This window comes from Eleutherodactylus coqui, chromosome 4 (genome assembly GCF_035609145.1).
Source record: "Eleutherodactylus coqui strain aEleCoq1 chromosome 4, aEleCoq1.hap1, whole genome shotgun sequence".
Classification (NCBI taxonomy): Eukaryota; Metazoa; Chordata; class Amphibia; order Anura; family Eleutherodactylidae; genus Eleutherodactylus; species Eleutherodactylus coqui.
This window is the reverse complement of record NC_089840.1, coordinates 175,956,669-176,100,847: the sequence shown is the minus strand read 5'-3', so window position 1 is coordinate 176,100,847 and position 144,179 is coordinate 175,956,669.

Below are 144,179 nucleotides of genomic sequence, written 5' to 3'. Positions count from 1 at the left end.
CCCACCAGGCCTGACGAGCTGTGAGTCTCTTAGCATTGTTGAGATATACCAAGTTTTTATGATCAGTATACACGGTAATGGGATGCCTTATCCCCTCAAGATGGTGACGCCACTCTTCTAGAGACCCCTTAATCGCCAATAACTCATGATTACCCATGTCGTAGTTAAGTTCCACTGAACTGAACTTCCGCGAAAAGAATGGACATGGACTACACCCAGGTCTCCCGCTGACTTCCTTCCCATTACCAAGAATGACAGATTCTCAGAATGGAGAATACCCACAGTGAACTGTAACTTGCGAGTCCTCTATTGTACAACTCCTGCAGACAGAGGGGTAGAATCCATACTAGTGAAGCATATGGGAATCTTTAACACCGAGAATTCAGTCATCAGAGGGCTGACAAAACTTAAACTAATCAAATTGGCGGCAGCTCCCGAATCAATAAAAGCTTGACCGGACCAAGTGAAATTCCAGAAGCCAATCTGACAAGGCACCAACAACTTAGGGAGTACCTGTGATCTTAGCCTTACGGGCCTGACGTTCCTCTTTTCTACATCTCAGCCTCCTGTCAGCTTTGACCGCCAATTCCATCGCATCATTGAGTGTCACGGGACCTGGATGAGAAATGAGTAGATCCCTGACAGCGTCAGAAAGACCCAACAAAAACACATCTTTAAGGGCGCTATTGTTCCAAGAGGTTTCACCTGCATACAGTCTAAATTTAGAGCAATAGTCCTCTATCCACTGCTGCCCCTGACGTAGAGACATGCGATGGGATACCGCCAACCCTGCACGGTCCGGCTCATCAAAAATACCTCCAAGTTCTCAAAAAAACAAATCAACTGACTGCAGGCAAGCCGAACTCTCGGGTAAGTAGTAGGCCCATGTCTGGGGGTGGGGGGGGGACCCCGAAGTAAGGACAAAATCAATCCAACTTTCTGGGATTCTGAGCCAAAGGAGCGGGGCTGCATCCGAAAATACAATCTACATGCCTGCTGAAAAACAAAAAACTTGCTCCTCTCCCCTGAAAATACCTGAGGAAGTGGACACTTGGGCTAAGGAATAGAAGGGGTGGTAGATACTGTTACCATGCACGGCGGCACAGGGTCCTGCGGTCAGCACACGCCGCTCTGGCGTCGGCTCCGGCATCCTGGAGCTCCGGGGTCTGGGCTCTCCTGGCAACGTGGGGCGGCCGGTGTGCGGCGGCGTGGTCGTGTCCGCCCGTAGGGTGCTGCCCGCACTCTTCCACCTTTCTTATGCAGCAGTGGGGGAGTTGGCTCATCCCACTCTCCGCCCCCAGGCGGAGTCTTGTAGTTATAAGGCTGGCAGTGACCTGAGCTCACGGACAGTTATTGGTTCTGTCAGCGTCTAGTCAGTTCTGTCTGCAGCTAGTCTCAGTCAGTTCCTAGTTTGCTCGTCAGCTTCTATTCCAGCTTGCCTGTTGCTCAGTATTTTCTGTTGGTCACTCCATCTGCCTTTTCTGTCGGCACTCTGTCCCCCGGTTAATTAGATTCTTCGTGCAGTCGCCAGGTCCCTAGCCAGAGTAGGGACCGCCGTCCAGTTGTCCACCTGGGGTTAGCCAGGGTCGAGGCAAGTAGGCAGGGACAGTGGGGTGCGGGAAGTTCAGGGCACCCCACCTGGCGCTCGGGGGGTCAGAGTGCCGTAACAGATACATGCACTAACTCCCGCTGCTCCTGGGCCACCATACGACCGGACAGGTCTTGGATCACGACGAGTAAATCCTGCAACTGACTTGCAAGGGTACTCATGGCCTCCATTGGAGAGCAATTTTAAGGGACAGGGACAGTTATTATGTTACATGCACTACCCTTGATACACCAGCCTGGGTGCCGTGGATCTCACCCACAACCCCTGTCCCTGCCTTCTTGCCTCCACTCCTGGCTTACCCCAGGCAGGCAACTGGACAGCGATCCCTACTCTCACTAGAGACCGAAAAAGGGATGCTGCCGTACCTTGATGGAAAGGGTAGAATACTGATAGAAAAGGCAGATGTAAATAACCAACACGAACAATACTAAGCAGAACTGAGGCAGATGGAAAAACCTGGAGGATAATAGCAAAGTATAGCAGACAAGATGACAGAAGCAGGAGACCAACCGAGGCAGACTAGCTAGCACACTGAGAGAAAACCAATAGCTGCCAGTGATTGCCAGTCTCTGCCTGACCTTTAAACAAAAGCCTCCGCCCAGGGGCGGAGAGAGGGGGACAGCCAACTCCCAATAGAACATAATAAAAGAGAGCTCGTGCATGGCAGCCGCACTCATAGGTGCACGCACGGCGCTGCGTGCCACCAGCACCGCGCCAGCCAGGCACATACCGCTGCCCCGGGAGGAACAGCAACCCCCACATGGTAACATGAGCAGAACGGTTTTCCCTAATTGTCCCACCTACTTGAAAGCTTAAATTTTTCAAGTTAACTAATAAATCATAGCTGGTGAAAAAGTTATTAAAAAATATTTTGTGACTGTTGTAATCTTGGACTGGCAATAGCATTTTTTTGACCACTCGAGACCCTAAACTATCTTTAGGAGTTGTATCAGTTTCGCTGGGTACTTCTTTACCACTACAAAGGTCAAAATTGTAGCAAAATCCATCTGCGCCATATAATGCCCAAAATTTGTAATGCCCAAAAATTGTACCACATAGTAGCAGCGTCCTATTTATAGGAGAGAAACTTTAGTTGTATGTAATGTTGAGAATTTTTATTAGTAGTATATATTACATAGTTCCTCTCAGAAAATAGTAATGTGCAAAGTAATAATGAAAATGTTACTTACTGTTAAATATTGATGACTTAGAACAACAAAAACTGAAGACTTGATGATGGGCACAAAATCACACAAGTTTACTGAATAGAAACTCTCAACAAATTAACTTGTTATGTTCAACTGCAGCAAACCTCAGATTAACATGTCCCGACATACCTCTCTCAGTTTCAGATATAGGAAAATATGATGAAAACATGCACAAACATAAATAGTGATCGTCCTATAAGTAGGACGCTGCCACCTAATGGGTTTAATTTATGAACATGAATTTCCCTACATAATAGATATATTATCCAGTTATGCGCTATAAACAATTTTTATAAATCATTTTCATGCACTGTATTTCATTCAGTGATTTTATATACAATACATTAAGATGTATTTGTGCTTATTGTTTATGTGTTTTTATAATTCTTATGAAGATCTTAAATTCATTAATTTTTTTACATGGTGTGATTTCATTTTAGGCTGTTTAAAAAATATGTAATTAAAATATTTCATGACATTCTATATAATTAATATTAATTATCTAGTTAATTAATTGTTTATTCAGTTATTCAACTTGAAATTAATTTTCATGGCCAATTGTCTGATTAATTGTCTACATATTTTTTGGAATATAAGCGGTATTATGCACATTGTTGAATTCAAGTATTCGCTCTATACATTTATTTCTTTTTTGTATTCTTCTTTTTCCTATTTCTGTCTCTATTTTTTTAACTCTTATTTTACCTATCAGTGTTATGTACGTAGAACATCCATTATTGTCATTTCTGAGGAAGGGGCTGCATGTAAAACATTGGCTTTTTTTCTTCTAATTTTTAATAAAGAAGAACCAGGTACAACTACCTACTTGAATACCATTTCATGAGAGTTGCACCTCCATGTTCACAAATTTTCATGATTCCTTTCAATCTAATTGAAACGCTCTGTTACTAGCGGTTTGGCGCTAATGGCATGGCAGAAATTTGGTTTCATTTTTTTCTATAAGAAAAGATATCTTTCCTGCACAGCAGCAGAAGGAGCTGCACCCCTCTTTTTATTTATTCCCTTTTGCCTATCTGTCCAGCCTCTCTTAGAAGACTTCAATTGAAGGAGAATTCGCCACCTTCTGTGGAAACCTGTTCCACTCATTGATTCCCCTCACTGTCTAATATCTAATCTGTGTCTTCTCCCTTTCAGTTTCATCCCACTACTTCTAGTCTTTCCTTGTACAAATGAGAATAGGGCTGATACCTCAGCACTGTGACAGCCCTTCAGATATTTGTAGACTGTTATTAAGTCTCCTCCCAGCCTTCTTTTTTGCAAGCTAAACATTTCCGGATCCTTTAACCAAAAGAAAGCAAATGGATAGGAGAGAGCTCAGGCAATGGCCAAGGTATAAAAACTATATCAAATATCAGATGAAGCCACAAAGATATCCCCTAATAAGTGGAGAGCTGCAGACTCCAAAGAAGCACCAGACATTCCATAAGGGTGCTCAGGAAGCAAAAACAATACGATGTACCCCAACTGCAAATATGAGGACAAACAAAAATGGAGTCTGCTTACTTGAGGAGGGATCTCCTGGTATGGAGACCCCTCAAAAGTGTGATGTGCCTGTAGATAATATACCACCAGGTGGATTTTCTGCCGGGTTGGGCCTCTCACGGATTCCTTACAGATAAGACTGCTTTGCAATTCTTCTTTTTGGAGATTTATTAGTGTAGGTATATATATATATATATATATATATATATATATATATATATATATATATGTACAGTGGTGCCTTGACATACGAGACAGAGCTCGTAAGTCAGAAAACTCATATGTCAAAGTACTTTTGCCCATTGCAATGCATTGAAACGCCATTAATACACTCCAATACATTTCATTGGAGAAACTAACTGAAAGTAAAAAAAAAAATCAATTCCTACCTACCGGAGGCATTCCCAATGATCTGCAGTGCTGCTGCAGGCTGTCACTCCCTCCTCCATGCCGACACAGAGCATTGCTTTCTGGATGCAGGGCTTGAATGCCCCGCCTCCAGCAAGCTAAGCTCTAAATAGTTAACTCAGCGCCACGTGAGTCAATGAAAGCTGGCGCTGGGTTAACCAATCACAGCCATTAAATGACATCCCATTTTAGCCTGACGAAGAACCCGAGAGCGTTGCAAGCTCGCTATTAGATCATGTATTTTTGTTAGCCATAAAAGGTTATCATATCTGCAAGATTACATGGTTTCTCTTGCTGGGAACAATCACATTTTGCTCTACTGGCTAACAAGGTACCAAAACTTTATTTTCATTATATCTCATAGATGGAGCGCACCGTGCGTTCCACTATGTGCGCACGCGCCCACCCCTGGGGCCATGTAATGATGTTGTCCTTAGAGCAGGATGAGCACAGTGTGCATTCTACTATCAGCGCATGCGCACATTTACAATGATCACTTCATAGCCCTGCCTAGGCACAGAAGACCCAATGTGACAGGGATCATCTTACAATCAATAATGCAATCAATATACAAGTTCTTAATGTACAAAACATTTGCAAACAAAAACCCAACATATTAGAATAAAACTCATAATAATATATATATACTAGCTATAGAATTAATATACCGAATATCATAAATATATATAAAATATATATCTCTATAAAATATAGCTATAAAAAAAATAGCCATTAAATTCCTATATAATTACATTAATATAAAATATGTATCTAAAAATTCTCTAAAACCTAATTGAGACCCTTGGGTACGAAACAATTCAATCTAAAAATCCAATACATCTCACACTGTTTCAATTTATTAAAATTTCCATATTCGTTTTTTTTTTACACAGGAGTTACTCGTAAAAAATTGGGATTTTTTCATGTACCATATTAAAGTGCTTGGAGGCGCTATGCTTAAGTTAGCCCTTCCTAATATTAAACTTATGTTGGTTTATTCTTTTACTTAGACATCTCGTAGTCCAGCCGATATAACGTAGATTGCACGGACATTCGATAAGGTAAGCAATATATCTAGACTCACAGTTTAAGTGTTCTTTAAATCTAATATAGGGAGTATCTGGGAAAATATGTATGCCCCTCTGCCATGTTGTATGACCTCACAGCACATACATTTTTGGGAACCACATCGGTGGGGTCCCACCTGCCTACTGGCCTCTAAGGTCTTTGGAGGTTCTCATGGACAAAATGGTGCAAGAATGTTTTTCAAGGAATGATTTTTCCTGAAGATTAAGACTAGAGATGAGCGAGCATGCTCGTCCGAACTTGCTGCTCGTTTCGAGCATTAGCATACTTGAAAGTACTCATTACTCGAGTGAGCACCACGTGGTGCTCGAGAAAATTTCACCCTCTCCTCCCCACATGTTTATTTTTTGCTAAAGTGTATGCAAAATAGTATTTTGCTCTTGTGCATCTGTGTATCAATTTATCAGTAAGAGCTCCCACCCACTAGCGTTTTTTTCTCCACTGCGCTGCGAGAGTAAGTGAAGACTCTCGCAGAGCAGTGCGAGAAAAATCGCTGCGATATCGCTGCGACAGTCTTTTCAATTGGGCCAGCGGCAGCAGCGCTAGCCCCATTGAAAAGATATGGAGAATGCCGCCGACTTCTGCCACAGCTGTGACAGGAGTTTCCTTCATCCCCGCGGGGACCGCGGGGATGAAGGAACCCTCTGTCATACCTGTGACAGCTGTCACAGCTGTGGCAGAAGTCAGTGGCATGCTATCCCATTGCTTTCAATGGAATCGGCACTGCTGCCGATCCCATTGAAAGCAGTGGTTTCTGACAAGCCCTGCAGAATGATTATCGGAGAAGGGCTTGAAATATAAGCCCTTCCCCGATAATCATAAAAAAGTGGTTAAAAAAATAATAAAAAAGTTACACACCTCTTCTGCTGTCAGCCGCGTCCTCCGGCTGGCTCCCCGGCACTACTACTGAGCTCTTTCAGCAGACGGAGATTTAAAAATCCCCGCCTACTGAAAGGGCTGTGCAGATTGGCTGAGGGCTCAGCCAATAGCAGCTACTGCTTAGCTATTGGCTAAGTGCTCAGCCAATGGCAGATAGCTCTTAGCTATTCATTCATGAATAGCAATATCTTAGCTTTCCACAAAAAAACACCATTAGGGTGCATTCAGTCGAGCGTAGTTTACACGTTGCTACAGCAACGTGTAAACCACGCTTCTGTAGCAATCAATAGGTTGCTATGGAAACACTCACACAGAGCTTTTTTACCAACGCAGAATCTGGATGATAGGACAACCAGTGCCAACAAGCTTGTCAGCTCTGTGTTGAGGTGCTGTCCATGATGCTGACCACAGACTCCTATGGAAGCCGTGGCAGCACTCTGCTTGCAGCACAGACCTGTGAATGGGCTGCTCCATGGAGCACGGAGCAGCTCACTCACCGTAGGATTCCTGCATGTCAGCAGCATGGTTTACATGTTGCTGTAGCAATGTGTAAACGATGCTCGTCTGAATGCACCCTTAGGCGGCGGTCAGATTAGCTTTTTTTGTGCATTAAAAGGTGTGCGAAAAAATTGTCTCTGAGAACCAATGCTTTCCAATGAAAATGTTGATATGTCCGATTTTTTTTTTTTTAATTGCACCTTTAAGAGATAAGACATGCTAATACAAACGCACCCGTTTACACAATTTTTCTACATGCGATGTGCGGGTTTTTTTCCACGGCTATTCATGCGTGAAAAAACATTTGTCTGACCGCGGCCTTAGGGTTTGGTCAGACAAGCTTTATTTTTTTTGCGCGCCTATGTTTGCAGGGAAAATGGGATCCACAGATGTGCAAAATGTGTGTGACCGAAGCTCCGTGCTTTGTTTTACATGTGTCCAAAATAGTTTGTTTAGGTTTTCAACAGGCAAAGTTTCAGATTAGAGATGAGCGAGCACCAAAATGCTCGGGTGCTCGTTGCTCAAGTCGAGCTTTCCGCGATGCTCGAGGGTTCGTTTCGAGTAACGAACCCCATTGAAGTCAATGGGCGTCTCGAGCATTTTTGTATATGACCGATGCTCGCTAAGGTTTTCATTTGTGCAAATCTGCAAAACCTACGAAAGTGATGGAAACGACACAGAAACAGATAGGGCAGGCGGGGGGTAACATGCAAGGCTGCATCTCAGGTTCCCAGGTCTCATTATTAAACCACAATAGCGGCAAGAGTCCCCCCCCCCCCCCTAACAATTTTTACTTCGGACAAACCCTCATTAGCAAGGCACACCTTAGCTAAGCACCACAATACCTCCAACCAAGCACAATCACTGCCTGCGGGACACACCGCTGCCTCTTCTCCTGGGTTACATGCTGCCCAACCCCCCGCCCGCACGACCCTGCGTCCACAGCGCACACAAAAGTGCCCCTGCGCAGCCCTCAGCTGCCCTCATGCCACACGCTGGCTGCATAGCCAGTCCACCATCATGTCTATTTATAAGTGCGTCTGCCATGAGGAGGAACCGGAAGCACACACTGCAGAAGGTTGGCAGGGCCAGGCAGGGACCCTCTTTGAAAGTGTGGGCGATAGCCCATAATGCTGTTGAGAATTGATAATAGATTGACGTTCCATCTTCATTCCAATCCTTTGCCACCTCCGTCAGGAGCTGCAAACATGAGCATAAAGGGGAGTCCGCTGCCAGTCCAGCACTTCTACACATCTCTACAATGCAGCAATACTCGGTGTGGGAAGGATGCGAGCGGGCCCTGGGTCAGTCTCTGTCCCAGCAAACACCCTGAGTTGCCCAAGGTGCTGCAAATGACATAGCAATGGAGACTCCATGTGTCCACAAACTGCTCATTCTGTTTGGGTGTCAGATACCTCATCGACAACGCAAAGGGTAAACCATCTGCACTCTGCACCCTACCCAAGTCTGTCAGTGTTTTGGGGACAGACAGGTAAAACACATCAATGGGAAGTCTGTGTGCACCCACAGCATGGGTGGCCCCCAGGAACCCACAGACGGTACATAAAGAAATCCCATTGCAGTGCCCCAGATAGCTGAGGTTACGTGATAGAAAATACATGTTGGCTTTGGCCCACACGCCAAGCCCTAGACATTCTTGGTTTCTTTAAAAGTGCCAGGCAGGTACAACTCCGCTATGGCAAGTCTGTGTGCACCCGCAGCATGGGTGGCTAACAGGAACACACAGATGGTACAGAAAGAAATTCCATTGCAGTGCCCCGGATAGCTGCGGTTGCGTGAGGGGAAATACATGTTGGCTGCGGCCCACACGCCATGCCCTAGACATTCTGTTTTATTTTATTTTTTTTAAGTGCCAGGCAGGTACAACTCCGTTATGGCAAGTCTGTGTGCACCCGTAGCATGGGTGGCTAGCAGGAACACACAGAGGTACAGAAAGAAATCCCATTGCAGTGCCCCAGATAGCTGCGGTTGCGTGAGAGGAAATACATGTTGGCTGCGGCCCACACGCCATGCCCTAGACATTCTGTTCTTGTTTTGCTTTTTAAAGTGCCAGGCAGGTACAACTCCGTTATGGCAAGTCTGTGTGCACCCGTAGCATGGGTGGCTAGCAGGAACACACAGACGTACAGAAAGAAATCCCATTGCAGTGCCCCAGATAGCTGCGGTTACGTCAGAGGAAATACATGTTGGCTGCAGCCCACACGGCATGCCCTAGACATTCTGGTTTTTTTTAAAAGTGCCAGGCAGGTACAACTCCGCTATGGCAAGTCTGTGTGCACCCGAAGCTAGTAGGAACACACAAACGGTACAGAAAGAAATCCCATTGCAGTGCCCCGGATAGCTGCGGTTACGTGAGAGGAAATACATGTTGGCTGCGGCCCACACGCCATGCCCTAGTCAGTCTGGGTTGTTTTTTGGGCCAGATAGGTACAACACCGCGATGGGAAGACTCAGTACACCCATAGTATACACAGACCCCTGTAATATTCCTTTAGCAAAGGTATAAGCTGAACCCTGTAACAGTTATGTGGCAGAAGTCTAAGGAGACCCCAGTAACATTTCTGTAGTAACAGTATAGACAGACCCCAGTAACATTTCATTAGCAGAAGTATAGGCAGACCCCTGTAACATTTATGTTGCAGCAGTATTGGCAGAGCCCTGTAACATTTGTGTAGCAGCAGTATATGCAGACCCCTGTAACATTTTTGTAGCAGCAGTATAGGCAGACCCCAGTACTATTTCTGTAGAAGTAAAGGTAGACCCCAGTAACATGTCTGTCGCCACTGTATAAGCAGACCCCTGTAACATTTATGTAGCAGAAGCATAGGCAGACCCCAGTACCATTTTTGTAGCAGAAGTATACGCAGACCCCAGTAACATTAATGTGGCAGAAGTATAGACAGACCCCACTAACATTTCTGTGGTAACGGTATAGGCAGATCCCAGTAACATTTCTGTAGCAGAAGTATAGGCAGACCCCTGTAACATTAATGTGGCAGCAGTATTGGCAGACCCCAGTAACATCCTTGTGGCAGCAGTATAGGCAAACCCCTGTAAAATTAACGTGGCAGCAGTATGGGCAGACCCCAGTAACATCCTTGTGGCAGCAGTATAGGAAGACCACTGTAACTTTCTTGTAGCAGAAGTATAGACAGGCAGAGCCCAGTAAAATTTCTGTAGTAATAGTATAGGCCAACCTCTGAAACATTAGGATACCATGAGCGTAGGCGAAGGCCGGAAAAATTAGTTGGATAAGAGTGTAGGCGTGGGCCCCAAAAATTAGTGTACCAAGAGTACAAGTGTACGTATGAAAAATTTATCAACCGAGAGGGCAGGTGAAACCCATAAACATTTTTTTTAAAGATACAGCTTACTGTTGCTTAATTTGTAACAGAGCCTGTAGGCAGCCCTGTTGAAAAAATTGGTTCATGTTACAGTCTCAATACTTTTGTAACTTAGAAAAATTGTAAAAACATTGGTAGATGTAGATGAGCCTTTTGGGCTGCAGAAAAATTGGACGTTCAGCGCGATGACACGTTGTTTCTGGAGGAGGAGTAGCAGGAGGAGGACTAATGTCAGAGACAGATTGACAAAGCTAAATGCCCCATTTTACCGGTGACAGAAAAGAGTGCTTTTATCTGCGGTTGCAGCGAAAAGAATCTTTAAGTTCTGCTGCTCTCTGCCGGTGGAGACGAGAAGTCTGGGGAAATCCAGGCTTTGTTCATCTTTATGAATGTAAGCATGTCGGCACTGTCAGTTGACAGGCGGGTACGCTTGTCCGTGATGATTCCCCCAGCTGCATTAAGCACCCTCTCTGACAAGACGCTAGCGGCAAGGCAAGCCAGCACCTCCAGGACATACAGCGCAAGTTCGTGCCACATGTCCAGCTTTGACACCCAATAGTTGTATGGAGCAGAGGCATCACGGAGGACAGTGGTACGATCAACTGCGTACTCCCTCACCATCTTTTTACAGTGCTCCCTCCGACTCAGTCTTGACTGGGGAGTGGTGACGGAGTCTTGATGGGGAGACATAAAGCTGGCAAAGGCCTTGGACAGTGTTCCCCTGCCTGCGATGAACATGCTGCCTGATCTTCGCGCCTCCCCTCCTACTTGGCCCTCGAAACTGCGCCTTCTGCCGCTAGCGCTGTCAGATGGGAAGTTTACCATCAGTTTGTCCACCAAGGCCCTGTGGTATTGCATCACTCTCGAACCCCTTTCCTCTTCAGGAATGAGAGTGGAAAGGTTCTCCTTATACCAGGGGTCGGCTGAATGCTTAAGCTTGGAATAATGGAATAGGACCCCGATTCTATTTTGCTGGTTTTCGGAACTGGGGCCATGATTAAGAGGGATGGCCGGGGGCATTCGTATTGTGCCGCTAGAGGTGAAATTCTTGGACCGGCGCAAGACGGACTAAAGCGAAAGCATTTGCCAAGAATGTTTTCATTGTTGGAGGAGGAGGAGGGGGAGGGTTTAGAGGAGGTGGCATAGACCGCCGCAAATACCAGAATCGAGGAAGGACCCGCAATTCTGGGTGTGGGTAGGATGTGTGCGGTCCCAGCCTCTACCAAATTCCCTCAATGTGCCATCAGGGAGATATAGTGGCCCTGCCCGCCAGTACTTGTCCACGTGTCCGTGGTTAAGTGGACCTTCCCTGTAACCGCGTTGGTGAGGGCACGATTGATGTTGCGGGAGACGTGCTGGTGTAGGGCTGGTACGGCACACCGGGAAAAATAGTGGCGACTGGGGACCGAGTAGCGTGGGACAGCCGCTGCCATCATGTTTTTGAAAGCCTCCGTTTCCACAAGCCTATACGGCAGCATCTCCAGGCTGATCTATTTGGCAATGTGAACGTTTAATGCTTGAGCGTGTGGGTGCGTGGCGGCGTATTTGCGCTTGCGCTAGTGACAGCTGGACGCTGCGCTGAGAGACATTGCTGGATGGGGCCGAGGACAGCGGAGGTGAGGGTGTGGGTGCAGGCCAGGAGGCGCTCGTGCCTGTGTCCTGAGAGGGGGTTGGATCTGAGTTGTAGGTTGGGGCACAGGGGGAGAGGCAGTGGTGTGACCCAGAGGCGGTGAACGGCCTTCGTCCCACCTCATGGGGTGCTTGGCCATCATATGCCAGCGCATGCTGGTGGTGGTGAGGCTGGTACTGGTGGCTCCCCGGCTGATCTTGGCGCAACAAAGGTTGCACACCACTGTTCATCGGTCGTCCGCGCTCTCACTGAAAAACATCCACACCTTTGAAGACCTAGGCCTCTGCAGGGTGGCTTGGCGCGAGGAGGTGTCTTGGGAAACAGTTGGGGGAGTCTTCGCTCTGGCCCTGCCTCTACCCCTGGCCACCCCACTGCCTCTTCCAACCTGTCCTGCTGCTGCACTTGCCTCCCCCTCTAAAGACCTGTCCTCAGTTGGGTTATCAAACCAGGTGGGGTCAGTCACCTCATCATCCAGCGGCTCTTCCTCCGAATCCTCGGTGCGCTCCTCCCTCGGACTTAATGCCCTTACTACTACCTCACAGATAGACAACTGTGTCTCATCATCATCGACCTCCTCACTCACTGAAAGCTCTTGAGATAGTTGCCGGAAGTCCCCAGCCTCATCCCCCGGACCCTGGGAGCTTTCCAAAGGTTGGGCATCGGTCATGACAAACTCCTCAGGTGGGAGAGGAACCATTTTTTCCCAATCAAGGCAGGGGCCCAAGAAAAGTTCCTGGGAGTCTGCCTGCTCATCAGAATGTGTCATTTTCATGGAGTGAGGAGGCTGGGAGGAAGGAGGAGCGGCAGTGAGAGGATTCAGAGTTGCAGCAGTGGACAGCGTTGAAGACTGGGTGGTCGATACATTGCTGGATGCATTTTCTGCTATTCACGACAGGACCTGCTCACACTGCTCATTTTGTAATAAAGGTCTACCACGTGGACCCATAAATTGTGATATGAAGTTGATATCCCCAGAAACTTGCCTCTCCCCTAATCCCGCAGCAGCCGGCTGCGATTCTCCTGGACCAGGATCTCGGCCTGTGCCCACACCCTCACTTGGACCTCTGCGTCCTCGCCCGCGTCCACAGCCACGTCCTCTAGGCCTACCCCTACCCCTCAGCCTGGTGTATTTCGAATACACAGAGTGTTGTAAAAAATTAGGCAATTATTGGCCTGCACTTAGAGGCTGACAGCGGTTATGTTACGCACACTGTAGGCCAAAAAAATTATACGTTAGGCTGCAGAAAGGACTAGCTGGCTAATAGTGAGCCACTACAACTCCTAGCAGCCACGCAGTAAACTGTACACGCGCACAGGTAGCCCTAAGGAGGATTTTTTTTTCAGATGTTTTTGAAAAAAACAGGAGCCTAGATAGTGTGTATATGTCTTTCCCTCTATCCGCGGCTGTGGCCGTACGCTGTTTGTGAAGTTGACGGGACGCACAGAGCGGTGTAAAAAATTAGGCAATTATTGGCCTGCACTTGGAGGGTCACAGCGGTTATGTAACGCACACTGCAGGCCGAAAAAATTATACTCTGGGCTGCAGAAAAGCCTAGCTGGCTAATAGTGAGCCACTATAACAGTAATGCACACGCTCACAGGTAGCCCTAAGGAGGAGCTTTTTTGGGGTACTTGTTGACAGGATTCTACACTACCACTGTCCCTGCCTGACCAGTACTGCCCCTATACTCTGTATAATTGGCTGCAGACTGACAACGCAATAGTCTGCAGAGCCCAAGATGAAAAAAAAAAAGTGCAAAACTGCTCCCAGCTTCCACAACAGTAATGCACACGGTCAGAGGTAGCCCTAAGAAGGACCGTTGGGGTTCTTGTAGACAGGATCCTACACTACCACTTTCTGTATCTCAGCAGCACTTTCCCTATACTCTGTATAATAGACTGCAGACTGAGAATGCTATAGCTGTAATGGCCTGCACAGCCCGAGATGAAAAAAAAAAATTGTGCAAAACTGCTCTCAGCTAACCACAACAGTAATGCACACAGTCAGATGTGGCCCTAAGAAGGACCGTTGGGGTTCTTGAAGACGCTAACACTCTCCCTATAGCACCAGTAGCACTCTCCCTAATCTCTGCCAGCGTGTGTCTGAGGCGAGCAGCGGGCGGGACTGCTTTATATACTCGGCGGTCACTTGATCTCGCCAGCCACTCACTGCAGGGGGGTGGGATAGGGCTGGAACGTCACAGGAGGAAGTTGTAATGCCTTCCCTGCATGTCTATGGGCCAGAAAATGGCGCAAAACATGCATGGAAGGAAATGGAATTGACTCGAGTACCGTGTGGTGCTCGTCTCAAGTAACGAGCCTCTCGAATACCCTAATACTCGAGCGAGCATCAAGCTCGGATGAGTACGTTCAGTCATCTCTATTTCAGATGCCTGTGCACTGAAGCAGCTAATCCACGAAGGTGCCCTCATCACTGAACTCTGTGACAGCACTGTCACAGTGTTCAGTGATGATGGGGCTCCACAAAGACACAAAAGATTCCCCTGCCACAGCTGTGGCAGAGGACCACGATGCTATCCCATTGCTTTCAATGGGCCGGCACTGCTGCCACTCCAATGAAAGGAATGGGATGAAGGCAACCCTTGCAGCAATGATTTTCGGGGAGTAGCTCGAAATAGAAGCCCTATCCCGAAAATCATCCATAGCTGTTAGAAAAAAAAAAATTAACTCACCTAGTAGTGCTGTCCCGCTCTTCTCCCTGTCTCCGTCATTCTTCATCTGTATTCTGGTTGCCGGGGATTGAAAAATTCCCGCCTCAAGAAAGTGCTGCCTCTGATTGGCTGAGCGTTGTGACCAATCAGAGGCAACGCTGGCCCTATTGAAAGCAATGAGATAGCATTGCATTCCTCTGTTACAGCTGTGAGAGGGGATTCTTTCATCTCTGCTGCAGACCCCTCATCACTGAACACTGTGACAGCACTGGGATCTCCCCACAGAGATTCACGGAACCCTCTGGGAGTCCCCTCATCCCATGTCACCTCTGCACAATGTCTTTACATGCAGCACGGACCTTATCAGCACACATTATAGGCATGCATGTCTTATCTTTTGCAGGTGCGAGTATTTTGCACCTCTAAAAAACGGACATGTGAACATTTATAGAAAACCAATAATTCTAATAGACACGATTTTTTTTGTGCGCATAGGCAGGCAAAAAAATATGTTGTCTGACCGCAGCCTTACATGGATTTAATTAGCTAGAAATATAAATATTAATTTCTTATATAAGCTGCTCATACACACTAGACGAAAGCCGGTGGCGTCCGCTGATTTTGGCCATACTGACCAACTATCTAATCTAGACAGAGGTGTTTGGAGTTGCCCTGTGGGAAGATATCAAGGGATTAAAGGATCATCATGTTTTACAGGAGACAACAGCATGTAGAATACAGCATGTACAGTAGAATAGGAGACAGGAAATAGGCCACTGCCAGAACAGTCTGCAATAAGTTATTGTCCTTTTTTCCTTCAAAAGACAAGCATGCTACTTTGAGCCAAGTGTGCATGTATATGGGAAGTCAGGAGAAAAAGCTGTCAATCTAATTAGCATTTGGCACTTAACAGCTATCTAAAGTGTACGAAAAGTTGAGATTCATACCTTAAGTTATGATCATATTAAATTGGGCTCCACTCTGACCTAAAGATATATCACTTCTATTCTGTTGTTTAAGCTGTGGAAATGAAAAAGGAAAAAAAATTCCATAAGCTACGGTTTGCATAAGGAAAGTTAGATTTATGTGTTTGAAATCAACAAAAGAAAACAATATGCTCTTTAACCCCTTATTGACCACCCCATAGTGATTTTATGTACGGCTTTGCTGGGCTATAATCCCCAGAGCCGTAAAAACACACTTCCTCTAGGGATTAAAGTTTAGCAGGCTGTCGATGTGACAGCTCCATGCTCTTAGGTACCAGAGGTAGCCGACAACCTCGGGTTGTCATGGGGGGCTGCAGGAACCAGCAATTGCATCAAAAGGAATACAAAGTTAAAAAAAGTTAAAGTGGGGGCGGAGCCTGACCTCCGAGCGTGATGGCTGCCTGAGTCCAGCGCTCCGACTGCGAGGTGTTCCTGCGGGGTCCTATCATTAGCTTTCTACAGCGGACATGCCGAAAACGGGGAAGGAGAGGAGCGCAGAGCAGCTGAGCACACCTCGGGCGCTGAAGAACCAGGTTGGGATGCAGCGTTTCCTGAAAGAACGGGACTCGCGGTCTCCGCGCCAGCCGGCCAAGATGGCGCCGTCCCACGAGGCTGCTGCACCGGCACATAGTAAGGAGAGGGGAGGGGAGTCCTCATCTGAAGAAGAGGAGGATAACGAAGCCATTTCAAAAGGCTTTATGAAGCAGCTTCTTGCTGATGCCCTGAAGCCCCTAATGTCAGACCTGTCTGAAATAAAAGAAGATGTAAAACACCTGGGGCGCCGGGTTGAAGACCTAGAGGTTTCTTCCTCCGCCATCACATCTCACGCCCGGGGTCTGGCGCAGGTGTTGAAGGAACAACACGAGCACCTGAACCGCGCCATAATTGCCCAGGAGGATTTGGAGAACCGAAACAGGCGATGCAATGTACGCATAAAGGGGCTCCCCGAATCATACGACGCGGACTCCCTCCTTAAGGTAGGAGCTGATATTTTCGAACTTCTACTAGGACCTGAGAAAGCTCTACATATGGGTATTGAGCGTATTCACAGAGCTCTCAGACCCCCTCCTCCCACAAATGAACCTCCCAGGGACATTATCTGTAAAATGTTCTCACACCAAGACACCCTGGCTATTCTAAATTCTGCGAGAGGACACAAAGGGTTAAAGTTTGGAGGGCACGCACTGCAGTTCTATCAGGACCTAGCTCCTTCAACTTTGTACAAAAGGAGACTCCTGCGACCGCTACTTGAGGCCCTCAGAGCCAAAGATTTACGTTACGCCTGGTTGTTCCCTTTTGGACTTGGGATTACCGTAGGGGGGCGCAGGCTCACTATAAGAACCCCAGAGGACCTGCACAAAGCTTGGCCCCTGTTGGATATACCCCCTCTCGACCTGCCATGCTGGCTCCCGCTTCCAGGTCTCCTGAGTCTGCCGAAACTCCCTCCGCCTGATGCTTGGCAACCAGCCTCTAATGCAAAGTTACCTAGAGGGAAACAAAAGAAGGCAAAGGAAACCCTCAACAACGAGGACACTTGAAGCTCCTGAATGCTATTGTTATGGCTTGTCTTCCTACAGGCTGTACACGAACGGCCTGGTTATGCGCCGCTCAGAAAGTGTTCATGTTAACTCAAGCTGGCGTTCAAGCTTTTCGGCTCCCGACCGACCACGCCCTCACCGGAACGGTTTAGTATAGTCACTATATAGTGTCGCGTCTTGCTTTGATATGTCTATTTTGTTAAAGTTGACTCTTCCGCTATTCTTGCATCCCTCTGTTGTCTAACTCGAGACGGGATCCAAGACCTTATACTCCACTTCACGGATGTCCTCTCTAAAGGACCCTGTCGGACCCCTGCAGTTCAGGCTGTCCATAGTTGTTCGGTCCTTATCCGGGTAAAGGCCGACCAACTCGCCCCACACCCATTTTACCCCCCCTCCCTCCACCCTCTCACGAATAGACGACCCAGTCGACGTGAGACCTTGCAGTTTTTTCCATTTGGAGAGAGTAGCTTGGCTCTCTCGTTCATACGTTTTTATAGTCTACCCCCCCTCCTTTTGTCTCTGTTAAGTTGGTCCTCCCCCCCTAGCTTTCCCCAGGTGTTCTCCTTCTTCCTCCCCCCATCCCTCCACCCATCAGTCTCGGGTACCCAGTTAGGCGAGTCCGAATACAGGAGGTGTAGGAGACTCCTATCTGCATACGACTGACGCTTGTTTCTTTCCCACGCTCTCCAGAGTTAGGGGTGCCAGAGTCTACATCAGCATGAATGACCCACTGAAATGGACCACGTGGAATGTGAAAGGGCTGAATTCCCCATCCAAAAGGCATCACGTAGCGCTGCTGCTGAGAAGGTACGGTACTAAAATTGCATTCCTACAGGAAACCCACTTCAGGGGAAATAGATGTTTGTCACTCCCTGGAAAACATTTCACGCAGGCATACCACAGCACGCATCCGACATCCGCCGCTAGGGGAGTCTCTGTACTGTTCCATCATTCGGTAGCTTTTACATGTGAAGCCCAACATTCAGATGAAGAAGGAAGGGTCCTCTTTTTAAGAGGTAAACTTTTAAATCATAAAGTGACGATTGCTAATTTGTACGCTCCAAACGCGGGGCAGGTGCCCTGGTTGTTGGGACACCTCGAGACTTTAAAGCAATTCGCAGAGGGCCCAATTCTCCTGGGAGGTGATCTAAATTTGACCCTAAGTCCCATTCTTGACTCATCGACCGGAAGGTCCCACATCTCTCAGACTAGAAGACTGCACCGTAGTCTCTCGGAGTTGGGTTTGGTAGATGTTTGGAGGCATTTCAACCCGTCCATGAAGGATTTTACCTTTTACTCTCATGTACACCTCTCCTTCCAACGACTCGACTATATTTTTATTTCCTCGTCTCTACTAAACACTGTCAACGGAGCTAAAATAGACCCCATCTTAATTTCAGACCATGCTCCACTCCACATCAGCATAGACCTCCTTCCACCTCCTCCTCGTGAATGGAGATGGGAATTAAACCCCTCGCTCCTGGACGCAGAAGAAGACAAACAATATCTTAAGTCCCGCTTAGAAGAATTCTTCCACCTAAATAAATCTCCAGAGGTTTCAATTCCAATGACATGGGAAGCTCACAAGGCCTTCGCAAGGGGCTTATTAATTGCGCTGAGCTCTAGAATTAAAAAAAGGCAACAAAAAGAGACAGATGAAAAGCTCCAGCAAATAACTAAACTAGAACAAGCCGTAAAAAGCTCTCAATGCAAGGCCTCATTAGATAAATTAACTAGCCTTAGGAAGGATTTGAAAAGAGACTTCGACTCAAAGTATAATAAGAAACATTTACATTTGCAAAAAACAGTTTATGTACAGGGCAATAGAGGGAGTAAATGGACCTCTGCTCTTATCAAAAAAGCTCGGAAAAGAAACTTCATTAGTTTATTAAAGACCAACACGGGCTGCACCGTCACATCTTCTGCGGACATAGCAGCGGAATTCCAAGCCTACTATTCCCAATTATATAATATTCGTCATCCTCACACCCCGGACGAGAGACAGATAGCGCACACACAGATACAGGCCTTTCTGAGCGAGTTGGACCTCCCTTGTTTGGATGAAGATGCAGCTGTAGCCCTGACGAGACCAGTTTCCTCTCAGGAGGTGGATGACCTCCTGACTTCATCCCCTTCGGGAAAAAGCCCCGGTCCTGATGGACTACCTGCCACGTATTACAAAGCCTTTAAATCCTGTCTGATTGCCCATTTAACGGAACTATTTAACGCCCTACTCCGGGGGGACTCACTGCCCAAACAAGCGCAAGAGGCGCATATCACGTTGATACATAAGGATAATAAAGATCCTGAGGCTTGCGGAAGTTACAGGCCTATATCTCTAATTAACTTCGACGTGAAGCTATGGGCTAAACTTCTCGCAAAAAGACTGGAAAGTTATATCCCATCCCTTGTAAACGAGGAGCAGACTGGTTTCGTCAGGGGCAGGGAAGGTAAAGATAATTGTATCAGACTTCTACATGCAATAAGACACGCACAAACATTAAACATCCCACTGGCTTTGGTCGGCTCTGACGCTGAAAAAGCCTTTGACCGGGTTAATTGGCTATACATGCAAACAGTTCTCTCCCATTTCAAAATACCTCCCACATTCATTACCGCTATTTTCTCTCTCTACGCCGCTCCATATGCCAGACTTAAAATAAACGAAATCCTTTCGCCCCCCCTTTAATATTAGTAACGGTACGCAACAGGGTTGCCCCCTATCTCCCTCGCTATTTATCCTTGCCCTAGAACCGTTCTTACAGAAGATCCGACTAGACCCTGGTATCCGGGGACTAAAAGTGGGCCAGAGGACCCTCTCACTGGCAGCCTACGCTAATGACATTCTCTTCCTAGTCACGAACCCAGAGGAGGGTCTGCCGCGTCTCACCACCCTCTTAGAGGAATTCGGGACTCTATCTAATTTCAAAATAAATTATTCAAAGTCAAAGGTCCTGAACATTTCGATCTCATCTAATCGCAGTCGTGCACTGAAGACAAATTCCCCTTTCTCATGGGCCACAGCAGACATTGAATTTTTGGGTATACAGCTGACTAAAAAAGTGGAGGATTTGTTCTCGGCCAATTTTTCTCCTCTCCTGCCTAGGATAAGAAACTTGCTGCGCTCATATGACTTCCCTTTCTTATCATGGTTAGGGAGAAAAAACATTCTTCAATCTTACGTCATGCCAATTTTTTTATATAAAATGCGACTTCTCCCGATCCATATTCCTAATTCTTTTTTCAAGTCTTTGCGCTCAATTGTCTTGAACTATGTTTGGAGGGGTAGAAGACCGAGATTAGCCCACAGCTTGCTAGAAAGGAGAAGGACAGAAGGAGGAATAGACTTGCCTAACCCAAGAGACATATACTTGTCGACCCAGCTAAGTCATTGGATGGAGCTAGTACATCCCGTCAAAGACCATCTAGTGCATGACCTCGCACTGGCCTCTTACGGTCCCACTCTCCTCCAGGATTTATGGTTTCCTAAGCAGATCTTACGGAAGCGGGGAACGGTCAGTCCCCTCTTGAAGGGAGCTGTGGAGACTTGGCATAAGCTGGGGGAGGGGGGGGCTGGCCCCTACTTCCTCTCCTCTCACCCCTTTAAACGCTCTACACCTGACAGTGGGTCTTCAGCTTGACCCCTGCTCTGCTGGCAGCTGGCAGATTCTGTCCGATAAAAAAATTTCAGACCTACAGACGAGGTCTCACATGCCCCCCTCGGATATTCTGAGGGAATTATTACCCGGACATAAGCTACCTTTCTTAGTGACAGCACATATAACACATATTATTAAAAAGTTTTTGTCCCTGCATAGGTCGACCAGACCTCTAACTAATTTTGAGAAATCCCTTAACGACAACAACGTATCCAAGAGGAAACTGGCTGTCATCCGTAAACAGTTTGTCTCCCCACCGCACAACTTTAAACCAGCGTTCATCACCTCCTGGGAGAAGGAGCTCAAGATCTCCCTATCGGAGAGCGACACGAAAGTCATACTCAGGAACTCATTTGGCACCTCCCCCTGCGTTACTTCGCAGGAATCACACTATAAGTTGCTATCTAGATGGTATAGGACTCCCCAGTGGCTCTCGGACCACAAACTTACATCTCAGAACTCCTGCTGGAGGTGTGACTCCGCAACGGGTTCATATCTACACCTGTGGTGGGAGTGCCCGGTGTTGATTCCTTTCTGAAAAGATGTGGGATGCGTGCTGAGCAGACTTGCTCCAGGGTTGGTCCTTTCCCCTGAGGTGGTATTACTGTGGAAGCCGTCAGCTACCTTCCATCCGCAGAAACACAAATTGATAGCACACTTAATTGATGTCGCTAAGTCTCTCATCCCCCTTCTCTGGCATAGAAAGGACCCCCCTTCCCTAGTTAAGTGGAAAGTGAAGGTTGATCTCCTCTCGAGCCTGGAGGAGCTGTCTAGCTATGCCAGAGGCTCCCATGAGAAATATCTGGAAACCTGGAGCCCATGGCGTTCTATCAGGGTAGCTCTGTGAGAGAATAATAGAGCCCACCGAGCGTTTTTAGGAGGGACACCTGACCTTCCTTCACCCTGTATAGCTTTGATTCATGTTCTCCCCCCCTGCTACATAGAGACTCCCCGGCCCAGCCCTCACGATTCGGAGGCTTCACCCCTAGCCGTTCTAGTCTTCTCCGTTCGGATTCTCATCATACGCAAAGACAGAAGAAGCACGAGACTATCCCCCCCCTCCCCATTCCCCCCTAACCTTCCCCTTTGTTTTGTTACCTATTGTACCTGTCATCCCTTATTTGAGGTTAATTTTGATGATCTGAGGAGGCATCCCGGACGGAGCGGCCGCCCTGAACGGAGATATGTCTCCCCTAGTGGCTCTTGCCACTTTGTTGTTGTGATCGTCTCTAAATTAACAACGGGTTATGTGCACCGCCATTTGATTTCTTTTGCGCTCATGTAATTGTCCTTTTCATGCCATCTGAGACGTTGTTTTTATTGTTTGTCTGTTGATTGTTGAAAAATTCAAAATGTCAATAAAAAATTTGATTGAAAAAAAAAAAAAGTTAAAGTTTTAGCTCCCCTCGTGAATTGGATCCTTGAGGGGACCTGAGTGTATTCACCCCTATCCTCCACGATGTCCAGCGGCGTTCTGGTCTTGCAGGACCTGACGCTGGTCTTCTGCGCATTACGTCATGTGCACGTGAGAAGGACAGAAGACACAGGTAATTTAAAAACTCCCTGCTCCCAGCTAGTAAGAGTAGCAGAGAGCAAGTAGCTGTCACTGGAAGTGTAAAAAAACGAAACAAGTTTGTTACGGATCATATCTATGACAGGAGATGAAATTATGTACCTAAGGCCCTTGTATTTATCCACGGACCTGAACCCAGCTTCTACGTAGGTACCCGTCACCAAAATGGTGGATGCATGCGCAAAAGCCGCTGATTGCTGGGTAATTTAAGATCTCCCCGCTCCTGGCTACCAAACATAGCAGAGAGCCTGGTTCACGGAGGGAAGGGGGGGGGAGGGGCACAGTAGACAGTCCTTGGTCACATGATCACTGTTATCCAAAGGATATTGGTGATCATGAAAAGGTTTTAAAAAGTTAGTTTCATCTCCCGTCACAGATCCGATCCATGAGCCGAGGTGAAATTACTTACCTAAGGCCTCCGGTGATGTCCCTAAATGGGGTGCTTATCCACAGACCTTTCCCCAGCATCGGCACGTGCGCCCATCACCATAATGGCTGACGCAACCGCAGAAGCTGGGGAGGGCCCTGGAAATTTAAAATCTCCTTGCTCCTGGCTACTAAAGGTAGTCAAGAGCCTGGAGCAGTGATCAGTGGCCACAGTGAGTGGTTCCCAGTTACGTGATCGCCGTTTCCAATTAATATTGACAATCACGTAAAAGTTAAAAGACAGTTGAAGTTTGATGCTCCTTTCGGTTTGGGCCCCATTGTGCATACAGATAGAAAATTAGGGCCACAATGTGTATGTTTCTGAACACAGGACAAACAGGGATATTCATTTCGGGATTAAAGTCTTCATTCATATATAAGCTATCCAAAATTGTTTTTAAAATGACACAATTGCCAAAAAAACAAAAATCGTAACTTTTCCTTCTGCTTTGCTTAGATTCACTCAAAAACTGTGTGGTCAAAATAAGCAGTACAACCCTAGATGAATTTGTTAAAAGGTCTAGTTTTCAAAATGGGGTTAATTGTGTGGGATTTCCATCCTTTTGGCGGCTCACGGGCTCTACAAGTGGGCTATGGGGCTTAAAACACCTTCAAGTAAAATGCCTGTTCTGAAAGCCACTGGCTGCTCCTATCTGTTTGGGCCTCGTTGTGCATACGGACATAAGATTATGGCCACAATGTATATGTTTCTGAACACAGGACAAACAGGGGTATCCATTTTGGGGTGCAAATCCTCACTTTCATATGCACTATAGAAAAATGACATATTTGCAAAAATATGAAATTTTATTTTTTCTCTTCTAAATTGCAGTAACTCCTGAAAAAGAAACTGTTGGGTCAAAATACTCATGACACCCTTCAGTAAATAAATTAAGGGGTCTAGTTTTTAGTTCTATCGGTCTATTTGTACCACCTAAATGAAGTACAATATGTGGTAAAAAAACAATGTCAGAATTACTTGGTTGTGCAAAGCCTTTACAGAGTTATTTGTATGTTAAAGTGACACATGTCAGATTTCACAAAATTTGGAAACTGCTCATTAAGGCGCAAGCAGGCTTGGTCACTAAGGGGTTAAATCTTAAAAAAAGAGCATGTACGGTAGTGGTTTTGTGGCCTGAGAGGGCACATTATTTGATGGAAAAGATTCTTTGTACAGATCTAGTAAAGTTTAATGTGACTTAATGTGCTTAGATAACTTTCTGTGTCAGTTTATCTACCATTTTAATAATTTTTTAATGGATTGTGCTGTGTTAAATGCAATATGTCATCCGAAAATGACCTACAGTAAAAGAGCTGCAGAATAAGTTGGCACTAGATAAGTAAACATTAGAGATGAGCGAGCACCAAAATGCTCGGGTGCTCGTTACTCGGGACGAACTTTTCGCGATGCTCGAGGGTTCGTTTCGAGTAACGAACCCCATTAAAGTCAATGGGCGACTCGAGCATTTTTGTATTTCGCCGATGCTCGCTAAGGTTTCCTTGTGTGAAAATCTGGGCAATTCAAGAAAGTGATGGGAACGACACAGCAACGGATAGGGCAGGCGAGGGGCTACATGTTGGGCTGCATCTCAAGTTCACAGGTCCCACTATTAAGCCACAATAGCGGCAAGAGTGGGGCCCCTCCCCTCCCAAAAACTTTTACTTCTGAAAAGCCCTCATTAGCATGGCATACCTTTGCTAAGCACCACATTACCTCCAACAAAGCACAATCACTGCCTGCATGACACTCCACTGCCACTTCTCCTGGGTTACATGCTGCCCAACCGCCCCCCCTCCCCCCCACAGCGCACACCAAAGTGTCCCTGTGCAGCCTTCAGCTGCCCTCATGCCACACCACCCTCATGTCTATTTAGAAGTGCATCTGCCATGAGGAGGAACCGCAGGCACACACTGCAGAGGGTTGGCACGGCTAGGCAGCGACCCTCTTTAAAAGGGGCGGGGCGATAGCCCACAATGCTGTACAGAAGCAATGAGAAATAGAATCCTGTGCCACCGCCATCAGGAGCTGCACACGTGGGCATAGCAATGGGGAACCTATGTGCCACACACTATTCATTCTGTCAAGGTGTCTCTGCATGCCCCAGTCAGACCGGGCTTTTTAATTCATAGACACAGGCAGGTACAACTCCCTATTGTGAAGTCCCTGTCGACCGACAGCATGGGTGGCTCCCTGGAATCCACCGGCGATACACAAAAATATCCCATTGCATTGCCCAACACAGCTGAGGTAGTAATGTCGTGCTTAATGCAGGTGGGCTTCGGCCCACACTGCATGCCCCAGTCTGACTGGGGTTCTTTACAAGTGGAAACAGATGCATTTATAATTCCCTGTGGACTCACAGCATGGGTGTGTGCCAGGAAGCCACCGGCGGTACATAGAAATATCCCATTGCATTGCCCAACACAGCTGAGGTAGTAATGTCGTGCTTAATGCAGGTGGGCTTCGGCCCACACTGCATGCCCCAGTCAGACTGGGGTTCTTTACAAGTGGACACATGTAGGTTAAACTCCGTGTGCACCTACAGCATGGGTGGCTCCCTGGAACCCACCGACGATACACAAAAATATCCCATTGCATTGCCCAACACAGCTGAGGTAGTAATGTCGTGCTTAATGCAGGTGGGCTTCGGCCCACACTGCATGCCCCAGTCAGACTGGTAATATGTACCTTAACAGTAACCGCGTTGGTGGTAATGTGGTGGTGACTGCGGACCTAGTAGCACGGTTTTATTTTGTTGGTTTTCGGAATGTGGCCAGGATTAACTGGGCCGTGGCGGGGGATGTTTTGGAGGCACTACGTGTCCTCTCCACGTGTCCGTGGTTATATGCACCTTAACAGTAACAGCGTTGGTGGGAAATGGCCTCGCCGCCATCATGTCTTTGGGAAGCCTCTGTTTCCACACCCCAGAGACATACCATTAGCAGCGGTATAGGCAGAGCCCAGAATTAGTAACATTTCAGCCGTAGCATTAGCGACAAGCCCCACTAACATATCACTAGCAGCATTATAGGGGGAGCACAGTCTTAGTTCCATTTCAGTAATAGTAGCAGCCTACACAGGCCCCAGTAACAATTCCGAAGCAGCAGTATAGTGGGAGCGCAGTCTTCGTTCCATTTCAGTAATAGTAGCAGCCTACACAGGCCCCAGTAACAATTCCGAAGCAGCAGTATAGGAGGAGCATAGTCTTAGTTCCATTTAAGTCATTGTAGCAGCCTACACAGGCCCCAGGAACAATTCAGAAGCAGCATAAAAGTGGGAGCGCAGTCTTAGTTCCATTTCAGTAGCTGCAGTATAGCCAAGGCCCAAGTTACATTTATGTAGCTAAAGTGTAGGCCAACCCCACACACACTTCTGTACCATGAGTGCAGGCGAAGAACATACAAATTGCTATGATTACACTGTAGGTGAGGGCCCCAAAACATTGGTGTACCAACAGTACTAATGTACCTCAGTAAAAATTGGCCATGCCCAACCAAGATGGCAGGTGAAACCCATTAATCGCTTTGGTTAATGTGGCTTAAGTGGTAACTAGGCCTGGAGGCAGCCCAGTTTAACTAAAAATTGGTTCAAGTTAAAGTTTCAACGCTTTTAAGAGCATTGAAACATATAAAAATTGTTTAGAAAAATTAGATGAGTGAGCCTTGTGGCCCTAAGAAAAATTGCCCGTTCAGCGTGATTACGTGAGGTTTCAGGAGGAGGAGCAGGAGGAGGAGGAGGAGGAATATTAGACACAGATTGATGAAGCAGAAATGTCCCCGTTTTGGATAGTGAGAGAGAACGTAGCTTCCATCCGCGGGTGCATAATACGTATTGCTTAGGTATCGCTGCTGTCCGCTGGTGCAGAAGAGAAGTCTGGGGAAATCCAGGCTTTGTTCATCTTGATGAGTGTAAGCCTGTCGGCACTGTCGGTTGACAGGTGGGTACGCTTATCCGTGATGATTCCCCCAGCCACACTAAACACACTCTCTGACAAGACGCTAGCCGCAGGACAAGCAAGCACCTCCAGGGCATACAGCGCGAGTTCAGGCCACGTGTCCAGCTTCGACACCCAGTAGTTGTAGGTGGCAGAGGCGTCACGGAGGACGGTTGTGCGATTGGCTACGTACTCCCTCACCATCCTTTTACAGTGCTCCCGCAGACTCAGCCTTGACTGGGGAGCGGTGACACAGTCTTGCTGGGGAGCCATAAAGCTGGCAAAGGCCTTGGAGAATGTTCCCCTGCCTGTGCTGTACATGCTGCATGATCTCTGCGCCTCCCCTGCTACCTGGTCCTCGGAACTGCGCCTACTGCCACTAGCGCTGTCGGATGGGAAGTTTACCATCAGTTTGTCCACCAGCGCCCTGTGGTATAGCATCATTCTCGAACCCCTTTCCTCTTCGGGAATGAGAGTGCAAAGGCTCTCCTTATACCGTGGGTCGAGCAGTGTGTACACCCAGTAATCCGTAGTGGCCAGAATGCGTGTAACGCGAGGGTCACGAGAAAGGCATCCTAACATGAAGTCAGCCATGTGTGCCAGGGTACCTGTACGCAACACATGGCTGTCTTCACTAGGAAGATCACTTTCAGGATCCTCCTCCTCCTCCTCTTCCTCCTCCTCAGGCCATACACGCTGAAAGGATGACAGGCAAGCAGTATGGGTACCGTCAGCAGTGGGCCAAGCTGTCTCTTCCCCCTCCTCCTCATCCTCCTCATGCTCCTCCTCCTCCTCCTGAACGCGCTGAGATATAGACAGGAGGGTGCTCTGACTATCCAGCGACATACTGTCTTCCCCCGGCTCTGTTTCCGAGCGCAAAGCGTCTGCCTTTATGCTTTGCAGGGAACTTCTCAAGATGCATAGCAGAGGAATGGTGACGCTAATGATTGCAGCATCGCCGCTCACCACCTGGGTAGACTCCTCAAATTTTCCAAGGACCTGGCAGATGGCTGCCAACCAGGGCCACTCTTCTGTAAATAATTGAGGAGGCTGACTCACACTGCGCCGCGCAAGTTGGAGTTGGTATTCCACTATAGCTCTACGCTGCTCATAGAGTCTGGCCAACATGTGGAGCGTAGAGTTCCACTGTGTAGGCACGTCGCACAGCAGTCGGTGCACTGGCAGATTAAACCGATGTTGCACTGTCCGCAGGGTGGCAGCGTGCGTGTGGGATTTGCGGAAATGTGCGCAGAGCTGGCGCACCTTTCCGAGCAGGTATGACAAGTGGGGGTAGCTTTTCAGAAAGCGCTGAACCACCAAATTAAAGACATGGGCCAGGCATGGCACGTGCATGAGGCTGCCGAGCTGCAGAGCCGCCACCAGCTTACGGCCGTTGTCACACACGACCATGCCCGGTTGGAGGCTCAGCGGCACAAGCCAGCGGTCGGTCTGCTCTGTCAGACCCTGCAGCAGTTCGTGGGCCGTGTGCCTCTTCTCTCCTAAGCTGAGTAGTTTCAGCACGGCCTGCTGACGCTTGCCCACCGCTGTGCAGCCACGCCGCGTGACACCGACTGCTGGCGACGTGCTGCTGACACATCTTGATTGCGAGACAGAGGTTGCGTTGGAGGAGGAGGAGGAGGAAGGTGCTTTAGTGGAGGAAGCATACACTGCCGCAGATACCACCACCGAGCTGTGGCCCGCAATTCTGGGGGTGGGTAGGACGTGAGCGGTCCCAGGCTCTGACTCTGTCCCAGCCTGCACTAAATTCACCCAATGTGCCGTCAGGGAGATATAGTGGCCCTGCCCGCCTGTGCTTGTCCACGTGTCTGTTGTTAAGTGGACCTTGGCAGTAACCGCGTTGGTGAGGGCGCGTACAATGTTGCGGGAGACGTGGTCGTGCAGGCCTGGGACGGCACATCGGGAAAAGTAGTGGCGACTGGGAACTGAGTAGCGCGGGGCAGCCGCCGCCATCATGCTTTTGAAAGCCTCCATTTCCACAAGCCTATACGGCAGCATCTCTAGGCTGATCAATTTTGCAATGTGCACGTTTAACCCTTGAGCGTGCGGGTGCGTGGCGTCGTACTTGCGCTTGCGCTCAAACTGTGGGGCTAGCGACGTCTGGACGCTACGCTGAGAGACATTGCTGGATGGGGCCGAGGACAGCGGAGGTGAGGGTGTGGGTGCAGGCCAGGAGACGGTAGTGCCTGTGTCCTCAGAGGGGGGTTGGATCTCAGTGGCAGGTTGGGGCACAGGGGGAGAGGCAGTGGTGCAAACCGGAGGCGGTGAACGGGCATCGTCCCACCTTGTGGGGTGCTTGGCCATCATATGCCTGTGCATGCTGTTGTTGGTGCCTCCCCAGCTGATCTTGGCGCGACAAAGGTTGCACACCACTGTTCGTCGGTCGTCAGGCGTCTCTGTGAAAAACTGCCACACTGTAGAGCACCTTGACCTGTGCAGGGTGGCATGGCGCGAGGGGGCGCTTTGGGAAACAGTTGGTGGATTATTCGATCTGGCCCTGCCTCTACCCCTGGCCACCGCACTGGCTCGGCCTGTGCCCACACCCTGACTTGGGCCTCCGCGTCCTCGCTCGCGTCCACGTCCTATAGGCCTACCCCTACCCCTCAGCATGGTGTATTACCAGTGATTTAATTTCCCAGTGATTTTGATTTCCCAGTGATTTGATTTCCTGCAGCCAAAATAGAATTTTTTCCCTTGTTTTTTAAAGGACAAGCCACACTGCGTGTATTCAATGAATACTACTAAGTTTAATAACTGTGTTGTGGCCCTGCAAATGTGTCAGAGAACTGCAGTGATGCAAAGTTATTCGCTCCCGCAGATCAGGGATTTCCCATGCAGGAAAGAAATTGGCGCAAGCCTGTAGCCAAAATAGAATTTTTTCCCTTGTTTTTCAAAGGACAAGCCACAGTGCGTGTATTCAATGAATACTACTAAGTTTAATAACTGTGTTGTGGCCCTGCAAATGTGTCGGAGAACTGCAGTGATGCAAAGTTATTCGCTCCAGCAGATCACGGATTTCCCATGCAGGAAAGAAATTAGTGCAAGCCTGCAGCCAAAATAGAATTTTTTCCCTTGTTTTTCAAAGGACAAGCCACACTGCGTGTATTCAATGAATACTACTAAGTTTAATAACTGTGTTGTGGGCCTGCAAATGTGTCAGAGAACTGCAGTGATGCAAAGTTATTCGCTACAGCAGATCAGGGATTTCCCATGCAGGAAAAAAATTGGCGCAAGCCTGCAGTAAAACGTAGCTGGCTGCGTCTGATTTTTTTTAACGTTCTGCATGCAGCACACACGTACCCAGAGCCCTGAGGACTGTCAGAGGCAGGCGAAATAGAATTTTTACCCTTGTTTTTCAAAGGACAAGCCACACTGCGTCTATTCAATGAATAATGTATGTCTTCTGGCCCTGCCTACACAATTCTATCCCTGTAGTATTAATGCCGGGTGCAATGGTCTGCACAGCCGGTTTTGAGAAAAAAAAAAAATATGCAACACTGCTAACAGCAGCCTGGACAGTACTGCACACGGATAGATGTGGCCCTAGAAAGGACCGTTGGGGTTCTTGAAGCCTACACTCACTGCTAACACTCTCCCTGCCTAACCACCACTTCTGTCCCTATTGCAGGGCGCAATGCTCTGCAGATCCAATTTTGAAAAAAAAAAAAAAAATACAGTGCTAACACAGTACTGCACACTATTAGATGTGGCCCTGAGAAGGACCGTTGGGGTTCTTGAAGCCTACACTAACTCCTAACGCTCTCCCTACAGCAGCTCCAGCACGATACCACTGTCCCTCAGCTAACTCACAAGGCATCTGAGGCGAGCCGCGGGAGGGGCCGATTTTTATACTCGGGTGACATCAGATCTCCCCAGCCACTCACAGCGGGGGGGGGGGGGGTATAGGGCTTGAACGTCACAGGGGGAAGTTGTAATGCCTTCCCTGTCTTTCAATTGGCCAGAAAAGCGCGCTAACGTCTCAGAGAGGAAACTGAAAGTAACCGGAACACCGCGTGGTACTCGTTACGAGTAACGAGCATCCCGAACACCCTAATATTCGCACGAATATCAAGCTCGGACGAGTACGTTCGCTCATCTCTAGTAAACATTATTATTATTATTATAGTATCAAGTTTTTATGTTAAATATATTAAGAACTGTTAGGCCTCCTTCACACGGGCGACACCGCATCGCTGCGAGAAAATCGCAGTGTTATCACATCACTGCACCGTATGATATCGCTGCGATTTTCTCGCAGCAATACCGCGATTTTGTAGCCCTACAAAGTCGCATGTGACGCTACAAAATCACCTAACTTTGTAGAATCTGCTACTGTCAAAGTTGCATCGCATCGCATGCAAACCGCGTTTTCGTGCGATGCAATGCAACAGAGAGGAAGGCTCCATAGAGAAACATGGGCTACAAATCTTCGCGTGTCGCGGGCATATTGCCGGACCTGCGAGGTTTGGGTGTCGTTTTTGTAGCATGCTACAAAAGATCTCATGTGTGAAGGAACCCATAGGAAACCACGGGCTTCTCATACTTGCGATTTGTAGCATCATAGCAATGCTACGAAATCATGCGACTTTTTCGCCCGTGTGAAGGAGGCCTTAGTGTTTTTTTTATTTTTGGCCACCATCTATGTTTAAAAAAAATAATTCTTAAAATCCAGCATTTTTCACACTGACCACAGAGCCTAATATTAGACTGATACTTTCTATTCTGTGGAGAAAAGTTTTTAGCGGTCATCTCATTATCATCTCATTTAGAATTGCAATGAAAGGTAGATGTTGCAATCAGAAAGAGGAGCCAGAGTGACGTCACAATGTCAGCACCAAACCCACGTCACAATAAGCTGTTCATGGACTGCATTTTCCTGTGTGGAAGACTCACATGAACTTACAAGTGACAGGCATTTGTGTAGCCTTCTTCTTGTCACTGCAGAGGGTCCCTGAGGTGTCATCTGTCAGAAATCCCTCAGTGGGCACTGTGTATAATGTGCCCTGCTGCATATCCCTTCAACAGCATCTCCTCTATTGGCTGATGGGGAGTTGTTCCCCCGCTTACCAATCAGCCATAGTGTAAATATATTTTTTTTAGGCCTGCCTCTACATGGGCACCAGTTATTGTCTGGTTTGAGTTCTTTGGTGAGGCAGCGGACTACTGCCAGCAAAATACCTGTGGCTATTCTGTGTGGGGCTAATTCACTTCTACCAAATAATTTGTTGTATACATGGCTCTTTCCATTTGCATTTAACATCTTCCCTGTCCTGCATCTAGGGACAGACTTTAGCCCCTACATTTTCAAAGCAACAAGATCATACAAAAAAAGATTAAGAAACCATTTTTTTAAATTTTGAACATAAAAATCAGGAGTATAGTGCTTTATGCAGAAAAACACTAGTATCAGAAAAATGCAAAAAAAAGGGAAGACTCACCTGGCGTGGATGACTAACCAAATGGAAGGGTAGCCACCGCACCTTGAGTCCTGGTCATTGGTCAACTTTTAGCCAATACACTTCTTATGCATTCAATGCATCCAAATGTAGGAGAGCATCAGTGTAAAGTCCAAAATAGCAAATTTTGAAAAGTAAAGAAAATTTGATAGTAATTAAAAAAAAACTCAGGCTCATAAGCAAAATGTAAAATTAGAGACAGTATTTTCTGAAGAGGAGGGGGATCTGTTGCCAACAGAAACCCCCCTCATAAGTCGCACCACGACAGCTTGAACAGTGAGGTATTGATGATAGAAAAGCTTATTCTTTAAACGCAGATAAAAAATCCAAAAGGTTTGTTGCAACACGTTTCAGTGATATACAGTCACCTTTCTCAAGCATAGTTATGTTAAGCAAAAGATACAACATATATAGCCATCACACAATGAATTGCAGAAATATGGGAGGAGTGAGAGGGGTGGGGAGTATTTTGCTTATGAGCCCTGGTATTTTTTACTTACTATCACTTTTATTTTTACTTTGGAAGTCATTAGGCAACACATGCAATTGCATGTAAGGCTCATATGTTTGGATATGTATAGAGTACACAGTACATAAGGAGAGATACCCAGTGTATATGGGTGTATAAAGTCTAAACTTTTACTATAGGATGGTATAGTTTTGCAGGTTTAGCAGAGCCATTTGTAACTTTCAGTAAATAGAAGTAATTGATATAAATTTGTTTTAAGAACATCTTCTCTCCAAATTCACTCCAGGTAAGAAATTCTGTAAATATTCATTTTGATTTCAGGAGAACTCATCCCTTAGGATTCTGCTCTTTTCAAACCTTGCTTTAACAATAAAAAATAAGATTGATTTCCTGGCTTTGGACAAGAAACTAAGTGAAATTGATGATTCTTCAATGACTGTTTAATGCCATCCATTTTTGTCACTCAGGCACATACTATTTGCTGTAAATAAGCCAAATATCACTAACAAGTTATTTTTAGAAAAACATTTTAATCAAATCAATGAACTAAAATGAGGCGCACTTTTTATTTTTGGATAGAGAACCATTTCACTGTCCACATTAATCTTTTTCAGCAAATATTTAGCAGCGGACATTTGCAAGCAACTTTAAACATCTATGTTTTTTAGAAGATATTTTTTAAAATGACTGGATTTTAAAATGTTCTATTTGGGAAATAAAAAATGGGCAAATTTTGCGTATGAATGAATTATTACACTTTACAAAAGCATTGAATAATGTGTTTTTTAGCTGGTTGAAAGGAATGTCTGAAAATAATGTTGGATGTTAAAGATCTATTGAAAGGGAAGGAAATGTGCAGGAGTGCGAGATGGTGTTATTTAATAAAATAGCACCCTCACATAGTGTAATTGATTAATCAAGGCACAAGGAAACAGTCTGTTTGTCGGTTGATTGGATTCAGATTCATATACCATATTTTGTTTCAGACTTCAAAAATTATTAATTGATGACTGCAGTTTTTAATTTGTTTTGCTTTTCTATCCAATAAAGATTTCACATCTTCTAAAAAGAAGGAAATAGATGTAACATTTTGGTTAGGGCGCACCCGATATTCTTGGGGGCAATTCGCACAGCACACAGTGCTGTGCATGTTCTATTCTTAGGCAAAACTCGCATAAAAATCAAGCATATTGCAATTTTTCCATCAAGCAGCATCACTCTGAGAAAAAAAATCACCCATGTAAATACACTCATCATTGCATATAACACTGCATCACAGAAAAAAAAGATTTGTCTGCTACTTGGGGTATTTCATCTGTTCTATACTAAACCGAGTGCGTAGAGTCCAAATCTGTAGTCGGATTTTACCTAGGACATCGGCTTCTGAAGTTATACATGGTATCATTGGCTATTCATACAGACTGGATGGTTAACATAGCTCTGCCTACTCATCTTTAGGCTAATACAGACATACTAGCTATATAAGAAAACAGTCTCGTCAACTATAAGCTTACACTTGGCCCAACTTGCATTATAGTCAGCACACTTGATTTCATGTAAGTAACCTGTGTTACTCCCAGTAGCAAAATCTTTGTTAGTGTAATGGGTTGTATTTTCATGCGAGTTTTCTGCGTCTCGCAATGCTCAGAACTTACACAATTTCCATATCCTTGTCATAAACACCTACAAGGGCCTATAATCGCCCTGTCCTCACAATATGTTTTTATTCTGTAATGTTCCAGATGTCATCAAGGGATAAAGCTGACTCAAACTAATCAATATATAAACAGATATGGTACATATTTCTCAGGTAAGGGTGCTTTCAGATGAGCGTGTACGTGTGCGTACATAGGTGTGCACAAAACCACGCATCTATTAGAACCTTTGGTTCCCTATGGTGTGTTCACATGCCCGTGTTTTACAGGCATTTAAACACACATACCTGCAAAACGTATGACATGCGTGCACCATAGGTCTGTGGTGCGTGTAAATATCCCCCAGCGGGGAGTCCCCTTGTCACTGAACAGAGCAGAGCAGGGAGAAGACACAGCTGGATGCACCTGAGCCCCGGCAGCTGCAGAGAGGTGAGTATATAGTTTTATTTTTAACACATTCTAGAGATGATTTTTAGGGAAGGGCTTCTATTTAAAGCCTTTCCCCGAAAATCTCTGCGGGGCTTGCCGGGAGCCCATTGCTTTCAATGGCGCTGCAGAAATGCCAATCCCATTGAAAGCAATGAGAGAACAATGCGATCCTCTGCCACAGCTCTGACAGCTGTGGCAGGGGATTCTTTACTGTGACAGTGCTGTCACAGTGTTCAGTGACAAGGGGACTCCCCGCTGGGAATATTTACATGGCAGCAGTGGAAAGGTGAATATGTATATTTTTTATTATTATTTTTTTTACACAAACCAGGAATGATTTTCAGGGAAGGGCTTATATTTCAAGCCCTTCCCTGAAAATCACTGCAGGGGTTTCCGTTATCCTATTGCTTTTAATGAGGTTGCCGGCAGCACTATCATTTTCTTATAGGAGCATGATGGAACTCTGATTTGATGCCAATGTGCCACCTGCTTTTTCCACAGATGCCAGAACTGGCATAGACATGGAAATAAGTAAATATAGTATTGTTTGTATTATTTTAATTACATAGTTTTTACGCATAGTAACGCATAGGTTTTACATGAGGGGCATGAGTGTGGCACTCTGATGTTTTGTGGGACATTATGTGGCACCGGTATACGTAAATTATTATGACATCCAGTTTTCTAAATTATCACATTTATTCTGCAGAAAGTTCCACCTTACACTCTAGAATAGTGACACAGTGCAGGAGAAGAGCAGTTAATTCTTCAATTGCCTTGTCAATTTATTCCTCAGTACCTGCATGTCATGGTGAAGAAGGTCCAAATCAACCTTTACCCCATCATTTTTACTAGTTAATGAGGTCTTGCATGTTTTGATTTCCACCAAAACTTGACTGGAAACTTACTTCAAGGCAAGGCAAATTTAGTGCCTGATGTTGCAGCTTGGCCATGTGTACACATTGCTCAGTAAGCTGCAGATGCTGTGATGTTATAATGAAATTCCTGCTGGACAAGTTCCCTGAAGTTTTTATCTGTGACTTGAGCTTTACTTGGACACATTATTGCCTACTCTTTGTGCCTTTTATGTAAATTATTTTGACAGCAGGATAGTTGTCAAGATAGATGCATCCCGCCATGCTGGAAGTTGGCCATACCCAACTCTAGCACTATTTTAATTATTATTCCATATTCTAGTCCTTTTCCTAGTAGAGTATGCAATCATTAAGAAATTATGAGTTGTTTTTTAAGTATTTTTCATTTTCTATAAATGGTATTGGTTAAGATGAATTTGGCAAATTAGTTATAGGACTGTTATGGCATGCCTGTGGATTGCAGGTAGTGCACTACACATATTGTTTGGCCTAACACCTTTTGTATGACATGTCAAACTATATGTGTAACACGCCATATTTATGTGCAAATAGAATACAAGCAGCCATTCCCCTCAATATATGGTTGGTATTTGAGCGATTGTTTATCAATAACTTGCATCTGTGCAATGGTCCTCCATATGACAATTGGATGTTGGGGGATGTGGTGCTTATACCCACCCCTTGTATTTTGTATGAGTATATTACTATGGCCACATTCTGTGATTTTCTTTTAATTGATATATCCCTATTCAATGATTTATATGTGATATTAGTGTAAGGACAAGAAATGAGGACTGTTAACGTGGGGGTGCAAGCGTGTATATTTTGGCCAAAATATTAATCAATACCTCATATTTATCAGTATTTATCATTATTTTTGCAGCAAGCAGTCTGGCCTTAAATACTGGGGGAGCTCACAGTGTCAGTGCCAGTGTTGTTCACTGTTGAGGTTCAGGGCAACTCGCTGGGCTGAATCGTCTGTGGTGTATGTTGTAAGCCTGCATGGTACACTAAAAGTATTGTTTGACCTGCCACTTTACTGTCCTGTAGTTGGGCTGTCTGAATGCTGAGGGATGTGGTGCTTATACCTACCCTTATATTTTGCATCAATATATCAGTAAGTATGATCATATTCTGTAATTTTTTTTAAATTGATATATCTCTGTTATGTGATTTGTATGTGCTATTAGTGTAGAAAATCAGGACCCTTGATGTGAGCTTGCGAGACCATGTATTTTGGCCCAAATGCTAACCAATACCTTGTATTTATCGTTATTTATCATTATTTTTGCAGCCACCAGTCTGGGTTTAAATGCTGGGCTAGTCCAGGGTGTCAATTCTCGTGTGGTTCACATTTGAGGTACAGGGCAAACTGTCATACTGAATGGCATGTGGAGCATTAATAGGCTGCAAACCTGCATGGTGCATTTTGTGTTTTTTATTTTGCATGTAACATAGTCCTTAAGTGTTGATGTGAAGTGAATAGCACATGTGACATATGCTGTCTACCTTGGCACAGTTCTTGATCTAGGAGACCCCATGTGGGCCTTCTTTCATTTTCAGTGACATCCCTGTGCTGTGATTGACAGCCACACTACTGTACATTATTTTGACCAATTTGTGGGAAGAGCACAGCGTTCCCCAGATGTGTGGCTGTATTCCCATGCAATGAGGTGATTTTGGCTGCATTGGGGACATTTTGGAGGTCATTTTTTTTCTCCTCTCATTGACTGTTATTAGATTCAGAATTAGCCTTCAAGATTTATGATGATTTTAGTACAAACGGTCCAATCCTGATAAGAACCAATCCTTCAACTAATCAGTCATCAATGAGATGCAAAATATTAAAAAAAATCATCAAGAATGTAAAAAATGATTTTTTTAAATAATAGGTCATTTTCTGATGACACATTCTTTTTATCACTTTGTATTTAGGCATAAAGTTTGTATTTTGTATTTGTTGCATAATAAAGTTGTAAAACAACCATTTGCAACAGTCCTGAAATATATAGTTTGTTATTGGATTTAAATGTTTCCAAATGTTTTGGCCACATTTCCTCAAAAGGCCACCTGCAGACGACCTGGTCAGATCCGACTGCGAGGATTCTCTCAGCAGGACCCGACCCGAGCACCTGCAGAGAGCACCGCGGACTCACCCGCTCCCGCAGCTCCGGCTCTTTCATGTGCCGGCTGCCAGGAAGCCAGCGCATGTGCAGACAGGTGCCAGCGGCCGGTGAGTGACGTTTCTGTGTGGGGCTCTGCGAGCCCTGCACTGAATTAAAACATGCTGCGATTTGTTTGCTGCATGTGATTTCGCGCGGACAAACCGCGGCCGTCTGCATAGGATTGCGTGTTGTAATGCATTCCTATGCAGGCGTCCAGGGGTGGAAATTCTGCGGGGAATCCCGCCGTGGAATTTCCGCCCGTTTGCCGGCGGCCAAAATGGAGCGCTCTACTATTTATATCAACAAAAATACAGAGGAGTTTTAATACTATAAATAGAGGGGCAAGACAGATGTTGTGCAGTGTTAATGGGTCTTAGAAAATTCATCTAGCTCATTCTTTCGTTTGGGGCTTAATTAAGTTGTTCTGTAAGATTAGCTTCAAATAATATGCTTATTTTATACAACTGCATTTCATGTTTTCTTGATCATTCATATGTAAACAGATTTATTTTTTTACATTGACTTTATTAGTGTAAATCTGCTTATCTGCTCAGAAAGAAAAACATTTTAATGATCAAAATCTTCCATGTTTTCTGTAATGGTTGAATTGTAACGAAGACTGGCTATTTCTTTGTGTTCTACTAATGATTGTGTATTTTTCAATTTAATGGCATAGTCATGCATACACTGTAAGTATTTTAATTCCTTATCATTCAACTTTTGAGGAGAAATATTATTTCCTGAAAAAATGGTTCTATTATAGTAAGTAATAATTTCAAGCAACTACAGCTTCATTATCCATTTATACTGTATAAGTTACGTAAGAATGTATTGTAATTAGAGATGAGCGAACGCGTTCGTCCGAGCTTGATATTCGTGCGAATATTAGGGTGTTCGGGATGTTCGTTATTCGTAACGAACACCATGCGGTGTTCTGGTTACTTTCACTTCCTTCCCTGAGACGTTAGCGCGCTTTTCTGGCCAATTGAAAGACAGGGAAGGCATTACAACTTCCCCCTGCAACGTTTAAGCCCTATACCACCCCCCTGCTGTGAGTGGCTGGCGAGATCAGGTGTTCGCCTAATATAAAAGTCGGCCCCTCCCGCGGCTCGCCTCAGATGCCTGGTGAGTTAGATGAGGGACAGTGCTGTTTATACCGGAGCTGCTGTAGGGAAAGAATTGGTAGTTAGTGTAGGCTTCAAGACCCCCCAAAGGTCCTTATTAGGGCCACTGATAGCTGTGTGTTGGCTGCTGTTAGCAGTGGCATTTTTTTTTTCTCAAAATCGGCTCTGCAGAGCGTTGCACCTGGCATTAGGGACAGAAGTGCTGCATAGGCAGGGAGAGTGTTAGGAGTGAGTGTAGCCTTCAAGAACCTCAACGGTCCTTTCTAGGGCCATATTTATCTGTGTGCAGTACTGTCCAGGCTGCTGTTAGCTGTGCTGCATTTTTTTTGGGCTTCTCAAAATCGCCTCTGCAGAGCATTCCACCCTCCATTGATACTGCAGGGAAAGAATTGTATAGGCAGGGCCACAACACAGTTATTATTCATAGAATATACGCAGTGCTGCCTTTTGGTGGAAAAACAAGTGAAAACAAATCTATTTGTCCAGCCTCTGTCCGTCCTTACGGGCGGTGGACATGTGTGAGCTGCGTGAAAAACATTGCTAAATCATACGCACCCAGCTACGCTTTACTGCTGGCTTCGCCATTTGCTTTCCTTAATTGGGAAAAAAAAAAACCTGCTCTGCCAGAGTTATAATAACTCTGCTACCCTCACGTTCTGTGACACATTAGCAGGGACACAGCACAGTTATTAAACTTCTCATGTTCATTGAATATACGCAGTGCTGCCTTTTGGTGGAAAAACAAGTGAAAACAAATCTATTTGTCCAGCCTCTGTCCGTCCTTACGGGCGGTGGACACGTGTGAGCTGCGTGAAAAACATTGCTAAATCATACGCACCCAGCTACGCTTTACTGCTGGCTTCGCCATTTGCTTTCCTTAATTGGGAAAAAAAATACCTGCTCTGCCAGAGTTATAATAACTCTGCTACCCTCACGTTCTGTGACACATAAGCAGGGACACAGCACAGTTATTAAACTTCTCATGTTCATTGAATATACGCAGTGCTGCCTTTTGGTGGAAAAACAAGTGGAAACAAATCTATTTGTCCAGCCTCTGTCCGTCCTTACGGGCGATGGACACGTGTGAGCTGCGTGAAAAACATTGCTAAATCATACGCACCCAGCTACGGTTTACTGCTGGCTTCGCCATTTGCTTTCCTTAATTGGGAAAAAAAATACCTGCTCTGCCAGAGTTATAATAACTCTGCTACCCTCACGTTCTGTGACACATTAGCAGGGACACAGCACAGTTATTAAACTTCTCATGTTCATTGAATATACGCAGTGCTGCCTTTTGGTGGAAAAACAAGTGGAAACAAATCTATTTGTCCAGCCTCTGTCTGTCCTTACGGGCGGTGGACACGTGTGAGCTGCGTGAAAAACATTGCTAAATCATACGCACCCAGCTACGCTTTACTGCTGGCTTCGCCATTTGCTTTCCTTAATTGGGAAAAAAAATACCTGCTCTGCCAGAGTTATAATAACTCTGCTACCCTCACGTTCTGTGACACATTAGCAGGGACACAGCACAGTTATTAAACTTCTCATGTTCATTGAATATACGCAGTGCTGCCTTTTGGTGGAAAAACAAGTGGAAACAAATCTATTTGTCCAGCCTCTGTCCGTCCTTACGGGCGGTGGACACGTGTGAGCTGCGTGAAAAACATTGCTAAATCATACGCACCCAGCTACGCTTTACTGCTGGCTTCGCCATTTGCTTTCCTTAATTGGGAAAAAAAATACCTGCTCTGCCAGAGTTATAATAACTCTGCTACCCTCACGTTCTGTGACACATTAGCAGGGACACAGCACAGTTATTAAACTTAGATTATTCATTCACTAGAGGCAGTGGGGCCTTTCATTTTCAAAAAAGGGAAAAAATTATATTTGGCCTGCAGTCTTGCGCCAATTTATTTCCTGCCTGTGAAATCAAATCACTGGTAATACAGCATGCTGAGGGGTAGGGGTAGGCCTAGAGGACGTGGACGCGGCCGAGGACGTGGAGGGCCAAGTCAGGGTGTGGGCACAGGCCGAGCTCCTGATCCAGGTGTGTCGCAGCCGACTGCTGCGCGATTAGGAGAGAGGCACGTTTCTGGCGTCCCCACATTCATCGCCCAATTAATGGGTCCACGCGGGAGACGGTTATTAGAAAATGAGCAGTGTGAGCAGGTCCTGTCCTGGATGGCAGAAAGTGCTTCGAGCAACCTATCGTCAACACGCAGTTCTGCGCCGTCCACTGCTGCAAATCCGAATCCTCTGTCTGCTGCTCCTCCTTCCTCCCAGCCTCCTCACTCCACTACAATGACACCTGCTCAGGAGCGGGAACACTCCCAGGAACTGTTCTCGGGCCCCTGCTTAGATTGGGCAGCAGCGGTTCCTCTCCCACCAGAGGAGTTTATCGTCACTGATGCCCAACCATTCGAAAGTTCCCGGGGTCCGAGGGAAGAGGCTGGGGACTTCCGCCAACTGTCTCAACAACTTTCTGTGGGTGAGGAGGACGATGACGATCAGACACAGTTGTCTTGCAGTGAGGTAGTAGTAAGGGCAGTAAGTCCAAGGGAGCAGCGCACAGAGGATTCGGAGGAAGAGCAGCAGGACGATGAGGTGACTGACCCCACCTGGTGTGCAACGCTTACTCAGGAGGACAGGTCTTCAGAGAGGGAGTCAAGGGCATCAGCAGGGCAGGTTGCAAGAGGCAGTGCGGTGGCCAGGGCCAGGGGTAGAGGCAGGGCCAGACCGAATAATCCACCAACTGTTTCCCAAAGCGCCCCCTCGCGCCATGCCACCCTGCAGAGGCCGAGGTGCTCTAAGGTCTGGCAGTTTTTCACAGAGACGCCTGACGACCGACGAACAGTGGTGTGCAACCTTTGTTGCGCAAAGCTCAGCCGGGGAGCCAACACCAACAGCCTCACCACCACCACCATGCGCAGACATATGATGGCCAAGCACCCCACAAGGTGGGACGAAGGCCGTTCACCGCCTCCGGTTTGCACCCCTGCCTCTCCCCCTGTGCCCCAACCTGCCACTGAGATGCAACCCCCCTCTCAGGACACAGGCACTACCGCCTCATGGCCTGCACCCACACCCTCATCTCCGCTGTCCTCGGCCCCATCCAGCAGTGTAGTTCAGCGCACCGTTCAGCCGTCGCTTGCGCAAGTGTTCGAGCGCAAGCGCAAGTACGCCGCCACGCACCCGCACGCTCAAACGTTAACCGTCCGCATAGCAAAATTCATCAGCCTTGAGATGCTGCCGTATAGGGTTGTGGAAACTGAGTCCTTCAAAAGTATCATGGAGGCGGCGGCCCCGCGCTACTCAGTTCCCAGTCGCCACTACTTTTCCCGATGTGCCGTCCCAGCCCTGCACGACCACGTCTCCCGCAACATTGTGCGCGCCCTCACCAACGCGGTTACTGCCACGGTCCACTTAACTACGGACACGTGGACAAGCACAGGCGGGCAGGGCCACTACATCTCCCTGACGGCACATTGGGTGAATTTAGTGGAGGCTGGGACAGAGTCAGAGCCTGGGACCGCTCACGTCCTACCCACCCCCAGAATTGCGGGCCCCAGCTCGGTGCTGGTATCTGCGGAGGTGTATGCTTCCTCCACTAAAGCACCCTCCTCCTCCTCCTCCTCCTCTGTCTCGCAATCAAGATGTGTTAGCAGCAGCATGTCGCCAGCAGTCGGTGTCGCGCGGTGTGGCAGCACAGCGGTGGGCAAGCGTCAGCAGGCCGTGCTGAAACTACTCAGCTTAGGCGATAAGAGGCACACGGCCCACGAACTGCTGCAGGGTCTGACAGAGCAGACCGACCGCTGGCTTGCGCCGCTGAGCCTCCAACCGGGCATGGTCGTGTGTGACAACGGCCGTAACCTGGTGGCGGCTCTGCAGCTTGGCAGCCTCACGCACGTGCCATGCCTGGCCCACGTCTTTAATTTGGTGGTTCAGCGCTTTCTGAAAAGCTACCCACGCTTGTCAGACCTGCTCGTAAAGGCGCGCCGCCTCTGCGCACATTTCCGCAAGTCCCACACGGACGCTGCCACCCTGCGCACCCTGCAACATCACTTTAAGCTGCCAGTGCACCGACTGCTGTGCGACGTGCCCACACGGTGGAACTCTACGCTCCACATGTTGGCCAGGCTCTATGAACAACGTAGAGCTATAGTCGAATACCAACTCCAACATGGGCGGCGCAGTGGGAGTCAGCCTCCTCAATTCCTTTCAGAAGGGTGGGCCTGGTTGGCAGACATCTGCCATGTCCTTGGTAATTTTGAGGAGTCTACCCAGGTGGTGAGCGGCGATGCTACAATCATTAGCGTCACCATTCCTCTGCTATGCATCTTGAGAAATTCCCTGCAAACCATAAAGGCAGCTGCTTTGCGCTCGGAAACGGGGGCGGGGGAAGACAGTATGCCGCTGGATAGTCAGGGCACCCTCCTGTCTATTTCTCAGCGCGTACAGGAGGAGGAGGAGGAGCATGAGGAGGATGAGGAGGAGGGGGAAGAGACAGCTTGGGCCGCTGCTGACGGTACACCGGCTGATTGCCTGTCATCCTTTCAGCGTGTATGGCCTGAGGAGGAGGAGGAGGAGGAGGAGGAGGAGGAGGATCCTGAAAGTGATCTTCCTAGTGAAGACAGCCATGTGTTGCGTACAGGTACCCTGGCACACATGGCTGACTTCATGTTAGGATGCCTTTCTCGTGACCCTCGCGTTGCACGCATTCTGGCCACTACGGATTACTGGGTGTACACACTGCTCGATCCACGGTATAAGGAGAACCTGCCCACTCTGATTCCCGAAGAGGAAAGGGGTTCGAGAGTGTTGCTATACCACAGGACCCTTGCGGACAAGCTGATGGTAAAATTCCCAGCCGACAGCGCTAGTGGCAGAAGGCGCAGTACCGAGGGCAAGGTAGCAGGGGATGTGCGTAGATCGAGCAGCATGTACATCCCAGGCAGTGCAACAGTCTTTAAGGGCTTGGCCAGCTTTATGGCTCCCCACCAAGACTGTGTCACCGCTCCCCAGTCACGGCTGAGTCGGCGGGAACACTGTAAAAGGATGGTGAGGGAGTACGTAGCGGATCGCACGACCATCCTTGGTGACGCCTCTGCCCCCTACAACTACTGGGTGTCGAAGCTGGACATGTGGCCTGAACTAGCGCTGTATGCCCTGGAGGTGCTTGCTTGTCCTGCGGCTAGCGTGTTGTCGGAGAGGGTGTTTAGTGCGGCTGGGGGAATCATCACAGATAAGCGTAGCCGCTTGTCAACCGACAGTGCCGACAGGCTAACACTCATCAAGATGAACAAAGGCTGGATTTCCCCAGACTTCTGTTCTCCACCAGCGGACAGCAGCGATACGTAAGCAATACGTAGGCTGCACCCGCGGATGGAAGCTACGTTCTCTCTCACCATCCAAAACGGGGACATTTCTGCTTCATCAATCTGTGTCTAATATTCCTCCTCCTCCTCCTCCTGCTCCTCCTCCTGAAACCTCACGTAATCACGCTGAACGGGCAATTTTTCTTAGGGCCACAAGGCTCATTCAAATAATTTTTCAGAACAATTTTTATAAGTTTCAATGCGCTTAAAAGCATTGGAACTTTAACTTGAACCAATTTTTCGTTACACTGGGCTGCCTCCAGGCCTAGTTACCACTTAAGCCACATTAACCAAAGCGATTAATGGGTTTCACCTGCCCTCTTGGCTGGCCATGGCCAATTTTTGGGATGTACATTAGTACTGTTGATACAGCAATTTTTGTGGGCCCTCGCCTACAGTGTAATCAAATTAATTTTTAGCCCACCTGCATTACAGCTGACGTTACCTCAGCTGTGTTGGGCAATGCAATGGGATATTTTTATGTACCGCCGGTGGGTTCCAGGGAGCCACCCATGCTGTAGGTGAACACTGAGTTTTTAATACATCTGTACACTTCTAAAGAACCCGTCTGACTGGGGCATGCAGTGTGGGCCGAAGCCCACCTGTATTACGCACGACATTACTACCTCAGCTGTGTTGGGCAATGCAATGGGATATTTCTATGTACCGCCGGTGGCTTCCTGGCACCCACCCAGGCAGTGGGTCCACAGGGAGTTTAACCTACATGTGTCCACTTGTAAAGAACCCCAGTCTGACTGGGGCATGCAGTGTGGGCCGAAGCCCACCTGCATTAAGCACGACATTACTACCTCAGCTGTGTTGGGCAATGCAATGGGATATTTTTGTGTACCGCCGGTGGGTTCCAGGGAGCCACCCATGCTGTAGGTGCACACTGAGTTTTTAATACATCTGTACACTTCTAAAGAACCCGTCTGACTGGGGCATGCAGTGTGGGCCGAAGCCCACCTGTATTACGCACGACATTACTACCTCAGCTGTGTTGGGCAATGCAATGGGATATTTCTATGTACCGCCGGTGGCTTCCTGGCACCCACCCAGGCAGTGGGTCCACAGGGAGTTTAACCTACATGTGTCCACTTGTAAAGAACCCCAGTCTGACTGGGGCATGCAGTGTGGGCCGAAGCCCACCTGCATTAACCCTTTCCAGTCCACTGTGTGACCTGTGAAGACATTAGGGTTTAAGGCTGTACAGCTCCGTTGTTGGTAGACGTCCGTCGGGGTTCTCTTACTGTATATTGCCAGCCTCTCTGCTGTCGGAGCCTATCCTACGTGTCAGCTCATGCAGTACTGGCTTTAGCCAGCATATAGCGCCGTTGTATAACAGCAGAAAAAGAGTAAGCCCCCTAGGAAAACCATATACAAATTGGATTGGAAAGGGTTAAGCACAACATTACTACCTCAGCTGTGTTGGGCAATGCAATGGGATATTTCTATGTACCGCCGGTGGCTTCCTGGCACCCACCCATGCTGTAGGTGCACACGGAGTTTTTACTACATCTGTACACTTATAAAGAACCCCAGTCAGACTGGGGCATGCAGTGTGGGCCGAAGCCCACCTGCATTAAGCACGACATTACTACCTCAGCTGTGTTGGGCAATGCAATGGGATATTTCTGTGTACCGCCGGTGGGTTCCAGGGAGCCACCCATGCTGTGGGTCGACAGGGACTTCACAATAGGGAGTTGTACCTGCCTGTGTCTATGAATTAAAAAGCCCGGTCTGACTGGGGCATGCAGACACCTTGACAGAATGAATAGTGTGTGGCACATAGGTTCCCCATTGCTATGCCCACGTGTGCAGCTCCTGATGGCGGTGGCACAGGATTCTATTTCTCATTGCTTCTGTACAGCATTGTGGGCTATCGCTCCGCCACTTTTAAAGAGGGTCGCTGCCTAGCCGTGCCAACCTCTGCAGTGTGTGCCTGCGGTCCCTCGTCATGGCAGACGCAATTCTAAATAGACATGAGCGTGGTGTGGCATGAGGGCAGCTGAAGGCTGCCCAGGGACACTTTGGTGTGCGCTGTGGGGGGGGAGGGGGGGGCGGTTGGGCAGCATGTAACCCAGGAGAAGTGTCAGTGGAGTGTCATGCAGGCAGTGATTGTGCTTTGTTGGAGGTAGTGTGGTGCTTAGCAAAGGTATGCCATGCTAATGAGGGCTTTTCAGAAGTAAAAGTTGTTGGGAGGGGGGGGGGGGCCACTCTTGCCGGTATTGTGGCTTAATAGTGGGACCTGTGAACTTGAGATGCAGCCCAACACGTAGCCCCTCGCCTGCCCTATCCGTCACTGTGTCATTCCCATCACTTTCCTGAATTGCCCAGATTTTCACACATGAAAACCTTAGCGAGCATCGGCGAAATACAAAAATGTTCTGGTCGCCCATTGACTTCAATGGGGTTCGTTGTTCGAAACGAACCCTCGAGCATCACGGGAAGTTCGTTCCGAATAACGAACACCCGAACATTTTGGTGTTCGCTCATCTCTAATTGTAATGTATTTAAGCATTAAATGAAAACAACTAATTTAAAAAAGGCTCCAAAACAATTACAGCTCAGCATGGAATGGTTGGTTTCCTGCCTCACCTATTTTTTAAAGTTGTATTACCAGCGGATAATAACATAAGGCAGTTCTCCATATATTAAACATACAGATGGTCCCCTATTTGCAAACATGTTCCGTTCCAGGAACCTGTTCGCAAGTACATTTGTTCGTATGTCCGAACAAATGTTTGTATGAAGCAGCATCACAGGGGATCCCGCTCCATACGTCAGGTGCCGGCTGTTTCTTACAGTGGACACCCGGCGGCAGCAGTTCCAACGAGCCGTGCTGCTCGTCGGAACTGTTAACATTTTAAATACCGCTGACAGCGGTATTTAAAGTGTTAACAGTTCCGACAAGCGGCGCGGGGCTCATCGGAACTGCTGCCGCCGGCTGCCGGCTGTAGGAAACAGCTGGCAATCGAAGTTCAAGGGGCCCATATAGTGTCCCACGATAAGACCGCAGGACGCTGTGCGGTCGCTAGCCAGCCGGGGGCCTTCTAAAAGGCCCCAGGGCTGCCTATGCAGAGTGCCTATCAGGCGCACGGCTTGATAGGCACTATGTATAGGCAGCCCCAGGGCCTTTCAGAAGCCCCCCCGGCCATCTAGCAACCACACAGTGTCCCGCAATCTGACTGGACAGGCTTCTATCAGGCTTGATAGAAGCCTGTCCAGTGCCTGCACAGTATGATGTAATGCCATAGCATTACAACATGCTGTGCAGGACAGATTGTTCGTAACTATCGAAGTTTGTAACTCGAACCATCACAAGTAGGGAACTATCTGTATCTTTAAGGTATGGAAATAAAATCCAACATTGAAAAGAGGCAAGTGGCACTCAACAAAGGATGACCACCGCTGACCGCGAATCTGTATGGTAAATCAAACGTGCTTCAGCCTAAATGAAAGAATATCAAATATCCAGAAAGAAAAGGTGAAAAGGCGGCACTCCTTGATATTCAGAATTAAAATAAGGACTTTATTTGGTTTAAAAAAAATAGTAAGTACAAATTCAGGATACGGGGCATAAAATATAAGCGACCTATTGAAGACTTGATAAAGCATCATGTGACGCAAAACAGCTGTCGCTTGTTTTTTGTGCACAGTGTCATGCTTTTGCACCTACTATTTTTTTTATCTTATATATATTTGTCAATGTCTGTTTGTTTGTTTGTTGGAGCATCACGCACAAATGGTACGAATGATTAACATGAAATTTTGCATATAATATAATCTCGATGCGGAGAAGGTTATAGGTTAAAAAAAAAATCACAAATGTTGTTGTCTTGGCAACCATATTTGCATATTTTTGTCTTTGCTTGAATTTTAATGCACCAACCCCCAAATTTGCTTTCACCAATGGATTCTATGCACTCGATTTAGTGTTCATAGTTATTTTCACTAGAAGACTCATACTGAGCGTTGAAAATTTGTGTTTCAGGAAATGATTAGAGATGAGCGAGCATACTCGTCCGAGCTTGATGCTCGTTCGAGTATTAGGGTGCTCGAGATGCTCGTTACTCGAGACGAGCACCACGCGGTACTCGTCTCGATTAAACGAGCACTGACCATTGAATTCAATGGAGCCGGCAATACAGCCGGCTCCATTGAAAGCAATGGGCTGCCGGCGATCGCGGGATGAATTGTCGGGAAGGGATTAAATATATAAGCCCTTACCTGAAAATTATCCTAAAATGTGTAAAAATAAAAAAATATATATATACTCACCTTGTCCCAGCAGACGGAGTTCAGCTCGGCCGGCCTGCAGTGGGTGTGAAGGGGGTGTGAGTCAGACATGCCCCTGATTGGCTCAGCGCTGAGCCAATCAGAGGCAGATCTCACTCACACCCATTCATGATTTCATGAATGGGTGAGTGAGTGTTGCCTCTGATTGGCTCAGCGCAGCTCTCAGCTGAATGACAGCAGTTCAGCACCACAGTGCAGGGGACAGCAGGAGAAGACGCCGCTGTGCCCGGGCAGCTGAAGGGAGGTGAGTATCTATTTTTTTTGTTTTTTTAATGACTTTTAATTCATTTCCAGGGAATGGCTTATATGTAAAGCCCTTCCCTGAAAAAGAATTCAGGTGTGCCAGCGGACCATTGTCTTCAATGGAGTCGCTGGCAGCAGCAGCGGCTCCATTGAAGAGAATGCTTGCATTTTTATTCTTTTTTACACTAAAATCTTTCTTTTTCAGGTAAGGGCTTATATTTTTAAGCCCTTCCCGAAAATTCATCCCGCGCTCGCCGGCAGCCCATTGCTTTCAATGGAGCCGGCTGTATTGCCGGCTCCATTGAATTTAATGTGCTAACATCGTTCTTCTCTGCCACAGCTGTTACAGCTGTGGCAGAGGAGAACGATCGTTATGCTGACAGTGGGGGGGGGGGGGAGGTCTCACTCTTGCCACTATTGTGGCTTAATAGTGAGACTTCGGAGCCCGAAATGCAGCCCTGCATGTTGCTCCTCGCCTGCCCTATCCAGTTCTGTGTTTTTTACATGACTTTGGTGATTTTCACAAATGAAAACCTTAGCGGAGCACCAGTCATATACAAAAATGCTCGAGTCGCCCATTGACTTCAAGGGGGTTCGTTACTCGAAACGAACTCTCGAGCATCACTGAAAGTTCGACTCGAGTAACGAGCACCCGAGCATTTTGGTACTCGCTCATCTCTAGAAATGATATGTGCTCACACAGGAATACATGGAGAAAATTTATGAACACCCAGCCTCATTTATCAAAACTGTCTAACAGTAAATTAACAAACAGTAAAAAACTGTTTTTGTTGCCCATAGCAACCGATCAGAGAGCAGCTTTCATTTTACCTCAGCACTAAGGATTATATACTGTTGCCCATAGAAACCAATCACAGAGCAGTTTTTGTTTTACCTTAGCACTAAGAGGATTAAATACTGTTGCCCAGAGTAGCTTTCATTTTATCTCAGCACTAAGAGCATTGAAAACTGTTGGCCATAACAACCAATCACAGAGCAGGTTTCCTTTTCCCACAGCACTGAGGATTGAAAGCTGTTGCCTATAGCCACCAATCACACAGCATAGCTTTTATTTTACCTCAGCAGTATAATATATAGCAACCAATCACAGCGCAGATTTCATTTTACCTCAGCACTTAAAAGATTAAAAGCTATTTCCTATAGCCACCAATCATAGCACAGCTTTTATTTTACCTCAGCAGTATAATATATAGCAACCAATCACAGCGCAGATTTCATTTTACCTCACCACTAAAAGGCTTAAAAGCTATTTCTTATAGCAACCAATCATAGCACAGCTTTTATTTTACCTCAGCAGTATAATATATAGCAACCAATCATGGCGCAGCTTTCGTTTAACCTCAGCACTAATAAGATTAAATACTGTTGCCCCAGAACAGCTTTCATTTTATCTCCGCACAAAGAGCATTGAAAACTGTTGCCTATAGCAACAAATCACAGCACAGTTTTCATTTTATCTCAGCAGTATAATATATAGCAACCAATCACAGCGCAGCTTTCATTTTATTCAGCACTAAGAGGATTAAAAGCTGTTGCCTATAGCAACCAATCACAGCACAGCTTTTATTTTTCCTCAGCAGTATAATATATAGCAACCCATCACAGTGCAGCTTTCATTTTACCTCAGGAGAATAAAAAATGAAAGCTGAGCTATGATTGGTTGCTATTGGCAAAAAAAAGCAAAATTTTATTAAAATCGAAGCAGAACTGAGGATTTGTATATGACACAAACAAACAGATTTTGTGTTTTAGATATAGGCAAAAATTCGGAACATGGACTCCATACCTTGTTTCATCTGTTTTTTGGCTTGAAAAAGACCTCTACAGGTCGAAATGTCGCCTAATTTTTAAACTATGAAACAATAAAGCATGTTCCTTTAGACAAGGAGTTTTTTTTATGCATCACTATATGCTGCCACCTTTTCTGCTATATGTGTTTTAGATATAAGATGCCAAGCAAGCGAAGGACCTGTTTGGGCAGAAGGATAACAGCCACACTTAAAGTAGCAGCTGCTTGAGTAGTTGCAGTGCTGGAGCAAACTAACGCCCGACTCGAGAATCAACGCACTCGACAGGCCACCGCTCAAGCAGCTGAGATGCCGGAGAAAAATAATGCCCAACTCAAGAATCAACTAAAGCGACGAGCGGCCACTCGAATTGTAAAAACTGACAAAGAGAAGCATGCCTGACATTCTTCAGACCGAGAGAGACACTCAATTTTGAGAAGAATAGCTTGGAAATTCTTGGAGAGGGAAGCTTTAATATACAATGCAAACAATAACTACAAGTGTCATCCCCAGCTGTCTATTGGCCGGATGAACGAACCATGTTCATATTACAATGCTCTAAAGTGTCCCAAGGAGACACCTGGACATGCTGTGGCGGAAAGGCTTTACTATTAAAGCTTAGAACTCCTCCTAAACCACTAGAGACTCTTATGTCAGGGCCAACTTCCAGATCTAAACATTTCCTGGAAAATATAAAAAAAGTACAACTCATGTTTTCAAGTGACATCATTTGGCATGACAAAGGAATTGAGCGATGGCGGTTTTTTTGTTGACATTTTAACTCTAAGGGCAAATTTGTCATTGTGTTGGTTCACTACTACCTGAATCAAATGAGGAACACAAGTTCCTGCAGATCTACTTTATGGGGCACGAACAGCAGCAAGCTGACCAATGCTGCAAGAGCATCCCAGCCACTAGGGAAGATATTGCCTTATTGCTGCAGCAAATGCTGCATAAGAATAACAGCTATGTTCATAGTTTTAAATCAGTGCTACAGCGAATGCCCTGTGATGCATTTAAAGTAGTTATTCGGGCAGACAAAACTACTGGTCAACATAAAGATGTTTCAATGCGCCAACAAGTTATGAAGTAGCCCATAGTCATTACTGGAGATGAGATTGGCAAATGGTACATTATTTTGGAGTTTACATATGATGCTAGGGCTAAGTAGTTGTTTTCAGTCCTCTCATCCTTCCATAATGTTGTCTCGGTGGTACCAATAGAGGTAGATATTATTGTGATGCCTATAATTAGAAGTCAGCACAATCTGAAAGAATGGAATGGATAGGCACTGCTAGTATATGTTGTCACTCACTGGTATCTGCTACTTTCTCCTTTCTTTGTTTTGTTTATCCGCACTGTTATGCATCCCCCACCTAATGTAGTCCATTATTGTCTTCCAGTCAGGGACTGGATGGTCAATTTTAAGGCTATCTGAATCATTTGTTTAAAGGGGTTGTACCAGAATTTGAAGTTATCCATTTTTTACAGGATAGGGGATAACTTGCAGATCGGTGGGAAACCTCCGCCGATCTCAAGAACGAAGGCCCGCACTGCGGGGTTACTACCACTACCACAGTGAGGAGGCGACTGAATAGAGTACTGGTTACACAAGCATACTAATGCTTCATTCCCTTTCAATGGACCGCTGGGATACTAAAGTGGCACCCATCTGGGTATTTCTGTCAGACCCATTGAAATGAATGGTGCACTGAACGCTCATGCTCAGTCAGTGATCCTTTCATGCTGACATTATTTCAGGGGGAGAAGCAACCCCTTTCATAATGACAGGAGAATGGGACACCGGAGTCTTATTCTTGAGAACAGCAGAGGTCTCAGTGGTGCAACCCCCACAGGTCTGCAAGTTATCCCCTATCCTGTAGACAGGGGATAACATCAAATTCTGGAACAACCCCTTTAAAACTAAGAGGTCTTTCATGCTTTAAAGAGAAAAGCACCTTACTGATCATGAGTGCCAAATTCGATCTCTACTACTTACTATTCACTGGTCTGCTGATAGTAATCCTAAGGCTGCAAAATATTCTTTTCAATAATGCTAATAACAGTGGTTTTACATTTGTCCTGGCAATCAGACTGCCTCCTATGACACTGCATCTCCCTCCAGTTATTACACATCTTATCAGGGAGTGAGGCTCCAGAGGGGAAAGGGATGATATGAATGATGAAAGTTTTTGTACAGTACTGCAGAATATTTTGACATTATAGAGGTAGTGGGTAGAGATGAGTGAGCATACTCGCTAAGGACAATTGCTCGATCGAGCATTGTCCTTAGCGAGTATCTCCACGCTCGGAAGAAAAGGTTCGGCTGCCGGTGCGGGTGACAGGTGAGTTGCGGCCATGAGCAGGGAGGAGAGGGGGGGAGAGAGGGAGAGAAAGATCTCCCCTACGTTCTTCCCACTCTCCCCCGCGGCTCCCCGCCTGCCGCTGGCAGCCGAATCTTTGCTCCCGTGTGGGCAGGTAATCGCTAAGGGCAATGCTCGATCGAGCAATTGCCCTTAGCGAGTATGCTCACTCATCTCTAGTAGTGGGTAATAAATCATAACTGTACTAATAATAATTGTAAACGTCTGGACACAATAAAAATTAAATTCAAAGCACCCTCCCAACCTGTATATAGTAATTTACTGTATATGCTAAACTTTTAAAGAATAACCTTTATCTTACTAACTTTTGGTGAAGATCAGTAAAAAATGTATAACACGTAGACATAGATTAGGGATGTCGTACATAACAGTACAATCTAATATTCAGCTAGAATTAACTTCAACACATAATATCTAAATTCCATTAGAGAATAGTATGGAATTTGTTTTACAAGCACAAATAAATCTGGAGCTTACTCTGCTTTTCACTCTCACCATGATTCCCAGAAAGCAGTCTCAAAACGTCTGCATAGATTTCACACTTTTTCAACTTTGCTTCATTAACTTGTAAAAACAATTCTTGTATTTCCACATTCAGAGCCTGACCACCTGCATTTTAAGAGCTTTTAATTGGAATTATTTTATCAAGCAGTTATTCCACTTATTCTTGCTGAATTTAATTCAATTTCTAACTTGCACTGATTTTGTCATTAAAAACAGTACAGCTCTGACAATAATGTGTTTCTAGACAATTAAAGGCCTGCACTAGAGATATTTCTAAATGGCTTTTCACTAAGGGATTTAAGGATTTGTTGCAGATTAGATTATTGAACCGTTAAAATTGTGCAATAGATCCATATTTTATCATGAGGAAGAGAAAGGGATGTTTTGTTAAATACTGCAGACGCTAATTTCAAATCAAATAATAATTTACATTTTATATGAGGTCTATAGCCTATACAGTTACTATGTACTTGTTCTGATAGGAATTTACATTGATGGCCTCTCTATAGGATAGCCCATAATGTAGAATTGGTAGTGATCCCAAGAGTTAACAGAATTTAGGACTTTTATAATCCACAATGGCACTTCCCTAAATATAGCTCTGACTGGCAAGGAAGATGGGGCTCAATCAAGTGAATGTGGCTGAGCTGCAATACCAAATACAGCTGGTTGTATGGCTAACAGTGGTATGCTGTCTTTGTCAAGCTGCATCGTCGGCCAAAACGTCGCCTAGCATTTGTATGTAACTTGGGGAACTACAATAAAGATGTTAATGTGATTTTACAGAAGCTCTCCAAGGATTTCCACTTTTTGCTGCTCTCTTAAAATATTTGTTTATTCCATATTGCTCTCATTCTGTTTGACTATTGCTCTCTCTCTCTCTGTGTCTCTAGTTGTCTCTCTATTGTTCTCTCCTTATGTCTGTCTATTGCTCTGTCTCTCTATTGCTCTCTATTTCTCTATCAATCTCTGTCTGTTTCTCTATTGCTCTCTCTCTATTGCTCTGTCTGTTTGTCTATTGCTCTCTTTCTGTCTGTCTCTATCTATCTCTCTTTTTCTGTCTATCACTCTCTCTCTGTCTCTCTATCGCTGTTTCACTATGTTTCTATTGCTCTTTCTCTCATTGTCTCACTTTCTCTGCCACTCTCTCTGTCTCTCTCTATCATTGTCTCTCTTTATCACTGTCTCTCTAGCACTCTTTCTCTCACTGTCTCTCTAGCACTTTATCTCTATCGTTCTCACTCTCTATTGCTCTCTCTCCATGTCTCTCTATGGCTGTCTCTCTCTCTGTTTCTTTAGCACTCTTTCTCTCACTGTCTCTCTCTATTGCACTCTCTGTCTCTATCACTTTCTCACTCTGTCTCTTTATTGCTCTCTCTGTCTGCCTCTCTATTGCTGTATCTCTCTGTCTCTCTATCACTCTTGCTTGGGCAGTGTATGGCGCAGCTTAGCAATATATGCTGTGTTGCTTAGTAATACTTCACTCATTCCAGCGCATACCTGAACCACAGCAGTGCATACCCATAGACCTAACATTATAACTTTCAACCCACCTGACAGGTCCCTGAATGTATTAAACTCACATATGATGCTTTTACAGCACTGTTGACCATGTGTGTAATCTAATGTCACCAACATCATACACCAAAGTTAAAGCAAAAGGGTCAAAGTATGGTGCAAGAAAAAGCATGTAGGCTTATGTATAATAGATATCTCTCTTTTCTTCAGATTCCTCGCCACCGGGAATTAATTTGCATCATTGCATTTTGAGTTCCTGTTGGGCCCCTCACCATCTGTGGGATTATCAGGAAAACCTGCAAAGTGATTTGGAAGTGGCTGAAGCCATCAGGGATGCTGTTGTCCTCTCCCAAGCCTGGCTGGACATCTTAGATGGATTCCAAGTTGCTGTACAGTTTCTGTACTGCATTGGAGCCCTGCATGGCTAGAAAATGGGCGTAATGAAGCTGCAGCACTCAGGGCCCCAATATTACAACTATAAACAGTACTTTTTTGGTAGTTCTGTTGGCCATGGCTAATAGTAACTATCGGTTTATACTTGTTAATATTGGGTCCTATGGAAACATTGCAGATGCTCACTTTTTCAGGGCTTCCAGAATAGGGTAGCTGCTTCTTTCTAACCAGTTAGGCCTGCCAGAGCCATGAATGCTTATTGGTTCTTCAGGTCCACAAGCCCCATTCGTTACTGTGGCAGATAAAGGCTTTAGCCTGACAACCCATGTTCTGTGACCATTTCCATGCAGAGGGTTGAACATCAGGAGACAGGTTTTTAATTACAGTCTCACGTGCGCTTGTCATTTTGTCAAATGTGCCTTTAGGATTCTGACCAGTAAGCGGCAAGTTCTCCCGAGAACTATTCAGATGGAACCCAAGAACATGTGTTTGGTAATTCAAGCCACCGTGGCTCTGCACAATTTTTGCCAGACCAATAATGCGGGTTGGAGTGTGGATGATGATTCAGTTGCAGCAACCTCACAAGTTTTTGCAGTGAATCAGAATCAACAGTGCAGGCTTGCATAACCTGCACTTCAAGTGAGAGCCCAATTTGCAGACTACTTTTTGACTCTTTAGGGAGAAGTTCCATGGCATATAGATTCTGTCCAAGAAGCCTGATAATGTAGGCTCTCCAAACCATTTTTTTAAACTGACTTTAATTTTTTTTTTAACTAGAGTTTTTTTTTTTAGGTAGGGACTCACAAGAGAATGAGCACTCTTGATATGGGTTGCCAGCTTATATAATGTGGCCTAATTATTCAAAGTTTTTATAAAATAATGCCATTTAAAAGACCATTTTGAATCTTTTTTCTTTGCATAATTTGGCCACATTATAAACTAATACCTCATTAACCTTTTTTGGACACTTTAAAAATAAAGTGTTTTATTAAAACCAGCGTGGTAAAATGCAATACAAAGCACAAAGGTTGAAAATAAACTTCTTTTAATAGGCAGAAAATACAAACTTTTTTTAAAGAAATAACTATTTACAAAATAATGGCAAAAAGTCTTAACACCTAAAGGTTGGTAAATTTTGGCCCTGACACTCCGGGCTATGAACTAAAATACCTGAAGTCGGTGCCACAGTGTTGGCTAGGACTTGGAACTGGTGAATGTGGCATAAGTTGTTGTCCACTTGCAGGGTTGTAGTACCACATGGTGTGTTGCTCAGGGTACCCATGTGTGTACATTGCACAATACCCTGGAGCACTTTGTAGGGGTGGTGGTAGAGGTGGGGCCTGGGGTGGTGATGGCAGGTTACAAGAATATAACAACTCCTCTATTAGATCATGCAATTTCTGAGGTGAGGCTAGTGGTACTGATGCCTTAGCAACACACATTAAGTACGTTTAAATACGGACTTGCATGTCCACTGGAACTCAATGTAGGACAGTGGCTAATGTGCACCTCAAAACATCTGCCCTGTTAGGTCTGGCAGACATGTGCGTTGCTCTCTGAATCTGTGCTTGCCTTTTTCCAGCACATCCATGGTTAAATTGATTCTGCCTCTCCCACCCAGCTGCAGATTGTTTGTCATCTCTTCACAACTATATAGATGCCTCAGACCTGACAGCCTGTGCTGCATTGTTATTGTATGAATCCTCTCATGAAAACATGTGTCACAGTCCTGTGTTTCCAGTTGGTGCTTAATCTTCTGTTTACTTGGTACTTTCAGATTAGACCTGAACTTGCCTGCTCACTCCTTGATTCTTCAGATGGCTTGGTGTTATCCAGTTCCTGGCTTCCTGGTGACTAGTCCTAACAGGATAAAACAGTGCCCAGGTTCCTGCGCAGGGCTGTCCTTGTCAGGGCAAATTCTCTAGTGTTTATAGGCTGAGACTTTCCACCACCTGCTATCAACATAGGACTAGATTCCTTGGTCACTGTCACATTCCAAGTCACGTCTTCAGCTGTGAGCATCCGGGTTTCCAGAGTCAGCTGTCAGCCCTGCTGGTCTAATACATCTACTGTTTGGGCGACACAGTGGATCCACATCCGCTTACATAACATGCCCAGTCTTCCTGCAAGCATCTTAAAAACATAAGAAACAGATGTTATTGTATAGGACTGCAGGACCTCTACTGCTTTTGACATGTCTGTATTGCAATCATACAATTCTATGCAACTGCAGTAAGACATTACTGACATGTTAGTTATGATTAAAAAAACATACTTCCAGACAAATGTCCGTGGTTAGCAAGAGAAATATGAGCTGCTGCAAATACACATAGGGCTTTTTCCTTTTGCCACGTTGATGTGTTTTCTCTCCCTTCTATCATAGAAAAATTAAAAAAAGTTTTACAATATAGTCTCTTGTTGCTGTTAGCCGTTTACTTGTTCATGACCTTCGGTGAGCTCCCTCCATGTGTTTTAGTTTTGCACTGCTTCTTTCAGTTGTGTGATGTCCATACCAGTATCAGTTTTGACCCAAAAATAGCAAAAGTATAAACTACAGTTCGCCATGCAAAAAACAAGCCCTCATATAACCATGCCAATGGAAAAATCCTTATGCCCAAAATAGGCCATGTCCTTAAGGGGTTAGAAGATTACTTGGTTTCTCTTCTTGAGAACATTTAAAAATAAAGAATAATCACTGAAAACATAGTAAAACAATACTTATACATATCCCGTCTCTTGAGAGTGGAGGCAGATTCCCATCGGCCTCTGTACATCTGGGTTGCCAGGTCATCCCATGTCCAGTCTCTCATCATCTTTTCCTGATATTTAAGAAGATTGCTGTTCGAAATGGCTGGATAGCCCTGCGGCGACCAAGCGTGGGGGTGACGGCGGGGTACAACGATGGTTGTATACGCGGCTCTGCTGCCCCTCCCTGAGATAGCATGACGTAGCCCAGCTGCGTGCAGTGGCAAAGGTAATAACAGTCTGTGTCAAATGCTATAACTTGAATGAGTTCATGACACCACTACTAGAGATGAGCGAGCATACTCGTCCGAGCTTGATGCTCGTTCGAGTATTAGGGTGCTCGAGATGCTCGTTACTCGAGACAAGCACCACGCGGTACTCGTCTCGATTAAACGAGCACTGACCATTGAATTCAATGGAGCCTGCAATACAGCCGGCTCTATTGAAAGCAATGGGCTGCCGGCGTACGCGGGATGAATTGTCGGGAAGAGCTTAAATATATAAGCCCTTCCCTGCAATTCATCTAGAAATGTGTAAAAATAAAAAATATATATATACTCACCTGGTCCCGGCAGAACGATGTTAGCCCATTGAATTCAATGGAGCCGGCAATACAGCCGACTCCATTGAAAGCAATGGGCTGCCGGCGATCGCGGGATGAATTGTCGGGAAGGGGTTAAATATATAAGCCCTTCCCTGCAATTCATGCAGAAATGTGTAAAAATAAAAAATATATATATACTTACCTGGTCCCGGCAGACGGAGTTCAGCGCGGCAGGCTGCAGCTGTCCCTGCGCTGAGCCAATCAGAAGCAGCCCTCACTCACCCATTCATGAATTCATGAATGGGTGTGAGTGAGGGATGCCTCTGATTGGTCAGGCTGTGACCAATCAGAGGCATCTCATTCAGCAGGCGGAGATTTTAAATCCCCGCCTGCTGAATACTACTCACAGCTGTTCAGAGCAGTTCAGGAGAACTGCAGCCTGCCGCGCTGAACTCCGTCTGCCGGGACCAGGTGAGTATATATATATTTTTTATTTTTACACATTTCTGGATGAATTGCAGGGAAGGGCTTATATATTTAACCCCTTCCCGACAATTCATCCCGCGATCGCCGGCAGCCCATTGCTTTAATGGAGTCGGCTGTATTGCCGGCTCCATTGAATTCAATGGGCTAACATCGTTCTGCCGGGACCAGGTAAGTATATATTTTTTTATTTTTACACATTTCTGGATGAATTGTAGGGAAGGGCTTATATATTTAAGCCCTTCCCGACAATTCATCCCGCGTACGCCAGCAACCCATTGCTTTCAATAGAGCCGGCTGTATTGCCGGCTCCATTGAATTCAATGGGCTAACATCGTTCTTCTCTGCCACAGCTGTTACAGCTGTGGCAGAGGAGAACGATCTTTACGCTGACAGTGGGGGGGGGGGGGGGTCTCACTCTTGCCGCTATTGTGGCTTAATAGTGGGACCTGGGAACTTGAGATGCAGCCCAAAATGTAGCTCCTCGCCTGCCCTATTCGTTTCTGTGTCATTTCCATCACTTTCTTGTGTTTTGCAGATTTTCACAAATGAAAACCTTAGCGAGCATCGGCGATATACAAAAATGCTCGAGTCACCCATTGACTTCAATGGGGTTCGTTACTCGAAACGAACTCTCGAGCATCACTGAAAGTTCGACTCGAGTAACGAGCACCCGAGCATTTTGGTGCTCGCTCATCTCTAACCACTACCCTTTTTGACTAAGCGTTCTGGTGGTGATGGAATAAAGAGTCCAAACCAGTTGTTTTGGAGTAAAGCAAAGGTACAAAATTTACTTAACACTTGTAAGTGCAATAACAGTTCACACTTTGCAGTTTTTGCCATAAACATTTACTTGAGTAGAGTTGTGGTAAATATGTAGCATTACTAATACTAATTTCTTCGTCTTGTTCTGAGTTAGGAAGATAATCATACCAGTTTAAGTTATCTGGATTTCCTTTTTGACGATTATTTGTAAAAGTATGGAGGGTTTTATAGTAGGGTTGGCTGCACTTTTTCTTTCCCTTAACTATACAGAGACCAGTTGCACTCACTGTTTTGAGAAGTTCTCTCCTTGTGTTAATTCCTGCTTCCCACTGAGATGTGCTTCTCGCACTTTCCTCTAAGTTACGCTCTCTGTTTTTTTGTTATTTGTGGCAACTCCTCACACCATTTTCTCTCTCCTCCACCTCCAGTGATCAACTCCTCTCTTCTCCTTCACTTCCTGTCCCTTTCGTGCCCTTTTTCTTTCCGCTGACTGACTTCCTCCTCCACCCTGCTCACTTTCCCAGGCTGCACTCAACTTCTCCCACTGCACCAATCAGGGAATTTACTAAAAATCAGCCAATCAGAAACAAACTGTTGCTGGGCAGAATAGATTTAACCCCATATCAGGGAAAGACAGTGTCTTTCTCCTGCATGATACCCTCTATGTCTCCCAAGGAGCTCATAGCCATGTATTCAGGACTGGGCTGAACTTCTGCTTACCCTGAATTCCCCTTTGGGTCACTACAGTTTCCCCCTATTTAAAACAGAGAGGCCCTCGGAGTGAAACCAGATCTGTAGTGTGAAGCAGGTTGTCTACGTAAATTCACGACAGTACAGTAATATTAAATAGTAGAGTACTTGCAAGTATCATATATATATATATATATATATATATATAATATATATAAATATTAGCTGATATACCCGGCTTCGCCCGAGTTAATTTGGTACTGGTGTTTATCTGATGTTCAGACGGAAAATCTTCTGAAGCCGTGGTTACTTTAGAGATACCGGAAAAACATATGTTCACCATTTTGCATAGTTCTCTGCGTTACCCAGGAAACATCATGGGAAGGTAACCATGCAAAGTTTCCTTTATATAAAATGACATCAGGAAGTGAGAGAATTAGATTTTATACGTAAAATTTGGACGCTAATTATTTTGCGCATAGAATTGAATAATCGAGTTGGGACCCATTAGCTTTTCCTATTTATGACATAATCAATGCTCGAGCCAAATTTCACGTTTCTATGACACTGGAAAGTGAGAAAAATGCATTCCGTACGTAAAATTTGGATGCTAATTCTTTTGCGCATAGAATTGAATAATCGAGTTGGGAACCACTAATTTTTCCTATTTATGACATATTCAATGCCCGTGCCAAATTTTAAGTTTCTATGTGAGAAAATTACTTTCCGTATGTAAAATTTGGACGCTAATTCTTTTGCGCATAGAATTGAATAATGGAGTTGGGACCCATTAGCTTTTCCTATTTATGACATATTCAATGCTCATGCCAAATTTCACGTTTCTATGACACCGGAAAGTGAGAAAATTACATTCCGTACGTAAAATTTGGACGCTAATTCTTTTGCGCATAGAATTGAATAATTGAGTTGGGACCCATTAACTTTTCCTATTTATGACATAATCAATGCCCATGCCAAATTTTAAACTTCTATGACATTGGGAAGTGAGAGATTTAGATTACGTACGTAAAATTTCGACGCTAATTCTTTTGCGCATAGAATTGAATAATCGAGTCTGGACCCAATTACGTTTCCTATGTTGGAGATAATCTATGCTTGTGCCAAAATTCATGTTTCTACGACATCGGGAAGTTGGAGAACTTTTGGCGAGTCAGTCGTGAGTGAGTGAGTCAGTCAGTCAGTCAATGAGTCAGTGAGGGCTTTCAGCTTTATATATATATATAGATATACTAGCTGATATACCCAGCTTCGCCCGAGTTAATTTGGTACTGGTGTTTATCTGGTGTTCACACGGAAAATCTTATGAAGTCATGGTTACTTAAGAGATACTGAGGAAAAACATATGTTCACCATTTTGCATAGTTCTCTGCGTTACCCAGGAAACACCACGTGGAGGTAACCATGCGACGTTTCCTTCATATAAAATGACATCAGGAAGTGAGAGAATTAGATTACGTACATAAAATTTGGACACTAATTCTTTTGCGCTTAGAATTGAATAATCGAGTTGGGACCTATTAACTTTTCATATTTATGACACAATCAGTGCTTGTGCCAAATTTCATGTTTCTATGACATTGGGAAGTGAGAGATTTGGATTATGAACGTAAAATTTGGACGCTAATTCTTTTGCGCATAGAATTGAATAATGGAGTTGGGACCCATTAGCTTTCCCTATCTATGACATAATCAATGCTCGTGCCAAATTTCCCGTTTCTATGACACCGGAAAGTGAGAAAATTACATTCCGCACGTAAAATTTGGACGCTAATTCTTTTGCACATAGAAATGAATAATCGAGTTGGGACCCATTAGCTTTTCCTATTTATGACATAATCAATGCTCGTGCCCAATTTCACGTTTCTATGACACCGGAAAGTGAGAAAATTAGATTCCGTACGTAAAATTTGGACGCTAATTCTTTTGTGCATAGAATTGAATAATGGAGTTGGGACCCATTAGCTTTTACTATTTATGACATAATCAATGCTCGTGCCAAATTTCCTGTTTTTATGACACCGGAAAGTGAAAAAATTACATTCCGTACGTAAAATTTGGATGCTAATTCTTTTGTGCATAGAATTGAATAATGGAGTTGGGACCCATTAGCTTTTACTATTTATGACATAATCAATGCTTGTGCCAAATTTCATGTTTCTATGACATTGGGAAGTGAGAGATTTGGATTATGTACGTAAAATGTGGACGCTAATTCTTTTGCGCATAGAATTGAATAATGGAGTTGGGACCCATTAGCTTTCCCTATTTATGACATAATCAATGCTCGTGCCAAATTTCCCGTTTCTATGACACCGGAAAGTGAGAAAATTACCTTCTGCACGTAAAATTTTGACGCCAATTCTTTTGCGCTAGAATTGAATAATCGAGTTGGGACCCATTTGCTTTTCCTATTTATGACATAATCAATGCTCATGCCAAATTTCCCATTTCTATGACACCGGCAAGTGAGAAAATTACATTCCGCACGTAAAATTTGGACGCTAATTCTTTTGCGCATAGAATTGAATAATCGAGTTGGGACCCATTAGCTTTTCCTACTTATGACATAATCAATGCTCGTGCCAAATTTCCCGTTTCTATGACACCGGAAAGTGAGAAAATTACATACCGCATGTAAAATTTGGACGCTAATTCTTTTGCGCATACAATTGAGTAATCGAGTTGGGACCTATTAGCTTTTCCTATTTATGACATAATCAATGCTCATGCCAAATTTCCCGTTTCTATGACACCAGAAAGTGAGAAAATTAGATTCCGTACGTAAAATTTGGACGCTAATTCTTTTGCGCATAGAATTGAATAATGGAGTTGGGACCCATTAGCTTTTACTATTTATGACATAATCAATGCTTGTGCCAAATTTCCTGTTTCTATGCCACTGGAAAGTAAAGAAATTACATTCCACACGTAAAATTTTGACGCCAATTCTTTTGCACTAGAATTGAATAATAGAGTTGGGACCTATTAACTTTTCCTATTTATGACATAATCAATGCTTGTGCCAAATTTCATGTTTCTATGACACCAGAAAGTGAGAAAATTAGATTCCGTACGTAAAATTTGGACGCTAATTCTTTTGCGCATAGAATTGAATAATCGAGTTGGGACCCCTTAGCTTTTCCTACTTATGACATAACCAATGCTCGTGCCAAATTTCCCGTTTCTATGACACCGGAAAGTGAGAAAATTACATTCCGCACGTAAAATTTCGACGCCAATTCTTTTGCGCTAGAATTGAATAATCGAGTTGGGACCCATTCGCTTTTCCTATTTATGACATAATCAATGCTCTTGCCAAATTTCACGTTTCTATGACACCGGAAAGCGAGAAAATTACATTCCGCACGTAAAATTTGGACGCTAATTCTTTTGCGCATAGAATTGAATAATCGAGTCAGGACCCATTAGCTTTTCCTATTTATGACATAATCAATGCTCGTGCCAAATTTCCCGTTTCTATGACATTGGGAAGTGAGTGATTTAGATTATGTACGTTAAATTTCAACGCCAATTCTTTTGCGCTAGAATTGAATTATCGAGTTGGGACCCAATTTATTTCCCTATTTTGGAGATAATCTATGCTTGCGCCAAATTTCATGTTTCTATGACATCGGGAAGTTGGAGAACTTTTGGCGAGTCAGTCAGTCAGTGAGTGAGTCAGTCAGTGAGTCAGTGAGGGCTTTCAGCTTTATATATATAGATATATATAGATATATAGATATATATATATATATATATATTTTTTTTTTTCCTTAAATGACCATGTTGGGCTAAAATGGAACCTTAGGTCCCAGCCAGGTATGGGGTCCTTACATTATTCTTCTCCCCACATTCAGAAAAAAATGTATAAATCACATTTATGCATAAAATAAGATTTACATATGTACAATAAAGTAGAAAACCTGGAAGGTAAGGGACTCACTTGGTTATTAGTAGACAAAAATCATAATAATTCACAAGTCCTGAGAAAGTCCAAATGCATGAAACAACCTGAAAAGGAAACATGCATCATGACATGATTCAATCCAAGCTTGCAAACCTTGCAAATGTCTGCTCCTCCAAAAGAAAGTGAGAACAGGTTTCCAACTGCAGAGGAGTACAGGGACCATTAGTCCAGTGTCTATGGAAAGCAACAAGCAAAGGTGACAAGAAAAACAAAAACAAGATACATCAGTATATATCTTCAAGTAATCCCTTGAGGCACATTCTTTAACATTACAAACTTCTTTAAGCAGTCCCCCAGGGAAAAAACTTGGTATTTATTAAATTTTTTTCTAAATCAACTTTTATTGAAAATTTTTCATTACAATCTCTTACAGTTTTCCGTCAAACATGCATATTGCCAAATCTCCATCTTTCAATTGCAAAAGCAGTACTAGTTCTGATCTGACATTAATACACCACGAGCCAATTTTCCACTGCAAAGTATAAAGTTCTTGCAGAAAACCGGCCATATACTTTAATAAAAAGCACATTAAGGCCTTAGTCAGACGGGCGTTTTTTTGCGCGATTTGTGCATGCGCATGCGTCCGGCGATTTTTTAAAACCATTGCTTTGCAATGGTATCGGACACATGAGCGCTTTTTATGCGCTCGTCCGATAAATTATAGAACAGAAATCGCAGATCGCACCTATCTGCGATCTGCGATTCCTGTTCTCTTCACTATATGCGCTCAATAGGGCCGGCGGCAGCAGCGCCGACCCCATTGAGAACATATAGAAGACAAATCATTCTTCTCTGCCACAGCTGTAACAGCTGTGGCAGAGAAGAACGATGTTTGCCCATTGAATTCAATGGAGCCGGCGATACAGCCGACTCCATTGAAAGCAATGGGCTGCCGGCGTGCGCGGGATGAATTGTCGGGAAGGGCTTAAATATATAAGCCCTTCCCTGCAATTCATCCAGAAAATTGTTAAAATAACAAAAATATATACATACTCACCTGCTCCCGGCAGCCGGAGTTCCGCGCGGCCGGCCTGCAGTGGGTGTGAAGGGGGTGTGAAGGGGGCTCAGCGCTGAGCCAATCAGGGGGCAGGTCTGACTCACACCCCCTTCACACCCACTGCAGGCCGGCCGCGGGGAACTCCGACTGCCGGGAGCAGGTGAGTATGTATATATTTTTTAATTTTACAACTTTTCTGGATGAATTGCAGGGAAGGGCTTATATATTTAAGCCCTTCCCGACAATTCATCCCACACTCGCCCGCAGCGCATTGCTTTCAATGGAGTCGGCTGTATTGCCGGCTCCATTGAATGCAATGCGCTGGACAGCTCCAGCCCGTTTCTAATGAAACGCGGCTAGGAGCAGATTTTCGGGCGATTTTCGGGCATCGGTCACACGATTTGCGGATGCGCATCCGTCATGCGATCCGCAAATCGCGCGAAAAAACGCCCGTCTGACTAAGGCCTAAGCAAAATAAATGGAAAAAAGGGAGAGAGGGAAGAAAGGGGAGAATAGAGGGGAGAGTATAGTAGAGAAATAGGGGAGGGGATACATATCAGTGGCTGGAGACATATCAGTAGCAAGAGCTATGAATCAGTGCATAAAATCGTTCAGACACCTCAAACTCAGCCAGGGACTCCATATCTGGAAGAATTCCTCATGTGTATGCTTATTCCAACTGGATAGTTCTTCGAGATTATAAATCATATCTACCTTCTCTTTCCATTGTACCAAAGATGTTGGTGTAGTTTGTTGCCAATGCAGGGGCATTAAAGGGGTTGTCCCGCGCCGAAACGTTTTTTTTTTTTTTTTTTTAACCCCCCCCCCCCCCGTTCGGCGCGAGACAACCCCGATGCAGGGGTTAAAAAAACAAACCGCTCAGCGCTTACCTGAATCCCGGCGGTCCGGCGTCTTCATACTTGCCTGCTGAAGATGGCCGCCGGGGTCTGCTCCCTCCGTGGACCGCAGCTCTTCTGTGCGGTCCATTGCCGATTCCAGCCTCCTGATTGGCTGGAATCGGCACGTGACGGGGCGGAGCTACACGGAGCCGGCATTCTGCACGAGCGGCTCCATTGAAGAGAGCAGAAGACCCGGACTGCGCAACCGCGGCTAATTTGGCCATCGGAGGGCGAAAATTAGTCGGCTCCATGGGAACGAGGACGCTAGCAACGGAGCAGGTAAGTAAAAAACTTTTTATAACTTCTGTATGGTTCATAATTAATGCACAATGTACATTACAAAGTGCATTAATATGGCCATACAGAAGTGTATAGACCCACTTGCTGCCGCGGGACAACCCCTTTAAGGCTTTCGCCGCATCAACCATTAAAGCAATCAGCTTATTCTTCAGAGGGTGAAACGATGTGGAAGGTTTCCAAAGAAACACTATCTCTGGTGACAAAGATAAATTTGGCACAATTTTTCTTAGCACTTTCTCCACTCTGTTCCAAAAGGGTGTCAAGGATGAGCGTTCCCATCATATGTGGAGGAAAGAGCCCTCCGGTTTATTGCATCTCCAACATCTCCCATGAGGAGTTAGCTTGTATGCAAAGAGCCATTGCAGAGTTTTGTACCATTTAACTAGAAGCTTATAGTGGGATTCCTGTGACAGGACACATGGTGTTCAAAATTAATTTTGTATTCCTCCAGGAGAGGGATATGCCCAGTTCTTTCTTCCATGTGATAAGGAACGTAGGCTTAGATGTCATCAGAGGAACAATGAATTGCTTACGTAGGAAAGATATTCTCCTGGCCTTAGGATTGACCACTCTCAACGTCTTTTCAAAAGGCATCCGGAGTCTGGTAGATTTGAATGTCCTAAGGAAGTCCCCAAACACCCTACAGTGTGGTCTACGAATATCTTCCAAACCGAAGCGGTACATGGGTCAGATGGGAAATTAAGCAGCCTATAAGTGAGACTCAATGGCAGAATCGGTGAGGGCTTCTGGGCCAGATCACCTAGAAGGCCATCCCATACCTCACAAGGGCCTCTGAGTAGGGGGCTGAAATCCTTTGATCTATACTTGTTTTTACTGGGAAACCATAAATGTTCTAGGAAAGTATCTCCACTATTACCTATGGCCAAAGTGAATAGTATTCTATCTCTGGTAGGATGAACCAAATCCATCCAATAACCTAACTGGGAGGCTCAATAGAAATCAGAAATATTGGGGAGATCAATGTCACACTCTGAGCCTCTCTGACTGTAGGCTAGTCTTGGTCTCCTCTGCCTCAATACAAAGCCCAAAAAGGCCGACCGAAGAGTCTTAAAGAAACTTACTGGAAGGTGAATAGGGAGCATACAAATCTTATATAATATGATCGGAAGTATATAGGATTTCAGGATATTTTTCCAGCCAAACCTGGAGGTAAACTGGATATTATAAGATCTCAGGAAGTTCTTAACTTACGCTAGCAATGGCACAAAGTTAGCTGCATATGAATCTTGTAGTTTTTTTTAGTTAATTTAATACCCAGATAATCCAATGAAGCCTCTGACCACATGGATGGGGAGGCAACACTTAGGGCTCTGTGACAGGTTGAGGGTATGGAGATGTTAAGGACTGTGGATTTAGAAAAATTGATTTTAAATTGATCCAAAAACCTTCAGAAGCTCAATCAATCTGGGAAGGCCATTTTCCGGGTCCGTAACCAAGAAGATGATATCGTCTGCGAAGGCCGCCGTGGACAGTGAATTATCACCAAAATTCAGTCATTTGATAATGGGGTCCCGTCTAACTTTTTAGCGCTAAAATAAAGAATATGGGAGAGAGTGGGCATCCCTGACGGGTGCCATTTCTAATTTCAAATGGAGGGGACATGTCAATGACTTTCAGTCTTGCATGAGGGCTGGCATAGAGGGAGAAGACAGCCGAGACAAAACCCGCCGGCAGATTAAAGTGTAATAGGACTCTTTCCAGATAGCACCAGTCAACCCTGTTGAACACCTTCTCGGCATCTGTTCCTACCAGGGCTAAAGGAATGTTGTGACGTTGTGCAAATTGAGTAGCGTGGAGTAGTCTACTCAATTTGCACAACGTCTCCCCCCCACAAAACTAGCTTGTTCTTCGTTAATCAGGGTCAGGATAACATTCTTGAGTCTTTTAGCTAAAATTGTGCCCACAATTGAATATCAAGATTAATTAAGGAGATTGGTCTATAGCTGCCACATAGTTCTGGGCCTTTTTTGTCCTTATGGATTAGAGTAATATGGGCCTCCTGTGATTGTTTTGGCAAAGGTGCACCTTGTAATAGCGCGTTAAAAAGATCAAACAATCTAGGGACTAAAATTGTCTGAAATGACTTATAGTATGCTAGAGTTAGTCCGTCTGGACATGGACTTTTGTTAGATGGGTGGGAAATCAATAGATTTTCAATTTCTGCATGCGAGACCGGTAACAATAGGGAACCTGCATCACTATTATTCAATTTGGGAAGATGAATTTGCTGTAAAAAAGAGTCTATTAGCTCAGATGACTTGATTACCTCATCAGGCGTTAAGTGGCCCTTGATATTATAAAGTTTAGCATAAAATTGTTGGAATTCTTTGCTATATCTTTAGAAGAGGTAACGGTATATCTATCTGGGTTTTTATGGAGTTAATCATATTCCTTGCTCTGGCTTTTTTAATTAGAGAGGATATAAATTTGCTCCCCTTATTACCCATACTCCACAAACTTCAAATGTAAGTGTTTTTTGTTAAATCTAGATTCAAGACAGTGTCGTAATTCTCTCCTCATATCAGCAAATCTTTCAAGGTTTAACTTTGTTTAAGAAAGCTTTGCCGTCTGTCAAGTTTTGCTATCATGCGCAATTTATCATCAATCTCCTTCTGTAAGCGTTTCTTGGTTCTGGAACCTAGGGCGATTAATAATCCCTTCACATAAGCTTTATGGGCCTCCCACATCATCGGAACCCCAGTGTCCCCCTCGGCATTAAGATGGAAGTAGTCCTCTATAAGTTTGGATAGAGACTCCCACTCCTCTTTTAAGGCTAGGGGGGATGCATTAAGTCTCCATTTCCATTCTCTTGCAGTCGGCTGGAAAGGTTTGAGACATGCATGTATTGGTGTGTGGTCAGATACTGTCATTGAATCTATACTGGCCCCATCTAGCAATGCAAGGAGAACATAGGAGGTAAATATATAGTCCAATCTTTGGAAAGAAGAATGGACCTGTGAAAAAAAGAAGTCTTTTGTTGTTGGAAAAAGGGAATGCCAGGCGTCCACCACTCCTAGCTCCTGAAGGCAATGATTGAGTTTCCTCAGTTTATCTGAGAAATCTGAGACCGCCCCACCGAGGAGTCAAGTAGAGGGTTTAGGGTGACATTTAGATCTCCACCAAGAATTATCTGCCCTACCGCAAAGTGTTTTAAGACTTACAATTGTTTAAGTAACCAGGGGATCTGATCAACATTGGGGGCACATAGATTGGCAATAGTGATTTTCGCATCATTAACTGACCCTTTTAGAAATAGTACTCTGCCCTCCACATCTGTGTATTGAGCTTCACACACAAAGTTTAGGGTTTTGTGGAAAAGGATAGGTACCCCCTTGGAAGCTGATGTTGACTGCGCTCTATGAAAATTCTGTGAGAAGTCTCTCCCGGGCAACAATAAAATGTGTTTTTTTTAAATGGGTCTCTGTGTATTGAGCTTCACACACAAAGTCTATGGTTTTATAGAAAAGGATAGACACCCTGGAGAAGGAAAATCTTAGTGTTGTACCTTTTCAGAAGAAGGGTGATATTGTGTCGTTTGTATGGCGAGTTAAGGCCTCTGACATAAAATTAGGCGATTCGCATGTCCCCCATACCACTTTGAACTAGCGCTAGGTGTGAAAAGGTAGATTATACTTACCCAATAATCGGGTTTTCGGGAGTCTCCACGACAGCACCACCTGAGATAGTCTCCTCCTGGTTGGACATGAACACACCGAGAGGTTAACCCCTTCCCTCCCCATGACGAAAGGGTACGTCATGGGAGCTGGGTACTTCCCGCAAATTGATGTACCCTTACATCATGGGGCTAGCACGGGATCATGACAGATCTCGCGTTATCCCGCAGCGGCTGTCAGTCATAGTCGGCCTCCCGCTGCAGCAGCGGGGGCGCATGGGAGATGCGCGCTCCCTCTGTGAAGTTGCTGGGCTCTCGCGATATAATCGCAGAGAGCCCAGCTGGTTGCCATGGCAACAGGATGCCAGATACCGGCATCCTGTGTTGCCAGAGCCTATGATCACTGTATAAGCGATAAGGCATGGCAGGACAGAAGTCCTCCATGCCTTATCACAGCGATCATCAGTGCTGTGCTTTAAGTCCCCCAGAGGGACATAGATGGTGTAAAAAAAGATAATAAAAATGTACATTTTTTATGCTTTTCTCATATTAGCATAAAAAAGTTAAAAAAAAATTAAAATTGCATATATTTGGTATTGACGCGTCCGTAATGATGTGTACAATAAGTTGAACATGCTTTTTATTCTGCACAGCAAAAAGCGTTAAAAAAACTCAAAAAAAAAGTTAAAAAGCTCCCCCCTCTCCCACCTTTCTCAGTGATTTCCAACGAATTGCCGGGGGTAGGAGCTTAACGTAAGAATCATTTCACAACTGGTATTTTACCTATTTCTTCTTAAATGGAAATAAAATTTCATAATTTTCTTCTCACTTTTTTATATATATGCATATATATTTTTTATGTTTTTTGTTGTTTTTTTTTTGGGGGGGGGGGGGGGAATGTAGGGGTGCTGTCATGGAGACTCCCGAAGATCCAGTCATCTCCATGACAGCACCACCTGAGACATACCAACTAAATTTTTTAGGGTGGGATTGTTGCCAAGAGGACCTTACGGTCAAAGGCCATATCCTCATCTAGCTGCACGTCTACCCTATAATGTTTAACAAAAGTGTGCAGCTTCTTCCAAACTGCGGACTTACATATCTGTTTGACGGTCGCTGAACTATGCTCAGCGCAAGAAGAAGCTACTGCCCTTGTGGAGTGGGCTTTAAGTTCTGAGGGGACTTTTTTATTTAGTGCTTTATAAGCTTCTGTAATAGCCCGGCAGATCCATCTGGCTATGGAGCTCTTTGCTGCTTTATTCCCTTCATTTGGGCCGCAAAATTGGACAAACAAGCTGTCGTCCTGTCTCCACTGACTTGTGGTGTTAATATAATTCAGAACCGCTCTCCTGACGTCCAGACAGTTGAAAACTCTTTCCCCAGCATCCCTGGGTTTATCAAAAATTGAGGGGATCACTGCGTTCTAAGCCCTATGAAGAGGTGTTACTACTTTGAGCATAAAAGTTGGGTCCGATTTAAACTCTATCTTTGTGTCGGCGAATTTAAGAAAGGGGTGGCAGATAGATAGAGCCTGCAGTTCACTAACCCGCCTGGCCAAAGTAATAGCCACTAAGAAGACTGTTTTTATTGTTAGCATTCTTAGTGGAAGTGAGTCCGATGACATGGCCCTAAGGACCCAGTTTAGGTTCTAGTCAAGAAATATATTTGTGGATCTTGATCACAACCTATCCGCTGCTGTCACGAATCTGCTGATCCATCTAATCTCAGAGAGTTTGGTGTCTAACAGGGCACTAAGGGCTGCTTCCTGGACCCTTCCTTGCCTTTCTGGAAAAATTCTAGGATTGTGGGGATGTCCCGGGAGGAACCCTGGGATTTTCTCTCCTGCCCTCATAGGATATACTTTCTCCAAACCTTCTGTAAGATATTATTAGTTGTTTTCTTCCTACTAGACATTAAGGTCTGGGTTACCCTTTCAGAGAATCCCCTCCCCCTTAGTATGGATTTCTCAAAATCCATGCTACTAGACGGAGTTTATCTATGTTCGGGTGATTTAGAAGGCCCCGTGTCACTAGGTCCCCCTGGGCGGGAAAGATGACTGGATCCTGTGCACTTAAATTTCTTAGAAGCCCGAACCAGCTCCTCCTTGGCCAGAAGGGGGCTACTAGGATTAGCGTACATCTCTGGGACTTGGAGTACTGGAGCACCCTCGGGATTAGAGGGATTGGGGAAAGTCGTAAACAAGCTTTCTGCCCCAGTTCTGATTTTGTGCATCCACTGCTGTCAGCTGGTCCCCTGGTCTGAGGGAGAAGAAGTTCTTCACTTTGAAGTTTTCTTTTGTAGCGAATAGATTGAACTGTGGGGACCCCCACCTGCCTGTCAGAATCTTAAAAGCCTCCTGAGAGAGGGACCACTCTCCTGAGTCTATACGCCTTCTGCTGAGGAAGTCCGCCCTCTGATTCATTGTTCCTTTTAAATGTGTCGCAGAGATTGACAGGACTCGAGCTTCTGCCCAGTCCAAGATCCTCTCTGAGATGTCCTTTAAGGCCGGAAACCTTGTTCCCCCTTGGCTCCGAATGTGGGCTACCGCCGTAGTATTGTCTGGCAGCATTCTTAGGTGATGATTGTGAACTGTGTCCCCTAGCTGCTGAAGGGCGTCCCAAACTGCCCGGGGTTCCCTGTAGTTTGATGACTGGTTTCTTATTCCCGGGGGCCAAGGACCCTGTAGGAACTGATCTCCTATATGCGCCCCCCACCCCCAGGCACTTGCGTCTGTTGTGACACATATGGCCGGATTCTGAATCCAGCGGACTCCCTTTGAAAGGTTCACAGATGACGTCTACCAGCGCACGGATATCCTTACAGAGTTTTCTATGCGCATCCTTGTCCCTAGAGAGGATTGTCTCCTGTCCCAGGCTGAAAGAATTGCGTCCTGTAGGGGTCTGGTATGCGCTTGCGCCCATGCCACCCCTGGGATAGAAGAGGTTAGGCTGCCTAAGAGGTATATAGCCTCACGGATTGTACATGTCCTCCCTAAAAACTTCTTGACCAGCTGTTGAAATTTTTGCACCTTGGACTTGGGGAGGAAGGAGCATTGGATCTTTGAGTTGAGCATGATGCCCAGGAATACTTTCTCTCTGCTGGGATTTAGGCTGGATTTTTCCCAATTTACTATCCATCCCAGAAATTGGAGCAGATGGAGGACCATATCCAGGTGTTCCACTAAAAGTTCCCTGGATTCCCCTATGATCTGGATGTCATCTAGGTAGGGCACAATCAAGATTGACCATTGTCTTAGGTAGGCCGCTAACTCTGCCACAATCTTCGTAAAGATTCGGGGCACTGATGAAATCCCCAAAGGAAGGGATCTGAACTGGAGGTGTCTTGTTCCTCTGCCCATGTTTAGCACGAATCTTAGAAATTTTTGAGAATCCCTGTGGATCGGCACATGGAAGTACGCATCCTTTAAGTCTATGGATGCCACATATGCCCCCTTTGCTATCAGCTTCACCGCTGAGGATATCGACTCCATTTTGAACTTACGATACCTGATGTATGCGTTCAGGGGTTTTAGGTTGATGATCATGCGCGACTTCCTGCAGGGTTTTCTTATTAGGAAGAGTCTGGAATAGTAACCCTTGGTTTCTTCATTCGGTGATACAGAAGATACTGCTTTTAAATGTAGTAAGTCCTAAACTCCTTGTTGGAGTAGGCGCAATTGCTGTGTTAAGCCCACTGTAGTTACGAATTTTCTTTTGGGGAGGGACACCAGTTCTATTCGGTATCCCTGCTTCAGAACCTCAGGAATCCATGAGCCCTTGAAGATTGGGGCCCATCGATCCTCAAAGTTCCCTAACCTCGCCCCAACCGGGATGGTGTCAGAGTTTTTGCTTGGCTGTGTCCCCCTGGTGAGGGTTAAAGAGGAAGTTCCTCCCTCTACCCCCCTTAGGGTAGCTCCATCTACCCGTCTTGCCCTTGCCCCTGTATGGTTCAGAATGCTGCGTTGGGGCCCAAAAAAAGGTCTTTCTTTTTTGCTATTTTTTCTCCAGAAACCCTGTGATCTTGTCAAGGTCTGGGCCGAAAAGGAATTGCCCGTGGAAAGAGTGTGAGCATAACTTATTTTTAGAAACTAGGTCGCCTGAACAGGATTTTAGCAACAGAACCGTTCTGACGGAGTTGGATAGTGCTGTTGCTCGCGCTGAGTTTCACCGTTTCTGCCGATGTGTCTGCCAAGAAATTTGCGGCCATTTTAAGAATCGGGAGTGAATCCAGGATCTGCTCTCTTGGGGTTTTGTTGGATATATGGAGCTCCAATTGCTCCAACCATACGCTTAGGGTTCTAGCCACACAAGTGGCTGCTACCCCAGGCTTGAGAATGCTATCTGCTGCTTCCCAGCACCTCCTCAGAAGACCCTCAGTTTTTCGGTCCATCGGGTCCCTCAATTGTGTGGCATCCTCAAAGGGCAGTGTTGTTCTCTTTGCCACTTTGGCCACAGGGACATCTACTCTGGGTATTTCTTCCCAGTTTCCACGCACTTGCTACTCGAATGGGCAGCACCTCTTGACACCCCGAGGGGAAAAGGATGCCACATTGGGTTTTTTCCATACTTTCTGTATTAGTTGGGATATATTATTATGCACCGGGAAGGTGTGTCTACACTTTTCTCCTAATCCTCCGAAAATTTCATCTTGGATTGTGCGCGGCTCCCTGGGCTCCTCCATCTTGAGGGTGGCCCTCATTGATTTTATGAGCTCTGCTAGATCCTCCTGGTGAAACAAGTATTTCTTATAGTCTTGGTCCGGGGATTCCTCAGGAGCTGGCTTTTCAAACTCTGACCAGACTGAACATTTTTTGGAGTCCAAGTATCTTTCTGGACTATTCAGCCTCTTGTGGCGCATAGACCTGGATGCCCCAGTCAGCGACACGGTTTGTGATGTCATGACCGTTCCTCCTCCTTAACCAGCTTTCTGACATCCTCCAGAAACCCACCCGACTCCTCCTTAACCAGCCTGGCTACGCATACCTTGCATAGTGGCCTATCATACGTAGAAGGTAACCTTCTTCCGCACTTTGCAAATTTTTTTAGCTTTGTTCTGCGAGGGCTGTCCTTCTTATCCCCCTGGCAGACAGACCTAGAGGTATGCAGATAAGTATGCAATATTCCAGGTCAAAACAATGGACATTTGGATTATCATGCCCAATGGGCTACTGACGACCCCTGCTGTGGCAGCCGGTTCAGCAATGTTCAGTGCTGGAACACTCATTTTTAAGTGGCACTGAATTCACCCTGGAACAATAGGCCAGCAATGGCAATGGCTTACCTCAGGCGTCCGGGTAAGCTTCTCTCAGATTCCTATATATATTTTGAATTAGGCACCCTCCACGCCCGGCCCCGCCCCTCCTCGCGTCTCAAGAAGCCGACATGCTGACGTTACAAAATGCAACTAGAGGTCTAGATTAGTACTCTGGAAGATGGAGTTGGTCCAACTTGTACTTGCGACCTACGTACATAAAGAAGATCTTACAAACGCTATTCAACTTGAAAAATAGAGGAGCATTGGGGAACGATATCAACCTCCCGGAGGGATAGGACAGTTCCCACCCCCAACACATCAACCCGGGTCCGATTAGGGAATTATAAGTCTGGCGGGCAAACAAGGGCATCCAGTCCCACCCTCCTAACCAAACAGTCGAAACTATATCAAAGCCATCCTTGAGCTTCCACATAGACGGATCCCCGCCTTAAGAGAGAGTCAACATTCAGGTGTTGTCCCCTCCAATCTTGTCGCTGGTCTTTTTCTTCTTGTTTTTGTGTGACTTAGAGTTGTCCACCAGATGCCATCTTTCTGTAGGTTCTAGCCTAGTGAACTTTGGAAGTTCAGGAAGAGGGAGCCAACAAGGAAGTTCCACTGGATCAATGTCCAGAAACTGCCAACGCTTTCGAAGATCATCAGGCAAACGGATATTCAGCTTCCACCCCTTGTGTGTGATTCTCAGTCAAAAAGGAAATAGCCAAGCATATTTTATGCCCTTTTCCTTTAAAGCGTCCAAGAGCGGGCATAGCAGACAGCGCTTTGCCAATGTAGACGGGGCCAAATCCTGAAAAATTTGAATAGAAGTCTCTGCGTAGCAAAGATTTTTAAAATCTCTTGCTGTTCTTAGGATAGGGAAGGGGAGGACCTTGCAGATGACATCTCTCGGTGGTTCCGATGCTGCTGAAAGGAGTCTGAGAGCTCTACAGATGCGCTCAATATTAATAGCAGCCGCCCTATCCGCTCCAAGTAGCAGTTCAAAGATTTCCTTAGTGACTTTGGCTAAGCAGTCCCCTGCCCATGACTCTGTCAATTCCTTAATGCGCACATTGCTGCGCCTATTTCTGTTCTTCTTGCATCATAAGGGTCTTATTTATCTGAGAGTGTTGCTGTATGAGAATCTTCTCAAGTTCCAACGAGTGAGAGGTGATAGATGTAGAACAAGCCTCCAGCTCCTCCACCCGATGGCCCATCTGTTTGATCTCGTCTTTTATTTCCGCTGGATCTGATCTAATTGGGCATAGGGCTTGGGAGAACAGGCCCTCATAAATCCCCTGGAGATGTGCTCTCCATCTTCCCCATCAGTGGAAGCTTCATTCTCCCCCTCCTTACTGTGAGCTGCGGACATTTCCTGAGCCGGCGCCATCTTGGATGCTGCATGTGGGGACTGGGTGTTTCGGTCTTTGAGATAGCACTGTAAGTCTATTTGCCCTCTGCTTTGCAGGGAGTGCTCTGGAGCTCTCCCCCCTTCTCCCTGCCGATCCTTCCCATCCTGTGCTGAATATAGCCGCTGAGTAGGGTCTCTGAAGGTGCCGCTGAGATGGAGCTCTTCACTCAGACGTCTATCCTGCTCAGCAGTCAGGCTCTGCCCCCCAAAACTTGGTATTTATAATCCATAAATTAGATCAAATTTGTAGACCATAGGGCATAGCGGAAAAAACACACATCAACCATGAAACAGTGCAAAAATAAAATTTGTTTTGCACAAAAAAAATGGAGAAATAAATATTACTCTTGATAGTATAGAGGTCGTTGTCCTTGAGTGCTTCATGTAGACCTTCTGGTTGCTAAGACAGGAATTCCTGGAAATCTTTTGCTTGGTGCAGGCGTAGGTGGAACAGGAATCTGTGGCAATCCATGTTGTGTAAGCTGGGGTAAAATCTTGGGTATTGAAGACTGTAACCTGGCAAATGGATTTTGGTACCAAAGTATCAAGTTCCTTCAATCAAAGCAGGATGGACATGAGTTGTCTTTCGATTTCTCAGAATCAGCATCAGAATCATGGTCTGTTCCATTTGTCTCAGATTCTATTGATTTAACTGCTGGTGGGCCTGTAAAACATACTTTAAGTCTATTGAAATGTACAGTCTGAGGTCTCCTGTTAGGCTGGCTGATACATTACAGACCTAATTCCACTGAAAGTAGCAATGAAATGGTGTAGGGTTGTAATTTCCAGTGTTGGTGTGGACCTTTCCAGCCCTAAACTTGACAGTGAAATCAAAGTTGGCTAGACTCGACAACAATCCCTGTTCTGGTGCTCCTGGCTTAGCAGAGTTTAAGTGAGCTACAGGGTTATTTACCGTATAAGCTACAAATTTGGCGGCAGCTAAGTAGTCCTTGAACTTTTCAGTGACCGCCAATACCAGTGCAAGGAGTTCTAGCTTGAAGGAGCTATAATTCTCATTGTTGCACTTGGGGCCTTTCAAAGAGTGCCTGGCATAAGCGATTACTCTTTCTTTTCCTTCTTGGACTTGACGTAACACCTTTCCTAATCTGCTGAAACTAGCATTAGTGTAAAGATCGAAGGGCAATATATAAATCAGATATGCCAGGAGTCTAAATGGCATACAGTTAAATTCAAACAAGCCCATGGGAGTAGTGAAGGCACTTTTCTCTCTGTTCATACATGGGCACCTGCCAATAGCCGCTAGTGAGATCTAAGGTGGAGAAATAGGGAGCAGAACCCAGGTCTGTCAAGGACAGCGAGTATGCATCTTTGTGGGTAATATTGTTCAATCTGCAATCGATGCAGAATCAGATACCACCATCTTTTTTCTTCACAAGCACAATGGGTGCAACCCAAGAACTATAATTTTCTCTGATAATGTTGTTATCCTTCATCTCCTTGATCATAGCTTTAACCTGCTGGTTTAAAAAAGATGTTATTGGGCTTTGTTCTTTGATTGTGGCATGCCTGTTTGTGGGAATAGTATGGGTGATGCCTTTAGCACAGCCAAAGTTCATAGAATGCTTACTGAAAGCAGTTTGTTTCTCAACTGCTGCATCACCTTGAGGCCTCAGTCACACGGGCGCATCGGCACCTGTACACTGGCGCCGATGCGCCCATGTGACTGCAGGAAGGAGATGGACGTACCTAAAGACGGCCGTCTCTTCAGCGCCGGAGGAAAGAACACATGACCGCCAATGAAGCCGGTCACATGTTCTTTCCTCCGGTGCTGCAGAGAGATGGCCGTCTTCAGGTACGGCCGTCTGCTGGTGTCAGTCACACGGGCGCATCGGCGCCGGTGTACGGGTGCCGATGAGCCCGTGTGACTGAGGCCTGAATCTGCATCTCAGAGGTCTGAGTCCCCGATATGCAACTCATCTAACCAGAACTCCTGACTGGAGGAGGGTAAATTGTGCTGTTGATTGTGTGGTTGTGCTTGAACTTTTACTTCACAATCACATCTTTACCATCACATCTTCTGGCTGAAGTAAGGAAACTTGGGCTACTGCAGTGTATTTTTTCAACTGGACTGGGATGTTTCCTATATTGATAAAGCGAATTGGAAATCTCCTATTAGTGACAGTAACAAGGCTTTTGGCAGCCATTAGGGAGAGATGTCCATCTATTGGAATAGGCTCCACTAGTGCTTCATAATCTTTCCCTTGCAATCCAGAGCGAGTTTGGCACCAAAGGAGAAATTTTGATTCTAGGGGAACCACAATGGGTCTCACATCTTTAATTCTAGCTTATCCCACATGGCCTTTTGGATTGGTAATTCTCTGTTGCGCAGACAAAACTTTAATAGCCTTTTTCAGTGCTGCTCATGATATTCCATGGGGTGATGACATACCAAGAGCATGCTACATTTTGAAAAAAATTCTAAAACACTAAAAACCTACAAAACATAAAAAAGTTGAAAAAATGCTACAAGAAAAATTACATTGATTTTGTTCGTATATGCATAGTGAATATGCAGGTGCTCTGCATATGTTGTGTGCATTCACACATTCCCATTGATTTCAATGGGCACTTGTGATGCAGGAATGTGCCCCAAGATAGCTCAAGCCACATATTTTTTTTTATGCAATCAAAAATATGCTCATGTGAATGAAGCCATTGAAATCGGTGGGTTCTAATCACTGCGTATTAGGCACGCAAAAATTGCACTTGTAATATGCTAGGCAAATATGAATATGTATGTATAATGCTGCACAAAAAGTATATAACAAGTAGCTGCATCCATAAGTAAGCCTACCTACCAGAATAAATGAAATACAAAAGCAAGAAATGTACAAACGGTGCACTAAACTTCATGTATGTGCCTATATTAGTACAACCAAGAAAACAGGCATATAAACTGCAGCACAGTGGAGTACCAAAAGGCAATAAAGCAATATTAAAAAAGTGCAAGAAAAAAGTGACAGATAAAAAAGAACAATTGATCAATGTAAAAAAAAACACTCACCCAGCAGCAACAAGTGGAGAATAGGAGCAGAAGGCAATAACCAGCAGTAAAGAAATAGCACAGAGCACACGTGTGAGCTGCAGCCACTCCGGACGGTAGCGGCTGCTTACACAGATGCTGCGGGCTGGGGTTGATGTCACCTAGCCTCACTATGGAAGTTAAAACAAGCCCAAATAACTGCAATGCGTATCGAGACCTAAACACTGGTCTTTTCCCTGTACTCAATATGCAGTGGAGTGGCTGCAGATCACACGTGTCAGCTCACACATAGGCCCTGATCTTTGGTGCGCGAAACACAGGGGTTTCCATATTTCCATGGGAGTTTCCATTCTTCCTATGGGAGATGGACAGAAAGGAGGGGGGGAGTGCTGCCACGCCACTAACCCCAGAAGCATGTTTTAAATGTCCTACTGTATGCTCCTGTTAGTCTCCATGGGGATGTGAGGACTCCCCGTGGGTTCCCTTCATCTTCGCGGGGCTGGAGGGATTTTCCCGCAGCAGGGGGGAGGTGAAGGAGGAAGAGAGCAAGATGAAGGGAGTTTCCGGTGAACACACAGGGGACCCCTCTCCCCCCACTAAGGGGATATCCCTCCATCTCCCATGCAGGGGAATCTCTTTCTCCCCGCTGAGATCCAGGGAATCCTCAGCAATGAAGAAAAGCCCAATCGTGTGAATGGGCAATTTCATTGCTAATTAAGCTTGGGACTTGATAGTGGAAAATCTTGCATTTACAGAATTTTCTTGTAAGTTAGCTGCAATTTTTTTTGCGGGGCTAACTCCCACATGATTTTCATGCCCATGTGAATGAGCCCAAAGGGAGTACCATATGTACGTGTGTAAACTGGCATTTGGAGTGCAAAGACAGTAATATGTGCTGGCACACGTTTATCAGCTTGTTTAGCGCCATCTCCAAACCTAGTTCATGTGCAAATACACTCCATTGAGGCCAGCGTATTTATGCTTATGTTCGTTTGTTTAAGCCCTTAGCGTAAGGGGCCCCTTAAAACACCTATTCAAGTGGTAACACATTTTATATTTGTATTTCCCGCATACCAGAATGTATCCATTAAAAAAATCCATTCCATTATTGTGTTGAAACCTTGAGGACATGTTAAAGAATATCCATTGTCAGATATATTATGATGTGATAGAACATTGCATGGTCCTTTCAAATGGAAATGAGCGCACAAAATATAATCCCACAAGTCAAAACAACTCACCAGGGTGTGAAGCTCGGATGTATGTATGTGCACATGAGATTTTACATGGTATCACAAAAGTAATTGTTCCTGTTATTCATGTTTTACTAATGACGCTATTTAAGTGGCGCTTTCAGTTGTGTGGAATGAAAGGGATACAGTCATTCCTGAAAGCCCTGCTTGTAAACTATGAATAGTAATGTCTTATTTTGTGTTGTTTTCCTGTTTCACTCTGTAATTACTATTCCAGGTCTTCACCTTTCTGTTAATGTACTTTTGTTATTAAATATTCACTTGTCAATCAAATTGTTAGATCTAAAGTGTTTCTCCTGTTCCATTCATCATGTCTCGCTATGCATCAATAATCCCAGGTGTTCCATTCATACATCGATACCAAAATGAAAGATACATGAATAACACAGCTTTACTTTACTGGGCGTGTGCAGCTTGATTTTAACTGCTTTATTAAACATGAAGTATATTTCAAGTTACCTCTTGCCTATAATTTGAAAGCAACGACCTGATCCAAAGAATCTGTTCCCACCCATTTACTTAATATCTAGGCTGCACAGCAAGATCCAGATGCAGGAAGGCTGTTCTCTCAATTATTATAGTGAGTTGTGTGTGTGTTAATTCATTCTACATTAAAAGCAGTTCATCTATACAATCCTACCTGTTTTAAGTGGTATTACATCACGTACTGTTCATTCGTCTTTGTCTTCTTACTAGTCTATTGTATTGATGCAGAGCCATAGCCAGGCTTTACAACACATGATGTAAATACTCAGCGTGGCACCCCTAGCCCACCACCATCGCATATACATAAACATCTAAAACGTAAGGGAGTAAGTAATAAACAGAACATACTCACTTTCTCTGTTGCTCCCCAACTGTTGGTTGTCTGTTTTGTTGTCCCCACTGACCTGTGCATAGAGCAATCATACAACAAACACACATGATCGCTGCAAGCATTCCCAAACCTCACTAAGGATAGTTTCATATGGGTGAGGGCGATATCGGGCCGAAAATCATGTCCCGATATCGCACTTTCTACCATATGAAAGCCCAATGGATGCGAGGCATTTCAATGTGAAAACAGACTCGCATCACTACGGGGAATCGCTTCATCCTGGCGGGGTTGAAGGGATTCCCCCTGCTGGGGCTGAAGTATTTTTCCCTCCAGGCATGAAAAGGATTCCCCCCCATCAACTTCTATGGGGACCTTTTTTATCTGCAACTGAAATGTACGCACAAAATGGGGGAAGGTGGAAATATACCTGTTTGGAAGAGCTCTGAGTCTAGGGATTGACTGCAGCTATCATGTGTGTTTGTCATATGATTGCACAACCTGGAAGTTATCCGGGGATAACGGCGCTGACTACCAGTAGCTGGGGAGTGACAGAGGAGATGAGTTTGACCTATTTTTTATTCCAATACATTCAAGGGAACGTTGAGGCATTATTTCTAAAAGGCAGCAAATGGGGGCTTATATCTGAAAGGGGGCAAATGGGGCATTATTTCTTAAAGTGGGAAAAGGGGGCATTATTTCTAAAAGGGAACAAAAATAGACATTATTTCTAAAGGTGGATTAAAAGGGGGCATTGTTTTTAAAAGAGGATATTATTGGTGAATAAGGGCAAAGGGGGCATTATTACTAAGTGGAGGCAAAAGAGGATGTCATTATTGAGCAGGAAAATAAATAAGGTATTATTGCTAAGTGGAGCCATTTTTACTGTGTGAGGGTTACTATAAGTAGCACTTACTAGATAGGGCCTACAAGTGGCACAAAAATGGGAATTCTACTACTGTACAGTGGCATGACAGGTGGCATTATTACTATCTGGGGTACTATAGAAGAGTGAAATTGCTCCTCTAGGTAATATGCATATAAGAAAGATGGAACAATACCTGTGCTGGATTTTTGGCTTCTGATTTTCAATTCCCAGTCATTGTTATAAAAACTTCTGACATTGGCTTGAAGTATTGCTGCCTTCCAATAGGTGACATTGTAGAGGTATTGTTCCATCTTTTTTATTTGCATATTTCCCAGAGGAGCATGCATGGCCTTATATATCTCCTCACTCACCTCATAGGTGTCTCCTCACACACATATTAGGTGCTTTTCTTAAAGAGAGACGATACCTTTCCTGACTTAAATTATGCAGAGACAAGTTGCAGCTGAGAGAAACTGCCATGGCAGTCTGGGGTGGATGCATAAGAAAAAGGAAACTGAACATCTTGTCAGAGAGGATGCCACCTGTAATCACTTATGCGTTCTGCACCTGTGTACAGCTGATATCTAGAACTATATGGTAACTGTATGAGGTTAATAGGACTCTTTGTATAGTGTTATTTCTGCTACAGTGATATTATTTGGTCACAGTCTGGAGGTATTATTTCATACAGTTATTATTGGTAGTATTGAACTGTGTACTTGTCTTGGGTGGTAATAGGCTGAACTGGATGGAGATATGTCTTTTTTCGGCCTTACATACTATGTTACTATGTGTGATTGTAACATTGATATAAGTAAGTGATTACAATATCAGAGTGAAAGGATAATTTATTGTGAAAAACTGACCCCTTGAAAGGAAGGCTCTAGTACCCTTTTGGGCCACTTTTAGTATGGATGCAAGATGTGATACAGGCATGTATAGAGGCTCTAGTACTCTGTTGTGCCACCTCTAGCTTGGATGCAAGATGTGATATGGACAAGCATGGAGGCATACAGGTTCCATATGGTATCCTGGGGCTTATCGCTCTACATTTGTTGTAACTAAGCCTCTAGATCGTTCAAACTTGCAAGCTGTTGAAGTTGGTGTCGCAGATGGTCCCATTCATGTTCTATTGACAATAAATCTAGCAACCTATCGTGTATTATACAAGTTTTTCCCACATGAAACTCCTATAGCAAACTCCTGTATCAAACTAGAGTTCTGTGGACCTTATATGTGAACGCAATACTAATGTATTTCAGTCAGAGACAGATTACACGATAACTCTGATGGCTCATAGGTGGCATTGTCTGGACTCCTTTCTTTTCCATCTACTGCATGACTTCTTCCAGTTAATTCTTGCCTCTACGAAGGCTCTTCAGAAAGTAATTGCATCACACAGTGTCCACTGAAAATAGTGCTACATACTGTGCCCCATAAATAAATTATACTACACTGTGCCCCAGAAATAACTTACACTATACTGCGCCCTCAGAAATAAATTATAACACACTTTGCCCCAGAAATATAATGCATTGTGCCTCCAGAAATAAATAGCAATCTATAATGTGCCCCCAGAAATACACTGTGTCCCCAAAAATAAATTAGAATACTTTTTCCCCTAGAAATATAATACATTTTGCCACCCAAAATAAATAGCACTCTACAGTGTTCCCCATTATAAACTATAATACACTCTGTGACTTCGGAAATAGATAATAACATACTGTATATCCAGACATAAATGATACTACACTGTGTACCAGAACTAAAATATCTTCTTTCTTTCTCTATTTGGTCCTAGACTGCCATCAAGGCTTCTAGCCACAACTCATTTCTACACATTTTCCACATCCTGCCACTACCTTCAATGTCCACCCACACAGTAATAGTTCTCATATTGTACCCTTAATAAAATAATAATGCCCCAACAGTAGTTAGGCTCCTCTTTTTTTGCCCTCCCTCCAGTTGTCAGGCTCCTTTTTTTGCTACCCCCCCCCCCCCCCTTCCACCCCAGTAATTAGGCTGCTCATTTTCCACCCCTCGCAGTAGTTAAGCTTCCTTTTTTTGCCCCCACATTAGTTAGGCTCCCCCTTTTTTGCTCCCCCCATTAGTTACACTTCCCTTTTTTCCCTCACAATAGTCAGACTGCCTGTTAGGTTGTGCTACTGGCACCTGTAGTGCTATGGGTTTCCAGGAGCACATTTCCACAGATGTGGGATAATTGTGCTGGCTGGTGTGATGCTCTTCAACCAGCCAATTTCCTCTGGTCTGCTGCACTTAAATACCAGTTTCATTCCCCCTTGTGTTTGCTTTCATGCTTGGTGTTCTGAGGGAGTGGCATGGCCAGGCTTATATTGGAAGTGCAATCAAAGACAGAGGCAGGGTCAGGACCAGGGGGCAGGAGCTGGAGAACTTGGATCAGAAAACAAGGCTAAAGTATGCAGGTGAACTTGTTTAGGAAGCTGGACAGTTCACTGGGGAGAGCTACTGACTGGAGTACAGGAAGTCATGAGTTTGAGCCCTGGCACTGTTTTGTTTTGCCATCCACAGTAGTTATGCTCCTTTTTTGGCCCTTTCGGTAGTTATGTCCAGAAAGTGGCCTCCTCATTAACAATTCCCAGTTTTGTGAAGAAAAAAAAAATATAAGAGGCGCACGTTCCCATGTGTCCACTGCAGCCAATCAGCAATGGTCACATGACCAGATCATCTAACCACACCAGAAAGTTACTGGATGACCCAAGGGACAGTGACTGAAGCAGCCACCATGGGAAGAAGAGAGGCGAGTGAAGTACTTTTTATATTTTTACAACATCTGACTAGGCTGTAAGGTAGGAAACTAGGTTACTGGCAATTGGGACCCTATCCAGGCGACTTGACAAGTCTTCATAATTCACACATATGCTATGCTTTTTTTGTCTGGCGCCTGCCAGTTTTATTTCAAATCTCAGCAAACCAATTTGTACAGCATATCACAAATTTCATTATTTAAACCCCACCAGTGTATGAGTCAAGGGTGGTCATCCATGTCCCACGCAGGACCTTTGCTGGTCCACACGGGACCTCCAGCTTGCAGCACTTCAGCTCTGCTGCGCTGGTACACTCCCCCGTGGCAGGAGCTGAAGCTTTTATCTCACTTCCTTCCACACTTAAAAAGTGTTTAACGCTTTCTTTAGTACCAGAATGCCTGTCCTTATAGCCCTCTTCAGGCCACCCTGTCTACTGCACCCCTACAATATACATACAGAAATTACTTATTTACCTTTTCTGTAGTTAAAGTAGCTGGAGAGCAGAGGAGGATTGAAGAATGCTTCTTACGCTCCATCACTATGCTAGCTAAATGTAATTGCTCTCAGTAAAAAAAAACAACTAATCTTGTAGATGTAATACCTTTTATTATCTAACAAAAATACATAATGTTATAACGAGCTTTCGACCTTACTCAGGGTTCTTCCTCAGGCTTAAGGAAATAGATCCAAAGAGGAATGCATATGTATACAAACATACTTATGACAAGGCACAGACATGGATGTGATTATTTGCACTTTAAGGGCTCAGTCAGACGGGCGTTTTTTCGCGTGATTTGCGCATGCGCATGCGTCTGGCGATTTTATAAAACCATTGCTTTGCAATGGTATCGGACACATGAGCGCTTTTTATGCGCTCGTCCGATAAATTATAGAACAGAAATCGCAGATCGCACCTATCTGCGATCTGCGATTCCTGTTCTCTTCACTATATGCGCTCAATAGGGCCGGCGGCAGCAGCGCCGACCCCATTGAGAACATATAGAAGACAAATCATTCTTCTCTGCCACAGCTGTAACTGCTGTGGCAGAGAAGAACGATGTTTGCCCATTGAATTCAATGGAGCCGGCAATACAGCCAGCTCCATTGAAAGCAATGGGCTGCCGGCGAGCGCGGGATGAATTTTTGGGAAGGGCTTAAAAATATAAGCCCTTACCTGCAATTCATCCAGAAATGTGTAAAAATAAAAAAAATATATATACTCACCTGGTCCCGGCAGACGGAGTTCAGCCGCGGCCGGCGGCAGTTCTCCTGAACTGCTCTCTGTAATATTTAGCAGCCGGGGATTTATGAATGGGTGAGTGAGTGCTGCCTCTGATTGGTCAGGCTGTGACCAATCAGAGGCAGCTCATTCAGCAGGTGGGGATTTTAAATCCCCGGCTGCTAAATATTACAGAGAGCAGTTCAGGAGAACTGCCGCCGGCCGCGGCTGAACTCCGTCTGCCGGGACCAGGTGAGTATATATATATTTTTTATTTTTACACATTTCTGGATGAATTGCAGGGAAGGGCTTATATATTTAAGCCCTTCCCGAAAATTCATCGTGAGATCGCCCGAGGCGCATTGCTTTCAATGGAGCCGGCTGTATTGCCAGCTCCATTGAATTCAATGCGCTGGACAGCGCTGCACTGCTCCGGCCCGTTTCTATTGAAACGCGGCTAGGAGCAGTTTTTTCGGAAGATTTTTTGGCCCCGGTCACGCGATTTGCGGATGCGTATCCGTCATGCAATCCGCAAATTGCGGGAAAAAAACGCCAGTGTGACTAAGGCCTAAAGAATACCACAACAGGATGAGAAGAGAAATCTATATATATAAAATTGAATGTATGTGTGTCTGTGTGTCTGTTTTTCTGTCTCTTTGTCCTTTATGCGCTACTACACCATTCATCCGATCGCCATGAAACTTTGGAAGGTTGTTGAGTACACTCCTGGGAAGATTACTGGGATAGTACATCTATCCTTTGATAAATGGCGTGCGTGCGATCGTCGCCGACGGTTACGCCCCCCCCCCCACTAATTGCCACTAATTCTCTCACTTCCCGATGTCGTAGAAACATGAAATTTGGCACGAGCATTGACTATGTCATAAATAGGAAAAGCTAATGGGTCTCAACTCGATTATTCAATTCTAAGCACAAAAGAATTAGCGTCCAAATTTTATGTACGGAATCTAATTTTCTCACTTCCCAATGTCATAGAAACTTGAAATTTGGCACGAGCATTTATTATGTCATAAATAGGAAAAGTTAATGGGTCCCAACTCGATTATTCAATTCTAAGCACAAAAGAATTACCGTCCAAATTTTACGTACAGAATCTAATTCTCTCACTTCCCGATGTAATTTGGCACGAGCATTGATTATATCATAAATAGGAAAAGTTAATGGGTCCCAACTCGATTATTCAATTCAAAGCGCAAAAGAATTAGCGTCCAAATTTTACGTATGGAATCTAATTCTCTCACTTCCCAATGTCATAGAAACTTGAAATTTGGCACGAGCATTGATTATGTCATAAATAGGAAAAGTTAATCGGTCCCAACTCGATTATTCAATTCTAAGCGCAAAAGAATTAGCGGCCAAATTTTACGTACGGAATGTAATTCTCTCACTTCCCGATGTAATTTGGCACGAGCATTGATTATATGACAAATAGGAAACACTAATGGGTCCCAACTCGATTATTCAATTCTAAGTGCAAAAAAATTAGCGTCCAAATTTTACGTACGAATCTAATTCTGTCACTTCCCAATGTCATAAAAACTTGAAATTTGGCACGAGCATTGATTATGTCATAAGTAGGAAAAGTTGATGGGTCCCAACTCGATTATTCAATTCTAAGTGCAAAGAATTTGCATCCAAATTTCACGTACGGAATCTAATTTTCTCACTTCCCAATGTTATATAAACTTGAAATTTGGCACGAGCATTGATTATGTCATAAATAGGAAACGCTAATGGGTCCCAACTCAATTATTCAATTCTAAGCGCAAAAGAATTACCGTCCAAATTTTACGTACGGAATCTAATTCTGTCACTTCCCAATGTCATAAAAACTTGAAATTTGGCACGAGCATTGATTATGTCATAAGTAGGAAAAGTTGATGGGTCCCAACTCGATTATTCAATTCTAAGTGCAAAGAATTTGCATCCAAATTTCACGTACGGAATCTAATTTTCTCACTTCCCAATGTTATATAAACTTGAAATTTGGCACGAGCATTGATTATGTCATAAATAGGAAACGCTAATGGGTCCCAACTCAATTATTCAATTCTAAGCGCAAAAGAATTACCGTCCAAATTTTACGTACGGAATCTAATTCTCTCACTTCCCAATGTAATAGAAACTTGAAATTTGGCACGAGCATTGATTATGTCATAAATAGGAAAAGTTAATAGGTCCTAACGCGTTTATTCAATTCTAAGCGCAAAAGAATTAGCGTCCAAATTTTACGCATGGAATCTAATTCTCTCACTTCCTGATGTCATCTATATATATATATAAAAATGAATGTATGTCTGTCTGTCCTTCATGCATTACTACACCATTTCAGCCATGAAACTTTGGGAAGTTGTTGAGTACACTCCTGGGAAGATTACTGGCATAGTACAACTATCCTACAATAGGTTGCGCATGTGCGAGCATCGTCGACAGTTATGCCCCCCAGACAAAGATCGTTTGATTTCCATCTCAAGCACAAAAGCAAAAGGCATTGCGAGCAAGCGTGTTCAACTACAAAATGATGCATCCGCCGAATGTTTCGCAAGACAATTGCTGGATATTGAGAATGCTGAGGTAAAATGAAAGCTGTGCTGTAATTGGTTGCTATTTCATATACTGCTGAGGCAACATGAAACTGTGCTGTGATTGGTTGCTACTTCTTATACTACTGAGGTTACATGAAAGCTGTGCTGTGATTGGTTGCTATATATTATACCTCTGAGGTAAAATGAATGCTGCGCTGTGATTGGTTGCTATTTTTTATATTGCTAATGCAGAATAAAAGTTGCGCTGTGATTGGTTGTTATTTCTCTTACTGCCGAGGTAACATGAAAGCTGTGCTGTGATTGGTTGTTATATATTATACTGCTGAGGTAACATGAAAGCTGTGCTGTGATTGGGTGTTATATATTATAAAGCTCAGGGAACATGTAAACTGCGCTGCGATTGGTTGTTATATATTATACCACTGAGGTAACATGAAAGCTGCACTGTGATTGGTTGTTATCTATATATATAAAAGCAAATGTATGTATGTCTGTCTGTCTTCGCAGCAACGCGCGACGGGTAAGCTAGTAAATAAATAAAATAGTCCACTGATAAAGATGTGAAGGTTTTTTGGTCTCTGAATTAGTGTTTGGGGTCACCAGGCCAGACTGTTATCTGTGCTATAGATTTGTCATACTTCCTAGTCACACATGAATCCTCTTGAAGAATTAACCCTCTGTTGAAAGTGTCAAAAGTTGTTATAAATTTGTACTCCTAAATTCTTCTTTGGCTTTGTGATTTGAAATTGCCTATTAATATGCTGTGTTATATGTTGTGTCAGTGACTAGAAAAGTGCTTGGACACTAACTCACTAGCTAACTCACGCATATCCTGCCTGTCCCACCCCCTAGCTATGCCCTGTACTGATATCATGAATAGGAGGGTAAACTGTACCTTATTTTTCAAACAGTTTTCTAAAATACACCAGATTCTCCCTAAACACTCATTTGCCATCTGTTTGCACCCTGATTCACACTGATTTTCAGGTGTTCTCCATTTTTCTGTTACACTGCTATTTGCAATACACTTTCAGGCAGGGGGTCATGATACAAGCTTACCATTTTGTCAGTAGTTCACTGTCCTGTACTTTTTTTCCTTTACTTCTCATGCTGCATTGCACTGTATCTGGTCCAATCAGCACGGAGGCAGAATCTGAATTCTCATCCCAGGATGACTGTAGGAGCTAGGCATTCAGAGACATTCTGATTAAATTATTAGCAAACCCAAAGTAATGTACAAACGCACATTCTGTAACAGCAGGAGAGGCAGAGAATGAGGAAATTGTTTACACTGTCTGCAGATCTGTTAGCCTATGAGTGCAGAGAAGCAGCATGTAAATACAGCCCCTACCCTGGTCACACTGGACTCTGACCTCTCCTTTGCCCGCCATATCCAATCTCTGGCCCAAACATGCCACATGCACCTCAGAAATATTGCTAAAATACGTCCGTTCCTAACCACGGACACGCTAAAGACGCTCGTGGTTGCGCTCATCCACTCCCGGCTTGACTACTGCAACTCACTACTCATTGGCCTCCCCCGCACTAGACTCGTTCCACTCCAATCCATACTAAACGCAGCAGCTAGACTCATTTTTCTATCCAGTCGTTATTCAGACGCCTCTGCATTATGCCAGTCACTGCATTGGCTGCCCATCCACTGCAGAACTAAATTTAAACTCCTCTACCTCACTCACAAAGCTCTGCATGGCGCTGCGCCACCATACATCGCCTCCCTACTGTCAGTATACCACCCAGCGCGCTCACTCCCATCGGCTAACACACTCAGACTAAACACCCCTGTAATACGAACCTCTCATGCTTGCCTACAGGACTTCACTAGAGCAGCACCCATCCTCTGGAATGCTCTACCCCAAGGCATCCGGACAATTCCCGATGCACGAAATTTCAGACGTGCCTTAAAAACGCACCTCTTCAGGGAAGCATACCAAATCTCCTGACCTAGTCCCTCGCCCCTCCCTATAGTGCTCCACCCTGTTTGCCTTCTGATAAATGATCTGTACATAAAATTTCCTATTGCCTGTGTTCCCCAACCCCTGCACCTCCTGTACCACTCCCAACCCATTTGTGTCTAACCCAATGTATCTCACATTGTAATTGTTGCAATTGTTGTATTGTTTTGCATTTATCCATGCCTGAAAGCGCTGCGGAATAAGTTGGCGCTATACAAATAAAGATTATTATTATTATTATTACCCAATAGCTAAGAACATTATAGTTACTACAGAAGATCAATACTTAACAACAAGCAGTGGATTGCAGAGGAGCTAAAAAGGGGACCCCAAGTGGCAGCCACTTCTGCATTGATTTACAGTGGTAAGACAAAAAAATGTAATTACAAGATTTAGAAAAAAAACACAGGCTATTAGATGAGTATAAGTTGTCTGAGGAGCTAGTGCTCCTTTAAAAACACATTGCTATAAATGGCATATGAACAGGCATATGGTAATCTATGAGCCAGAACAAAGAGCTACTCTGTGAGACTCAGTAGTACATACAATGTATTACCTGGCTGCCCATATGTTTGTTTGGTTGCCATATAATACTACAATCTTTATAAAAAAAATCAAGCACATAGAAGGAGTTGTTGCTTTGCTACAAAACTTGGCATGCAGTTACATCTGAGGCAGATATGCACATGATGATAGAGTTGTGACATGATTAAATGAACTGTCTTGCCAACTGAGACCTTAAAAGGAGTCCCACTCTTAGCCTATTAAAAGCCTCAGAGAGGCTACAGGTTTGTAGTGGACCACTTCTTCCACTTGTATAGAGATCTGTTGATCACTAGACATGCCTCTATGATGCAATCAAGGAGGTTTTTCCCAGTTAACAGTGTTTGAAAGAGGGTGCATTATTGGATCCTGAGTCATATTATTTTTGGATCCTGAATTGTGCATCCTGAATCATATAAGACTCAATATATCTAATCAGGTCTTATGCGAAATGGGGAAATCACGAAGCCCTGCGGAGCTTCTTCTCTCTTTCCTCCTGGAACAGCTGTGCTTTTTTAAGTGAATAGACAATTTTTACGCGAATGAAGCTCAGGTCGTCTGTGCATGAAAAATCGCCCATTCACGTGATTTTTAGTGCAGTATAGCTGCAATTTTTTCAAGCGCCTATACTGCACTAAAACAACACCCATGTGAAAGAATTCTAAGATACACAGTTACAAGAAAAAGGAAGTAAACTCTTTGGAAATACTTTGATTTTTGCACTCATCTATATATATATAAAATAGGATGTATGTATGTATGTGCCAGTAGCATGTGCTCATGAATGCCTGGAGCAATTGCAACCAAACTTGGTACATATATAACTCATCCCATGGGGACAAATTTGACGGAATAACACAGTCCCCCTACCCCTGGGTGGAAGGGGGGGAAATGTGTGTATGTATGTATGTGTGTATGTGCCACCATAACTCATGAACGCCTGGAGCAATTTCAACCAAACTTGGAACGTATATAACTCATCCCTTGGAGACAAATTTGGGGGGGGGGGGGGGGGGAGAAGACAGCCCCACTACCACCGGGGGGAGGGTGGCTGTGGGGGAAATTACCCAGGACCCCAGCTTTTGTGATATTATTTTAGATTCTACTGTTTCAGAGAAATCATTTCTTGTATAAGCTTTAGGCCTTGGTAGAATGTCAGCTTGACTTCACCAGCAATAAACCATAACTGGTGACTAGTCAGGCGATGGTTCAAAGTCCAGACATAAATTGATAAGAAGCAAACTCGTACCAGTTTACAGCTGATATAACCAATAAATTTACCTTAAAATAAAGTCATAAAGAGGTAAATACGTATTAAGGAAATAACACAATCGCTGAAGAATGGAAAATGTTAGGTATCATGATGGACTTTGATTGAACATGTGGCATTATTGAATGATGTAAACTAAATATGTAATGTTTGGCTCAAAATAAATAGGAAAAGTTAATAGGTGCCAACTCGATTATTCAATTATATGTGCAAAAGCGTGCGGAATGTAATTTTCTCACTTTCCAATGTCATAGAAATGGGAAATTTGGCACGAGCATTGATTATGTCATAAATAGGAAAAGCTAATGGGTCCCAACTCGATTATTCAATTCTATGCGCAAAAGAATTAGCGTCCAAATTTTACGTACGGAATCTAATTCTCTCTCTTCACCGCTGAGGTAAAATGAATGCTGCGCTGTGATTGGTTGCTATTTTTTATATTGCTGAGGCAGAATAAAAGTTGTGCTGTGATTGGTTGTTATTTCTCTTACTGCTGACGTAACATGAAAGCTGCACTTTGATTGGTTGTTATATTTTATACTGCTGAGGTAACATATAAGCTGCGCTGTGATTGGGTGTTATATATTATAAAGCTGAGGTAACATGTAAGCTGCGCTGTGATTGGTTGTTATATATTATACCACTGAGGTAACCTAAAAAAGCTGCGCTGTGATTGGTTGTTATCTAGATATATAAAAACAAATGTATGTATGTATGTATGTATGTCTAGGAAAGACAGATAGGAAAAGGTAATGGGTCCCAACTTGATTATTCAATTCTAAGCGCAAACGAATTAGCGTCCAAATTTTACGTACGGAATGTAATTTTCTCGCTTCCCAATGTCATTGAAACTTGAAATTTGGCACGAGCATTGATTATGTCATAAATAGGAAAAGTTAATGTGTCCCAACTCGATTATTCAATTCTAAGCGCCAAAGAATTGGCGTCCAAATTTTACGTACGGAATCTAATTTTCTCGCTTCCCAATGTCATAGAAACTTGAAATTTGGCACGAGCATTGAATATGTCAAAAATAGAAAAAGTTAAAGGGTCCCAACTCGATTATTCCATTCTAAGCGCAAAATAATTAGCGTCCAAATTTTACGTACGGAATCTAATTCTGTCACTTCCTGATGTCATCTATATATATAAAAAGAAATGTATGTCTGTCTGTCTGACCTTTTTGCGCTACTACACCATTCATCTAATCACCATGAAACTTTGGGAAGTTGTTGAGTACACTCCTGGGAAGATTACTGGCATAGTACACCTATCCTGCGAGCATCGTCGACAGTTATGCCCCCCAGACAAAGATCGTTTGATTTCCATCTCAAGCACAAAAGCAGAAGGCATTACAAGCAACGGGATGCGTGTTCAACTACAAAATGATGCATCCGCCGAACGTTTCGCAAGACAATTGCTGGATATTGAGAATGCTGAGGTAAAATGAAAGCTGTGCTGCAATTGGTTGCAATTTCTTATACTGCTGAGGTAAAATGAAAGCTGTGCTCTGATTGGTTGCTATTTCTTATACTGCTGAGGTAACATGAAAGCTGTGCTGTGATTTGTTGCTATATATTATACTGCTGAGGTAACATGAAAGCTGCTGTGCTGTGATTGGTTGTTATATATTATACCGCTGAGGTAACTTGAAAGCTGCGCTGTGATTGGTTGTTATATATTATACCGCTGAGGTAACTTGAAAGTTGCGCTGTGATGGGTTGTTATCTAGATATATAAAAACGAATGTATGTATGTATGTCTGTCTTTGCAGCAACGCGCGACGGGTAAGCTAGTATATATATATAATATATGCAGCTATAAACATGTATGGGATAAGTGAAACAAGTGAAGATATAAGTTATCAATGAAAAGAGTACAAAGGTATAATGTATTACGCTCTTAAAATACAAAATCCACCACCCTATGATTCTAATAAAAAGTTACTCACAGAGGAAAAGGGTCCTTACTGGACTTGTGGGAACTGTAGATAGAAAAATCCATGGTAGAGAGACGTTTGCCTGTGGTGCAGGCAGACTGTCTCAAAAGTACAGCAATATTTTTTTTTTCTTTTCTCAGTGCGTCTGTAAGCAGGAAGTAGCAGGTGAAGAACCTTAGGCCCCTATGCCTAAAGGACTTTACCCTGTGATTACTAGAAATATATATAGCAGAATCAGATCTAAGGGAAACTGCTGCTATGTGAAAAATCATGAAGCAGTAGATTTAAATGGTACAGTCTATAGAAATAGAAAAAGTATACAGTCCGGAAAAAGAATACTGTGAGGGTCTCCAAAAGTGGGCTAGTGAAAGGCTACAGGAATCTTCCCTTTCCCTGTTCCCTGTGATGCAGGAAAAGAGACCTTTGCGGCAAAATTATATAATTGGTGGGCGGACCTTGGGTATAGCGGCATAACTGATGGTAACATTGGGACTTCTGTGTTAGCATTATCTTTTGTGGAAGGTCTTAAACCCTCCATTCGCAAGAAATTACAGGAATGCAAGCCTAAATGGCGGCAAACTGAATATAAGAATCTATTGCAGGCAGAAAAAGGAATAGAATTAAATGAAAGATCTGAACGGCTTACAAACCCTAGAGCTGTCATGATAATGCAGAGACAGGGGTTTTAAAGGAAAAGCCTCAAGGCACAAGTACCCGCTAGCGCCACCTATTTTACAGTGATTAACCTTAGCAATTTATGTCAGCCTTTATGTCAGTTGTATTGCACCCTGATTCACAAAATCTCTTTGCATTCACTTTCAGGGGAAAACAGTACACTTGGACAGTTCTGCCACAAGGAGTGCAGAATTCTCCAAATATATACACACAGGTCCTACAAACTTTTCTGCAGGCCTGGCCCTGGCCACAAGGGGTGGTCTTGTTATAATATGTGGATGATTTGTTACTATGTGCTGACAATCTCTAAATATCCCAGCAGGCATCTCTCTCGCTGCTTCAGTTTCTAGCAGACAGTAGATGTAAAGCTTTAAAAGACAAGCTTCAGTTATGTAAGTAGAAGGTAATCTTTCTTGGTCACTGCCTGTTACAAGGAACCAGGCATTTGACGGAAGAAAGGAAAAAAGGCTATTCAAAATTTGCCTCTCTCAAATTCTGTTGCAAAGCTTCGAACATTTTTAGGTCTTGTATCATTTTGCAGGCCTTGGTTACGTTCGGCTTCGCTACTTATGCAACCACTCTATGACTGTCTCAAAACCACTCCCTTCACTTTGTCTGAAGAAGCAATCACTAACTTTCATTTGCTAAAACAAGCTATCACTTCTTCTCCTGCACTTGGTCTACCCGACTATCAACTTCCTTTCCGACTTTACTGTATAGAACTGTCTGGGCATACTACAGCAGTACTTTGCCAACAACATGGTGGCAGGCCACGGTCTGTGGCCTACTATTCAGCCAGACAGATCTGCTTGCAATGTGCACTTTTCATGCCTCCTAAAATTACCTGTCAAAGATGTACTACCTTGAATCCGGCTATTCTATTGCCAGTGGATTATCCGGATTCCAAAAGGGGGGGGAGGGAGGAGGGGAAAATACAGAAACTGATGATGACACATTTGATGATGACACACACGAGCACAATTGCATAGAATTGGTGCAACAAGAAACAGCAGGTTTTGAAAATGTTGTTGAAAAACCATTAGATAATCCTGATTTTGAGCTTTTTGTAGACGGTTCTCGTTATCAGGGTGAAGATGGCTGATTCCACTCCGGTTATGTAGTCGTAACACAACATGACACGGTAAAAGCTGAGTCTCTGCCTCTGAATGTCTCAGCACAAGAAATGGAATTAAAAGCACTCACAGAAGCGTGTAGAGTGGCCACAGGTAAAACAGCTAATGTGTACACTGACTCCAGGTATGCTTTCGGCATTGCTCATGATTACGGCCCCATATGGAAGGCCAGACAATTTTTAACTTTTACTGGACAACCTATTAGGAAATGGTGCTGCAGTGAAAGTATTAATTGAGGCCCTGCTATGGCCAGATAAGATACAACCATGGAAAAGAAAGAAGAAAAGGGTTTTTTTTTGCTACGCAGCATACAGACCCCGACCCAGTCACAAGAGAGACATTTTGTTCTGATGCAGCTACAGAGACATTTTGTTCTAAAGCAGACACTGAAGAACGAAACTGATGAACGAGATAATCTGCAGATATGGGGTACCTGAGGTTATTGAATCAGATAGAGGTACCCACTTCACAGGAGAGATAATGAAACACATTATGTCAGCTTTGGGCATCACTCAGGCCTTTCACACTCCATACCACCCACAGAGTAGTGGTAAGGTGGAAAGGCTGAATGGCACCCTGAAATTAAAAATACAGAAGGCCATGAGGGAGACTGACAAACCCTGGACTGAGTGTTTGCCTTTGGCCCTCTTCTCTGTAAGATATGTCCCTAACAAGAAAACAGGCTTGTCTCCTTATGACATTTTGCTTGGAAGTTTTCCACAACAACTGCAGTATGGCACCCTAAGAAATCATGTTATCCTCTAAGTAAGAAACTTAAAGTAACACATGACCAAGTGTTCTTTTTCATTGCAGATCTATACTCTCTTGAAGGTACACATGAATTGCAGCCTGGTGATTGGGTAGTGATAAAAAGACACATGAGCAAAAACATTGGAACCACGATTTGATGGTCCCTTCCAAGTTCTCCTGACCACCTCTACTTCAGTAAAACTAGAAGGAAAACCAAATTGGATACACGCTTCACACTGTAAAAAGGTCCAGATACCAGGGGAAGTATGCTATCTTAGTTTCTTAGCGTGTATTGCAATTTGTCTTACAGGTATACTATGGTATTGGAAACCAAATGAAATGACAAAGGTGGGAAGGAGATGGTCCGTATGGGCAGAAGGGCGTCCCAATATGTGGGAATATTTGGCAAGAGATGTATTAAATTTCAAGTATGTGTATGCCTAATTTGAGAAGTGGAAATGATATTTTATATGTTTGTTATCAGATCCTGCACCTGTAAAAGTGCTCAGAAATATATTTACAGCAAAACATAATGATAGTTTAGTAGAATGAATCCAATGTAACTAGCATGAATACTTTCTTAAATGTAAATGAATACTGTCCTGACTGTAGGGAAATAGAACATACAGAATGGACTAATATGACTAAGCTTCAGGTTAAGAATGTAGCTGAAGCCAAGGTGTGTTATAATTTCACTTGTGACCCTGAGGAAATTGGGAAATGTCAGCAAATTGAAGCACACCCCGAACAGGCTACTGATGATTCTCAAATACCCTGTAATCGTACGGTAAATCAATGTAAGAAGGTAACAAATGAAATGCGTTGTAAAGTGATTGTTAGAAGCTGCAATCATTTTCGACATGTTAAATTACCAACTGGTTGGGTTTTATCATGTGGAAATCTCACTTATACATATATTCCAGCAAATGTTACAGGAGAACCATGTACACTGTCCCGATTGAGTATTTTTATGTACTAGAAACTAGAAGAATGTAACAAAGTAAAAAGAGAAATAAAAGGGATAGATAAAAGTTGTGAGGGTCCACCAACCCTCCTCAGTGACACAGAAGTAAAAGGCGTTAGGATTCTCGATAGTAGGAGTCTGGGGGCTAGCTGTATATAATGGAAGAGTCATAAATGGTATAGCTTGTGATTTAGAAAAAGGTTTATATACTACCTCTCAAGCTTTAGACCTCCCCCTATTGGAAATACAAGGAGTAAGAAAGGCCGCCCTGCAAAATAGAGCCACTATAGATTACCTATTGTTGACACTAAATCATGATTGTGAAGAATTCGAGGGGATGTGTTGTTTCAACCTCTCTGATCATTCAGAATCAATACATCAGAAGATTAAAACTTTGAAAGAAATATCCATTAGTATAAAACAAGATGTTGATCAGGATGGTTCAGTAGGTTATTCTCATGGTTGGGCCTGAGCTCAATAAAGAAAATATTTTTGATATTTACAATAATAGTTATGGGAATAATATTGATCTGCTGTCGTATACAATGTATTCCAAATTTGGTGACTATATGTCTGAAGTATGTACCAAAAAGAAGACCTCCCTATTATGGGAATAATATAGAAATGTCACGTTTATATAAGAACTAGCTGATATACCCGGCTTCGCCCGAGTTAATTTGGTACTGGTGTTTTTCTGGTGTTCACACGGAAAATCTTATGAAGTCGTGGTTACTTTAGAGATACTGAGGAAAAAAAATATGTTCACCATTTTGCATAGTTCTCTGCGTTACCCAGGAAGCACCACGGGGAGGTAACCATGCGACGTTTCCTTTATATAAAATGACATCAGGAAGTGAGAGAATTAGATTACATACGTAAAATTTGGACACTAATTCTTTTGCGCTTAGAATTGAATAATGGAGTTGGGACCTATTAGCTTTTCCTATTTATGACAATCAATGCTCGTGCCAAATTTCACGTTTCTATGACACCGGAAAGTGAAAAAATTACATTCCGTACGTAAAATTTGGACGCTAATTCTTTGGCGCTTAGAATTGAATAATCGAGTTGGGACCCATTAGCTTTTCCTATTTATGACATAATCAATGCTCGTGCCAAATTTCCCGTTTCTATGACACCGGAAAGTGAAAAAATTACATTCCGTACGTAAAATTTGGACGCTAATTCTTTGGCACTTAGAATTGAATAATCGAGTTGGGACCCATTAGCTTTTCCTATTTATGACATAATCAATGCTCGTGCCAAATTTCCCGTTTCTATGACACCGGAAAGTGAAAAAATTAGATTCCGTACGTAAAATTTGGACGCTAATTCTTTTGCACATACAATTGAATAATGGAGTTGGGACCCATTAGCTTTTCCTATTTATGACATAATCAATGCTCGTTCCAAATTTCCTGTTTCTATGACACCGGAAAGTGAGAAAATTACATTCCGCACGTAAAATTTTGACGCCAATTCTTTTGCGCTAGAATTGAATAATCGAGTTGGGACCCATTAGCTTTTCCTATTTATGACATAATCAATGCTCGTGCCAAATTTCAAGTTTCTATGACACCGGAAAGTGAGAAAATTAGATTCCGTACGTAAAATTTGCACGCTAATTCTTTTGCGCATAGAATTGAATAATTGAGTTTGGACCCATTAACTTTTCCTATTTATGACATAATCAATGCTCGTGCCAAATTTTAAGTTTCTATGACATTGGGAAGTGACAGATTTAGATTACGTACGTAAAATTTCGACACCAATTCTTTTGCGCTAGAATTGAATAATCGAGTTGGGACCCATTAGCTTTTCCTATTTATGACATAATCAATGCTCGTGCCAAATTTCCCGTTTCTATGACACCGGAAAGTGAAAAAATTACATTCCGCACGTAAAATTTGGACGCTAATTCTTTTGCGCGTAGAATTGAATAATGGAGTTGGGACCCATTAGCTTTTCCTATGTATGACATAATCAATGCTCGTGCCAAATTTCCCGTTTCTATGACACCGGAAAGTGAAAAAATAACATTCCGTACGTAAAATTTCGATGCCAATTCTTTTGCGCATAGAATTAAATAATCGAGTTGGGACCCATTAGCTTTTCCTATTTATGACATAATCAATGCTCGTGCCAAATTTCCTGTTTCTATGACACCGGAAAGAGAAAAAATTACCTTCCGCACGTAAAATTTCGACGCCAATTCTTTGGCGCTAGAATTGAATAATCGAGTTGGGACCCATTAGCTTTTCCTATTTTTGACATAATCAATGCTTGTGCCAAATTTCCTGTTTCTATGACACCAGAAAGGGAAGAAATTACATTCCGTACGTAAAATTTGGACGCTAATTCTTTTGCGCATAGAATTGAATAATGGAGTTGGGACCCATTAGCTTTTCCTATTTATGATATAATCAATGCTCGTGCCAAATTTCAAGTTTCTATGACACCGGAAAGTGAGAAAATTAGATTCCGTACGTAAAATTTGGACGCTAATTCTTTTGTGCATAGAATTGAATAATGGAGTTGGGACCCATTAGCTTTTCCTATTTATGACATAATCAATGCTTGTGCCAAATTTCCCGTTTCTATGACACCGGAAAGTGAAAAAAGTACATTCCGCACGTAAAATTTTGACGCCAATTCTTTGGCGCATAGAATTGAATAATCGAGTTGGGATCTATGAACTTTTCCTATTTATGACATAATCAATGCTCGTGCCAAATTTCACGTTTCTATGACACCGGAAAGTGAGAAAATTAGATTCCGTACGTAAAATTTGGACGCTAATTCTTTTACGCATAGAATTGAATAATTGAGTTTGGACCCATTAACTTTTCCTATTTATGACATAATCAATGCTCGTGCCAAATTTTAAGTTTCTATGACATTGGGAAGTGACAGATTTAGATTACGTACGTAAAATTTCGACGCCAATTCTTTTGCGCTAGAATTGAATAATCGAGTTGGGACCCAATTACTTTTCCTATTTTGGAGATAATCTATGCTTGTGCCAAAATTCATGTTTCTACGATATCGGGAAGTTGGAGAACTTTTGGCGAGTCAGTGAGTCAGTGAGTCAGTGAGTCAGTGAGTCAGTCAGTCAGTCAGTGAGTCAGTGAGGGCTTTCAGCTTTATATATGTAGACTAATGCTTGTGTTTGTTTGTTCATATCTGAGGAATCAAGCAATGCAAAGCAACGAACATACACGATTTAAGAAGAGCCATCTTGATCATCAAAGAAAACAATCATCAAAGAAAATAATGAAGGATTTACGATTTTATTAGTATCTTCAATGAATTTTTAAACAGTCATATCGAGGAGCCGTATCAGTGGGAATCCGGCCCGAAGCAAGAAGAGAAAATTGGGAAAAGTCCGGCTCGGAGGGCTCCACCCTCCTTGAAGTACCACAACGTCACCTCGCATGGACTATTATAAAAAGGGGGGATTGTGGGGGAAATTACCCAGGACCCCAGCTTTTGTGATATTATTTTAGATTCTACTGTTTCAGAGAAATCATTTCTTGTATAAGCTTTAGGCCTTGGTAGAATGTTGGCTTGACTTCACCAGCAATAAACCATAACTGGTGACTAGTCAGGCGATGGTTCAAAGTCCAGACATAAATTGATAAGAAGTAAACTCGTACCAGTTTACAGCTGATATAACCAATAAATTTACCTTAAAATAAAGTCATAAAGAGGTAAATACTAGAGATGAGCGAACACCAAAATGTTCGGGTGCTCGTTATTCGGAACGAACTTCCCGCGATGCTCGAGGGTTCGTTTCGAACAACGAACCCCATTGAAGTCAATGGGCGACCAGAGCATTTTTGTATTTCGCCGATGCTCGCTAAGGTTTTCATGTGTGAAAATCTGGGCAATTCAAGAAAGTGATGGGAATGACACAGAAACGGATAGGGCAGGCGAGGGGCTACATGTTGGGCTGCATCTCAAGTTCACAGGTCCCACTATTAAGCCACAATACCGGCAAGAGTGGGCCCCCCCCCCCCCTCCCAACAACTTTTACTTCTGAAAAGCCCTCATTAGCATGGCATACCTTTGCTAAGCACCACACTAGCTACAACAAAGCACAATCACTGCCTGGATGACACTCCGCTGCCACTTCTCCTGGGTTACATGCTGACCAACCGCCCCCCCTCCCCCCCACAGCACACACCAAACTGTCCCTGCGCAGCCTTCAGCTGCCCTCATGCCACACCACCCTCATGTCTATTTAGAAGTGCGTCTGCCATGAGGAGGAACCGCAGGCACACACTGCAGAGGGTTGGCACGGCTAGGCAGCGACCCTCTTTAAAAGGGGCGGGTCGATAGCCCACAATGCTGTACAGAAGCAATGAGAAATAGAATCCTGTGCCACCGCCATCAGGAGCTGCACACGTAGGCATAGCAATGGGGAACCTATGTGCCACACACTATTCATTCTGTCAAGGTGTCTGCATGCCCCAGTTAGACCGGGCTTTTTAATTCATAGACACAGGCAGGTACAACTCCCTATTGTGAAGTCCCTGTGGACCGACAGCATGGGTGGGTGCCAGGAAGCCACCGGCGGTACATAGAAATATCCCATTGCATTGCCCAACACAGCTGAGGTAGTAATGTCGTGCATAATGCAGGTGGGCTTCGGCCCACACTGCATGCCCCAGTCAGACTGGGGTTCTTTACAAGTGTACAGATGTATTAAAAACTCCGTGTGCACCTACAGCATGGGTGGCTCCCTGGAACCCACCGGCGGTACACAAAAATATCCCATTGCATTGCCCAACACAGCTGAGGTAGTAATGTCGTGCATAATGCAGGTGGGCTTCGGCCCACACTGCATGCCCCAGTCAGACTGGGGTTCTTTACAAGTGGACCCATGTAGGTTAAACTCCCTGTGGACCCACTGCCTGGGTGGGTGCCAGGAAGCCACCGGCGGTACATAGAAATATCCCATTGCATTGCCCAACACAGCTGAGGTAGTAATGTTGTGTGTAATACAGGTGGGCTTCGGCCCACACTGCATGCCCCAGTCAGACTGGAGTTCTTTACAAGTGTACAGATGTGTTAAAAACTCCGTGTGCACCTACAGCATGGGTGGCTCCCTGGAACCCACCGGCGGTACACAAAAATATCCCATTGCATTGCCCAACACAGCTGAGGTAGTAATGTCGTGCATAATGCAGGTGGGCTTCGGCCCACACTGCATGCCCCAGTCAGACTGGGGTTCTTTACAAGTGGACACATGTAGGTTAAACTCCCTGTGGACCCACTGCCTGGGTGGGTGCCAGGAAGCCACCGGCGGTACATAGAAATATCCCATTGCATTGCCCAACACAGCTGAGGTAGTAATGTTGTGTGTAATACAGGTGGGCTTCGGCCCACACTGCATGCCCCAGTCAGACTGGGGTTCTTTACAAGTGTACAGATGTGTTAAAAACTCCGTGTGCACCTACAGCATGGGTGGCTCCCTGGAACCCACCGGCGGTACACAAAAATATCCCATTGCATTGCCCAACACAGCTGAGGTAGTAATGTCGTGCATAATGCAGGTGGGCTTCGGCCCACACTGCATGCCCCAGTCAGACTGGGGTTCTTTACAAGTGGACACATGTAGGTTAAACTCCCTGTGGACCCACTGCCTGGGTGGGTGCCAGGAAGCCACCGGCGGTACATAGAAATATCCCATTGCATTGCCCAACACAGCTGAGGTAGTAATGTTGTGTGTAATACAGGTGGGCTTCGGCCCACACTGCATGCCCCAGTCAGACTGGGGTTCTTTACAAGTGTACAGATGTGTTAAAAACTCTGTGTGCACCTACAGCATGGGTGGCTCCCTGGAACCCACCGGCGGTACACAAAAATATCCCATTGCATTGCCCAACACAGCTGAGGTAGTAATGTCGTGCATAATGCAGGTGGGCTTCGGCCCACACTGCATGCCCCAGTCAGACTGGGGTTCTTTACAAGTGGACACATGTAGGTTAAACTCCCTGTGGACCCACTGCCTGGGTGGGTGCCAGGAAGCCACCGGCGGTACATAGAAATATCCCATTGCATTGCCCAACACAGCTGAGGTAGTAATGTTGTGTGTAATACAGGTGGGCTTCGGCCCACACTGCATGCCCCAGTCAGACTGGGGTTCTTTACAAGTGTACAGATGTGTTAAAAACTCCGTGTGCACCTACAGCATGGGTGGCTCCCTGGAACCCACCGGCGGTACACAAAAATATCCCATTGCATTGCCCAACACAGCTGAGGTAATGTCAGCTGTAATGCAGGTGGGCTAAAAATTAATTTGATTACACTGTAGGCGAGGGCCCACAAAAATTGCTGTATCAACAGTACTAATGTACATCCCAAAAATTGGCCATGGCCAGCCAAGAGGACAGGTGAAACCCATTAATCGCTTTGGTTAATGTGGCTTAAGTGGTAACTAGGCCTGGAGGCAGCCCAGTGTAACGAAAAATTGGTTCAAGTTAAAGTTCCAACGCTTTTAAGCGCATTGAAACTTATAAAAATTGTTCAGAAAAATTATTTGAGTGAGCCTTGTGGCCCTAAGAAAAATTGCCCGTTCAGCGTGATTACGTGAGGTTTCAGGAGGAGGAGCAGGAGGAGGAGGAGGAATATTAGACACAGATTGATGAAGCAGAAATGTCCCCGTTTTGGATGGTGAGAGAGAACGTAGCTTCCATCCGCGGGTGCAGCCTACGTATTGCTTACGTATCGCTGCTGTCCGCTGGTGGAGAACAGAAGTCTGGGGAAATCCAGCCTTTGTTCATCTTGATGAGTGTTAGCCTGTCGGCACTGTCGGTTGACAAGCGGCTACGCTTATCTGTGATGATTCCCCCAGCCGCACTAAACACCCTCTCCGACAAGACGCTAGCCGCAGGACAAGCAAGCACCTCCAGGGCATACAGCGCTAGTTCAGGCCACGTGTCCAGCTTCGACACTCAGTAGTTGTAGGGGGCAGAGGCGTCACCAAGGATGGTCGTGCGATCCGCTACGTACTCCCTCACCATCCTTTTACAGTGCTCCCGCCGACTCAGCCGTGACTGGGGAGCGGTGACACAGTCTTGGTGGGGAGCCATAAAGCTGGCCAGGCCCTTAAAGACTGTTGCACTGCCTGGGATGTACATGCTGCTCGATCTACGCACATCCCCTGCTACCTTGCCCTCGGTACTGCGCCTTCTGCCACTAGCGCTGTCGGCTGGGAATTTTACCATCAGCTTGTCCGCAAGGGTCCTGTGGTATAGCAACACTCTCGAACCCCTTTCCTCTTCGGGAATCAGAGTGGGCAGGTTCTCCTTATACCGTGGATCGAGCAGTGTGTACACCCAGTAATCCGTCGTGGCCAGAATGCGTGCAACGCGAGGGTCACGAGAAAGACATCCTAACATGAAGTCAGCCATGTGTGCCAGGGTACCTGTACGCAACACATGGCTGTCTTCACTAGGAAGATCACTTTCAGGATCCTCCTCCTCCTTCTCCTCAGGCCATACACGCTGAAAGGATGACAGGCAATCAGCCGGTGTACCGTCAGCAGCGGCCCAAGCTGTCTCTTCCCCCTCCTCCTCATCCTCCTCATGCTCCTCCTCCTCCTCCTGTACGCGCTGAGAAATAGACAGGAGGGTGCCCTGACTATCCAGCGGCATACTGTCTTCCCCCGCCCCCGTTTCCGAGCGCAAAGCAGCTGCCTTTATGGTTTGCAGGGAATTTCTCAAGATGCATAGCAGAGGAATGGTGACGCTAATGATTGTAGCATCGCCGCTCACCACCTGGGTAGACTCCTCAAAATTACCAAGGACATGGCAGATGTCTGCCAACCAGGCCCACTCTTCTGAAAGGAATTGAGGAGGCTGACTCCCACTGCGCCGCCCATGTTGGAGTTGGTATTCGACTATAGCTCTACGTTGTTCATAGAGCCTGGCCAACATGTGGAGCGTAGAGTTCCACCGTGTGGGCACGTCGCACAGCAGTCGGTGCACTGGCAGCTTAAAGTGATGTTGCAGGGTGCGCAGGGTGGCAGCGTCCGTGTGGGACTTGCGAAAATGTGCGCAGAGCCGGCGCGCCTTTACGAGCAGGTCTGACAAGCGTGGGTAGCTTTTCAGAAAGCGCTGAACCACCAAATTAAAGACGTGGGCCAAGCATGGCACGTGCGTGAGGCTGCCGAGCTGCAGAGCCGCCACCAGGTTACGGCCGTTGTCACACACGACCATGCCCGGTTGGAGGCTCAGCGGCGCAAGCCAGCGGTCGGTCTGCTGTGTCAGACCCTGCAGCAGTTCGTGGGCCGTGTGCCTCTTATCGCCTAAGCTGAGTAGTTTCAGCACGGCCTGCTGACGCTTGCCCACCGCTGTGCTGCCACACCGCGCGACACCGACTGCTGGCGACATGCTGCTGCTAACACATCTTGATTGCGAGACAGAGGAGGAGGAGGAGGAGGAGGAGGGTGCTTTAGTGGAGGAAGCATACACCTCCGCAGATACCACCACCGAGCTGGGGCCCGCAATTCTGGGGGTGGGTAGGACGTGAGCGGTCCCAGGCTCTGACTCTGTCCCAGCCTCCACTAAATTCACCCAATGTGCCGTCAGGGAGATGTAGTGGCCCTGCCCGCCTGTGCTTGTCCACGTGTCCGTTGTTAAGTGGACCGTGGCAGTAACCGCGTTGGTGAGGGCGCGTACAATGTTGCGGGAGACGTGGTCGTGCAGGGCTGGGACGGCACATCGGGAAAAGTAGTGGCGACTGGGAACTGAGTAGCGCGGGGCCGCCGCCTCCATGATACTTTTGAAGGACTCCGTTTCCACAACCCTATACGGCAGCATCTCCAGGCTGATGAATTTTGCTATGCGGACGGTTAACGTTTGAGCGTGCGGGTGCGTGGCGGCGTACTTGCGCTTGCGCTCCAACAGTTGCGCAAGCGACGGCTGGACGGTACGCTGAACTACACTGCTGGATGGGGCCGAGGACAGCGGAGGTGAGGGTGTGGGTGCAGGCCAGGAGACGGTAGTGCCTGTGTCCTGAGAGGGGGGTTGCATCTCAGTGGCAGGTTGGGGCACAGGGGGAGAGGCAGGGGTGCAAACCGGAGGTGCTGAACGGCCTTCGTCCCACCTTGCGGGGTGCTTGGCCATCATATGTCTGCGCATGGTGGTGGTGGTGAGGCTGTTGGTGTTGGCTCCCCGGCTGAGCTTTGCGCGACAAAGGTTGCACACCACTGTTCGTCGGTCGTCAGGCGTCTCTGTGAAAAACTGCCAGACCTTAGAGCACCTCGGCCTCTGCAGGGTGGCATGGCGCGAGGGGGCGCTTTGGGAAACAGTTGGTGGATTATTCGGTCTGGCCCTGCCTCTACCCCTGGCCACCGCACTGCCTCTTGCAACCTGCCCTGCTGATGCCCTTGACTCCCCCTCTGAAGACCTGTCCTCCTGAGTAAGCGTTGCACACCAGGTGGGGTCAGTCACCTCATCGTCCTGCTGCTCTTCCTCCGAACCCTTTGTGCGCTGCTCCCTCGGACTTACTGCCCTTACTACTACCTCACTGCAAGACAACTGTGTCTGATCGTCATCGTCCTCCTCACCCACAGAAAGTTGTTGAGACAGTTGGCGGAAGTCCCCAGCCTCTTCCCCCGGACCCCGGGAACTTTCGAATGGTTGGGCATCAGTGACGATAAACTCCTCTGGTGGGAGAGGAACCGCTGCTGCCCAATCTAAGCAGGGGCCCGAGAACAGTTCCTGGGAGTGTTCCCGCTCCTGAGCAGGTGTTATTGTAGTGGAGTGAGGAGGCTGGGAGGAAGGAGGAGCAGCAGACAGAGGATTCGGATTGGCAGCAGTGGACGGCGCAGAACTGCGGGTAGACGATAGGTTGCTCGAAGCACTTTCTGCCATCCAGGACAGGACCTGCTCACACTGCTCATTTTCTAATAACCGTCTCCCGCGTGGACCCATTAATTGGGCGATGAATGTGGGGACACCAGAAACGTGCCTCTCTCCTAATCGCGCAGCAGTCGGCTGCGACACACCTGGATCAGGAGCTTGGCCTGTGCCCACACCCTGACTTGGCCCTCCGCGTCCTCGGCCGCGTCCACGTCCTCTAGGCCTACCCCTACCCCTCAGCATGCTGTATTACCAGTGATTTGATTTCACAGGCAGCTAATAAATTGGCGCAAGACTGCAGGCCAAATATAATTTTTTCCCTTTTTTGAAAACGAAAGGCCCCACTGCCTCTAGTGAATGAATAATCTAAGTTTAATAACTGTGCTGTTTTCCTGCTAATGTGTCACAGAACGTGAGGGTAGCAGAGTTATTAACTGTGGCAGAGCAGGTATTTTTTTTCCCAATTAAGGAAAGCAAATGGCGAAGCCAGGAGTAAAACGTAGCTGGGTGCGTATGATTTTTACAGGTTGCACACGCAGCCGACACGTGTCCACCGGCGTTAGGACGGACAGAGGCAGGACAAATAGAATTATTTTCCGTTTTTTTGCACCAAAAGGCAGCACTGCGTATATTCTATGAACATGAGAAGTTTAATAACTGTGCTGTTTTCCTGCTAATGTGTCACAGAACGTGAGGGTAGCAGAGTTATTAACTGTGGCAGAGCAGGTATTTTTTTTCCCAATTAAGGAAAGCAAATGGCGAAGCCAGGAGTAAAACGTAGCTGGGTGCGTATGATTTTTACAGGTTGCACACTCAGCCGACACGTGTCCACCGGCGTTAGGACGGACAGAGGCAGGACAAATAGAATTATTTTCCGTTTTTTTGCACCAAAAGGCAGCACTGCGTATATTCTATGAACATGAGAAGTTTAATAACTGTGCTGTTTTCCTGCTAATGTGTCACAGAACGTGAGGGTAGCAGAGTTATTAACTGTGGCAGAGCAGGTATTTTTTTTCCCAATTAAGGAAAGCAAATGGCGAAGCCAGGAGTAAAACGTAGCTGGGTGCGTATGATTTTTACAGGTTGCACACTCAGCCGACACGTGTCCACCGGCGTTAGGACGGACAGAGGCAGGACAAATAGAATTATTTTCCGTTTTTTTGCACCAAAAGGCAGCACTGCGTATATTCTATGAACATGAGAAGTTTAATAACTGTGCTGTTTTCCTGCTAATGTGTCACAGAACGTGAGGGTAGCAGAGTTATTAACTGTGGCAGAGCAGGTATTTTTTTTCCCAATTAAGGAAAGCAAATGGCGAAGCCAGGAGTAAAACGTAGCTGGGTGCGTATGATTTTTACAGGTTGCACACGCAGCCGACACGTGTCCACCGGCGTTAGGACGGACAGAGGCAGGACAAATAGAATTATTTTCACTTGTTTTACAAGCAAAAGGCAGCACTGCGTATATTCTATGAATAATAACTGTGTTGTGGCCCTGCCTATACAATTCTTTCCCTGCAGTATCAATGGAGGGTGGAATGCTTTGCAGAGGCGATTTTGAGAAGCAAAAAAAAATGCAGCACAGCTAACAGCAGCCTGGACAGTACTGCACACGGATAAATATGGCCCTAGAAAGGACCGTTGAGGTTCTTGAAGGCTACACTCACTCCTAACACTCTCCCTGCCTATGCAGCACTTCTGTCCCTAATGCCGGGTGCAACGCTCTGCAGAGCCGATTTTGAGAAAAAAAAAATGGCACTGCTAACAGCAGCCAACACACAGCTATCAGTGGCCCTAATAAGGACCTTTGGGGGGTCTTGAAGCCTACACTAACTACCAATTCTTTCCCTACAGCAGCTCCGGTACAAACAGCACTGTCCCTCAGCTAACTCACCAGGCATCTGAGCCGAACCGCGGGAGGGGCCGACTTTTATGTTCGGGTGACACCTGATCTTCCCAGCCACTCACAGCAGGGGGGTGGTATAGGGCTTGAACGTCACAGGGGGAAGTTGTAATGCCTTCCCTGTCTTTCAGTTGGCCAAAAAAAGCGCGCTAACGTCTCAGGGAAGGAAGTGAAAGTAACCAGAACACCGCATGGTGTTCGTTACGAATAACGAACATCCCGAACACCCTAATATTCGCACGAATATCAAGCTCGGAAGAACACGTTCGCTCATCTCTAGTAAATACGTATTAAGGAAATAACAGAATCGCTGAAGAATGAAAAATGTTAGGTATCATGATGGACTTTGATTGAACATGTGGCATTATTGAATGATGTAAACTAAATATGTAATGTTTGGCTCAGAATCAACGTCACTTTAATTATATGATAGGTCTATAAAAGACCTCTTGTAACGCCAATAAAATCGAAGTAGATGAATTGTACACTCAATGCAGCTGTGCATATTGTCTCTCTTCCTACCGATCGGTATTACTTTAAACAATGATGAGTACTCATTTCAATTTGGACGCCGAATGACATACTAACGGGAGTTTTTCCTTAACAGTGGCGAATGCCGGAATTGCACTTGAGCAGATGGTTTTTAGTTCACAGTCTTATCTAAGACAGAGGACCTCCTCCTCTTCAAATACTAATATAATACATAGACCTCCTGCTCCTCAGATAATAATATCTCACACACAGAAATCTCACTTCCTCGCCTGTCCTTATACCTATTACGGTCCTCATTATTCACCTTTATGTCCACAACTTCAACATAAAGCGATAGAGGTAGAACCACCTCAAGAGATCAGGTAGGCAATCCACCCCATAACTTGGTTATTTTATCCACCTTTGCATCAAGTAACTGTGTCCATACTGCCTAAGGCCTCTGGCTCAGGGAAAGCCAGGGGCGCCACAATCTCACAAATCCATCATGATTGCCCTTAGACCAACTCAAAAGTTCCTCCAAATTATATATTAAAGCCACTTTCTCTCTCCACTGAGCTAGAGAGGGAGGTTCCCTTTGGAGCCACATCAAGGGGATCAGAGCCTTTGCTGCATCGAGTAGGACAGCAATAGGTCTGTTTTTCAGCGGATGAAAGCCTGCAGATGGGCTCCAAAGGAAAATCCAGTCCACTGAAATGGTCAAACCTGGTGAAAGGCTTTGCAGAACCCTCTTTACCCCTTTCCATAAGGGACCACGGAGAGCAAACTATTTAATTCATTTCTCCATGAAATGAGAAAGGTTGGTTTACCTGATAGTGGGGGCGTTATGAACCTTCTACGCAGATTTGCAATTTTTCTAGAATTGGGGGCTCTCTCATAAAAGAGTTTTTCAAATTGGGTCCTGGATCTGGTAGACTTAAAAGTTTTAAGGAACATGCTGAATGTATGAGTGGCGTGTGCTTTCTGCAGAAAGGAGAACTTATGCTGGGGAAGAAGGGCTAATAATATATTGGGAGGTGCCTTATGCGCCAGTGCTTGTAAGTCCCCCAAAACTCTCCCTGAAAAACTCCTCCAGGTTCTGGCTATCGAAGGGTCAGAAGTGATCTTCAGTAGTTTATAATAGCTTGCAATGGTGTGATCAGGGAAAGGTTGGGAGCCAAAGAGTCTTTCACCTTATCCCAGGGCTTGCATGGTCCCCAAATCAAAGGGTTCAATGAAGTGGACGTGTATTTGTTCTTACTTGGGAACCACAAGTCCTCTACAAGTGTATCCCCATAGTGACCGGCTACCAGGTGGTGTAACAGTGGGTCTCTAGTGCGTAGTGTCGGTTCCATCCAGTAGCCAAGCTCTACTGCTTGATAGAAATCATAGATCCGTGTGCCTTTTTATCATCAAGCTGTAAGCTAGGCATGGTCTCCTCTGCCTCCACACAACCAGAGAACATCAAACGTAGGGTTTTAAAGAACATTTTTGGTAAAAAGGGTTGGGAGCATACGCAGCTTATAGAGAATTGTCGGAAGGATATATGATTTTAAAATATTCTTCCTCCCAAACTGGGAAATAAAAGGCAGATCATATGTACAGAGTAGGTCCTTAAAGAAGAACATCAGGGGCTGGAAGTTGTGTGAGTACAAGTCTTCTGCTTTTTTTGTGAGTTTAATGCCCAGATAGTCTATGGATGTATCTGAGCATGAGAAGGGTGAACTGGATCTCAAGACACGACAGAGCTTCTCCGGGACAGAGACATTCAGATTTGTGGATTTAGAAAAATTTACTTTGAAGTTTGAAACGGATCAAAAAGATTCCAGAAGCAAGGCAAGCCTATGGATGCTACTTTTGGGTTCCGCTAATACAAACATTATATTGTCTGCAAAAGCAGCTGTGGATAGAGTGTCAGCACCCGGTTTTAGACCTTTAATGCCCAGATCTTGCCTCACCTTCAGGAACAGTGGCTCCATCGCCAAAATAAATAGGGCTGGGGACAATGGACAACCCTGCATAGTTCCATTTCTGATATCAAAAGGGGGGATAGTAGGTCATTAATTTTTAGTCTAGCATAGGGTTTAGCATAAAGTGAAAAAATAGCTGAGATGAATTATGGAGGAAGATTGAATTGAGCAAGCACTCTTTCGATATAGATCCAGTCCACCCTATCAAAGACCTTTTCGTTGTCAGTTCTAACTAGGACCAAGGGGATTTTGTGAGTTAGAGCATATCTTGAGGCCTGTACTAGGCTCAGGCATTTATCTCTCCCTTCTCCCCCTTTAACGAAACCTGACTGTTCACTATTAATCAGGGAGGGGATAAAGTCTTCTAATATTTTTGCTAGCAATTTAGCCCACAATTTAACATCCAAATTTATCAGCAAAATTGGCCTTTAACTGCCACACAGCTCAGGGTCCATACTCTTCTTCTGTATCAGAGTAATATGCTCTTCTTGGGATTGTTTTGGTAAGGCCCCTCCTTGTAGTAATGCATTAAAGAGGTTGTGGTACTAGGGTTGCTTTAAAAGCCGTGTAATATGCTATTGATAGACCATCAGGCCCAGTATTTTTTTCCGTAGGGCATGAGTCCAAAACTTTCTCAACCTCCTGAATCAAGATCTGACCCAAGAGAGCCGTAGCCTCGTAATCTCCTAGCTCCACCCTTCCTGTACCCCCCCCTTTTTTCTATCTCTCCTATCGCTAATACTAATATATTACACAGACCTCTAGCTCCTTAGATAATAATATCTTACACAGACAACTTCCTCCTCCTCAAATACTAATATTACACACACGACCTCCTCCTCATAAACCAATATATTACATAGACGGTCTCCTCCTCATGCAATAAGATATTACATAGACGACCTCCTCCTCATGCAGTAAGATAGTACACAGACAACCCCCTCCTCATGCGGTAAGATATTACACAGACAACCTCCTCTCATGCAGTAAGATATTACTCAGACGACCTCCTCCTCATATACTAATAGATTATGCAGATGACCTCTTCCTCCTCATATACTAATATATTGAATCAGTACACACACATATATATATATATATATATATATATATATATATATACTAGCTGATATACCCGGCTTTGCCTGTGTTAATTTGGTATGGTGTTTATCTGGTGTTCACATGGAAAATCTTATGAAGTCGTGGTTACTTTCGAGATACCGAGGAAAAAAATATGTTCACCATTTTGCATGGTTCTGTGTGTTACCCAGGAAACACCACGTGGAGGTAACCATGCGATGTATATAACATAAAAAATTTTTTAAAAGATTTGTGAAAAACAAATAAGAAAACAATTTAATTTTAAAAGGAAATAATAATTCCTCTTAAAACTAAAAAGGTAGTTTTTTGAAAATGTCACCTCACACACGCTGCTCATAACACACAGATCAGATAGATTCCTCTCAGTGTATAGGCAGATAGGAGAGAGATTTATCTCAGACTGTATGTGAAAATGTCACCCCGCAGAATATCCACCTCACACACGCTGCTCATAACACACAGATTAGATAGATTCCTCTCAGTGTATAGGCAGATAGGAGAGAGATTTATCTCAGACTGTATGTGAAAATGTCACCCCACAGAATGTGCCATCTCACACACTCTCCTCATTTTTACCCTGAAAGGTAACGCCCGTTTTTATTCAAATTTTCTACCCAGACTGAAGGTTGCAGCCCCCTGTTAAACTTAAAGTCATACTCCATCCCAGCAGTCCATGTCCACTTCCTTTTGTACTTTTCAATACATACGACAGTCAGTTTTATTCCTATGAGTATATACTCATATTTCTAAATGCGTTTTGTTTTGCTAAGAAGATAACTGTCTCATGTATTGCGCGGTACAGATATGTTATTAGTTACATAACATAGGAATGGTCATGCCAAATTTCAAGTTTGTGCAGTATAGATGTGTTTTATTAGTTACATTACATAGGGGGTCAATTACTTTTATGCATAGGATTGAATAATCAAGTTGCAACCCTTTAAATTTCCAATATTTAGTATGCAAAGAATAGTCATGGGAAATTTCACATGTGTGCGGTAAAAATTTGTGTAATTATTTGTTGCACCGGGAAGTGAGAGAATTAGATTACGTATGTAAAATTTGGATGCTAATTCTTTTGTGCTTAGAATTGAATAATCGAGTTGGGACCCATTAGTGTTTCCTATTTATGACATAATCAATGCTTGTGCCAAATTTCAAGTTTCTATGACATCGGGAAGTGGGAGAATTAGATTATGTACATAAAATTTGGACGCTAATTCTTTTGCGCTTAGAATTGAATAATCATGTTGGGACCCATTAGCTTTTTCTATTTATGACATAATCAATGCTCGTGCCAAATTTCAAGTTTATATGACATTGGGAAGTAAGAAAATTAGATTGCGTACATGAAATTTGGATGCAAATTATTTGCACTTAGAATTAAATAATCGAGTTGGGACCCATCAACTTTTCCTACTTATGACATAATCAATGCTAGTGCCAAATTTCAAGTTTTTATGACATCAGGAAGTGAGAGAATTAGATTAAGTACATAAAATTTGGACGCTAATTCTTTTGTGCTAGAATTGAATAATCCAGTTGGGACCCCTTTACTTTTTGTATTTTGGAAGATAAAGTTGTCAGCAAGAGCTGATAAGAATTTGTTGGATCCATTTTTACCACTTTTACCTCAGAGAGGTTTCCAACAAATGTCTGGATAGTTAAAATCTCCCATAATCACTATGTTATGCTTTTTTTGAGAGCTTGGCCATGTGATGTAGAAAGAGTTCATCAATATTTTCAACAGTTTCTACAGAACTCCCATGCTCTGAAGCTTGAATCTCTGTGGAGATGAATGTTTTCCTAACATACAATGCAATACCTCCCCCCCTTTTTTAGGTCTATTTCTTATAAACAAGTTGTATCCTTCAAGCCTGGTATTCCTATCCTGTGTATCATTCCACCAAGTTTCTGTGATGCCTATGACATCATATTTCTCTTTCTGTGTTAGGAATTCTTCTTGTTTGCTTTCCATGCTCTGTCCATTTGTGTAAAAACATTTTTAGTATGTGATCCGTGCTTTTTGCTCCTCTACTTTCCTTCAGAATTTTTTGTCTTTGTTCTTTCTTTCAACTCCTAATAGCAAGATTCTCAAATGTATTAATTAGCTGTATATTTTTACCTGGCCTTTCACTTCCCTTCCCATATTGTTCTAGTTTAACCCCTTGAGTGGCGGGTTTCTTACCACCCTGTTAGACCCACCAGGGCAGGTTTTTTAAATGGGCCAATCATTTAATTTCAACTAATTTTCCAGTCGCGTTCCAAGAGCCATAACATTTTCATTTTTCCATTAACACAGCCATATGAGGGCTTGTTTTTTGTGGGGCAAGTTGTATTTTTTGATGGCATCATTTTTGGGGAAATATATGATGTATTGCATAACGTTTGTAAAAAAATTTGTAGGGAGATTGGGGGAAAAAAATAAATTCTGCCATTTGTTTTTTGGATTTAATTTTTACGGCGTTCAGCATGTAGAATAAATAATGTGATAACATTATTCTGAGTCAACACGATTTCGGCGATACCAAGTTTATGCAGTTTTTTTATGTTTTGCAATTTTTGTACATTTAAAACATTTTTTTTCCTTAAAGGTTTGCTTTTGTGTCACCACATTCCAAGAGCCGTATTAATTTTTTTTTTCCATTGCCAGAGCTCTAAAAGGCCTTGTTTTTTACGGAACGAACTCTAGTCTTCATTTATCTAATTTTTAGGAACATGTAAAATTTTGATCGCTTTTTTATTCCATCATTTCTAAGGACAAGATTAACAAAATCTGTAATTCTGGCATGTTTTTTATTTTTATTTTTCACTGCATTCTCTGAGCAGTATAAATAATATATTAAAGTATTACAGGCCAGTAGGATTATGCCAATACCAAATTGTAATAGTTTTTTTCTTTTTCGTGACTTTTTCACAGTTTAAAAAAAAAGTAATAAAAGTTTAAATCACCCTCCTTTTGCCATATCTACAATAAAAAAATCTAAATCATAAAAGAAATATACATATTTGTTATAGCCGTGTCCGTAAAAGTCCGATCTATCAAAGTAGTGCATTATTTAACCCCACACTGTGAACATAGTCCAAAAAAAAAATAAAGAAATGCACTTTTTCAGTCACCCTGTCTCCCAGAAAAATACAATAAAAAGCGATCAAAAAGTCATATGTATTCTGAATTGGTACTAACTAGAGATGAGCGAGCACCAAAATGCTCGAGTGCTCGTTACTCCAGTCGAACTTCCCGCGATGCTCGAGGGTTCGTTTCGAGTAACGAACCCCATTAAAGTCAATGGGCGACTCGAGCATTTTTGTATATCGCCGATGCTCGCTAAGGTTTTCATTTGTGAAAATCAGGGAAATTCACAAAAGTGATGGGAACGACACAGAAACGGATAGGGCAGGCGAGGTGCTACATGTTGGGCTGCATCTCAAGTTCCCAGGTCCCACTATTAAGCCACAATAGCGGCAAGAGTGCCCCCCCCCCCCCCGCACTGTCAGCATAAAGATCATTCTCCTCTGCCACAGCTGTAACAGCTGTGGCAGAGAAGAACGATGTTAGCCCATTGAATTCAATGGAGCCAGCAATAAAGCCGGCTCCATTGAAAGCAATGGGCTGCCGGCGAGCGCAGGATGAATTTTCGGGAAGGGCTTAAAAATATAAGCCCTTACCTGAAAATCATCCTAAAATGTGTAAAAACAAAAAACATGTATACTCACCTTTCCGCTGAAGCCGGAGTTCAGCCGCGTCTGGCCGGCAGTTCTCCTGAACTCCTCTCTGTAGTATTCAGCAGCCGGGGATTTAAAATCCCCGCCTGCTGAATGAGCTGCCTCTGATTGGTCACAGCCTCACCAATCAGAGGCAGCTCTCACTCACACCCATTCATGAATTCATGAATGGGTGAGTGAGTGCTGCCTCTGATTGACAGCTGAGAGCTGCCCCTGATTGGTCCCTGCGCTGAGCCAATCAGAGGCAGCACTCACCCATTCATGAATTCATGAATGGGTGTGAGTGAGAGCTGCCTCTGATTGGTGAGGCTGTGACCAATCAGAGGCAGCTCATTCAGCAGGCGGGGATTTTAAATCCCCACCTGCTGAATACTACAGAAAGCAGTTCAGGAGAACTGCCGGCCAGACGCGGCTGAACTCCGGCTGCAGCGGAAAGGTGAGTATACATTTTTTTTTATTTTTACACATTTTAGGATGATTTTCAGGTAAGGGCTTATATTTTTAAGCCCTTCCCGAAAATTTATCCCGCGCTCGCCGGCAGCCCATTGCTTTCAATGGAGCCGGCTGTATTGCCGGCTCCATTGAATTCAATGGTCAGTGCTCGTTTAATCGAGACGAGTACCGCGTGGCATCTCGAGCACCCTAATACTCGAACAAGCATCAAGCTCGGACGAGTATGCTCGCTCATCTCTAGTACTAACGTAAACTACAGGACATCCTACAAAAAATGAGCCCTTGCTCAACTACGTCAACGGAAAAATAAAAAAAGTTATTGCGTGCAGAAAATGCAGCAGAAAATAATTTTACAAAATTAAATGTCTTTGAAAAAAAATACAAGTACTACAGCAAAAAAGAAATATATATATACAAGTTTGGTATCGTAGTAATCGCACTGACCCATAAAATAAAGTTATCGTGTCATTTTTGTTGGTTTGTATGCTGTAGAGATAAAATGCACTGAAAGATGGTGGAATGTCATTTTTCTTTTCATTTTACTCTACTTAGAATTTTGTAAAAGTTTTTCAGTACAATATATGGTACTTTAAATAGCATCATTGAAAAATAGAACTTGTTCTGCAAAAAAACATACAGCGATGTTGGTGAATAAATAAAGGAGTTATGATTTTTTAAATGGGGAGGAAAAAATGAAAAGGGAAAAAAAGGGGGAGGGGCGCTTCATTAAGGGGTTAAATAATGTACTAACTTCCTTCTCTGGGTCATTATGATGCAGGGATACTACATGTGTAATTTTGTTTTTAATTTTTTACAAACTAAAGGGAGGAAGGTGTTTTTATTTTTATAATTTTTTTACTTTTTTTTTAACTTTTTTATAATTTTTGTCCCTTTAGGGGACTTTTACAGAGACCCATCAGGATACCCTGATCACATTCTGGGGGTCCGAAGAGGACAGCCCCTTACAAGCAGCAGTCGCATTGACCGCAGCATGTAAAGGGTTAACACAGCAGAGATCAGAGGTTTTCTCAATTCTCTGCTGTGTAAGAGCTGGTGTCTGGCTATCCTTTGACAGCCAAGCACCAGCTCTCTCTGCCACAGAGACCATCCACTGGCTTCTGACAAGCCGATGGTCTCCGTGAAAACCTGTAAAGAAAGCAGTGCAGGTGTTTAAAAATAGAAGCGTGAAGTTGCTGGCAGATCGGTAATATCTTCCTACTTCTTTGTTTTAAGTCCTGCAGTGTTCTCTGTGGGATTGTGCAGGCAGTGTACAATGCCACGGCTTATGGCATTGTGCTTTTCAGGTCCCATAGTGAAACATAGCCTGATAATCTTCCGGGCTATATCACTATGGGCAGTGGAGCTCTTCCCGGAAAATTTCCAAGTGTGCCACTCAAAGGGTTAAAGCTCTCCTAATAAGTAAAGCAAGATGTCCACCAAATATATGCTTACCTGTTTTTGTAAGGTGAAACCCATCTCTAGTAATTTGCGTTGAAGTACACTTGGGTTTTTAGCAATGACGTTTTCAGTTTCATGCATCTGTGAACCATATATCCTGAAAGTTGCCTACACTGAGCCATAGTACTAATAGTATTACTATTAATACTACTAATAATAGTATTAATAATACTAGCTTTGTGTTATTTTATTGCAAGACACATGCAAGATCCATACCCTTTACCTAAATAGTTCTTTGAGAAATCATTACCATATACATTTACTTGGGGTTCATTTACACCAAACTATCGTTTGAACAAGCGAACAATGTCAAAGTTCGCTCATTCGCTTGTAATATGTATAATCTGTATTTAGACTGAACCATCAGGGAACAAGCCAACAATAATTGTTATGTCTGCATAAAATGAACAATGAACGAAAAACGAGTGATTTTCACTGATTTCAATTATTTTTTGAACAATAATCATTTTGTGTAAAAGGGCCTTTAGCTTTTCTTCTTGCACTGTTGATGTTTGTTCAATGTGCTCAATAAAAACATAAACAGTAGAAGTATTTGTGTATAGATATTTTAGTTAAATTGTGTTTGCTACAAGTGTGACATAAATAGTATTCAGACCACATTTTATTAGTAATCAATGCAGAAATCCAGGTATTTCCAAAGGGTTCATTTACTTGTCTTTACACTACGAGCATTGTGGAGCGTTGAGAAAAGCCAACGGAAATTCTTTGGGTACTCAGTAGTAAGTGAGGTTAGCATTTAGTGCTTGCCATGTCACTGAATTTCGAATATACTGTAAAGTGTGAAATAGAATATTAAACATGTGTAGAGTATTAAAAAATAAAAAGTAAAGTTTATTCTATTTCTTTTTTAATTTGAGACTTGACACTTTCTGAATAAGGATATAAACTATAGTTTCTTCATAATTACTGGCTTCAATGAAATTGACCACTATGATCCTAAAATACTGCTAGACTTCCCTAGACTGGTGGAGCAAACAGAAAGAGGGGGCCCCATAGTGAATAACAAAGTGAGCTCCAATTATGTCAAGTTTTGCCATCTAGGCTAGAAAGGTTTCAGGTTCTATTCCTTTACCCCCTTTTCCATGAGCTTTAGGTCCATTCCCTACCTCCCTTCTAACAATAAAGTTCCAATATATATTTTCTTATTCTAACATCAAAAAGAATAGGACCAACCAGGATTAGGCCCCTTTTCCCCAAAGATGCTTACAGCATTTCTGCTCTTTTTCTATAAATTCCATAATTGTTTTTCATTTTTATTATTTTACAGGTTTTTTTTAAATTTTAGCTACCATCAATTTATGTTATTGCTTTTAAATATCCTAAATAGTCCACACAAGATTTCAAGGTTACTTTCCCAACTATATTTTTTTGGACATTGGATACAGAAATTGTTATTGCCATGCAACACTGCATAAAAATAAGTTTTGAAAAAGGCTTAGTTATAATTAGGATTATATGAAATTTTAATAGCCAACATCTTTTAAAAACAAGAACTTTTCTAAAAAATGTGACTTCTAAGGATCCTTAATCCTTTCCATTACTTGTATTTCTACTTAAAGCTTCTTTTTCAGATTTATTATACCTTTCAAGCTTTTAAACTTGTTGCCTATCAAAGCTTCTGTATTTGCTCCTCCAGACTTCGTTAATTCCCAGTACCATTGTCTAGGAACAGAATGTCCTAAGGCGTTACCATTTTGTGTAAACATACAGAAGGTTCTATTGAGTTCCAACTGTCTGACTCTACGGTATCTGCATTTGCCTTTGATAAATCCTTTAGCGTTGATGTGTTTTTAGCTGGGATATATTGCCAATTCTTGCTGAAGATTTGATCCCCTAAGGGGAAGAGAGGCTTAAAAACTCAATCAGTCTATTTATGCATTTGTGGGTTTCCCCCTGGCTGTGTGTCATGCCTGGTTTCCGAGATTTGCGTTTATAGTGTTGATCTGTTGAGTCTGTTTGGCAGATGAGACTTTGATGCTGTAGAGGTTGCAGATGCCCCTAAATGTATCCTTGTCTGTGAGTAGCTTTACAGATCATACATAAGTTATTAACTTTAGGAAAAAATAAGGGTGAAACCATCTGAAAATGAGTCATTATGTGATGCTAACAGCGGTTGTGTTTAATTTAATTGTGTTTATAGCAATGTAAGACAGCTTGGAGTCTACTTTTACTGGCAGCACATTGTGTGTGCAATTCACTGAGCATTTTGCTATAGTAAATAAAAAAAATTCTACTAAGTTAATTTGTCATTGGAATTATTTGCCAATCACATTACGGTTTCAGCAGTAATATGATCCTACGAGACTGCCTTCACCTGATACAATATATAAATTTCAAATTTTTAATTTGGCATGTTATATATCAATAATACTAAAGTACCATTTTAAATACTAAAGAACTATGTTACGGCATAACACTTGGGGTATTTATTTTGTTATGTGTTTTGAGGTACAGGAGAATGATTATCATAATTTTATTGAATTGTTCGGCCATTAGTGGTGCAGTCAGATCAGATATTTGAGCCAAAAGCAATGCATTAAGTCACAGCCAGGTGATGTCCAGTTCTTGACTTTCTTCACACATTCCTTCAGCATTTCTATGGTTACTAGTAGTTTCTCCACCCAGCATTTTTGATATAATCCCATAACTTTCCAGAACTGGGTTATTGTAATCTTATCTGTTTTTTCAAATTTTTTGTCTGTTGCTTGATTCAAGCTTTGATAGAATCACCTTTGATCATATTGAAACAATTGTTTTTGTTTGTACTGGATTCGAGCATCATACCTCTCGATTTTCCTGGCTGTAGCTGTGATTTGTTGTTTCACGATTTCCAACGCTTCATCAATTTTTCTCATGCTCAGCCAGTATTTCTTAATCAAGTTCTATTTGATCTTAATATTCTTTAACTTTTGCTCAATTTCAGTAACGTTTTCCACTTTGGTTTTGTGTTAAAGTGTGCTAGGGATCTTTGTTGTTCAATCTCCAATTCTTCTGTTATGATCACTGCAGAACTACCAGTCAGTTGAATTGATATTACTTTTACTGTTGCATGTGCTTTGCTGAAATCACCAATGAGTGATGCCATGTGTTTTAGGCACTGTTTTCAATGCAAAGGGACTTCGTCTTTCCAAGTTAATTTTAACTCATAGCTAATTTTAGCTCTTTAGTTAATTTAAGTTCTTGTTATCTCTGAGCCAATACATTAGATGCTTCTAACCTGATCTCTGGTGCTTGTTCAACATAGTAACATAATATGTAAGGGTGAAACAAGACATATGTCCATCCAGTTCAGCCTATTTTGATCCAGAGGAAGGAAAACCATGACGTAGAAGCTAATTTTCCCTATTTAAGGGGGGGAAAATCCTTCCTGACTCCAATCTGGCAATCAGAAAAATACCTGGATCAACAACCCTTTTAAAGTTATTAATGACTAGCTGATATACCCGGCTTCGCCCGAGTTAATTTGGTACTGGTGTTTATCTGGTGTTCACACGGAAAATCTTATGAAGTCGTGGTTACTTTAGAGATACTGAGGAAAAACATATGTTCACCATTTTGCATAGTTCTCTGTGTTACCCAGGAAACACCACGTGGAGGAAACCATGCAACGTTTCCTTTATATAAAATGACATCAGGAAGTGAGAGAATTAGATTACGGACATAAAATTTGGACACTAATTCTTTTGCGCTTAGAATTGAATAATTGAGTTGGGACCCATTAGCTTTCCCTATTTATGACATAATCAATGCTCGTGCCAAATTTCCTGTTTCTATGACACCGAAAAGTGAGAAAATTACATTCCGCACGTAAAATTTGGCCGCTAATTCTTTTGCGCATAGAATTGAATAATCGAGTTGGGACCCATTACCTTTTCCTATTTATGACATAATCAATGCTCGTGCCAAATTTCACGTTTCTATGACATTGGGAAGTGAGGGATTTAGATTACGTACGTTAAATTTCGATGCCAATTCTTTTGCGCTAGAATTGAATAATCGAGTTGGGACCCAATTTATTTTCCTATTTTGGAGATAATCTATGCTTCTGCCAAATTTCATGTTTCTACGACATTAGGAAGTTGGAGAACTTTTGGCGAGTCAGTGAGTGAGTGAGTGAGTGAGTGAGTGAGTGAGTCAGTCAGTGAGTCAGTGAGTCAGTGAGTCAGTGAGGGCTTTCAGCTTTATGTATATAGATTATGACATATAATACTGTATCACTCAAGAAAGGTGTCTAGGCTCCTCTTGAACTCCATTATTGAATTTGTCATCACCACGTCTTCAGGCAGAGAGTTCCACAGTCTCACTGCTCTTACATTAAAGAACCCCCTTCTATGTCGGTGTAGAAACCTCAGCACTGTGACCAATCAGAGGCAGCACTCAGCTAATGAATGACAGTCCTCACAGTAGTCACAGTGCTCAGCCAATCAGAAGCAGCCCTTTCAGCAGGCAGGAATTTTAAATCCCCGCCTGCTGAAAACACTTCAGAGCAGTGCAGGGAGAAGACCCAATTGGGTGCGCCCCAGCCCTGGCAGCTGCAGAGAGGTGAGTATATATATTTTTTTATTTTTTTACACATTTTAGGGATGTTTTTCAGGAAGGGCTTATATTTAAAGCCTTTCCCCGAAAATCACTGCAGGGCTTGCCAGAAGCTCATTACTTTCAATGGAGCTGGCTGTAGCGCCGGCTCCATTGAATTCAATGGGAGAACATTGCGCTCCTCTGCCACAGCTGTGACAGCTGTGGCAGAGGATTTCTTCATCTCCACAGAGAGTCCCCTTGTCACTGGATCGCAATCTTCTCTGTATGTCAATGGGGCTGCTGCTGCTGCCGCCGGCCCCATTGACAACAAGGTGGAACCATTGGATGTGACAGCATCCAGGTATTTCACATTCAAGGAATCCCCTGCTGCAGCTGTCACAGCCGCAGCAGGGGATAGAGGGCAGCGCACTCTATGTGCACAAAAACATGGCCAAGTGCATTTTTTTTCAGCATCATACCTGCTTCGGTCACACAAATTGTTTTAGGCATGCGTTTTTGCGCTCCTAAATTCGCACAGAAAACGACCATCTGACTGAACCCTGAATAATAATCATAATTTTAAAATATTTGGCCTAATTAATTTAAATTTCTATTTAAATCAATACTTAGGCCACTTTATGGTTGATCGTCTCTAACATTTGCTGTATTCATGACACTCCTTTTCTGATTTACATTATTTTATACGCATGAGCAATCATTTACTTCCCTAACATCCACTTCTTTAAAAAAAAAAGCCAAGGACATACCAATACTTCCCTTTCTTGTGCAGCATTCAATTTATTACCCAAAAAGAATTACTGCATTTTCCAGAACATAAGATGTACTTTTTAGCAAGAAAAATATCTTACTACAAAGTGTCAACATCCTACAGCCCAAATTGGGTTTGGATAACTGCCTCATTGCTGTGCTGTGAGCATTGCTTGGTGGCTCTCTGACTGTGTGCCAACTGCTTCACCAGCACTAAGAGCTCCTACAATCTTGCGGTTTTTTAACGCTGTGTTAATGCTGCATTTTTTAACACAAACGTCAATGGGACTTTCTAATGTTAAAAACGCATCACAAGTTTGTGCTTTGCAATTTTTGTGCCCTGCGTTTTTAACATTATAAAGTCCCATTGACAATCTCGTTAAAAAAACGCACATGGGTAGGAGTCCTAAGGATAGTTTCACACAGGTAAGGGTGATAACGCAGCTTTGTACACGCGATTTTATTGTGTCAGCGATGCTTTTCCTTCAGAATCATCTTGCATTGCATCGCTATTGCCTGCAATAAAATCGCTTAAAGGAATTTTTTCATTTCGAAAGTCAATAGGACTCCCTCATGTTAAAAATGCATCACATCACATGAAAATCGCAAGTTTTTGCCTTGCGATAAAAAAAAAGGCACCATAGGGAAACGCGGGAGATAAAAAATCGCAAATCGCAGAAAGATAGGGCATGCTATGATTTTTATTCTCACAGCATCGCATCAGTCAAAGCATCGCTAATGTGAAGGAATCAATTGAAAAGCATGGGTTTCATAATTCAGCATTTTCATGTGCTCTCGCATCGCCGGAAAATCACATGATTTTTTCACCCATGTGAAAGTGGCCTAAGGGTGCCTTGACACTTGCGATAAATTCACACAGTTTTTACGCGATGTGAGAGTGAGAATGAAGAATTATGAAACCAATGATTTTCATTGGTTTCATTTCCATTTGCGATTTTATCTTTCTGCGTTTTGCTTTTTTATATTTCCCATGTTTCCCTATGGAGCCTCCTCTATACCACATCGCAACGCAAGAACTTGCGATTTTCATGTGATGCGATGCGTTTTTAACATGAGAAACTCACATTGTCTTTTTCCCAAGAAAATCGCAGGAAAGTCGCAGAAAAAAAACCATGCGAGAAAATCGCAAGTAGAAGCACCCTAAGGGAGACAGTTTATGCACTGTGCAGCTGCTGGGTTACATCCCCCTGCATGTCAGCTTAACCTCCTATCTCTATCCCTACACTATAAGGCCTTAGTCAGACGGGCGTTTTTTCGCGCGATTTGCGCATGCGCATGCGATTTGCGCATATATAGAACCAATGGTTCGCTATGGTATCGGTCACATGTCCGCTTTTTATGCGCATATGTGAAAAATTATAGGACACAACGATTCGCAGATCGCGCCTATCTGCGTTCTGCATTTTATGTGCGCACCAAAATCATTTTTTTCGCCGGTCAGACGAAGTTTCATGCGCATTTTGATGCGCACGGCGATTTTTCTCCGGTCAGATGGGCGTTTTGCTGCGACGATTAACGCGGCTAGGTGCAGATTTTTCCCGCGATTTTTCGCCTCCAGTCACGCGATTTGCGCATGCGCATGCGACATGCGATGTGCAAATCGTGCGAAAAAACGCCCGTCTGACTAAGGCCTCAGCCTACACCTCTTTTGAATATAGTGGTATAAACTTTGAACCTTTCACCACAACAGTTGCAATTGTTGCCTTTGTCACGTACAGAAGGAGAAAGGAGAGTGGACCATACCTATCGATCCCACCTCTGTCACCGACTACTTACGGATCGACTCTTCCAAACGCACTTGCCGCTACCAACCATTATGGCAGAGCCTCAATCGATAACTCCAGAGATTGCAAGCTTGGAGTCATTAAAATACAGACTGATTTGTATCCAGCTTTCACTGGGCCATAACCTGCCATATGCAGGCCAAAAGCTCAAATCACCACCTGATCTATTCTAACACACTCCAGCGCTCTGCAATGCCCGCACAAATACACGCTGCTCCATCCAGTTTGTTACAGGTAAACTGGAAACCAGACTTATGAATTATGAACCCAATCTTCGGAGTTATGATTTGTTTTAAAACGGAGAAGGCTGACTTATAAATTGTAGATTTGTGCTAAAAAAAAAAAAATAGTACAAAAATATACAGAAAAAGATGCAAAACGGGAGTATAAGGAAATACCGTATTAATACACAACTGTACAGTATTTTAAAATAAACAGGAAGAAATTAAAAGTAATTTACGAGATTTTGGGATACACAACCCAAAGGGTCTGTTCGGTGGAGTCCCTAGATATAAAACGGGACAGTCCTTATGCAGCAACATATCTTCGTGGTTGGACACTGAGTCTCTCTGAGACCCTTAGTTTTAACATTTTCCCTGAACATACCTCCCCCCGGCCTCTCTAAGCTCATTCAGAGAAAGGTGGGGTAAATGCATATGGACCTGTGGAAAACTATAATTCCCCATTTCAGTCATAGCTCTGCATGCAGTCCTACCGATCAGGAAGATATGCCTGCCATATTTCATGTCATGATTTTATCTATTCACTGGTATCAAGGATGACGTATAAATTACAGACAGGTATTGGGATATGCAGTTTGAGTTGATTCCAGGGCCCATACTGAAACATGTGTAGATGCATTTTATTCAGCTGGTCCACCCAATTCTGAAAATATACTTCATAGTGGGCTATGACCCTCACACAACTAATAATTCTTATTAAAATATTTTTCCTAATCTGAATTTTTCGACAGAAACAAAGTAAAAGTTATTTAACACCTTCCAAACATGTGCCATACATGTACGATGCAGTAGGCCAATAGTTCCCGCATCATGCTGTATTCTATGGTGTTGATTAGCAGAGGGAAAGAAGTTGATCCCCCAGTACTGAAGCCATATCACAGCTGAGACTTGCAGTCGTGGTCCTATTGCAACTACTGGGATGGAGCTTAACTCCAATCCAGGCGATTTAACTCTTTAGATGCCGCTGGCAATGCAGCCAGCAGCATCTAGAGAGTTTGAAAAGGGAGTGAGCTCTCTGCACTTCCACACTCCTGCAATTCAATCATGGAGTATCGATGGTTGCTATTGCAACCAGAGTTCAAATCATGACCCCTATGTCTGCCATGTATGGTGGCCTGTGAGGGTTAGTGTCATCACTGACAGTAACAGGATATGCTGTCAGTGATGAATGGGACAATGTCAGATAATACACTGTATTACATAAGTAGGGCAGTCTACTATCTAAACAATCAAAGAATCACATATTTGAATATTCGTGACAAACAAATGTGAAAATATATATATTTTTTACACATGTGAACCACTCCCACAAAAAAGAAATCCAAAAATAGCCTTTTTTTTAGCCAACAAAGCACTATTTATTTTTGTAAAAATGCTAATTAAAAAAGAAATCACAAATTCTGTATTGATGCGTTCATAACAATTTATACTATCAAATTAACATGTTATTTATCCCGTATGCAAATATTGTTAAAAAAACCCACCAAATTTGCTAATTTTGATCATTCTGCCTCACAAAAAATCAAATAATAAGCAATTAAAAAGTTTGATGTTATGTATGGCTGGGTCATGTGATTCAAGCATCCTATAAAACTTCTGCTTATATACAAGATGGAGGACACATTTGGTGACATCAGTAAGATGCCCTGACTGTTGTTTGGCTTCATGCTGACCTCTGCAGGAGGCATTATGGAAAATTCAATTTTCCCACGATTAAGTGACCAAATTTTCTAAGAGTCAAAGCCGGACATAGGGTGTAGTCAGGGGTGGGGCTTATCATGACCTATGATTTTATCTCCATCATTATAAAAGGTACAAGACCGATTAAAAAAAAAGAGGGAGCATTTCTGCATCCAAAAAACAGTCAGAATACAGACCATTGGTACAGGATTTTGACTGGAAATCAGCTGCATATCTGCAGCTGATTTCATACTATGTAGCGCTCCCCCTCACCTCCTCAGAAGGCTTCCCATTGTCAGCGTTCCATCATTTCCAGTTCCAAGCTGCCTATAGTGGCCTCACCTGACCAGCAGCGTCACACCTCACTAGGCGGCTAGGAACCAGAAGCTGGGGAGCGGTGACAGCCGGAAGCCCTCAAAAAAGATGAGGGGGAGCACTGCTGCATATCTGCAGCTGATTTCTTGTCAATATCTGCACCAATAGTACAGATTTAAATTTTTTTTTTTTAAATGCAGAATTTGCTGCAGAAATTTCCACTGCAGACATTCCGCAGTATTTCCGCCATGTGTAAACATACCCTAAGTCAGCTTGAGGTATGCTGCCACGTGCAAAATGGTGTCACTAGTAATAGTGTCCCCTATACAAGACTCAGCAATAATAGTGACCCCCCACATTAGCCCCAGTTAAAATTAGCATTTCCCTATACCAGCCCCAGCAATAATAATTACACCCCCCCAGGAGCCCCAGCAATAAGAATGACCCCACAGTAGCCCCAGCAATAATAGTACCCCCCCCCCCCCACAGACACACAGTAGCCCCAGCAATAATAGTGACCCCACACACACAGAAGCACCAGCAATAATAGTGATGCCCCACAGTAGCCCCAGCAATAATAGTGCCCCCCCACAGAAGCCCCAGCAATAATAGTGACACCCCACAGAAGCCCAAACAATAGTAGTGACCCCCACAGTAGCCTCAGCAATAATAGTGACACCCCACAGAAGCCACAGCAATAATAGTGACGCCCCCCACAGAAGCCCAAGCAATAGTAGTGACCCCCACAGTAGCCTCAGCAATAATAGTGACACCCTATAGAAGCTCCAGCAATAATAGTTACCCTCCATAGAAGCCCCAGCAATAATAGTGACCCACATAGTAGCCCCAGCAATATTAATGACCCCCACAGAAGCCCTAGCAATAATAGTGACCCCCACAGAAGCCCTAGCAATAATAGTGACCCCCCCCACACACACACAGTAGCCCCAGCAATAATAGTGACCCCCCACACACAGAAGCACCAGTAATAATAGTGATGCCCCACAGTAGCCCCAGCAATAATAGTGACCCACCCACCAAAGCCCCAGCAATAATAGTGACCCACATAGTAGCCCCAGCAATATTAATGACCCCCACAGAAGCCCCAGCAATAATAGTGATCCCCATAGAAGGCCTAGCAATAGTAGTGACTCCCACAGAAGCCCTAGCAATAATACTTAACCCCACAGTAGCCCCAGCATTAATAGTGCCCCCCCCCCACACACACACACACAGAAGCCCCATAGTATTATTGTTCCCCCTAAACCCCTATACTCTCCTCTTCCTGGTCTTCACAGCGCCAATGCGCCTCTCAATGCTGCTGCCAGGAACAGTGTGCACACCTGCAGCAGCTCCTCCTCCCTTCTCCTCTCCTCTTGCAGAACCAAAAAGGAGAGGTGAGGGGAGGAGGGGAAGAAGATCCTGGATGCACACACTGCAGTGGTGCAGAGTGATTACTGGCTACCGAGCTGCGGCACCCTGCCGGTAATCACTGTAATGGTGACCCGACATCGTGAAAGCGTAACAAATGGCTGTTCCACTGGGGTCCCATGAGAAAGCAGGACACAGGGTCCCAAAGCGGGTCCTAATTCGGGATGTTTAGTCACCTTACTACGATTCTCGACAAGATTAGGTTTGGAGTAACCCAATTTGATTTAGCTAAAATCAGGACAATTTTATCAACCAGTTGACCAAGATGATGAACACTATTTGGCACAAATCTCCCTTTAATTGTTGACTGTGAAAAGTTAGGAGGGGAAGGGGATTCTCTCAACACTCCTCTCCACATATATGGTCTCAGATTAGGACGTCTTTCACCAAGGACTACAATCACTCTAATGTCATTACTAAACCTCTCATGTCTGACATAAACATACACTGCAACTGTGGGCTCACTAGACATTTGATCAAAAATTCACAATTATTCAATCAAGTATTGAGATACTCTCAGGACTCAAACCTGGGAGCTCCTGTGCTCCATGCAGCACCAATTCTGATTGAGCTATCAGCCCTCTCTCATGCAAAACCTTGCTCTTGTTCCTTGTTCCTACTTCCATGATCTTGTGTTTCCATGACTGGCTCCAATCTGAGTTTTCCCTAATTAGTCTCCCTACATAAACCTAGCCCTGGCCCTCTCTCCTTGCATGATTATTGTGCTTCCAGCCACTATTCAAGTTCCTCTACTTGCCTGCTCCTCTTACAAAAGATAATTGCTTATGTGTTCGGAGCTCTGCCTCACCTGACTACTCCACTTCTCTGCTCCTATGTATGTCATAGCTGCTCCCGTGTACCAACCTGTGGCTTGCCTGACCACATTACACGCCTGCAATGGCTACAACTAGGGACTCCGAATCGGAACCTGATCACTACAGAAACGCAGAAAACATTACCACTCATACAGAACACAATCTAGCATCTCTTTTGACAAAATAAACAACTTCCTCATTTCTCATTCACACAGTAGTCACTCATACAATTTAGCATTAGAACAATATTCCAAATTAAAACATAAAGCAGCATATGTAACCTCACAGGCAAGTGTATTTTTCACTGGATCCTGAGTTGCCTGCTCAGACAATTCTCAGAATGGCAAGAAAGACAAGAGGGAAGGCACAGTATGATAATGTTTCTTACTCACTGGTGTAATATTGTTCCCATGTTGTCCAGTGGGCATCGTCCTCTCTGATTGTCTCTGCAAGTGAAGTCAGGGATCTTTACACAGGGCACCAGAAATGTTAGTGCAGAAAATTAAAATCCATATAGTTAATTTTTTAATTCAGGGTCTTGAAAAGTATATAATGTCATTAACTTAATAATCTAAATCCATTTTTCTTTCATGTTCCCCATAAATACATGAGAAGATATTCCCATACCCCAGCTAACACTCTAATAGGGATATCTAGAAGCAATGTGAGAGAGACTGACTGTACCATATGACAGCACAGAGTGTATACAGTCCAATAAGAGTGTACCCACAGCACCACACAGTCATCCACTCCAGGTCGGGCAGTCAACCATGCAAAGCCGAGCAAAACAATCCAAAACCAAGTCCTCAGAATATTCCAATGGAGAATAAGTAGCAGAAACTCGGCAGCGTGAATAGGTGCAAGTCAGCAGACTCTTTCTTCTCCCATAACAATAGTTATACCTTATTTGCATATATTACCCAGAGGAGCGTGCATTGCCATTTGAGTCTCCTTACCTAGTTTATAGTTACTCTTCCTAAGGAGAAAAGATAGTGTTTCTGACCCCGTCCCAGGCCTTTCACTAGCAAAGCCAGACTCCTACTCTACACTGAGGAAGGGCAAAAACCCTGAACCAGCTGTATGTACATGGAGTCTGGCTTTGCTTGTAATTCCCGGTCATTGTAACAAGGCTTGTATAAAAAGTCTGACTTTGGCTTGAAGGAATGCTGCCTTTCACTAGGTGGCACTGTGGAGGATTTATTCCATCTCCCTTATTTGCAGGGTGTATAGTCACACAGCTGCAAGGGTTCATTGATGAGCTTAATTAGCACACATTCTTCCCCCTTTAAAAACTTTAGCGGAAAGAATGGAGCTGAATTTGGAACTATCAAAATATTTTACTGAGGATTTTATTCATTTAAAAGTGGAAAAGCTATAAAAGGGCAAAATAATCTACAAGAATCTATCCTCATTGGAAATGTAATATCCCTTTAAGCAAATTCATTATTAATTGAATTCTGCTTGCAATGCCTCATCAGATTTGGCAAGCGCAAAAATTTCTTTATCCACCCAACTTTTTCCAAAATACTGTTATTCCCATCCAGTTTTTCCTAACAGCCCAAGATTCTCAATCCCTCCTTAGCGGGCAAGAGAGGGTGACCTATTACAAACCTATACATCATCTAGCTCCACCCCTTTATTCTGGCCAGTCGTCTTCTTCTTCTTGCTCTCATTTAACAGTTACTAGCTCAGTGTTTGTATCTCCTATGCAACACATATACTCATACTGTGTATAAGAAAAGTTCTCCCCCTTGGGAGGAATCAACAAAGAATTTTATTGGGGTTTAAGTTCAATTGTATAGAGGTAAACTGAGCTCAGGAGATTAACTGTCACCACAACAAGATTTAACATGATCAAAGTAATCTGTTTATTGACTGACAGACAGCAGCTTTTATACAGTCACATGACGTAATTACAATAATTCAAATCTATTAGAATTCATTTATTATCATTGGTCAAAGAAACATAACCATGCAAGATAAGGAATTTAACATCTAAATTGCTGAAGGAAAAGCAGTGCAGACATAATAGAATTCTACATGATTAACTTCTCAGAATACAAACATGCAATAATTGTTTAGAGAGAGACAGGAGAACAGGGTGCAATGACCTAAGACATTCAATCTAGGGCCTTAGAATGTTCTAATCAGCAAGGCCCCTTCTTGTTCTTCAATACATTTTAGCAAATTTTGTAAAAGGAAAAGTATAAAATAACTGACACAGAAGATGGCTACTTGCTCACAAAAGGCTATGCATAGGATAGAATATGGAGTTATATGCATTTCACTAACAACATGGTGATGACAAATTCGATAAAAAAAGTTCAAGAGGGGCCTGGATGCTTTTCTCGAATGAAACAATATTGCATGTTATAATCCTTTATAACTTCAAAAGGGCTGTTGATCCAGGAATTATTCGAATTGCCAGATTGGAGTCAGGAAGGAATTTTTATCCCTTAAAAGGGGAAAGATGGTTTCTAACTCATTGGGGATTTTTGCCTTCCTTTAGATCAATAGGGGCTAATAGGTTAAACTGAATATACATATATATTTTTTTCGGACGTACATGCTTTGTTATTATCTTAATAAACCAGTGGATGAGGAGGGTTGGAGAGATAGCTAGGACTGCTGGGTGGAAGAGCGCTCCACCCCTTTGTCACAGTCCTCTCTGGTCAGCATCCAGTCAGAAGGGAGAGTGTTGCAGGAAGAAAGTATGTGAGGACACAGACCTTGATTTTTCATGCAGGCCTGGCCCCTATAGACACCAGAGGTATCTGCCCTGTGGGTACACGTAGAGTGGGAGTCCAGAGTGGCACTGAGCCTCAGCTCCCTCTCATTAACAGGCAATTTACGGCTTTTGTGAAGTCATCGCCATACCTTTTAGTCACCGCATGGCTAAGAAGAGGACAGTCAATTTCTGTGCTGAAGGAGCCTTTCAAAGGTAACAAAGGGACTCCATCTTCTTTGCAGTCACTTTAGCGAAGGTGTTTAAATACCCGTTCACGGAACCTGCGGTCATTATGGCCCAAAAAGCACGAGTTGGAATTGTAGCATAGGAGCGCCGTACGCCTTTGTTATTTGTTTCATTGACTATTGTCAGGACAGCCTTGTTATATACAGTTTACAGTGAAAAGTTAAAGTAAATTCCAAGATGAGTCTGGAGTTTCAATTTCATGTGCATGCATGGAGCTCCCCCCCCCCCCTTTCATTATGTCAAAGTTCAGCGAGTCCCATCACAGGCGTCTGATAGACTTCAGATTTCAGAACCTGGCCATGAGGCCTTAATATCACATTTCCCTCTCACCACAGAGAAGGGGAATATGATTCTATGGATAGTGGCCTTGGCTCGTAAAACTGAAGTCAAAGTGCAGGTACTTGCCTCAGTGCAGCCTGTGGACTCTGTTTCATCGATACCCCCGGTGGCAAGAGACATACCCCAACTATCACCTCAGTCATCTTCTTCATTAACATCTTACACTTACTGGCACCACTATGGGAGACATTATTACTACTCCAGCCACTACAGGAGTCAATATTACTACTGGGGACACTATGGGGGCTACTATTAATTTACAGTCTTATAATTACAATCGTCCCTTTGAATGCAACCATAAAACTAATGAGGCCCTTGGTGATAATTGGTTTGGCACCCCTGCAGTAGATGGTGACACAGTGATAATGTAAAAACACATCATTCTATGGAATTTCTATTAGCATAGCAGTTTCCATCTTTGCTCTATGATTTCATAATCACAAGGCATATCTGGCGTTAGTAGCAGTTTCATTTCCCTAATTCCCATAGCTATCTTATGTTTTATGTTCAGTGTTAGTGAGACAATTCCTCATTTTCCTTAATGTTCAACAACCTAGAATAAGCCTTAAGTGCTTGATTTTCTGATTATTGCACTAAAGGTCATTTTGCAGCTAAGCTAATATATGAGTGTGCCATTATATTCACTGATCAATACATTTCTTTCAAAGAGCTATCTAATTTCATAGGGATTTCTCAGTAGAGATGCAGAGCTGCTCCTTCAGTGAAAGTATGGGGACTGAGTGTAGCAGTGATGCTCATAATCAGCAGCATATAACTGAATACAATACAATAATTCCACACACACACATATATATATATATATATATATATATATATATATATATTTATATATATATATATATATATATATATATATATATACAGGGCAAAAATATGGAAACACTGTACAGCATGCATGCTTTTAGTTACATGGGATTATAAATTATATTTCACAAAACTATCAGTGAATTTTAACTATATCAAAAAGAGGAGCTCAGTGCTAATGATTAAAATCCCATCCTAATGCTCCGGGATTCATACATGTGTACTACAGTGGAGGCAGTAGGCAGCGCTGTAGTTGTTGCATGATGCAATGATCTGTATAATAGCGCCAACATGTGGTAAGCGTCATTTGTCTTTGAGATAGAGTTCGGCACAGTTGTGAGGGAATCATGGCAGAATATACAAAATAACGATGTGGTCGAATTTTGGGGGCCCTTATGATGGGTGCCTTTGTAACAAAGGTAGCGGAAGTTTTTGCTGTATCACAAGGCACAGTATCCAAGTATAACTGGAAAAAACATAGATGACAAACACCAACCAGGATGAAAATGTGTGTTGAGTGACAATCATTACATAGGGTTTTGATGAAAAAGAAGCAGACTACTGCTTTGGTGTTTGGTGTTTCCATATATTTGTCCACCCCATGTATATAGTAACAAATCACTGTTATAAATAAGGTAGTTTTCTATCCCCCAGTACAAAACTAGTACCGCTGAATATAGTTACAGGTAGTGTCCTTTATTGCAGTCACCTTACACATGCCTAAAATGTAGACTGTGGCATCGATTACGTGAGAACGTCTCACTCTACTAGCAGATTGGGGCAGTATTTAGGGAGGCACGCAGGTCTCCTGAGATGGATAGACAAGCCTACCGTTTACAGTCCAGCATGCCTATCGGACCAATTACAGGTATACTAAGACCTGCATTGTCAGAAAACTACCTAAATGACAGGTTTCCTTTAACCCACTTTTCTATCCTGGACTGCCATGAAAGGGGACACTGCCGTACACCAGATCATGGCATTAACCCATGAAGTTTCTCAGAGCACCAGAGAACTTTTAATTAGTATGACTTTTTTTTCTGTTGTCTAAAGTCTGATGGTGTCTTATACTCAGGGGTGTCTTAAAAGACGAAAAAGACAGTATTCTAGATTTATTACCTTAGCACCTAAAAGAGATCATCTTTAATAAGTCGAATAAGAATCTGGGATATTTTTATACCAATTCTTTGTAGTTTTTGATGTTACAGATTCTTCAGACTTAGGTCTCCAGAGGCATTTATAGAAGAGTAAGGAAGTCGTAACAAGTGCATACTCTTCCAGATAAAAATCTTCAATCCAAATACAAAACAGACTTGTAAAAACTAATACTAACATATGTTTAAACATGAGTGTCAGAATGTATGTTTTCTTTATTAGAAATACAGTACAATCCCTCATAAATCTTGCGTTAATCCCATTTTCTATTACTCTATCATGAAGATCTGTAGAAGAAAGGGCTCTTTGAAAATGGAACTCAGAAAAAGGCATGAAATTGTCTGATAAAAATGCAGTAAGTATTTCTTCGAGCTAATCACATGCTAGAAGCTTGAAAGTAAATTTATTTGGAAAACATACACATCACCTAGCCGACATACAGGATATTAGGTCCATATACTGTAGAATAGAAAAATAGATTTCCATGTTTTAACCAAATTCAATAGCCATGGTACATGAATATGTAGATTTGTATGCACATCAGCTATACAAGTCCCTTGACAGTCCCCTCTATAAACATTAGAGCAGTAAGGATTTATTTAACCAACCTGCAGGGATATTAGATCAACAAGCCACATAATTTACTTCCGTCTTAGCAGCTTTATATGTTTAACTTTAATTTTCATGAAGGATTTATGAATACAACCTGTGGTGCATTTTACAAATAAAGAGATCACTAGTAAATAAAACAGTTATCTATTCAGGTATATTTCAGTAGTATCCATTTTGGGGAAAACTGAGTCGAATATTCTAACTCAAAATGGATTGTAATCCATCTTTCGCAGAATATGGGTTAAGCAGGACAGAGTAGCATGATATAAATTAAAAAAAGGATTTCCAACACTTTAGTATATTTAGCTGTAATGTCAGCCTATTGGTTGCATTCAGGTGTCCAAAAATCATATATATTCATGAAATGCCTAAGAACAAGATAATGTTATTATAGAGATGAGAGAGGTAATAAGAGAAAACTGGAGTAATAAGAAATGAGACCATTTTTGTTGTAGAAAGGCTACATTGATAACAAATTCCATTTCACAATGTATATTGCGTAAGGGCTCAGTCAGATGGGCGTTTGTTTGCTGTGCATTTTTTTGCACAGAATGCAAACACACAAAATTTGCATGACCGAAGCGGGAGTCACGCTGAAAATAACGCACTTGCCTGCGTTTATGCATGCGTAAAGTGCGCTCCCTGCAGCAGGGGATTCCTTGGATGTTCAACCCCTGGATGCTGTCACATCCAGGGGTTTTATCTTGTGGTCAATGGGGCAGCAGCCCCATTGGCCCCATTGACATACAGAGAAGATTGCGATCCTCTGGCACAGCATTGTCACAGTGTCCAGTGATGAGGGGACTCCCCACAGAGATGAAGAAATCCTCTGCCACTGCTGTCACAGCTGTGCCAGAGGACCGCAATGCTATCCCATTGAATTCAATGGAGACAGCGTTACAGTCGACTCCATTGAAAGCAGTGAAATGCTGGCAGCCCCCGCAGTGATTTTCCAGCAGCATTTCCAGGTACATCCAGCCGATTCTTCTCTTGAACTGCTCTGAAGAGCTTTCAGCAGGTAGGGATTTCAAATCCCTGCCTGCTGAAAGGGCTGCCTCTGATTGGCTAAGCACTATGACCAATCAGAGGCAGCAATCAGAGCCATTGAATGACAGCTGAGTGCTGCCTGTGATTGGCCCCTGCGCTCAGCCAATCGGAGGCAGCGCTCAGCCATACATTGAATTCAGCCATTCATTGAATTCAATGTATGCTGGGTGCTGCCTCTAAATGGCTGAGCGCAGGGACCAATCACAGACAGTGCTCAGTTGTCATTCAATGGCTGAGTGCTGCCTCTGATTGGTCACAGAGCTCAGCCAATCAGAGGCAGCCCTTTCAGCAGGCGGAGATTTTAAATCCCTGCCTGCTGAAAGCACTTCAGAACAGTTCCGAAGAAGAAGAAGAAGCCGTGGAGAGGTGAGTATATATATTTTTCTCTTCTTTTACACATTCTAGGAATGATTTTCAGGTAAGGGCTTATATTTAAAGCCCTTCCCTAAAAATCACTGCGGGGGTTGCCGGCAGCCCATTGCTTTCAATGCGACTACAGAAGTGACAGCCCCATTGAAAGCAATGGGAGAACATTGTGCTCCTGTGCCACAGCCGGGACAGCTGTGCCAGAGGATCGAAATCTTCACTGTATGTTCTCAATCGGGTCGGCGCTATTGCCGACGGTCCCATTGACCACAAGGTGAATCCCATGTATGTGACAGCATTCAGGGGTTTCACATCCAAAAAATCTGGAATGCCGCAGTTACTTGCGTTTTTAAATTTGCTGCCCTATATTTACCATTGTGCATTTTTGTGCGCAGGTAAAAATCGGGCATGTGACCGCTGCCATTGAGGAGCATTGCTTCTAATAGATACAGATCGCAAATGCAAGTAACATGACGCCAGTCTGACTGAGCCATAACAGGGAGAAAAAGTCTCTTATTACCCAAAGGGGCGTCTCTTGTTACCCATATTGGATAATAAGACATGCAACAGCCCCTCCCTATACAACATCATACACAGAGATTGCACCAAATTTGGTTTTCTTATGTCAGTAAGAAGCAAAGTTACAAAAACCTAAAAACTTGAAGACTGAATACAGTAGGTTATGTCACAACTTTGGAAGACCATTTTTTCTAGGATTTTTGGACATGACATGGAACATCAGCCTAAATAACAGGCGATACCACTCACATCCATGTGCTTTCTCATCTCGACAAGTCTTCAAGTTCTTCTCCTTCACAAATTCTTTCACAACAGTGAGTAATTCCTGCCATGCTAGTCTTCACACACTCACTGATATTCTGTCAAGCTACCCTCATCTGCCTTTGACAGCTCTTGTTTCTGTCCTCCCCCAAACATATATATGACCCTTGTCTTTATAGTGTTCACTGAGTGAAGACTTTGGCCTATTGTGACATTGAGCAGCTTAAGCAAGTTTCAATCCTCTATTTACATATACTGACCATGGACAGGATACAAATCCCCGACACACAACAGGACTAAAAGATTCCGGGGACATTCACATGTTCCAAGTCTGATGTTATGCACCTGATCCTGTGCAGTAAATATCCTGTTAAGGCCCTTTATGTTGGAGAAACAGGACAAAAACTGAAAGCAAGGATGAGATCTCATCGGCACACAATTAGAGCTCAGTCAGACAAGCACTTTTTTTTTGGGCACCTATGTGCACAAAAAAAAAATCACTGCACGAATGTGCAAAATGCGTCTGACCGTGGCTCCATGCCCATTGCTTTCAATGGGGCCGACGCTGCAGCCGCCCCATTGAAAGCAATGGGATGGCATTGCGGTCCTTTGCCACAGGTGTGTCAGGGAAGTCCTTCACCCCTGGGGGGAGTCCCCTTGTTATTGAACACTGTGACAGTGCTGTCACAGTGTTCAGTGATGAGGATACTCCCCACGAGGAATCTTTACGCACAGCACGGTCCTTCCCGCTGCGCAGATGTCCTATCTTTTACAGGTGTGAGTATTTTGCGCCTGTAATAGACAGACATGTGAACACACCATAGGAAACCAAGCGTTTTAACAGGCGCGCCTTTTTTGCGCACATAGGTGTGCGCAAAAAAAGCTTGTTTGACTTCACCCTTAAAGAGAGAAAGACAGAATTACCTGTGGCCAAGCAGTTTTCTAGTCATGGACACAACATAGAACATATGAAAGTTCTTCTACCTAAAAGCAATTTCAAATCACAAACCCATAGAAGAATTTGGGGGTACAAACTTATAACAACTTTTTTTTTTTTCTTTTTTTTTTATAAATCAATGTTTATTGGTTTTGTGAGAATTACAGAAACAAAAACAGTCAGAAGTAATAATAAGAGGTACAAACAGCATTCCAATATACTTTTCGTGTCACCTTGGTTATCCCAGTTGGAGACAACCAAAGTGGCTAAAAACGATTCAGAGGGAAAGGAACTTTACTAGAATCAAACTCTATGAACCTCTTCTATGAAAAAGAAGAGAATGAAAAGGGAGGCTGTGGCAACCGCTCTGATAGCCCTGAATATATAAACAGCCACCTGCTGTTTTCTGACGCACAGGACGAATAACGGTACAAATAGGATAAGTTGGGGGGGGGGAGAGGGAGGAGGAAGATGGTGCTCTCCAGGATAGGCCGGTCCCGGAATGTCAGTTTGAAATGCTGCCCAAAGGGTTTTTCACCGGACACCATCAGGTGCCGAGAAGATCAACTCGGGAGCAACATGGGCGACGGGGGGGGAGGGGGGAGGTTTCAAGAGAGGCATCCGTGGTATGGATGGGGTGCCTGTCCGCCGTAACCCTTACGCTTCCTCTATGGCTCAACCCTGAATCGCTCTCCTGATGGCCCGCCAGGGCCCCCAGATCTCTAGGAACCTGTCATGCGTTCCATTGGACCAGCTTGAAAGTTCTTCTAGGTTTGCTAGCATATTGACTCTGGCCCTCCAAAGAGTTAACGTGGGAGAGTCCTTCTGCTTCCACATCACTGGAATAAGGGATCTAGCTGTATCCACCAGGAGAGCGATCAGTCTATGCTTGGTCGGGCGAAAGGTAGGGGTAGGTCTCCACAGGAAGACCACATCAGGGGAGAGCACCAAATCGGGGGAGATCTTTTTCATCTCACCCGCCACGCTGCTCCAGAAGGGAGCTATAATCGGACAGTCCCACCATATGTGGAGATAAGAACCCGTGGAGCTCCCACACCTCCAACACTCATTCCCTGCCACCAGCTTGTGATCGTGTAGCCATTGCGGGGTCCTGTACCACCGCGCCAGGAGTTTATAATGGGACTCCTGGGCGGTAACACAAGCGGAGAGCCCAAATGCTGTTTTTAAAATCGATCTGGTCTCACTATCAGATAGAGTGATGCGAAGTTCTATCTCCCAGGAGATGAGGAAGGCAGGTTTCGTCCGGGAAGGGCGAGATACGTAGTTCTTGCGAATGTGAGCTATTTTTCTCAGGGAGGGAGTGGAGAGGTTACTAATCGCGGTTTCAAAATGGGTAAGTGGCCTGGAGGAGATGCAGGTTTTCCTGAAATCATTTAGGGTTCTCACCATATGGGTCAGAGTCAGGAAGGGGAGGGGGCGATTAGGTAGGAGCTCATTTAGGGTAGTGAGGGGTGCTTCCTGGGTGAGGGCGAATACATCTTGAAAGTGTTTTTCAGAAAGCAGTCCAAAGGAAGATTCATATATTTGTAAAGGGCAGATAGTGGTGTGCGTGGGGAAGGGGGAGGCGCCAGAGTTTTCCCTAGGGCGCCCCATGATTCCATCGCCCCCTCCAAAAGGGTTTTTTTTCTGCGAACCTTACACCTCCTGTTCTCTGGGAACCAGAGGTCCTCCACCAAGGTAGGGCCATAGGACCCTTTTGCTAAGCGCTGAATCAATGGGTCTCTATTTGGATGTGTGAGTTCTATCCAGTGATTCAATAGGTTAGCTAGATAGAATTCACGCGGACAGGGTAGGTCCACTCCTCCCTCCGTGCGCCCCCTAGTCAGAAGGCTGTAGGCCAGTCTGGGTTTTTTTCCCATCCAGAGATATCTGGAGAAAAGTGAGCGGAGCGCCTTAAAGAAGCTGGGTGGGAGATATATAGGGAGGAGCCTCATCTTATAGAGGATAATGGGGATAATATAGGTCTTCAAGATGTTCCTACGGCCTAACCAAGAAATAAAGGGGAGATCGTAAGAACGTAATAGCTTCTTGATTTTCGTTAGGGTGGGGAGGAAATTTATCGCAAACAGGTCCTCCGCCTTCTTCGTTAATTTTATACCCAAGAAGTCAATGGCCGAGTCGGACCACGAAAAGGGGGATATTTTCTTGATAGCCTTGAATCGGGAAGTGGGAATTGAAACGTTTAGGGCCACGGATTTAGTAAAATTAATTTTAAAATTAGAAAGGTCTCCGAAGGTCTCCAGTAGGGAGGTAAGGCGAGGAAGCCCCTCCTCCGGGTTAGTAATAAGAAAGACGATATCGTCGGCATATGCTGCCGTCGACAGGACCTCGTTCTCGATTCTCAAACCCTGTACAAGCGGGTCTAGTCTGATCTTTTGGAGGAGTGGCTCCAGAGCGAGTATAAAGAGGGTGGGGGAGAGGGGACACCCCTGCCTAGTACCGTTTTTTATATCAAATGGTGGGGAGAGAGAATTATTAATCTTAAGCCTTGCGTGGGGCATTGCGTAAAGAGAAAAAATTGCCGATACAAATTTGGGGGGAATGTTAAAATGGAGCAAGACTTGTTCCATGTACAGCCAATTCACGCGGTCAAACGCCTTTTCGGCGTCCGTGCCTACTAAGGCGAGTGGTATGTTATGGGTTTGAGAGAATCTGGCTGCATATAGGAGCCTTAAGCAATTATCTCGTCCCTCTCTACCCCCTACAAAGCCCGTTTGTTCTGGGCTGACTAGGGAAGTAACGTGTTTCTCTAGGCGTTTTGTTAAGATTTTGGCCCATAATTTCATGTCGAAATTAATCAGGGAGATGGGACGGTAGCTCCCACAGGACTCAGGGTCCTTGTTATCTTTATGCACCAGGGTAATGTGCGCTTCCTGCGCTTGTCTAGGCAGGGGGGTCCCACTCAGGAGAGAATTATAAAGCTCAGTTAGTTTGGGGATAAGGGAAGCACCAAGGGATTTGTAGTATATAAGGGGGAGGCCGTCCGGGCCCGGGCTCTTGCCGGGTGGAGACGAATTTAGAAGGTCGCCCACCTCTTGTGGAGTGATCGGAGACAAAAAGGATGCAGCTTCATCCTCTTGGATTTTGGGGAGATTTAAGTCTATGAGAAAATGGTCAATTTGTTTTTTAACGATGGGAATGTTTTCAGCGGAGAGGGGGTCCCGTAGATTATAGAGGCAAGAATAGAAAGCTTGAAATTCTTTGGCAATTTCGGGGGTGGAGGTGACACGCTGACCTGAGGGGGATTTAATGGCCTTTATGAGATTTCTTGTTTGGGCTTTTTTAATGAGGGACGACGTAAACCTACTACCTTTGTTTCCTTGCGCGTATGAAATGTGTTTGAGGTAGAGATATTTTTTATTAAATTTAGCTTCTAGGAGAAGTTTAAGTTCTGTGCGAAGGAAACCAAGTTTTTCAGCAG